Source organism: Hylobates moloch, unplaced genomic scaffold (assembly GCF_009828535.3).
Source record: "Hylobates moloch isolate HMO894 unplaced genomic scaffold, HMol_V3 SCAFFOLD_18, whole genome shotgun sequence".
NCBI lineage: Eukaryota > Metazoa > Chordata > Mammalia > Primates > Hylobatidae > Hylobates > Hylobates moloch.
The window spans coordinates 25,713,074-25,857,252 of NW_026652293.1; the positions used below are offsets into that span (position 1 = coordinate 25,713,074).

At 35.8% G+C, this 144,179-nt stretch overlaps 1 protein-coding gene across 1 annotated transcript; it reads left to right on the forward strand.

The window, feature by feature from the left end:
- Positions 1 to 19,870: 19,870 nt before the first annotated feature.
- LOC116457599 (NIF3-like protein 1) lies at positions 19,871 to 20,749 on the forward strand. Its single transcript, XM_032136897.2, is given in 4 exon segments — positions 19,871 to 20,280; positions 20,282 to 20,309; positions 20,311 to 20,465; positions 20,605 to 20,749. Coding segments are annotated over 4 exon segments (738 nt in total).
- The last annotated feature ends 123,430 nt before the right edge of the window (positions 20,750 to 144,179 follow it).

The following is a 144,179-nucleotide window of genomic DNA, read 5'->3' on the forward strand; positions in this document are numbered from 1 at the left end:
GAAAGAAAAATTTGAATATCCAAAATTTATTTGGAACAATAAAATAAATTATGAATATCCTTAATATGGAGAGACTTTTCAACCAACAAGTAAAATACTAAAACTTCCATGTGAAAAAAGCAATATTCCACAAACATAAAATGTATAGAAACATTAAAAATAGTTGTTGAATACATTAAAATGTTTAACCTTATTAATAAATTAAGGCAGTCAGATTAGCACAGTAAGAATTTATTTTCATTTTATCAATTAGAAACTATTGTCAAATGATGTTATACTTAGTGTACAGTAGGTCAGGTTGTTCAATACCTGAAGAATGGGAGTATAAATTTGGCAATATGTATCAATAAATGTAAAAAAGTTAGTAATTTAACATCTAGCTATCTTAATTTAATAACTAGCAATTCAGATAAATGTCTGTTTCTGAAGTGTTGATCTCAATATTTTCTATATCAAAAATGAGAAACAAGTCAAATATTCCTGAATATAACATTAATCTAATACATCATATCATTTTATGTAAATTTATATTATTACATTTGTCCATTACAAAATACAACTACTCATAAGCATGAAAAATTGTAAGTGAAAAAAATGGTTACAATACAAAATTGCAAGAAAGAATCATAAGACTAAAGGTGGTATTAACACCTATTTTTCCACTTCTGGCAGGACCCATTTTCCCCAGCTCAACTTCCACTCACAACCTTGTGATTCAATGGCACTCTGCAGAAGTAGCTGATGATGCAAATGCCAAAGATCACAGGCCCTGGCCTTGGGGAAGGCCACGCAGAGGAACTCTGCAGAATACCTGTAGGGCAGAGTTAAGGCCTGCCAGTGCCCAGTCAGCACACTTCCCACTCCAGTCTCAGTCAGCCTTGCCTCCACAAACTCTTCTCTGGCTCTCAGCAGTCTAGACTTAGTCTGTGTCTTCAGCTTTAGTGGCTTATTTTTGCCTTCACTAGGAGCTGAGCCTTACTGCTTACAGCAGGCACTGGGCATCTCATGAGACCACTCCAGCCCACCACCTCTTTCATCAGTAGTCAGTGTGGAATTACAGACGATTTTTATTTCCTTACATTATACTTATATAGTATACTCTTTTTAATGATCACAAAACTGTGTCTATAATTAGATTACAATTAAACAAAATGTTGGCTTAAGTCCATAGAAACTATTCTGTCAATGCTGGAGTGTTGTATGGATTCTCTACATTAAAAGTACATTAAAAAATTGATGTAAAAATAAATGAAAAAAAATTGATGTGGAGGATTTCTTAATGTCCAAGCCTGATCCCTAAATAAATAACATTGTCCAGCCCTAGTGGTATGAGTGGTCAAAAGGCAATAGGACAAGAACAGATATTTATGTCCTCATTTGTTTCCAGTGAGAGTCAATTCATCTCCAGCTTGAATGAAGTGAGAACACTGATTTTCTTACAAAGGTTAAAATGAAAGAAAATCTTTGACTAGTTTTTTTGTTTTTATAAACCAACATAATGAATTGTTTGATTCTAATATGCTGCATAGCAATTACACACAGTGACAAATTGTTTCTTGAGATTGGTTCCAGGTGCTGCACCTGATGAATAATAGAGGAAAGCAGAGAAAAATGAACAGTTTTCATTTTTCATAAGGTTTATGTGAACTAAATGATTAGAACATCTTAAATCCAATGCACTGTTCTTGCTCTTACTAGCACACACACTCTCTCTCTCTCTGTCTCTCACACACACACATATACACACACAGAGAGTACAATTAAGGCAGTGTAGTCATGACACATTTTCCCTTTTCCAAGAAGACATGTGTATTCAATAAAAACAAAAAGAAGCAATTTTAAAGATGTCATTTTTTTTTAAAAAGGTAACAGTAAATGACACATTCTTTTTCAGCAAAGAAAATAATTGTGTTAGTGGGAGAAAAATGAAGGGCTCTAAAGGTTTATAGTAATTGAAAACAAAAAAGGCAAGCTGTGACCTGAAGAAACTGCTGCATTAGCAACAATAAAAACCCTTCATAGATAATATGATATTATCTACACGATATAGGTACACGATATTTTTACATATGCATACACACACACACACACTATATATACACATACATATACATGTGTATGTCTGTCTATATACATATATTTCTTTGATATGTATATATACACACACACATAAATGATATATATGTATGCATATATGTACGAGTATGTATATATGTATATACATGTCTTCCTTCATCAGGGTTAATAAATAGCAACCTGATAGAGAACTATATGAAATGCATCATTTTATAATCCCTACGGGGGATATTAGTATGATATAGGAGCTATCTCTCCTTATGTATATGGAGAATTAATAAAGATAGATAATATTTTGTCTCATTTTACTGCATCATTCACCCTTCCTCACAAGAAGAAATTATCACATTACTGTCTGCAAACTAGTTGAAAACTCACATTGGTAAAGTTTAAGGACTAAGCCAATATTAAGCTGTTAATTTTATGTAAAACATATTGTTTATCCTGTGAAATGTAATGAAAAGTTAGAAGAGAGAGAAAGGAAAAGGAAGTTTTCTTGTGTCTCCATGACTCTTTATTTATTCATTCTTATATTCAGCAAGTATTCATGGAGCTCCTGCTACATACTTGGTACTCTTCTAGGCCCTGTGGTACATGAATAGGAAACAAAGCATCCAGAAATAGCTACGTTCCTCCACTCTGCTTCCTCTGCACAAGTGTACAAAACTCATACGAAATTAACTCAGGTATATGGATATGGAATTTCATTGTTTTAAAAAAATATATTGTCATTTAATTTATAATCTAAATCTTTTTACTACTCCACACCACTTAGCCACCTAGTGTCAGGATACCAAATATGGATCATATCAAGCACAATGAAAAGTATATTTTGGAGGGCAGTGGAGGAGATAATGAAGTTGTTTCAGCCTTCATAGATGTCCAAAAAATTTGTTCTGAATATAAAAGATTCAGTAATAAGGCATTCAATTAAGTTTAAAAATATGTTCATGTTTATTTTTTAAATGATAATTCTTCCTAAAAAAAGGAACTGACAAGTGATTTTAAAAAAATCCTTAAAAGTTCTTGATATGGTTTAGATTTGTGTCCCCACCCAAATATCATGTTGAATTGGAAGAAGGTCCTGGTGGGAGGTGATTGGATCATGGGGCAGGTTTCCCCCTTGCTGTTCTCATGATGGTGAGTTTTCGCGAGATCTGATGGTTTAAAAGTGTGTGGCACTCCCCCACTTGCTCTTTCCTTCTCCTGCTGCCATGTAAAGAAGATATTTGCTTCCCCTTTGCCTTCTGCCATGACTGTAAGTTTCCCAGTCATGGCTTCCCAGTCATGCTTCCTGTTAAACCTGTGAAACTGTGAGTCAATTGAACCTCTTTCCTTCCTAAATTACCCAGTCTCAGGTAATTCTTTGTAGCAGTGTAAGAATGGACTAATACAGTCATTAAAGAAATAGTTACTCTAGAATATATGTGCTTCAGACATTTAGAACCAAAGTAAGAAAATCTTGTCCATTGGCAAATATTTGATGCCACTGGGAATGCTTTTGTTGTTTTACTGAAAGCTAACATTATTTTAGTAAATTATTTGAACCATGGCTCAACCAAGCCTCTTTTGTTTAGTTTTATATTCATTTACAAATATATATATATATATTTTATTCTTGTATCTCAGCTAGCTTTTAGATTCTTGAAAAGTAGAGCAAAAAGAGCAGTAAAATAAAATTCCTGCCTTTTACTTGGGAAAGACAAATAATAAACAGAATAGCAAGTATTATTTCAAACAAGAGTAAATAATATTGAAATAGATAATACTGCGAGAGGGACATTTGAGCAGAGATCTGAAGGATTTGGGGTCTGTCTGAAAAAGATCATTGTGAGAAGAGGGAGAGCAAATGCAAAGTCATGAGTCTAGAGGGTCCTTGATTTGTTTCAGATACGGTGGAGAGGCCCATGTGGCTGGAACAGAAAGAACAAAGGTGAAATTGTGGGAGATGAGGTCAAAGCGACAGATATTAAAGGTGAGGTTCAAATCATATGTAGCTTTTGGTCATTAGAAGGCTTTTGACTTTTATGCTGAGTAAAATGGGGACTCACCAGAGTGTTTCAGATGGAGGGACATGATCAGACTGTTTTAGAAGAATCACTTGGAGTTCTGTGCTGAAAATACACTGTGTCTACAGATAGAGGATATTAATCTGCAATTCATAGGCTTAGAGATGACATTTAAATCTGTGAAGTAGATTTAATACTATTATGTCTAGTTATAATGTAGAAAGTCTCAAGTAACTGTTGTTTTTAGGCTAACAGCAAAGCACACTGGGACTACACAGTGATTTTTCCCCTAATTTCTTTTATCAATCAAAGAGCTAAAAATGCATAGAAATCATAACTTTTTTAGTTTGACTTAATCATAGAGATGAAAGTGCATGGAAATCTAACAAAACTATATTTCAAAAAGGTATGAGCACTTCTTAAGAGAGAAGAGACAGACACACAGCTACTTTCATCCATGTTGAAGCATTGTGAAGAGAGAGCATCCAAAATAGAAGTTAGTGATTAAATATTGGCCACTTTTTCTCCAAGATTAGTAGCCATTGCAAAGATGTTTACCCTCAATACATTTACTCAACATTGTACCAAAATTGCTAGGCAGTATGATATAAGTAAAAGAAATACTACAAAGGAAGACTGGAAAAAGTAAAACCATTTTTATTTTCATACATAATTGAGTATGTAGAAAACTATGAAATATACAAAAAAATTCAAATTAATACATGCATTGGGAAGGTTGCAAGATGAAAATGTCAATATAAAAATCAATTGCATTTTAATATACTGGTTACAAAATATGGAGAAAAACAAAAAATGATACAACTTAAATTAATATCTAAAAATATAAAATGCCAAGAAGTAAATCTGAATAAAAATGGAGTGTAGTAAGACTACTACAGTGAAAATTACAAAATGTAGTTGGGAGAAATTTAAGAAGACCTAACAAATGGAAAAATATGTTCATGAATAGGCAAACTTTCTTTTCCCAAATTAAGTTTTAAATTCAGCACAGTCTCAGTATAAAACCAGTTAACTTTTTTCTTTTAAATTTTTATTTATTTATTTATTATACTTCAAGTTCTGGGGTACATGTGCACAACGTGCAGGTTTGTTACATAGGTATGTATACATGTGCCATGTTGGTTTGCTGCACCCATCAACTCGTCATTTACACTAGCTATTTGTCCTAATGCTATCCCTCCCCTAGCCCCCCACCCTGCGACAGGCCTCTGTGTGTGTTGTTCCCCTCCCTGTGTCCATGTGTTCTCATTGTTCAACTCCCACTTTTGAGTGAGAACATGTGGTATTTGGTGTTCTCTTCTTGTGCCAGTTAGATTTTTTGGGAAGAATTTGATGGGAGAATTCTAAAATATATATAGAAAATCTAAGGGACTTGAGATAGAAAAAAGTCTTGAAAAAAGGAAAAAGTTGTAGAACTTAGACCACCAAATTTCAAATTTTGTTCTAAAGTTGCAGTAAGCAGTTTACAGACAGATCAGTAGAATATAAAGAATAGAAAGTCCAGTAATAGAAGCACACATAAATGATTTATAGATTACTAAGCAAGTTACCAACTCAATTAATAGGGAAACATGTCTTTTTAAATTGTGGTAAGCTATACAGAATATAAAATTGACTCTTTAACCGTTTTTTTTTTTTTTTCTTTTTGAGACAGAGTCTCACTCTGTCACCCAGGCTGGAGTGCAGTGGCAAGATTTCGGCTCACTGCATCTTCAACCTCCAAGGCTCAGGTGATCTTCCCACCTTAGCTCCCCCAGTAGCTGGGACCACAGGCACATGACACCACACATGGCTAATTTTATTTGTAGAGACAGGGTCTCACTGTGTTGCCCAGGCTGGTCTCAAACCAGGGCTCAAGCTATCCGCCCACTTCGGTCTCTGAAAGTGTTGGGATTACTGGCATGAGCCGCTGCACCTTCACTATTTTAACCATTTCTAAGCATAAAATGTAGTGGCATAGATAGTCACTATCCACTTCCACAACTTTTTTATTATCCCAAACTGAAACTTTTTCCCCATACAAAACAAATGCTCTTTAACCCCTTCCCCCCATTTATTCCGTAGTAACCACTATTCTACTTTCTGTTTCTCTGGATTTAACATTTGACTCTTCTGAGTATTTTATGTAAGTGGGATTATACAATATTTGTCCTTTGTGTCTGGCTAATTTCACTTACAATAATTCTTTTAAGTTCCACTGATGTAGCATTTATCAGATTTTCACTCCTTTTTAAGGCTGAATAATATTCTATTGTATGTATGTACCATGTTTTGTATATTCATTCATCTATCAGTGGACACTTGGGTTGGTTCTACCTTTTGGTTATTGTAGATAATTTTGCAATAAATGTGGGTGCACAGTAACCCATTGGAGACCCTGCTTTCAATTATTTCAGGTATATACACAGAAATGAAACTGCTGGGCTATGTGGGCACTCTATGTTTAATTTTTTAAGGAAACATCACATTGTTTTTTACAGAGACTTTACCATTTGACACTGCCACCAGCAATATACAAGGGTTGCAATTTCTCCATATCCAATGACAACTGTTGTTATTTTTTATTATTTTATTGTATTAATAGCCATCACAATGTGTTAGGATGGGCCTCCGTAACAAAATACCACAGACTGCATGTTTTAAACAATAGAAACTTATTTTCTCACAGTTCTGGAAGCTGGGTAATTCAGTTTCAGGTAAGGTCTCTCCTTGGCTTGCAGAAAACCAGCTTCTCACCGCGTTCTCTCACATTGTTTAGAGAGCAGAAGAAGGCAATCTCTCTCTTCCTCTTCTTACAAGGTCAAAGTCCAGGTGAATTAAGGTCCCACTCTTATGCCCTCCCTTACCCTTAGTCACTTCCTAAAGATTATCTCTCCAGATACAGTCACATTGGGGGTTAAGGCTTCAAAGTATAAATTTTGTGGGGACACAATTCAGTCTATCGCAGATGTAAAGTGGTATTACATTCTAGTTTTGATTTGCATCTCTAATAAGTAATGTTGAACATTTTTTCATGTAGTTATTGCCATTCTATATCTTCTTCAGAGAAATGTCTGTTCAAGTCCTTTGCCAATGTTTCAATTGAGATGGTTGTAATTATTGTTGAGCTTCAGAAGTTCATATATATTCTGGCTATTAGTCCCTTATCAGATTTATGATTTCTAAATATTTCTCTGTATTGATAGTATCCTTTGACATATATATATATATTTTAAATCTATATAAAATTCAATTTATCTATTTTTTCTTTTATTGTTCACATTTAGAATGTCATATCCAATAAATAAATCATTGCCAAATTTTATGTCATGAAGGTTTTCCCTTGCGTTCTCTTCTAAATTGCTAAAAGAACTTAAAGAAAACATATATAACTGTGAACATTTCCCATATTCATAGTTACTCTGTATTTTTGCATGTTGACTTTATATCCTGCTACTTTACTCAATTTATCAGTTCTATTAATTTTCTTTTGTGGAATCTTTAGGGTACTCTACATATAAGATCATGTCATCTGTAAACAGAGATCAATTTACTTCTTTCTTTCTAGCTTGGTTGCCTTTTATTTGATTTTCTTGCCTAATTGCTCTGGCTAGGATATCACTGATGTGTTGAACAAATATGGTGTAAACAGGCATCATTGTCTTGCTCATGATGTTAGGGAAAAGCTTTATTTTTCCTCATTGAGTATGATGTTAACTGTGGGTTTTTCCTATAGGACTTACATTATGTTGATGTAGCTTCCCTCAATTCCTAGTTTTTTAGTGCTTTTGTCATGAAAGAATATTGAATTTTGCCAAATGCTATTTCTGCACCATTTAAGATGATCATGGTTTTTTTCCCTTACTTCTGTTAATTAAGTGTATTATGTTGATTGATTTTTATATATCACGTTTCAGGAATAAATTCCACTTGATCATGATATATAATTATTTTACTATGCTGCTAAATTTAATTTGCTAGTACTTTGTAAAAGACTTATGCACCAATTTTCATGATAAATTTTGATCTGTAGTTTTCTTTTTTGTAATGTTTTTGTTTATTGAAACATGTCTTTTTAACACATGAAAACACAAACCTTGATTTTCATCTCACTTTATACAAAAAGTTCAATTTATATAGACTATAGACCTGAATGTAAAAACTTGCAAATAACTTCTCAGAAAATAAAATAATAAAATTTAAATGATTTTGGATAGCCAGGCATAACTTATGCAGGACACAAAAAGAACTAACTATAAGAAGGAGGAACTTAAATTCCAAAATTTTAAAATATATATATTCTGGCTAGCAAAATGACTATTAATAAAATTAAAAGGCAAGCCAATGTTCGAGAAATTTGTTCAAAATATATATAGCAGAAAAAGCACCTGTACCCAAATCATGTGAGGGCCTTTTGGAAGTCAACAATAAAAAGGCAACAACTCAATAAAACATGAACAAATATCTTCAATGGAACTTCTCTCTAAAAAGAATTTAAACAGACACTAGAATGACTAAAATAAAAATGACAAATAATGGAACATATTGGCAAGGATACGGAGCAGTTGATCACACATTGCTGGTGGTATTATAAAATGGTTCAACAATTTTGGATAATAGTTTGGAAGTTTGTTGTAAAATTTGTTATATCTACACTATAGCCTAGCTTTTTTTGTCCTAGATACTTATTCAAGATAAATAAAAATGCATCTACAAAAACAATTTGGAAAATAATATCCACAGCAGCCTTATTAATAAGAATATCTAATTGGAAATAATCCAAATTTCCATTAACAAGAGAATAATTAAAATGCAACATAGTTTTGAAATTTAATACTGAGCTATCAAATTGATACCTATTGATACCTGCAACAATATGGATGATTCTCAAAAACATTAAACTGAACTAAATAATCCAGGCACAAAATAATACAATTATATTCATTGTTATGATTTCTAAAAGGCAGAATTATTCTAAGCCAAGAGAAATAATAAAATGGATCCTGAGCTTTATATTGGGGCAAAAATGAGGGACTGATTGAAAAGGGAAAGAACGGAACATTCCAGAATGATAGAAATATTATGTATCTTGCTTTTGCTGGTGATTTCCTGGATATACATAATTGCCAAGATTCATCAAATTAATCATTTAAATATGTGAATTTTCTTTTATTTAAATTATACCTTACAGGTAGTGAGAGAAATTCCTTTTCCATTATAAAAACTATGCTACTAAGTCCAAGCTTTCTGTGTATAGGTAACAATTATAAATTCTGGACATAATACTAAAACACAACTGTCTGAGGACTCAGAGAAGCGAGTCAAATTAGGCAGAGTTGGAGGAAAGTTAAAATTTGGGGACTTTATTTGATTGAAATCAGTTTTCCATATGTGAAGCTTTATCATGAGAGATACCACAGCTGTGGCTACAGCACGGAATTTCCCAAAATCTTCCTAGCCAGAGGAATCAGGGGAAGAAAACCGGGGGAACTAGAAGTTCCCCATAGAGTGAGGGGAGAACTTCTAGAATGAAGAGAACCGGAGAAAAAGAATCTGAGATTTAGTGCCCACTATATATCTGGCTAAATCCTGAGCTATTCATTTTATGGGAAGACAGAAATTCCAGTTGAAATCTGAGCCATTGCCTACCCTAGTAATGGTAGAGTAAACAAACTCTAAGAAATTAATCCTTTGCTAAAACAAAAACATTAGCACACTTTAAAGGAATATAAGTGAATCCATAGTTACTACTACATAGTATTCACAAAGTCTAAGATACAATAACAAAAGTTTTAAATTGTAAAGAGTTGGAAAAATGCAAACTGTTCTCAAGGAAAAAGACAACAATAGATTCCAACTTACAGATGACCCAGATGTTGAAATTATCAAGCAAGGACTATGAAGCAGATATTATAACGATGTTCAATGATGGAAACTCAAATGTACTAGTATTAAATTTAAAATATGGAAATTTTAGGGAAAATATGCATGTGAATATGAAAGTAAACTAAATACAAATTTTAGAGCTGAAAAATGTTGGAATTAAAGAAAAATATATTTTATGATCTTAAGAAAAAAAGGGATGTGACAGAGAAAATAACTAGTGAATTTGAAGATAAATTAATAGAAATAATTCAAGTAAAAAAAAAGAAAGCAAGATAATTAAAAGTTAACAAACTCCAGGAACCTGTTGAACAATGGTCTGATTGTTCAAAATGTCTAATATATGTGTATTTGGAGAGCCAGAAGGAAAGGAAAAGGTAAATGTAGCAAAAATAAATTATTTGAAGAAATCATGGAATAAATTTACAGATTCAGGAAGCTCAGCTAACCCCAAATAGAATAAATGCAAACAAAGACATTTCTAGGTATAGAGGCAACACTGATGCAAACAGGTGTGGCGTTTCTATCAGGAACCATAGAAGCCAGAAGTCAGAGGATGCAGAAAAAAAAAAAATGAAAATTTCTTGCTTATTCATGATTAAAACTCCAAGCAAACAAGGAAGAGAGGGGAGCTCCCATAACTTGATAAAGGATATCTATAAATATGTAATAATATTGAACACCTTCCCCACCCCAAGATTTGGAACAAGGCAAAAAGATCTGATGTTACTTGTTCTATTCAATATCTTATTGGGGTCCTAGCCACTGTAATAATGCAAGAAAAAAAAAGTTAAAACAATAAAAAAGTAGGAAGGAAAATGTTCTCTATATGTAGATTACAGAATTGTTTAGATAGCAAATCTTAAGGAGTCTATCAAAAACAAACAAACAAATAAAAACTATTACAATTAATATGTGAATTTAACAAGATCATGTAATGCAAATTTAATATAAAAGAGTTACTTTATGTATAAGAATTAAGTAATCATAAAATAAAATTTTAAGCTACTTGTTTTTCATTAGCTACAAAAGCATAAAATACTTAGGAATAAAATTAACAGTTTTGCAAAATGTTTTTACTCAACACTACAGAGCTCTACTTAGAGAAATTAAAGAAGATCTAAACAGATGTTTACATAGATAAACAGATGTTAGAACAGATAAACCATGTTCATCAACTGCAATACAGTGTTGTTACAATGTCAATTCTTTGCAAATTATCTATCACTATAATCAAGTGCCAATCAAAATTCAAATATAATTTTGTAAGTGAAGTTGACAAATGTATTCTAAAATTTATATGAAAATTCAATTCAGATTACCAAAACAAGTTTAAAATTAAAAGAGAAAGTTGAAAGACAAACTACTTGATTTTAAGACTTAAATCTATAGTAACCAAGAGACTATGGAATTAGTGAAATGATAGGCATAGAGGTCAGTGGAATATTGAAAAAAAGAACTCAGAAATAAACCCACATATATACAGTATTGAAGATATATATCTCCAGAAATATATATATATATATACACACATAAATATGTGTGTGTGTGTGTGTGTGTGTATTTTCCCCTAAGGATTACCCCTGTATCTCCAGAAATTAGAGAAAAATTAGCTAAGAAATTTGGAAAGCATAAAAAAATATATAAATCTGCAAGCATTAAGCTTACATAAAGATAAAATTTGAAGAAATCTACTAACATCAAATCAAGAGAAATAACAGAAAACACTAACACATGGTCATGAAGTTTAAGACCAACATTTGCATGAACTGGGTCCATAGCATGTAGGAAAGAAGGAGTCACAATGTTTGTAGCAGTCGCCACGGTTTATTTGTGGGTCTGTAGTCCCATCTACTCCTAATGGTGAATCATTGCAAATAAAATAACTGTTGATAAGTTTAAATGCATGGTATGCTTTTTGAAAGCATGCACCTATGAGTGGTGTTTCCAAGAAGTAATATGTTTTGGGAGAAGAATAAGTCTTTAAATTGGCAATTTCAGCAAGTCATTTTGTATAATGCATTAAACTTGCTAGGAGATCCAAATGTGACATTATTCAAATGCTACCCAATAAAGTCCACTGGTGTTTTTCAGTGTTCGAATATCCACTATAAGCTAAAATTCTTTATAAATACTGTAAACGGAAACATTGCACAGATAAGAAGATGTTATTGTGGAATATTTTGTCAATACTTTTAGAAACTGTCTTAAATTCTGAATCATCAAAACAAGATTACTTTTTAGGGCAAAGCTAAATAAAGGCAAACAGAAAACAGTTTCCTAATCTAAAAGAGAAACAAGCTTATGTGTTGGTAACAATTTTCCATTGATCTCTCATGTGTCCACAAGTCAAGATAATAGCTCATTTTCTCCAAATAGTATTTTTAAGATGTTTAAATACACATGTGTCAGGGAAGACAGAGATATCTCTCCACAAAGGATTTGCTTACATCTCAGGATATTGAAGATAAAAATCTCTCTCACTTCCTTCATTGGTGCATATCTGTTATATTCCAAGGTAATAAAATTAATGTCTCTCTCTGAAGGGGAGAATAGGCAGATTTGCCAATGGCCTCCTATATAAAAATCAAGCCTTTCTAATTTTAGTGATTCTCTGTCCTAACATACTCTATTGTGTGTATAGACAACAGCCACCCCTCATCACCTCATCTTCTAAGGAAAGGAACTAGGGTAACTGACACAGCAATGCTTCTCTGGCTTCTGATATTGCTCTGAATAACAAGCTGTCTTTTATCTCTGACCCAGGATTCTCATGTCTTCTGACATATATGAAGCAGTGCCAAGCTACCTTGTTAGATGCAAGCACTGTAAAACCTCAGACCTTTTACATTTTCTCAAAATATAAACACGTATCCTAAAATTTGAACTTGAAAATTGTTTTAGATTTTTTTTGGAAGAAGAGAATTTGAAAAGAAGACTGAGAAAGAATAGCCAATGATGTAGGGGTTCCACCAAAAGATAGTGGTTCCATAAAAAATCAAGTTAAATGAGTTACACTCTGTAAAATATTGTTGGCAAACAAACAAAATATGGGAGGAGATTTGACCATCAAATGTATTAGTATAGGAGCCATTAGCAACTTTAGCAAGAGTTCTTTCAGTGGAGTGGTAGAAATGAAAGTCTATCAGGGTGTGTTCAAGAGAGAAGAGCAGAGAGGAGCTGAGATGGCAAGTATAGATATCCCCATTTTAGAAGTAGGAGAATAGGAGTCAGGAAATTTAGGAAAAAAAATACCCTTAAAACCTCACTGGTAAGTAATGATGCTGAGATCATCTCGTGCTGTTGGCTCCCATTCTCTTTCCATTATAACGTGTAGCCTACCATACAGAATGTTAGAGCTGTCAGGGTCTTAATTTTCTTGACAGATGAGAATTTAGAAGTCATTTGTGAATTAATAGCACTATTCTGAATCATGATTGAGATGGACTCTGCATTGGCTAGCTATTCTTTTATGTAAATGAAGATATATTAGATTTAAAATGATGGCTAGGTGATTTGGATTTCAATTGACTCTCAGAATTTAGGGTTTATTGCCTAGGGAAAACTCTAATTTTCATATATTGTGATTGACTGACTGCTCTTTTGTTATGGGAATATATAGTCAGGTTTTACAGTGGAATTTAGCTTTTTTCTTCTTATTTTTTTAAATGTACAGTAGTAGCTATTTTGGTCCTTGCATAAATTTTGTGCCAGAATGGCCATCTCAAACCACACAGCTGCTCTCAAATTTCAGTGAATTTTGATTAATGCAACATCTGCCCTGTCTGTCTTGTGCTTGCCCATGTATTAATACCCAGCTTTGTATGGCTCCAAGAGTCTCTCAAGCATACAATAAATAAGTTCCAATGACTTAGAACCTTCTGCTTCAGCTGACTGTAAAAGTTTTTGTTGTTGTTTTCTCTTTTTTGGCTAGTTTAAAATTTCTCCTGTTCTCTCAGAACAGCTCAAATAATCAATGATTAAAATATATATTTCAAAAAGGTTAGTGTTTCTGTGTTTCCCCAAGAAATATAAGCTTCCTCTTTGAAGAAAAAATAACTGGTTTTGAAACAACTTATAGCTAGATATTATAATAGGAGTCTTATGTCAGCTCATTAAAATGGTTTCCATTTCACAGTGAGCTGAAATACGCTATACTGAAGTTATTCTAAAAATCAGAATTAAAAATTTTAATTGTATTACATTACATTTTGCTAAGTATATATTTTTACTATATACTTTAAAACAATTCCAAGCTAAAAATATTTATAAAATATGATTTTCCTTAATGAGATTTCTATCCAAAGAGGCACAAAGAAGCAAAAAAAGAAATAAAGAACACTGCTAACTTTAATCTTCTACAAGACAGATTCCATGAGAGCATTATATTTTAAAAAATCAATCAGAAAAATAGATATTGCTGGGTCAGAATAATTTATGGACATACTAATTTCAGCCTTGACTTTATTTTTCCATCATATATCCTCTTGCCTGTTCTAAGAATTTTGCTGCAGCCCAAGAGCCAAGTTACCAATAGACTACATGGCAATCTGTTTTTTCTCTTTCAATTTTCTCTCTAACTTTATAGGACTATATTAGACTGGAAAGGTGAGTGGTCAAGGCATTCAAGAAAAGAGAAAATCTCTCTAATTTTTAGAGGAACATTTCTGTAGGTGGATGGTATGGACTGATGGGCCGTGTCTTTTCCCTAGGTTGGCAGCATATCCTCGTGGTGGGGAGAAGTTTGTATGTAGCACCAAGGCTGTCTGAACCCTAGATATGAGGGTCCCCAGCCTCAGCAAAAAATCATGGGATATGAGAAAGTGACAAACTTCAATCTCAAAGATAAGTCTTAGGCAAGAAGTACGTCAGCATGGGAGATCTTATAATCTCAGATGCTTTAAAAAAGTCCCAGCAATGGCAAATTGTATTTCACTAACCAGGAAATAATAATGACTTACAGTCTGATATAATCATATTTCAAGGAAATAAATATTATGACATTTCCTATATGAAGTGTCTCTAACATGTTAAGTATAATATTGAAAACTGTTACTAAATTAAAAGTTAAATTTCACACATGAAACTTTTTATGCAATAACAGATCAAATATTTTATTCTTATTTCATATAACCTTCACAATAATCACATGAATAAAGATAATCATTCTCCATTTAAAAAATTTATACAATTATACTCAAAAAGCTAGATTGCTTATCTAAGATGGAAAGAATGATATTCAAATTCTGTCCAATTCCTGTCTTTCCACTATATGCTACAGTTTCATGAAGATACTTTTATTTTAGGAAGTAACCACTATATCACTTCCTCACAAGGGACTTCTATTGGAGGAATAATGCTAGCTTTTCTTTGAATATTTCACTCTATCTTGCCTCTAAGAGGAGGCAGAGGGGTCCTTTTAGACTTTGTTTCTGAGCCAATCAACCTGTCTATAGAACACATATGTTTTGTGCTACTCTTTCTCTTAAGCTAAAGGAGGCAACTCTTTGGAGGGCTTATGGCTTCTCAGCTCTGACTGAGACCAAATGGGCAACTTAATTCTTGAGACCAGAGTTGGAAAGACCATGCACATCCTATCAAGGGTGTTGGTTTTTTTTTCAGTAATATAACTCATATTTTTATCTCTTTATTTTGAAAACTTGTGCTCATCTCTCAATTGTTTCCAAACTTATAAAGGTAGAAAGGTATTTGTTGGTCCCCATCAAAGTCTACCTTCTGTGCTTGAGTGGCAACTTTCAAATTCCTGTACTTAAATCCACTCAGTAGCTCTTCATGTGGACTCATTTGGCTGAAAATAGTAGCAATCCAAGTCAGTCTAAAGTTGATTAGGAGAAAAAGGATAATGAATAAGATCAGAAGATAGTTTAGTGTGCAAGCAGGTATCAAGAACACTGAAATCATGAACTCATATCTTCTGGTCTTTTATCTGGGTTTATTTTTATGTTGCCTTCATTACTTTGGCTGTACAATTACTTTCCCCACATGGTGAGTAACATGACCATGATACTCCCGATGCTTAATTTTTTTTTATTTTTTATTTTTTTATTTTTGAGATGGAGTCTTGCTCTGTCACCAGGCTGGAGTGCAGTAGCACGATCTCGGCTCACTGCAACCTCTGCCTCCTGGGTTCATGCCATTCTCCTGCCTCAGCCTCCTGAGAAGCTGGGACTACAGGCATGCATCACCACACCCAGCTAATTCTTGTATTTTTAGTAGAGACAGGGTTTCAGCATGTTGGCCTCGATCTCTTGAACTCATGATCCGCCAGCCTTGGCCTCCCAAAGTGCTGGGATTACAAGCGTAAGCCACCGAGCCCAGTCAGTGCTTAATTCTTTACTTCTGACTTATAGGTCTCATAACTGCAGACATAGTTGCTGTCTATATTCATTCAGATGTTTAGAAAAAAATCCCAGAGAAAGATGCTGACTATTCCAATTTCATTCAGGCACTAGACTGAACTAAGCAATTGTGACTAGGGCAGTTAAGTTTTGTAAGAATAAGACCATGCCAATGGTGGCAATCATATAAATCAGGGAAAAACAGACAATCCAAGGGTAAGTTATGCTGGTTCCTCCGCCTGACATAATCTTCCCACGTATGTGCATTTCTTTCTCCTGCTCTCTCTCATTTTCTCTGCTCATTTCACATTGAAAAGGCTTCCCTGACTACCCTAGCTGAAATAACACCTCTCACTCTCTGGGTATTGACTTTGCATTGTCTTTCAAAGATAATACACCCAGCATATGCCTAACATATAATAACTCCTCAATAAATATTTGTTGAACAAATTGATGGAACAAAATATAAAAGGAAGAGAAAGAGGAAGGGAGGATCACAGCATCACAAGTAGCTTTCTCTTGTCCTTACTAATCAGGTTCCTCTATAACTCTGTCACACTCAGAATGTAACATTGTCTCAACTTCTCCACAAAGAAACCAGTTTTCTTCACTTTCTCAGTGAAATATTTTAAAATTAAAATCTTTGCTTCTGTGATTTTGCCATCACACTTGAGATGCTGTCTTTAATAAATATGAAGATATATTTAAATAAGATATTAGTCATTTGGATTGATGCATGGAATTTTATTAAGAATCAAAGTTGTATTCCTAGGTATTTTATTCTCTTTGCAACAATTGTGAATGGGAGTTCACTCATGATTTGGCTTTCTGTTTGTCTATTATTGGTGTATAGAAATGCTTGTAATTTTTGCACATCGATTTTGTATCCTGAGACTTTGCTGAAGTTGCTTATCAGCTTAAGGAGATTTGGCGCTGAGACGATGGGGTACAATCATGTCATCTGCAAACAGGGACAATTTGACTTCCTCTTTTCCTAATTGAATACCCTTTATTTATTTCTCTTGCCTGGTTGCTCTGGCCAGAACTTCCAACACTATGTTGAATAGGAGTGGTGAGAGAGGGCATCCTTGTCTTCTGCTGGCTTTCAAAGGGAATGCTTCCACCTTTTGCCCATTCAGTATGATGTCGGCTGTGGGTTTGTCATAAACAGCTCTTATTATTTTGAGATATGTTCCATCAATACCTCGTTTACTGAGTTTTTTTAGCATGAAGTTTGTTGAATTTTATCAAAGGCCTTTTCTGCATCTATTGGGATAATTACATGGTTTTTGTCATTGGTTCTGTTTATGTGATGGATTACATTTATTGATTTGCATATGTTGAACCAGCCTTGCATCCCAGGGATGAAGACAACTTGATTGTGGTGGATAACCTTTTTAATGTGTCATCATCCTCAACAAACTAACACAGGAACAGAAAACCAAACACTGCATGTTCCCACTCATAAGAGGTAGTTGAACAATGAGAACACATGGACACAAGGAGGGGAACATCACACACAGGGGCCTGTCGGGAGGTGAGGGGCAAAGGGAGGGATAACATTAGGACAAATAGCTAATGCATCTGGGGCTGAAAACCTAGATGACGGGTTGATGAGTGCAGAAACCACCATGGCACATGTATACCTATGTAACAAACCTGCATTCTACACATGAATCCCAGAACTTAAAGTATAATTTAAAAAAAAAAATCAAAGTAATGGTTATTGAATATGGCTGATATTATTTAAATAATTAATATTCCAATTATTAAAAGTAGTTTACCTGAAAAATTAAACACGTTTTTCCTTTTTCTTCCAAAGACATGGAGTGACTCTATTGCCATAAATCAACTAAAACATATGAGGGTAGATTTTAGGTGCTCTTGCCACCGAAAAAGAAAAACATGAGTAACTATGAGATGAAGGGTATGTTAATTTAGTTGGTTTTCATGACCATTTTTTGTGTATGAGCATGTCAAAACATCATGTTATGCAACTTAAATATATGCTATAAAAACATATGCCATCTACAAAGGCAGAAGCATAGGACAAGAGAGGAAAGTGGTAACACTGTTGCTGTTCTTGCTAACGATTAATGATGATGATGACAGTAGTGATTATTTGCTGCTGTTGCTAACGATCATTGATGATGATGACAGCAATGATTATGACTAGTTTATTTACAATTTCAATCGAGACTGTCTGAAAAACTTAGAAAATGTATTTGCTATATGTAAGTTGTAATTGGTTATCCACAAAGATTTAATAAAAATATTACTTAGGTTTCCGTTTTTTCTTTGGAGTGAGGCAGGGAGGGACATTAAAATCATTTAAACAAATAAAGTTTCAAGAAGCAAAAGTGGAGTATTTCTTCAATCTTGGCAGCATCAATTAAATGTCATCATGAAAAACATTAATCCAAATTCACTTTTATTTTTTTTAGTGTCAGCAGCAGTTTTCCAGCTTGTGTTACTGCCTATTCAAATGAAGCTCTATCAATCTTTTAATTCATTTCCCTCTTCTGTGCCTTTGACATAAGACTGCTGTCATGGAATTATCATTTTGTTAGAAACAAAAAGAAACACGCAAGAAAGATATATAGAAAGGTGACTTCATGTGTAGCTTTTTGAATTAAAATTTTCATGCTCCAGGTGTGGTCTGAATATTTTCACAAGTAAACAAAATTCTTCCACAGTTGTCATTCCTAAATGTCCACGTAGAGACTTCAATCCTTTCATGCAGACGAGTTTGGAATATCAAGCCTTTCGCTTCACATATTGTTTCTAAAACATGTCAGGTAGTGGCAGGTCCTGGCTAGAGCAGGTTATGACTGTTATGGTGGTGCTTCAGAGAAAGAGGACAAAGAAGAAGATTGGGACAGAAAACTGCCTGCCACACAAGAGCATGGGGTTAACAGGGCAGGAGTCGGGACTCAAAGATTTGCTGGCTGTGTCACGTGGCTCTTCACTGACCTAGAAAAGGCTTGAAGTAACACTGAAATGAGGGGTGAGTGAGGCAACATAGAGGGAGCAGTTTGCAGTTGTAAAGAAGCCCTACTAATGTTACTTAACAGTCACAAACATAGTGCTTATTCTAGGACAGGCACTGTTTTCAGCGTTATGTGGAAATCTTGTGACATTATCTGCTGGGTACTATTATTTCCATTCTTCAGAAGGAGAAACTGCAGAGGTTATGTAATTTGCCTGTGGTTACACAGCTGTGGCTCTGGGATTCAGTTTAGCTTCAGAGTCACTTCTCGTTAAGAAAGGCACTATGCTATAGTGTCTCCCATTGTTGTTAACTGCGACTTCAAGCTATACAGCCTCACAGTTTTCTAATCTGTGAAATGAGGGTGTTCTATTACGTTATTTCCAAGGGCTCTTTCAAATGTAACAGTAAATAACTCAAAGCCAGTGTGGTGGCCCACAAGGGCTTCACTTTCTAGCTTGCCAGGTTTAGAAGAATCTAGAGAATGGTGTAGTATCAGGACACGGAATCTGTTCTGCTTAAAAGATCCCCTGATCTGCAAATCTCATTATTTCATGGATTTGAAGGCTCTGCTTGCCTCCTTGAATGACTTTGCATCCATCTCATTTGCTGAGAGTTATGACAATATTGGATTGCTGGTGGAACCAAGAGCATCACATACTATAAACACACTCTTCCAGACCAATGACTTGACTGAGGGAGTGATGGAGGAGGTGCTGTGAAGGAAGGCAGACCTCATTCTCTCCTACCATCCACTAATTTTCAGCATAACCTAGAAAACCTGGAAAGAGCTCTTGGTAATCCAGGGTCTGGAGAATGAAGTTGGTATGTATTTTCCTCACATAGCCTACGATGCTGCACCCCAGGGAGTTTGCAACCAGTTGGCTAAAGGGCTTGGAGCTTGGACCTCCAGGCTGATGCATACTTTCAAAGCTTCCAACTACTCCACAGAGAGAACCCACCGAAGACCTGGACAAAGTCATGTCTGCAGTGAAAAAAAGTTGTGAATGTTTCTGTCACTTCTTTGTCTGCTGGGATTGATGATGAAAAACAAACACGGCTCAGTGTCAATTAGAGTCAGAAGACTTTGATGCAGGTAGTGGCTTTTCTCTCCCAGAACATAAAATCACATCAGAAGACTGAAATTATGTACTGGAGAAGCCTTTGCTTCTATATACTGGAATGGGATGGTAATGCATACTAGATGAATCTATCTCCCTGACAACCATGACTGAGCAAATCACAAGCCGCTTAAAACTATCACGTATGTGCTTAGTTCTTAGAGTAGGGAGGACCGTAGAGTTCTAAAGTCAAAGTCGTGGCCCTGTGTGCTGGTTCTGGGAGCAGCGTTCTGCAGAGTATAGAAGCTGACCTTTACCTCCCAGGTGGGATGTCTCATCATAATATTCTGAATGCTGCTTCCTAAGGAATAAACGTCATCCTTTATGAACTCAGCAACACTGAATAAGACTTTCTTTCTGACATTTGAGATATATTGGGTGCTTATTTGAAGAGTACGATTAGTATTATCCTTCAGAGACAAGCAAGGACCCTCTTTATGTAGTACAACACAGACAGGAACATCAGGATAACACAATCTACAAATCGATTGGGCCCTTTCAGAAGAGTGTCTTAAAATTTATTATAATTTCTGATTCGTTACACTGGTTCACCACATGTTTTATAGCTCATAAGGTAAAAACTGAAATATAACTACCATGTTAAAGAACAAACATTTATTATAAATTCTAGGAAAGACTAAAATCTATTTACCTAAAAAAAGTCATGAACTGGTGAATATTTTTATCATTCCAACTTTTTAAATATGTGCTGTAGATATATTAAATGCTTTTGCAATTTAATCCAGGATACATATTAGGTGGTTGGGTACCAACACATATACCAGTCCTGATAGCCCTGCACTTTTCTTTGTGTTTTTTCAAGCTCTGTGGGATGTTAGCATGTCAATTATCCTTTAAGAAAGTTTCTCAGCTGGGCATGGTGGCTCATGCCTGTAATCCCAGCACTTTGGGAGGCAGAGGTGGGCAGAGCACGAGGTCAGGAGTTCGAGACCAGCTTGACCAACATGGTGAAACCCCATCTCTACTAAAAATACAAAAATTAGCTGGCCGTGGTGGTGCATGCCTGTAATCCCAGCTACACAGGAGGCTGGGGCAGGAGAATCGCTTGAACCAGGAGGTGCAGGTTGCAGTGAGCCGAGATCATGAGATCATGCCACTGCACTCCAGCCTGGGTAACAGAGCAAGACTTCGTCTCAAAAAAAAAAAAAAAAAAAAAAAAGTTTCTAAATTCATTTCCTTTTCCTGAATTTTTCACTCTTGTACTACTAGGAAATACTTCATATACTTCACCAAGTGCTAATTCTGTAGACAGTGGGTGTCTACTTCTCCATTTGTGCCAGGACTGTGACTTAAAGATTGGACATTCCTACAGTAGTAATGAGGAACAGTAGGATTGGGTGGGTTAGCACCATTTGAATACTGAAAAAAGTCCTCTAGTAGTACAAAGCATTCCTTTTTCAACCACCCAGGACTCCAAACCTTGGGTTTGTCTTAGTACAGTAAATTAGAAATATCTAGAAGAGATTTACGGGCACTAGGAAGAATTTTCAGAACTAAACAAGGTTAATGGCTCCATGAATATATTAATTCATTCATTATATTCATTTATATGTATATTAATTAACTCTATTTATTGACTGACTATTGTAAGACACAAGGCTAAATTCTATAGGTGAGGAATTAAAAAAATTAATAAACTATCATCCTAGCCTCAAGATTACTAATAAGTAGGTTATACACAATTGGGCAAGTAGAATTTTAAAGTCTCTTATATAGTTTCTAAACAGATCCCTTATGGGACCAAATGAAATACTTGGTCCAGACAGATCTGAAAGGGAGAAAGAGAAATATCTGATATGTATAGCAAGCATGGAAGGGTTTAGTGTAAACCCTGGGTAAGAGTGGAAGAGGTCAACATCTTGGACTAAATGTGTTAAAAAATGTAAGGCACTACTAAAGTTTAGAGAAAATCTAGAGCAGTCTGTAAAAGGAATTCCAGTTGACTAGACAGTAATTCTTAGAAATTGTGGCAAGATGCACTAAGAAAATTTAAAGAAAAGCAATTATGATTAAATAAATAAAGCAGAAGTCAGCAATGTGTCCATTAACGTGACAATTGGAAAACAAGGATCGAGAGCTACTTGGAGATCCAAATGGGCAACAGGATGATTTCCAGTAGAAATATGGTCTTAAATACAAAGTTTGGTATCGGGGGAGGACTCAAAGTTCTAGGTATCAAGATTGGCTTGAATAAGTTGCAGCTGAAGTCCTAAATATGATAAGGAATCAGGCTGATTATCACCATGCACACTGAAATGCAAGAGAATAAAATGGGGAAAGATGGTAGTAAAAAATAAAAATGAATCTCAGTTACTTAAGTGTGATAAATAGTTGGAAATAAATACAAATAAAGATCATTAATACTAAGCAATCTGGATATAAATGGTGCTAACTTTCCTGTTCTCTGGTACATGACTAAGGCTGGTACATATCCCAGCTCTTAAGATAAAGCTGATCTTTTCCATGACCGTCCAAGCTTCAGCTACAGGGAATTAAGGAATGTTGAAGCCATGAAATAAGATAGTTCCATCAAAGAAGATCTATAAAAAAAAACCTCTACACTGCCTTTGCAGCATGTATTATCTAGCCCCTCACACAACTTTTCCCATTCTAACTGAATCCCAATTTTGATGCAAGATTTACTCCTCCACTGTGTGACTCCAGAGAAGTTGAACTCATTCTCAACTCCAGGAATAGTTCTGAATTAGTTGCAGCCAATCAATGGCTGGCAATCCCCAGAAGATTAACATTGATCCAAAGGATCCAACATAACTATGTTGGACCAATCAGACTAGAGTAAGGACTTACATTCCATCCCTGGGAGATATATATTTTTTCTCTCTGTCATGACCAAGAAAGAATGCCTATTGGAGCTACCTGAAGGTCACAAGGAAAACTAGTCTTAGGATGAATCAAATATCCAAAATAGTAAAATGGTAATATGGGAAAATAAATCACTTAGTAACATCATTGAGTCATTGTAAATAAACTTACTCAACCTCTGAACTTTTAGACATGGGAGTCAATAAATATCTTTATTCCTTAATTCAGTTTGTTTTTAATATATATTCTTACTATTTAATTTCATTTGTGTTTGGAATTTTTTTGTTTGTTTGTTTGTTTTTTGCAGTCGAAAGCATGCTCACTGATTTTCAAGGTTTATTGGTGATTCAAGTGCTTAATAGTAAATAGTAACAATGTACATGATTTATCTTCCCTTCCTGAATCTAAGATTTCCCTTCTCATCCAACATTATTTATTTCACCCCGTTTGATCTGTTCATCAGCTTTTGAAAATGTTCCCTTCAGGTTTAAGAACAACTTTTCCTAATCTAGTTAAAGGTTCAAATATAAATGCCTTTGAGGGCAGGTTAGGTAATGAAATGTGTGGCATTTGCCAAAGGTAAGCGAATAGACTATGCTTTCAACTTCAGGTTGAATTTGGTGGGCCACAGGCAGCACTTTTCAAATTAAAAAAAAAAAAATCTAATAGAATAGAACACAATAGATCAATCAGAACATACCCCACAAATGTAGTAAGCAGTAAATACTGTGTGTGTGTGTGTGTGTGTGTGTGTGTGTGTAACAGAGAGAGAGTTTGGGTAACGATACAAAATGTGTCTCTTACTATAAAGATACATGCACATATATGTTTATTGCAGCACTATTCGCAATAGCAAAGACACGGAATCAACCCAAATGCCCATCAATGATAGACTGGATAAATGAAATGTGGTACATTTACACCATGAAACACTATGCAGCCATAAAAAGGAATAAGATCATGTCCTTTGCAGGAACTTGGATGGATTTGGAAGCCATTATCCTCAACAAACTAATGCAGAAACAGAAAATCAAACACCATATGTTCTCATTTATAAGTAGAAGCTGAATGATGAGAGCACATGGGCAGATGGTAGAGAACAACACACACTGGGGCCTGTTGAAGGGGGTTGGGGGGATGGAGAGTGTCAGGAAGAATAGCTAATGAATGCTGGGCTTAATGCCTAGGTGATGAGTTGATCTGTCCAGCAAACCACCATGACACATATTTAGCTATGTAACAAACCTGCACATCTTGCACGTGTACCCTTGAACTTAACAGTTGAAGAAAGAAAAAAAATATGTTTCATACTGGACACTTTCACAATTTAAAAAACACTGAAGCAGATGAAATATGCTCCATTTAAAACCATCACATTTAAAACAAATACATAAAACACTATCCTAGGAAAAAAAACATTAATGCAGGTGCAACTCAGCCTAGATACAACCATCTTGTGCCTCCAAGTGGAATTCTGCTTGTATAATACTAATTTCTATTTATGTATTTATATTTGAGATGGAATCTCACTCTGTCACCCAGGCTGGAACGCAGTGGTGTGATCTTGGCCCACTGCAATCTCCACCTCCTGGGTTCAAGCAATTATCCTGCTTCAGCCTCTCGAGTAGCTGGGATTACAGGTGCGCACCACCATGCCTGGCTAATTTTTGTATTTTTAGTAGAGGCAGGGTTTCACCATGTTGGCCAGGCTGGTCTTGAACTCTTGACCCCAGGTGATCTGCCCACCTTGGCCTCCCAAAGTGCTGGGAATACAGGCGTAAGCCACTGTGCCCCGCCAGTCATTTCTATTTTAATTAAAGGTGATCGAGAATATATAATTTGGAATTGAAGTATACTGAATTTACCAGTATTCATTAAATTTCCACCACAACCTGAACTTACCGAGATAATTATAGCTCTATTACCAAATCACTTTTATTTATATGGCTCCATTTCTCACTTTTTCCCTAAATATTTTTCAAATCTTATCACCAGGTTACAACTTGATAATCTTCTGATAAAATGCTGTCTTGTCAAATATGGAACATTAGATTGTTTTTACTACTTTAAAAGTAAGATAGCCATCAAAAATGTGTTAAGATACTTTTTTTTTTTAATTATACTTTAGGTTTTAGGGTACATGTGCACAATGTGCAGGTTTGTTACATATGTATCCATGTGCCACGTTGATTTCCTGCACCCATTAACTCGTCATTTAGCATTAGGTATATCTCCTAGTGCTGTCCCTCCCCCCTCCCCCAACCCCACAACAGTCCCCAGAGTGTGATGTGTTGAGATACTTTGAAGGCCACATTATGTACCAAAACTTCCTGATCTCCTGAATTACTTCCTTTCAGTGAATATACACTGTTCTTGCCCACAGGTAACCTGAAAACAGATACCTTTTTTTTCCTTTAAAAGAAAACAATATGCATTGAAAATATTTATCTAATATGCATTTTATAACCATAAAAAATCTGTAAATTCCCAAACTAAGCTCTCAGAAACATTATAATTCATGAATTTTATTTCCAATAGTATTTTAAATCAAATATTTGAAATATCTAATATAATAAAAATCAGTTTATACTAGAAAATTTCAAAAATAGTCTCTGAATCTGCTCCCTTACTAAATGAGAAGATACTTGTAGCCTAGTAATAGAATATCTTACTTTTGTTTTATTACAAAATTTTAAAAAATTAGAAGAAACAATATACTTGAGAAATAGAATCATGAACTCATCACACCAAAGTGTTTCTTTTCTTTTCATGACAATTTTTTTTTTTTGCCTTCTCATTTTAGTAGGGTCAATTTTCTCCATTTGTAATTCTCAAGATGCATTGGTTTCATTTTTGTATATGTACACACAAACACCCTTACATATAAATACCAAATTCAGAAGAATCAAACAGTTAGATAAATTTAAGAAACTAAAACCATGGAAGAAAAGACCAGTTACCACATTTTACAAATGCTCTTCTGAACACCTTCTCTGACCATTCACCTCGATATATTATCCCAAATACCTCATGCCACTTGGTTTACAAGGTCTTCCTCTGGAATTCTGAAGCAATCGATGCAAACATTTTCATGAAGATGGATCCTGCTGTCACCGTTTTGGAGTCAGGGAGGACTCATCCATAGTAACTGGGATCATCTTTTGGATATTTCAAGAAAAATGTTGCTTTAAATTTGTTTGGATGACCAAGCATGGTGGCTCACGCCTCTAATCTCACAACTTAGGGAGGCCGAGGTGGGTAGATCACCTGAGGTCAGGAATTCGAGACCATCCTAGCCAACATGGTAAAACCCCGTCTCTACTAAAAATACAAAAAATTAGCTTGGCGTGGTAGCGTGCACCTGTAGTTCCAGCTACTTGGGAGGCTGAGGCAGGAGAATTGTTTGAACCCGGGAGGTGTGGGTTGCAGCGAGCTGAGATCCCACCATTGCACTCTAGCCTGGGTGACAAGAGTGGAAATCTGTCTCAAAAATAAAATAAAATAAAATATAAATGAATAAATTTCCTTGGACTTGAAGCTTTTTTTTTTTAAATTATCTTTGTTTTTTCTCACATTTATTTTTTTGATGTTAGGGGTTCCTTGAGTGATGAGGCTGTTTTGCTAATCTCTTGATAATAATGCTTCTGTTTCATCTGGCTGAGACATATTGCCATGGTTTTCTATCTCTCGAGAACGTGTGAAATCTGGGAAATACCTCAATCCCTGAACTGATTATTCTGGCTCTAATTTTTGCTCCAGCCTATTGCTTCCATCCTCTTTTTTTTCTTCTCATGCGTTTTCTGTTCCTTTCTTCCTCCTAAGCTTTCTTTCCTCCCTTTCAGGCTCATCTTTCCATTACAATCAGAAGTGCTTTGTAAGTAAATTCTTTACTATTCCAGTTTTTTATTTCAATTTGCTTCCTCCTTTTATGGCACCCAAGAGAGTCAATATAAGCTTTGTAGCTTTTTGTCTGCATCTTTAGTCTAATTTTCAATCATGTTTAGTTCTGAGGTAGAGACCTGAACTTTACAATTTTTATCAATCCTTTAAGCTCTATAGTTTCATCAGTTCAAAGTTCTCAAAATTTCTTCTGGGACATACCATTTAATGAATGAATTTCTCTATTTCACTTCTGACATGAACACATCTAAAGAAGCCTGAGATGGTGATTCTGATAGAACTTTGCTTGAGGCTTCAGATTTCAGCATCATTTAACTTTGCAACCAGTAATGCAAAGTTCTCTGGTTTCTCATCAATCTTCCCAGCCTTTATAATTTGATTCAGACACTTCTCAACCAGGTCAGCTGAATGACAGAATATGTCATCATCACTGTCATGAAAGTCTTCATCTTCCCAGTTCCAGACTTTCTTTTTCTGATATACTGCCTCCTGATGCAGTGGGAATCTCACAGTACAGAGAAACGAACAAGCTTCCTCTGACCAGTGGATCTTTGCTTCCCTTTTTTCTCTCCTAAGTGAATGGCTTCAGCCTGGCATTGTTTTCTTGATGAATCAAACCTCATCCTGCAGAACCAAGACCTGTCTGTGCCCCTGTTCATCAAATTCATATTCTAATTTTTCTCTTCCTTGGTTTAAAAAAAAATGGTGGGGGAGCTTTGTTTGGTTATTGATATAAAAGACCTCCCTTTTCTGTGAAAACTCTTAGACAGTAAAGTTCTCTTCAGCTTCAGGTTTCACAATATCTTCTCTCATTCTTCATGGACAGCCCATCTCGTCGTTTTTACTTGTATTTGTTTTCCTTCCAGAGGCATCCATTTCTTCTTCTAAGTCTTCTACTCACATCTTCTCCAACATCTTTCATTGCTGCTTGTCTAGTTCCTTCAACTGCGCTACTGTTCACTTGGATTCAGTCTTTCAGTCTTCTTCTGGTCCTTGCAGGATAAAGTGCTAGTGGTGCCTCCCAAGCAAAGAGCATGCCCCTCATGGACCCAACAATAAGTGCACTGTGGGATACCAGTTTTGTGGAGAGAAGTGTCATCTATGGGTGTTTCACAAATCACTGAAGCAGTGGCAAGTCTTTGGTGATAGCATTACCTTTTAGGGCCAGACACATACTGCAGCTAGATGGTGCCTCAAAAAGCCAGTGACTCATCCCTTTCAATCTATGGGGTCTAAGGATGGTTCTTCTCTTCAGAGTGTCCAGGCTGTAGGGAGTGATGGATCTGCAGCTAGGAAGAGAAGCTGCTGTGGGTGGGAAGATGCCGCTGCTCCTCTTCTAGGTTTTACTCTCCCCTGCTGTCTTGCTAGACATCAGGTTCCCAGGAATCAGGGTATAGCAGCACCACGGGCCTTTCCTTCTTTACCTCCTCAGGTTTTGAGCAACTGGTAGCCCTATGCCTTCCCCTGCACCACCTGGACACCCACCAGGCTGGCTTCTTGAAGTCACCATGGAGTGTTTTGATGTCAGAGAATATGTCCGAGAGGAGAGATCATAACTGGTTTCCGATTCATCAGTTCTCTCAAAAACGACAGAAACAAAAACGTCAAAATCAGAGCTTATGTTCATTTGGCAGTGTCATGCAAGACATACATATTGTATTTTTTTCAAAGGATGGAGTTTGATTTGACTTTTTCAGAATATTTCATATGTAACATTACAGACTGGAAATCATTTGGCCCTTAAAACTCTTTTTGTGTAGCATTTATCCTTTGTAATGGGATTAAGAAATTTGAATAAAGCTGGCATGTTGGGCTTTAATACAAAGTAAGGGCTATGAGGCAGAAAAATAATTAAGTATTCTTTATTTATATTTTAGATAAGTAATACCAATTACATTCAATTAACATAAAATATAATCTTAAAAAGGTAAATAATCATTTAAACTTGATATATGAGAATAAAAAGTGCAATTTCTTCTATTGACATTGTTGGTATGAGAAGATGAGGTCTTCTCCTGGCCTACATACGGGAAATTAGTACGATGAAGCTGTTTCTTTCTCTTCTTTTTTTTCTTTTTTTTTTTTTTGTAGACAGAGTCTCGCTCTGTAGTCCAGGCTGGAGTGCAGTGGCATGATTTCAGCTCCCTGCAACTTCCGACTCCCAGGTTCAAGCGATTCTCCTGCCTCAGGCTCCCGAGTAGCTAGGATTACAGGTATGCGCTACCACGCCCAGCTAATTTTGTATTTTTAGTAGAGAGAGGATTTCACCATGTTGGTCAGGCTTGTCTCGAACTCCCAACCTCAGGTGATCCACCGCCTCGGCCTCCTAAAGTGCTGGTGTGTCCGGAATTGGTGCGTTCTTGGTCTCACTGACTTCAAGAATGAAGCCGCGGACCCTCGCGGTGAGTGTTACAGCTCTTAAGGCAGCACGTCTGGAGTTCTTTCCTCCCAGTGGGCTCGTGGGCTCGCTGGCTTCAGGAGTGAAGCTGCAGACCTTTGCGGTGAGTGTTACAGCTCATAAAAGCAGTGTGGACCCAAAGAGTGAGCAGTAGCAAGATTTATTGCAAAGAGCGAAAGAACAAAGCTTCCACAGTGTGGAAGGGGACCCGAGCAGGTTGCCACTGCTGGCTTGGGCAGCCTGCTTTTAATTCTCTTATCTGGCCCCACTCACGTCCTGCTGATTGGTAGAGCCGAGTGGTCTGTTTTGATAGGGCACTAATTGGTGCATTTACAATCCTTCAGCTAGACATAAAGGTTCTCCAAGGCCCCACCAGAGCAGCTAGATACAGAGTGTCGATTGATGCATTCACAGAACCTGAGCTAGACACAGGGTGCTGATTGGTGTATTTACAATCCCTGAGCTAGACATAAAGGTTCTCCACGTCCCCACCAGACTCAGGAGCCCAGCTGGCTTCACCCAGTAGATCCTGCACCAGGGCTGCAGGTGGAGCTGCCTGCCAGTCCCGCGCCGTGCGCTAGCACTCCTCAGCCCTTGGGTGGTCTATGGGACTGGGCGCCGTGGAGCAGGGGGTGGCGCTCGTTGGGGAGGCTCGGGCTGCACAGGAGCCCATGGAGGGGGTGGGAGGCTCAGGCATGGCGGGCTGCAGGTCCCGAGCCCTGCCCCTTGGGAAGGCAGCTAAGGCCCGGGTGAGAAATCGAGCGCAGCACTGGTGGGCTGGCACTGCTGGGGGACCCAGTACACCCTCCGCAGCCTCTGGCCTGGGTGCTAAGCCCCTCATTGGCAGGGCCGGCCGGCTGCTCTGAGTGAGGGCCGGCCAAGCCCGGGCCCGCCAAGCCCACGCCCACCCGGAACTCCAGCTGACCCGCAAGCGCCGCGCGCAGCCGCGGTTCCCGCTCGTGCCTCTCCCTCCACACCTCCCTGCAAGCTGAGGGAACCGGCTCCCGCCTTGGCCAGCCCAGAAAAGGGCTCCCACAGTGCAGCCGTGGGCTGAAGGGCTCCTCAAGTGCCGCCAAAGTGGGAGCCCAGGCAGAGGAGGGGCCGAGAGCAAGCGAGGACCGCCAGCACACTGTCACCTCTCACTGGGATTACAGGCGTGAGTCACGGTGCCAGGCCGAAGCTGTTTCTTAAGTTAAAATGTAGTAAGTTAACATGATTTATTATTAGTTTCTATGTAGGGGAAAGCTAGCTATGAGGTTTTAACAGAAACATTAGTCTTAAACTCATTCTGTAGGCTATTCCAAAAAATTAACCATGTTTTCAATTTTTTCTCACAGCCTATACAACCTGTGAGAAATAAGAGGCAGAGATGCTAAGGAGATCTGCCTTAAGCTTAGACAAGATTTTGTTGGCACTTTCCCTTGCTCAATAATACTCTTTTATGCCCACTTCACAATGAGGCAAATGTCACATACAAATTCAGAGCAATTGAGCCTCCCGGAACAGCAGATGGGTGAGGGGCGTGTCCTCGGATGATGTCCCTGAAGCTGATGGGAACAGCCTGCCGCTATGGGGCTGTGTGTGCCTGTGAACATGCATGCATGGCCAAGTGTGCTGCAGTGGCTGTGTGGTGATGGGGATCTCCACTGTGTAACTCCACAAGCTCAAGTTTGCGAGACTCAGCCAGGAAGCCAGCAATCTATCTCTGCTCACTTGCACTCATATAGGTTAACAGTGTTTGCAATGTAGTATCTTTCTCCTTAGATACAGTGCCCTGTGAGTATACCACCTGAGCTCCTTCAACGAGCAGCCTTCAGAGTGATGGATGGGGACTTTACATTATTTTAAGCATATACAATAGAGCCATTTCATTCTTCCTCCACTGGCCTTCCCATGAATTATTGTCTGAGTGCTTTGGTATCTTAGTGTAAAGCCAGAACTTGGAACATTGTCCTAATTTGCTGTATCTTAGGCATAGTGTGGCAGAAGCCCATCCAAACAGGAGACAGGAGACCTAGGTTTTGTCTCCACTCTGCTAGAACCTGCAGTTTGTCCTTGGAAAAGTTACTTCAATTTCTTTGTGCGTGTTGAGAAATTTGGGCTCAATGATCTCTAAGTGTCATTTCAACTCTGAGATTCTGTAGTGGGAAGAGCTCACAAATAGGATTTCTCTAACTCAGGAGTTGTTTATGTGGAATGAAGCTAGAGTTTTGCAATGCTTTGTTTTATTTCTAATATTTCTTTAGACCTTATTTGGTTTATTTGGTCTAATGTTCTTAACTACATTGTATTGCCAATATATTTTCTGTATAGAAGTAAATTATCCTGAATTTTTATCTGTATGACATCAAATATATTTGACTGAAATTCTAACTATGCTGACTGATGGGGTCAAGTGACAGGTGAGTTTTTTCCTAGACTCCTGGATTCTACAAGGATTGGATCAGGAAAACTCAAGGTAGGGCACCAGCACATCTCTACACCAAGACTGTACCAAGCACCCACCATTATTCCTGGGCACATTTCATAGTGCACAGGTGGATGGGGGAATTAGATGGTGGCACCCACAAGGCACAAACAAAAAGCATACTTTTTGTTATATTTAGATCTAATCCTTCACATGTGAATTACATATGAAGAGGAAACATAGCATAAACTGAGTAATATATGTACACTAAAGTTTTACCGCTTCTTCATTTGTGAATAAATATGCAGAGAGAGATATAGAAGACAGAATGGGAGAAAATAATAAAGATTTTTACTTGTGGAAAAGAGTAGCTGTGCAAATAAAAATAGTTCAGTGAACATGAGTCTGAGTCAATTCGTTTTAGTATCAAGTAGATAGATGATAAGTAGGTAGACGAAATAATTTTGGCTACTAACCAGCTTTAGAATAAAAATATATTCTTTTTATTATTTTGATCAGGTTTAAATTTGCACCAAAAACAAGTTATGATTTTTTAATTGAAATTTCATTCTTGACTAGTATACGTAAATGTATGTTTAATAGATGATTGCAGTGGCTAGTAAGGAACAGCTAATTCTTTCACCTGGCATAGCTTTTTCTTGAGTAATTATTTTATAATTAGTACTAATTTATAGTAATGAAATGTCTTCCTAGTGAAGGAAATACTGAATAATGTATTGACAAATAGCAAATGTTGAATAAATGATTGAGTATGATTTGAAAGCAATAATTAAATTCATGTTAGTTTCACTCTGACAGTGAAATACATTGTGTACAAAATTTTTGGAATACATGGTGTTTTTTACAGAAAAATTATGCATTTGTATTCCAAACACAGAGATAGAAATACTCCAAGTATATGATAAAAAGAGTATATTTTTCTGCTGATTTAATATGTGTTTAGGACCTATGAAACTAGGTGAACATTTCAAACATTCAATCTAGTTAATGTTATTAAATATTATACAGCTTAAAAATATATTCCATGTTTGAACAGCTAATGATGATAATACTGTTCATCATTAGAATGTCACAAGTCAGGGCATGACTAAAGTAAGGAGCTAACCAGAAAGTTCTGCCCTAGATTTGTTTTATCACTGATAGTCAGAAATAGCTTGCCTTTACCAGATCCTATCATTTCAACCTATGGATTTATTATTAAGGTCTTCGTATTATCATAGATAAAAATACATATCTATGTTTGTATGTAGCCTAGAACAAGAACTAAAATATAACAAATTAAAATAATTAGAGAATAAAAGTTATCTATATTATTTACAAAAAAGATGTTCTGAAGAGAACAACAGAGAACAAAATATCTCATGTGTCTCATATTCTAATTATCAGTTTATCAGAGGCATTTGGGAAAGCAGAGGATCACAGTGAATTAAGGCTGTTGAAGTTGGCGTAAACAACTATAGCCTCTGGCCAGGCGTGGTAATCCCAGCACTTTGGGAGGCTCAGACGGGTGGATCACCTGAGGTCAGGAGTTCAAGACCAGCCTGGACAACATGGTGAAACCCCATCTCTACTAAAAATACATAAATTAGCTGGGCATGGTGGCACACTCCTGTAATCCCAGCTACTCGGGAGGCTGAGGCAGGAGAACCGCTGGAACCCAAGAAGCGAGAGTTCAGTGAGCCAAGATCACACCACTGCACTCCAGCCTGGGTGACAGAGTGAGACTCTGTCTCCAAAGAAAAAAGAAAACTATAGCTTCTGAGCTGGGATTCAGTGGATATGTAAGAGTCACAGGGTAAACAGATCTACCCTGGATTTTGTGAAAAATATAAGCAAAGGGAAGTAAGCACAGCTTGGAGTACCACCATCTAATAGAAAATGTCAGCCACAAATGCAAGCCACATGCGTAATTTTACATTTTCTAGTGGTCACATTAAGAAAAGTAAAAACAAGCAAGTGAAGTTAAATTTAATAACATATTTAATGTAACCCAGTATATTCAACATATTATGATCTGAACTTGTAATTCATATAAAAATTATTAATGAGATATTTTACATTTTCAGACAATGCTTCTGAAATCCAGTGTGTATTTCATATTGATAGCCCATCTCAAAATGGACTAAGTGCCCTGCAAGTGTTCAGTATTGGCATATGGCTGGTGGGTGTGGAAGGTCAGCTTCAGTCACTCTCCTCAGGCCTGACTGGCTGTGTATTTTCATCAGTGAAGAATTTCCTAGTGAATTCATGTGAAGTGTTCATCAGAGAATAAGAAACGCAAACCATACTGATAGTTTAGAATAATGTACACATTTTATAAAAGCCTAAGCGAAAAGACCCCTGTCTCATTAGGCCTCTCTGCTGCATTTGCCACTGTAGATGACTTTTTAAAACTACCCACTAACGCCTTCTCTCCTATTTCAGTGATGAGTGCACATTTTGCTTCTCAGTTAGGTCCTCTTTTTCTGCCCTTCAGTGTTAGTGTTTTACAAGGTACTTTTTTTAAAACCCCTTCTTTGTTCTCATTCTACAGACTTTCCCAGGAGTATTTCAAGCTCTCATATATGCTGATGTTACTCAAGTCGTAGCTCTAAGCTTTGCATCTGTTTTAAACTCTTCACAAGCTCATCATCCTTCCTTTGCCACGTATTCCTCTAGTCCATATTTCATGTTGTCATCATCATTTGTTCAATTAGAAACCTGATGGTGAGCCTTGATACTTCCCACACTCTTGCTAATAATCAGCAAATCTTGCTGATTTTACCAACTAATTATATATTGGTCCTTCCGTTACTACATTTCTGCTAAAACTGTTTCACTTCCTTTCCCTACTCTCTATTTCTTGGAACGAGGCAAAAATCTTCATTGATTCCCTGTTCTGTTAATCATATACCCTCAAACCCATTCTCCCAACTTCTAACAATGGAATGTAAAATGAACATCGATCATCTTTACTCTCTTGCTTAAAACATTTCAGTGGCTGCCACTGCCTAAAGAAAAAGGTCCAGGTTCTCTAGTCCTCTTTATTCCCTTGTTCTTTAATTTTATTCCCTTATTACTTTCTGAATCAAACTTCACACCCTATCAATACAGAACTCCATGTAGCTTGCCACAAACATCAAGCAGTGTGCGCCTATTGAACCGTGTGAATCGTGTTTACGTGACTCCTTTTGCCCTTCACGTTCTTCAGCCCTGGACTCTTATTCAGCTATCAAGAGCCCACATGTGCATCAAATCATTTTTTAAGGGTTATAAATTGACCACTATCAAAAACTGCTTCAGACTAAAATGGATTCTCTTGTTACAGCTATTGCAGTATTCAACACATATATTAGATTATCTTATGTATGGCTCCACCACTAAGTTGTACATATATAGAGGACAGTAATCAGTCATGTTCTATCTATTTTTGTATCTCTGATATATAGCACAGTGCTTTTTATAAGGATTTTCTGAACTCAACTGCAATCAGGCTAGAAACACAACCATTTTATATGTTCTCTCTCACATACAAACTTGTGTTCACATGTACATGCAGAGTCAGGGCTACTTAGGTTAAACAAACACATATGAAGAGACTAAAATATTTTCTCAAATTAAAAGTTGAATATATGTGACAGCAATGCAGCTCCCACAAAACTTGATTTGTGTTTAGACTGCCTTATTTAAAAATTATATGACACTTTCAAGTGTAAAATTCCTTGTCTGCACCTGAAACATTGCGTTTAGTTCTTTGTAAACAGACACAAAAAGAGCCATGGTGATTAGTGTTGAAATATCCTCATACAATCCATGGTACCAATTAACCTCTCTAACCCTCAGTTTCCTCATCTGCAAAATGAGGAAATTAGGCCTGTAAGAACCTTCTTGGATCTGAGATTTTTTAATTCAATGCCATGTCAAGATGAGGAATAAAGAACAGAAGGAATAGAGTGAGAGGAAACAAAACAAAACTTGCTTACCTCTCAATGTGTGCTTCATGCACCTATTAAAACACAGATACATAATTTTGATTAAAACAATTTTATGAATCTAAACTTTTCAAAATGCATGAGTGTTTATATGACTTTACAGAAATACAGGAGAAGGTGAATGTGTTTTATTCCTTATAAGTCCAATAGGTATTAAGTAACAATGCCCATAAACATTAATAATCTTTGTTTTATTTTGCTATCCCCAAGATAGAAAGAGTTACTCTAAGAAAATGTTGAATCTGATAAGAATTTAATTCCTTATGTGGCCATTCCCAGAAAATCAATGGGATAATGCTGAGATGTCAGTGCACTTTCATTTGGTTAGTCATGTCATACAGTCATGTCATGTGTTAAAATCTTCATATGATTCTATGTGAAGTTCCGAGAGCCATTAAAAATATATGAACTCACTATGGCCTTAAGTGGTACCTAGAACACTTTTGTGTACATTGTTAGTGTGCAATAAATTATTATTAGCTGAATTATGAACACTCTAGTAAAAAGTGTTCCGTAAAGCATAATGGTATAGTTTTAGAAACATCACCAATGACCAAAAATACACTGAAAAGCAAAGTTTATGATGACAGTAGATAGAGTGGTCTCTGCTATTTTGGCGGTTTCTGTAGGTAAACATTAGTTTAATTAAATACTCTTTTATGTAAAGAGCAATATTTACTGAAAAGATGTAGGCAGTATAGTATGAATAAAATAAAAACAGATGGCTCACTCTTCTTTTTAACGCATGTCCAAAATAACTTCCCAGATGAAACCATTGATCACAGTTTGGTATGTAAAAATCTCCATACTTTCTATGTTCTCGTAATGGGATGTCAAGTGTAACTTTTCCCATTCTACTGGAATTATTAGAAGCCGGAACTGAGAGCAAAAGGGTACATGCTGACAATTAGAGCAAACGTCTTAACCTCTCTGATCTTCAGCTTCTTCATGTATACAGTGGGAACAATAATGCATTTTCTCCCTAACTCATAGTATTTTTTCTTTTAATTGATATAATACATGCAAAAGCGGTCTATAATTATAAATCATTACATAAATAGGATATTATTCTTATTTATGTAGAATGAAAATAAGCTTTTCACGACATAATGCCAAAAACAAGCAAGGAGTCCTTTAAACCTATAAAAATATGATAGGCTTAAATATATTAATTTGAATGTAAATTTTGTGTTGAAATAAATCAAAATGCCCGTTCAACTGAAGAGCTTTTACTAAAACCAATACTTTTTAATACTTCAAAAACTATTTATGAAATTGCCATATATTATATAGCCTTTAAAACTTATTATAATGTTTTTTCTCTTGTTTCAAAATAATCTATTAAGTGAACTTTAGAATATAATCATATGCTGTACATTACCCTTACGGCAATAAAATGCATGGACAAATACAGAAAATAATGTGCCTAAAATGGAAATAGTTGCAATTAGCTTGTGGAACTGCAACTTTTCAACACTTTACAAGTTTTTTGTTTAAAACATGTATTATTGTGTATCTCTTTTCATTTAAATACAGGGAAAAGTAAGAGAAAATCAAAGTTCTAGAAGTTACTTCTTTAAGATAAACTAGGAGATAAACTCTGAATATACTCATATAAGAAGTTATCTCAATGATCCTCTTTGTCTTACTTTGTTCAGACTGTTATAACAAAATGCTATAAACTGAGTGGGTTACAAATAACAGAAATTTGTTTTTGAAAGTGGAGAAATCCAAGTTTGGTGTCTGGTGAGGGCCTGCTTTCTGATTCACATATGATGTCTTCTTGCGGTGTCTTCCAGTGGCAGAAGGGGCTAGCTCTCTCTCTCTCTGGAACCTCTCTCATAAGGGTACTAATCCCTGTCATGAAGGTGGAGCCATCATTACCTAATGACTTCCCAAAGTCCCCACCCCCTAATTACCATCACCTTGAGGGTTAGGATTGCAACATGTGAATTTGAGCACTCAATCTACAGCAGTCCTATCGTAGCACATCTCTAAAAACATAGTGGGAGTTAAAGGGGGAAAGGGATTCTTTCCATAGTGACTTTGGACTTCACTAATACTGTTTGTTTGTCTTTGCTTTTTAACATTACTTCTTCAAGACCAGAGCTCACAGTAGCTTGAAGAATTTTGAACTCTTGCTCAGACCCTCCTTAATTTGGGGCAGGAAATGTTTTTTTAGCTTTGTAGGAATCATTATCATTGGATAAAGTGTTTGAAGAAAAATCATGTTTACAGAAGTATCTATTTTCCTGTCACTTCTGTTCTTTGTGTCAGGGCCATAGAGAGGACCAGGCCCAGACCTGCCTTCCCAAAAATACATGTCTAACACAGAAGGCAAAAGACTTGGATGTCAGCATGTCAGCATGAATACTGTCTTCAATGCATGGATGCCAGCTAAATAGAGTCTTCATTCTTCATGTTAAAATTGCACCAGCTGTATTGAGTAGGGGGCTGAGGGGACATAGCATGGTGAAAGTTGAGGCTGAAGGGGTCAGAAAAGCCTAGAGCAGCACATCCAGAAGCTTCAGAATTGTTCTGTGGGAAATAAGTAGCCATGGAATGGTTGAAACAGGAGGTCACCCAAGCAACCACAAAGAATAGGCCAAGGAGGGGGCCATAGAAACAGAAGAACAAGAATCCCAGGGATTGAAGAACACTAAGTCCAGTCAATTTTCTTTGCATCTAGGGAAACTGAAGCCAAGAGAGGAAAAGAGACTTGTCCATGGTCACCAGTTGGCTTCTGAGGTTCAAAATAAGGGGGATGGGGAAATCCACAGAAGATCTGTTCTTACTCTCTGAAAAGGACAAACAAGTGATCATGGGGTCGCTAATTGGAACAACCAAGGACTAACTAGATGGGCCACTTTGGGGGTTTGGTGGGTGGGAAATGGCAGCAGCAGGAATGTTTATTTTGATCAGCTTCTCTCATTTCATCTCCTCCTCCTACCCTCTCCTACTGAGCAAGCTTCCCTATGTGCTGGCTGTAGACACCCCCTCTGCCCCCCCACAGCCACAGTGCTGGGTCACTGCCAAGGCACAGAACAGCCAGATGATTCATGCAACTGGCAAATCTACAAAGAGTAGATTTCTGCTCTTAACTAAGGCCTGCAGAGGCTGCACCAGCCCAGAATCCGTCTCCATAAACATCTTCCTGTAACTCCACCTCCTTCAGACTGCAGACAGGGTTAGCAGGTCTGAAAGGGGACAAAGCAGAGGCCTGCAGGGCCCAGGCATAGGGGTCAGGGTGGCTATGCCCTGCTGCTGTCCCAGCCTGGGGAGATGCTGCCTCTCTTCACATCTGATTGCTCCCATCTTCCATTAAGCTCTGTCCATGGGCTATTTGCATTTTACTTTTCAGCTGAACTGAATATTCAACTTAGTAAAACTATATTTATCACCACATTATGTTTCATGAATTCTAGTTTTATATATATATATAAATGCACTAGATTAAATTCCAAAAGCTGCCATTTTAATTGGATTTAAATATTACCAAACTTTATGAAAAACTGGAAATTTTGTTATTCACAAATAGCCAAAATTGACAGGGATGATACATAAAATAGCCTTAAAATGCTATTAAAAGCACATCTTTTCCCAGATAATTTTACTTCATGAGACTGACCTGGAACTCTGATCTCTATAATCTGTCTAGTTTTTAGATACATTAATGTTTAGTCTTTAAACTGGACAAAAAAATATTGTGAAAGATAATTCCAAAATCAGCCTATAACCCATTGCATCTCAGTGGATTTGGCAGCAGCCTGATCTTTTCTCTGGTGTAACCCTGGCATCCCTGGTTTATTTAATTCTTTAAACTTTAATTAAAAAACAGCAGGAAAAGCCAAGAAGATAAAGCAGATGAAAATCCCTTTATAGCCTGAAATACAGTGAATATCAGTTTGAGAGAATGAGAACAAATTTTGTTCAAACATGAATGTGACCCATGAAAATGTATTTCTTGTGGTCTATCATTTTGCAGAGAAAAACCATACCAATCTTTTGTCTTCTTGCACTAGAAATATCAGAATCAAGCATCTGAAAAACTTGTTTATCAGAAATATAATTCTTTTACCTAGCTTTTTCCCCCTTCCCCAGTATTATTTAAGCTTGTTGTTAAATCTACTGTATTGTGGTGTCAGATTCACAAGCTTGCAATGCAATCTCCACTGAATGATGTGACTGTTTCAATAATGTAGCAAATATGAGAATTTTGCTGTTGGTTTGTTGAAGGGCAAATTAACCTTCTAGCAATCTTCTGTGATATAGAAGTGATCTATTTGTAATAAAACTATAAGCTGAATTGGGATCCAGAGGTTAATAGAAACAAGACATACTACCTAGCCCAGTGCCCTGTACATCAGATGCATTGAATACTTGTTTACTGCATGTATAGATGAATAAATAAATAAGTGAATGAAAAAAGAAAGTGTCTGGGGAGGAGGAAAATAAAATAATGACTTTTAATTCTAAAGAATATCTCTAGAAATTAATCTTGATAAAAATTTTTTAATAATTTCCATCTTTTCCACTGGTATAGTTAGTACATTTTAAGCTCAATTTCTTTATTGGGATAGACAAATCAAATATGCAGGTTTACTTATTTGGTTGTATTAAGTTATTTTCATGAACCAAGCACAATTATGGACCATCACAACATGGCAGTTTTGCTGTGTCTCACAGGGAGAATTTTTGGAAGGACCCTTGTGGTCCTTGAAAGTTTGCAAACTAGAGGTCCTTGAAAGTTTGCAAACTAGAGGCAGAAGACAAGGAAAGAGTCAAACTATAAATCATAGGAACAAATGCATTCACCCAGGACATGCACTCTGCTTTTTCCACAATAGAGAGAAACAGCTGTCTTCTGTGTTTACCTTTCCTACTGTTGGCAGCATTATCATTCTCCCAGTCATCCCCTCGCAGAACTTGGAGCTCATTTTATAGCTTCCACAAAACACTGCCTGACTGCTTTAGTTTGTCTTCTCCCCTGGAAATTCTGGCTTAAATTTTTATACCCCAAGAACATAATTCCTTTAAGAGAAAGGTTGACTCTCTGACCCATGCTTCTCCTTCTCCCTAAAAGTCGTATAAGTTCAGGTAGTCTTGAGTCATGCCAGGGTCCAAAGACCTTCAAAGAACAATTGATCTATGACCATTCTGTCTTCACTCCACCTTATTTGTTTGATGCTCTTAGATGATCTTGATTTCTGACTTTCTTACAAACCTAGCTTTGTCTCAATGTTCAGACAGGTGTCCCCCTGCATTCTGCTTATTCCAGGGTGGAGAACCTAAGACACTGCCCTTCTTGTTCTGATATATGACATATGTGTTCTAATATATGACATATCTCCTATCCTTTTTCCATGGCTTTACAGTTGCTGGTGGCACGCCCCCTGGTGTGTTAACCAGAACTCATAATCTCTGCTGAGGTTATCCTGCTGTTCTTTAAGATCCTTCTTTAAGTTATATCTACTAAAGTCTCCTATTAGGACTCCACAACTCTTCGCAGCTCTTTTTATTTTTCTCAGATGCAAGTGAATATTGGTCTCTTGTACTAACTAGTGTCAGTATCAATGGTGCAAGACTGGTGATGGGGTAATAACTGGTGCTGTAATTGTCATTTTCTGAGTACCAAAAGATGTTTGTGTGGTCCTGAAGTCTTCAAGTGCACTGTGCATTATTTATATACTAAATAAATACGACAATTTTACTCCTTAAATAAGTATATAATGTTAGGATTTATAAAATAGAAATGCTTCAGTTTTGGAATTCAGATTAACTTGTGTCATTATTTACTTCTTCTATTGGTGCACAGTAACAGTACTAGCAGCAGAATTGCTGTTATGTGCAATTTGAGACGTCCCACACACCTTTTCCATGTTGATATAGGTCATCAAATATACCCAATGTATGATGAGAGACTTTCTGATTATTCATCATTATTGGGTCGACTGCTGCTCATAGAATTTTACATGTATTTTCTTTATTTGCTCTCACAAATAGAACCTATTAGCAGGATTTATTACTATCCTTGCTTTGGAAATGAGAACAATAGAGCAAAAAAGAGTTAAGTAATTCTCCTAAGCTCACAATATAAGTAATTGAAGAGAGACAGGAAATCAAGCAGTTTTACTGGAGAGCCAGTGCCCTTAAGCACTTTACCTCATAGAGTTTTTTTTCCCTGTATTCCAAGGTTTGTATCAAATTCACTATTGGCTTATATCAATTTGGCTATTAATAAATATTTTTTGACAGTGATGATGAGAATGCCGGAAGATATCACAGATAGTTCTGGCAGCAGGAAAAAAAAAAAAAAAAAGAAAACTCGAGGCTGTGTGTGTGTGTGTGTGTGTGTATGTGTGTGTGCATGTACATAAGCCAAAAAGCAAACATTACTTAGAAAGTTAATCAATATTTTGTTAAGCACCTAGTGGACATTGGCATTGTATTCACTGGCAACCAACCATGGTTGCTTCCCTGAAACAGCGTCTAGTCAAGTTAGGGAGACAGTCAAAAGTAATGTTTTGTGGGTAGTAGAGGTGTCATAGGACACCTTAGGAAGCATAGAGCATTCATAACAAGGAAGGCTTCCGGCCATACATAGCAGGGAAGACTTCTGGAAGAACAAAACAATTAAGCTCAGAACTAAGGAGATAAGCCAAACTTTTTCACGTTAAAGGGTCCTGATAGAGAGTGATCAGTCCATGCAGAGAGAGAAGAAAGTGTATTGGAAATTGTGGAGGGTTGCTGTTGTGCAAAGCAGGAGTGGCAGGGAGGGGTCTGAAGTGATCTCCTATTCATGAGATGTTTTTATAACTTTCTATGAAAATCCCTCATCCTCTGGGAATGAGTCTGTAGAAATGGTGGGCACCAGTAACAGTGTTTTTCCCACCTGACTCTGCCCTGTAGCCACTGTTGATAGATCTAAGGGTGGGCAAGTGACCAAAGTGCCACATTTGAAGTCTTTCCTAGGATTTCTGAAACTGGCACCAATAAGAGCAAAGCATTTCCTTCCCAGTGATTTGAACTTCTAAGTCAGTGTAGCATAAGAGGTCTTTGTTTCTTCTCATAGAATAGAAGATGATTTGGAGTAAGAGAGAAGCAAGAATAAGAAACAAAGTGAGTACTGGAAAAATGTTTCTCCCGAGAAACAAGGTCCAGGAGAAACCATGAATATTTATGATGCTCCAGGTTTATCTTTTCAAATTTCCAATTTGCGTAAGTGTTTAGAGTTGGATTCTTGCTCTTTGAACCCAAAGAATCAAACAATAAAATGATTGGTTAAATTGGTGCAATGTGTGTTGTATGTGTTTGAGACTGGAACCCTCTAAGAGCTCAAAGTGGCAAGGGGCAGAGATAATATAAAGGTATGTTTTCTAGTTGGTCAGTACACATCATGAGCATAGAGAAAAAAATGTTGATTTAGGACAGGACATCCTGAAATAAAGAACTATCATGAGATCTCTTCTTCAAAGAACTTCAGAATTTGTTTTTATTGTCAGAAATTCTTTGGTGGCAAAAGCAATTCACAACATCTGGAGCAGAATGTAAGCCATAAGGCAGACATAACCTTCCCCTGCACTTAGAGTCAAGGTACAGAGAATTTTCATATATCCCTTACCCTCACACATGTGTAGCCTCTTTGATTGTCAACCTCCTCATCCAAGCAATACATGTGTTTCAGCTGATGAATCATACATTGATACATCATTGTCACCCAGAAAGCATAGTTTACCTTATGATTCACTCTTGGCCTTGTACATTCTGTGGGTTTGGATAAAGGTATAATGACATGTACCCACCATTATAGTGTCATACAGGGTAGTTTCACTGCCCTAAAAATCTACTGTGATCTGCTTACTCATTTCCTCTTCCCCCAACTTCTGGCAACCATTGATCTTTTTACTCCATAGTTTTGTCTTTTCCAGAATGTCATATACTTGGAATCATATAGTATGTAACATTTTCAGATTAGCTTCTTTTACTTCGTGATCCGCGCCTCGGCCTCCCAAGGTGTGATTACAAGGTGAACCACCACACCCGGCCAGACAATTTTTTTAAACCTTCATCAATAAAGTTTTGGCAATTATTAATAAAGTTATAAGCATTCCTGTGCAGGGGTGTGTGTGTGTGTGTACACTAGTCTTCAACTCCTTTGGGTAAATAGCAACGAATGTGATTAGTGAATTATATAGTAAGAAAATGTTTAATTTTGTAAGAATCTGCCAAACTGTCTTCCAAAGTGGGTATACCATTTTGCATTCCCACCAGCAATGAATGAGAATACTTGTTGCTCCACATCCTTGCCAGGATTTGATGTTGTCAGTGTTTTTGATTTGGGCCATTCTACTAGGTGTGTAATAGTGTCACATTGTAGTTTTAATTTGCATTTCTCTGATGATCATATGATGAGGGGCATCTTTTTATATGCGAATTTGTCATCTATATATCTAGAATAGCGAGCCCAGAAATAGACCCACATAAATATATACTTTCTCTACTGGTCTTTGACAAATGAGCAAAGGCAATACAATGGGGAAAAGGTAGTGTTTGCAATAAATAATGCTAAAACAACTGGACAACCACACTTAAAAAAAAGTGAATCAAGACACATACCCTAAACCATCCACAATAATTGACTCACAGTGGATCATGGAACTAAATATAAAATCCCAAACTGTAAAACTCCTAGAGGATAGCATAGAAGAAAATCGAGATAATTTAGAGTTTGGTGATGACTTTTTAGATACAACATCAATGGCATGATCAATGAAATTAATAACTGAGCTGGTTTCATTATAACTTAAATTTTCTTCTCTGCTAAAGATATGTCCGAGAGAATAAAAAGAGAAGCAACATACTGGAAAAAAAGATTTGCAGAAGACATATCTCATGAAAGACTGTTATCCAAAGTAAAAAAGGAAGTCTTAAAAACCAAGTTACCAAAGAACACACTTTAAAAATGAGCCAAAGACTTTAATGGATACCTCATCCATTATATGATTACCTTAGGCATAATTTGAATTAGTTTCCTTAGACACAGATTTTACTCTTCTTAGTGTCATTAAATAGCCTAGTGTCTTCTGACACTGGGAAGTGCTCAGAGATGGAGGTATGTGCTGTTACTGGAACTAGGAGTCACGGAGTCACAGAGAGTATTTTCCTCCTCTACAGCCCAGTTGTATCTATTAATGTACTTTTTACCCAAATGGCTGACTTTGCTTGCCCGACACAGAAAAGTGGTGAGTTAGAAAAGTGAATCAAGGTTTGATACTCAGTACAGCCCGAATTGAGAGATGAAAGAGTAAGTGTTATTGTTGAAGTGGTGGAATTGGAGCTGAAGATAAATTTGTCAAGAAAGCCCCTGTTTGAAGTGTCTTTGGAATACATGCTAGTTGGTGTGACCAATAGACAACTGATAGATATATGGTGTCTAAATCTTCAGATGTGATGTGGCTAGAGGTGAAGAATCAAAACTCAGTGCATGTAGATGATAATTTCTGCAAAAGGACTGTAAGAGATTGCTCAGGAGAGGACATGGCACATCAACAAACTGGGGAAGGTCAGGCATGACCAGCCTCTTATTAATATAAATAAAAATCTGTTTTTTAGGTTTCATGGAAGAACTGCTTATTTAATCTTTAATAATAATAAATGTGCTCTTTTAAACATTTTTACTGAAGACCCTTGATGTTTTCATTCTACCATGACATACACACTATTAACTTCTTTTGTCTGGAGCCCAGGTGAAATCTAACCACCCGTGACTAAAATAGTGAATTTCGGAAATACTGTCTTCACCTTCTATATCCATTACTTTCCCGACTAATTTCCATTCACTGGTATCCTTCTTTGAGTCCCTGTCTACCTAAAATGACTACAAAGTAACAAGCTTGGGAAAAAGCTGATACTTTTAGTCAGATAAGTCTTCCAATGCCTTTTAAATGATACTGCAAAGAAAGCTGCAGAGTTTCCCTGGGCTTAAAGCCAGCTCTGCTAGCATCCTTCCTAGACTATTTTATCTAAAGACATTCTCTCATTGGATACCCCTCTGAACACATTTCTTTAGGCTTGGCACAGAAATAAAAGAAATATTTCTCATGGCATAGTAAGCTGAACAGTGGTCCCCAAAGGTATCAGGTACTAATCCTTGGAACCTGTAAGTGTTACTTAACTTAGGGGAAAAAAAAGTGTCATTTCAGATGCGATTCAAATAAGAATTTTGAGACGAGGAGGTTATCCTTGATTATGTGGTTGGTCCCTAAATGTCACCACAAGTATCCTTATAAGAGCAAGACAGAAAGAAATTTGACGTATACGCAGAAGAGAAGACGATGTATACATGGAGTATAGAGAGATTTGAAGGTGTCGAACTTCGGAAAGATAGAAGTGATACGGACATACATCCAGGAATGTTGGCAGCCACTAGAGGCAGGAAGAGAAAAGGAAGGAGACTTCCCTAGAGCCTCCAGAGGAAGCATGGCCCTGTAACACCTTGATTTTGGCCCAGTAATGCTGACTTTGGACTTCTGGCTTTCAGAAAATGTGAGAGAATAAATTTCTTTTGTCTTCAACCACCAAGTTTGTGGTCTTTTTTTTACAACACCCACACGAAACTGATATACATGAGACCAAAACCTCCCTTTTAAGTGCTTATCTGTCCCCTTTGCCCATAGTTGGTCTTGCTCTCTATATGACCTTCCACATGTATTTATGTAAATTTTATTTTAATTGCAACCTGTCTGTATTTCAGATTCAGCTCTGTGCTCAGTTCAATCCACAATATCATCCTGGAGGACAAAAGAAAAAAGAATGCATGAGGAGCAAACTTTATCAAGCAGTAGCCACTCACACTAAAAATGAAAACAATAAATCAGTGTGTATTTTTTAGAAATAAAATTGTTACTTAAAAAAAATCAGGTTAAGTTAAACAAGAGTTAGATATTCTATATAGTAGAAAAATTATTAGTTCCCAAGTTTTCAGTTATGATTTTATAACGTGATCTTTCCCATAGGCACTTGAGTTTTTGTTTGCATATTGTGACAGTCAGGATGTCAGTGATAGCAGATATCCATGTAGCAGGGTCACTGGTGCTTGCCAACTATTTTAATCCTCCAAACACACATTTCCTGGTACCCTTTCATTTAAGTATGCCATGCCCATGTCAATGAAATATGAGCAGGAGTGACACATGTCAGTCTTTGCCTGAGGCAGTTAAATTTCTTAGGGCTATTTTCCAGGAGCTCTGCTTCTCTATAGCAGTGACCAAGGACAGCATGGGTAGCAGATAGTGTATGTGGAACATGATGGAGCCTCCATCAGCCAGAGGGTGAGTCTTGCTGACCTGTGTGGACCTGTAATGGGAGAATTAAATTTTCATTGTGTTTAACCACTTTAATTTTTGTGCTGGCTATTGCAGCATATCCTAGCCTACTGTGATAAAGGGAGGGTGTTTCTTTCCTCTTCCTAGGTTTCTGAGAATACTAGTGTTCAAACAGAGAACTGGTAAAGAATTTGAACTTACTTATGATTTCTTAGTAACTTCTCATGAAAGAAATTCAAAATTCAGAAGAAAATACCTCATTAGCTTAACCTGAAATTTAGCACAATCTGAGATAATAAGAAATAGTGGATTTTAAAGAACGAATGAGAGTACGTAATTTATGTGCAATAGTATATACACGTTCATAAACACATTTTAATTATGACCGTGAGACACATACACTCATCTTATGTTCCTTTCAACAGGTTTAAACTCTCAATTTCTTGCCAAAAGTGGCAGCTGGAAAATGTTGTTTTTAAAAAGTATAATATAAAAAATGTTGTTTTAAGAAACCATAGCACAAGTTGTTTTGCTTTAAGTAACTACATTGATAGAATTTTACAAATCCTAGGAATTTTAAACAGAAAACGTCTTAGAAGTTTGATGATGTGTTTCAGTATTAAAAGTTATTTTCATTGTGATTAGTAATATACTTGAAATAGAGCTATACAAGATCATGGTTAATAATATATGCATAGTAATAGTTTTATGTCAAGATATTTTAGAGACAAAATATTGCTAATATAACTAAAACATTTGACCGATTCATTTAGCTAAAATGACAAACTGGTTAGGAAGATTGACTTTTTATGTACGGAAAGATAGTCACTAATTCATCATATCTTCTGAACCGTAGATAATCTGTAGTTTCTTGTCCAAGAATTCCACATTAAAGATGTTCTCATTGAAGTTCTCCATCAGATGTGAAAGCTTACAGGATTCTCCAGAGAGCTTTATAACAATCAAACTTAAACTACTTAAACAATGTGTCATTATTTAAAATCTTTAATAGTAAATATGAAATGCACACAATTGGAACAGAAAATAGCAAGCAGAAATCCCTCAGGAACTTGACTACAGGGATCATGCTGGAATAGAAAAATATAATGATTCATAAAAATAGAATAATAATCAAATTTCTAGATATAGGAAGACATTAATATAATTATAGCAAAGGTACTAAGAAGATCATGGTACTGTGGGGAAAGGTCAACTGTGTAGATAAGCAAGTAAAATCATTATTTTGAAACTAATAAAAATTCTTCCATTTTATTGAAAGTCATGTCTATCTAAAATCTATTTCTGTTAAAACTTAACTGGAAATCTGATCTATGAGGTTGTGTGTGTGAGTGAATTGCACCAATTTCCCACCTGATGTATTGCAATGAATATATCTAGAAGTATTTCAAAGTCAACATTTATTTATTTTAAATAATCTTTAATGTATTCAAGGGCCAAAATGAAAATATCAAAAGGGATATTGAAAGATAAAATAGCTTATGCAAATGGAACAAATTGAGGTGAGAAGAAAGTATCCCCTTGATTCCCTTCATCTTGTATTTAAAAGTAACAAATCTAAAGTCATTTAGTAAAACACATTTCCAGCTCAATAAAATTCATGCATAATTTTCACTTCCATATGAGGCTTCTTATATTCAGTCAGTTTAATTATCTACAACCCTTGAATGACATTTTTTAATCCTCTGTGGTTCACTGAAAACGCTTGTAAATATAACTAAGTAGTGTGTTCATTAAAATGTCAGAAATATTTTCAAGTCCAAGTAGTACAGCATATTATTCCTAAATGTAGTAATAATACAATAACTATGCCAGGAGGGTGTAATTAGCAACTATTTGAATGAACAATTGTCTTAAATTATTCAGCATCTTCATGCGTAGCAATTTAATTAAGAAACAAAATTATTTTTAAGTTCATCCATAGGAAAAAAATATGAAAATAATCTTAATAAAGAATGCAAGTTGGATGAGCCTATTTAATGTTTTATACATAAAGTAGCTGCAATTGTTTTGACAGGACACTTCAAATGTCATTAATGTTGACAGAATATTACCGTTTACACAGAATTTCAAAAAATGTGGCAGTGATTGCGTTCTACTTGTATCTTCACTGTAATTGTTGAGAATATAGAATTGAGAGTCCCAATCGCCATATTTGGTTTAGTGTGCATTAACTTTCAACAGAGGTATAATCAAGTCCTTGGGTGACAATCTTGTATCTCTTCATCACCAGGCCTTGCTCAAGTTTTGTTACAGGAGCTACAAGGACTATTGTTGACACATATTTGAGTTTTCCAGGGGCTCTGCTTCTGGAATCATACAAAACATGATCACTAACAAATATAATATTACATTAGAAATTAATAACATTAGGATATAGAGCAAAAGAAAAGTGAAAACATATATGAGTCATTCAGATGGCTAGCATTCCTTAGCAGCTACTGAGTGGGTTTGTATAGGAGTAGATGTTATTTTGAAACACATAAACATCTTGAACTAAAACTTCCTCTCTTGCCTCTGCCTGAAAAAGAGAAACTGGCCTTGTTGCCTCTCTGTTTACCCTGCCACAGTGGCTGGACTATCTTTAGGAGACCATCATGTTCCCTAAGTAAAGAAATTTCTCCTAGTCTACCTTAAATAGCTGGATTTTGAAATAATTACAGTAAACGTGGGGGCACCAAAATGTTCCATAAATAGACTAAACACTACAGTGAAAAGAAAGAGATTGAGAAACTGGAAATTTTAAAAAGGAAGATACAATTATGTATTATATTAGAGAAACAGTTTAAGGATAATACTAATTGAAAATATAAGGGTATCATTATGATACCCAAAACACCAAGAATAACAAAGCTGATACGACTGATGTAGACTTCAGAACAAAAAGGGATATTTCATAATGACAAAAGCATCATGTTATCAAAGAGACACACTTCTAAATGTGTATGTACCCCCCCAAAAAAAAGCTTTAAATGCATTAAGCAAAATTTGACAGAACTTAAAGAAGAAATAAACAAATTAACAAACATGATTAAAGACTTTAACGTCCATCTCCATGAATGATAGAACAAGTCAAGGGTAAAATAAAGCAAATATATAGGATATTTTAAAAATGCAGTCCACTAACTTGGCCTATCTATATACATCCAGCAATCAAAGAATACACATTTTTTTCTATTACATAGGAAATGCTCATTAAAATCGATAATGTTCAGCTATAACATCTATAACATGCATCTTAATATATTACAAAGGATTGAAATCATACAAAACATGATCACTAACAAATATAATATTACATTAGCAATTAATCAACATTAAGATATAGAGGAGAAGAAAAGTGAAAACATTTCAAAAGAATTCATTAGTCAAAGGAAAGTAAAAAGGAAAAATATAAGCATCTTAAAAGAATGTGATTAAAATATAATATAAAACATTTAGGGGTTACAGCTAAGGTTTAATAATTAGAAGAGATGTATAAAATCAGTTATCCAAGCTCTTTCCTTAAGAAGATAGAAAAAGAAGAATAAAATAAAAGAACAGTGTCAGAATAACAAAATATTTTTATGGAGAAAAAAGGAAACCTCGACCCCTTACCTCAGTTTATAAACAAAAATTAGTTTGAGATGCCTCTTAAACCTAAACATATAAGCTAGGACCATTATCCTTCTAAACGAAAACATAGGAGACTATCTTTTTCACTTTGGGGTAAAGATTTCTTTAACAGAACACAAAAAGCACAAATTATGAAAGGAAGTAAAAAGACATATGGAATTTCATCAAAATTTAAAATTTCTGCTCATCAAAAGTCGCCATTAAGAAAATAAATAAGCCACAGACTGTAAAACATATTCAGAGTTCATATATCTTCAAAGGATTCATATTCAAAATACACAAAGTCATTTTAAAAAAAACACTTAAAGACAGCCAGCCAAAACTTGAAATTAAGCAAAATATTTAAATGAACACTTTACAAAAGAAGACACATGAATAAGCAATATACGCATGAATAAGTGCTCAATATCAGGAGTCAATAGGGAAATACATATTAAAAACACGAGATCCCATTTCATATTCACTAGAACATTTAAACAGACAGACAATTCTATCTTAATGTCAGTGAGCGTATGGAGCAAATGGAACTCACATCTATTGCCATTGAAGAACAATTGGTAACATGAAGAACAATCGGTAACTTCCTATAAAATTAAACATCACTTGACCACGTGACTTAGTAGTTCTATTTCTGGGTATTTACCTAACAAAAATAAAAACACATGCCCAGAAAAAAGATGTGAAAAAGAATGTTTAAAGTAGCCATATTAATAAATAGCTAAAAATTGAATCAAACTGCCCCCCATAAAACTCCCACAAACAACAGAAGAATATACAAACTATACAATCAAATATTACTCAGCAATAAAAATAAATGGACTACTGATACATCTCAAAATAAAAAATGGTATAAGGTCAGACACTCAAGTATACTCACCCTGTGATTACACACACACACATACACAAGCATATATATTTGTAGCTATAAGTATTAGAAAGTGGTGGCCTTTTGGAAGGATTTAATTGACTAAAAAGTGGTCTCATATAACTTTATAAATAGAAATACACTAATGTACACTATATACATGTAGGATAGCAATCAAATGCATATATGCAATTGTCAAAACAACCTGGATTCTTAAAATCTGTGCATTTTATCATATAAAATTAAATCAATAAAAATTTGAAACTTGATAGGTGAGTTAAATTGATACAGCCAATAAAATAGAGAATGACTAAACTGAAAGTGAGGTCAATAAATTTTTAGTGACCTGAAGCACAGAATAAATATACACACACAAACACAATTTTACATATATATGTGTGTGTATATATATATATTTATAAAAAAGCATTTGAAACATATAGGAAGCAGAGACGAAAAGGGATAAGGTTGGCAATTTTCTTATCAAAGGAATTGATGGAAGCAAACAGACAAAAGAATGTCATTTTTAAGTACAAAGAAAATCATTGCCAACCTAGTATTAAACTGATACCTAATAGATAAAAATTAATTTTCAGAAAAACAAAAATAAATTTATTGCCAATAGGCCAATACTAAAAGGATTATTAAAGGAATTTCCTTAGAAAGAAGAAATGTAATTTGACAGAATCATGAAAATGCAAAAAGTAAAAAAGAGTAACAGAATGCAGGCTGTAAGTGACTATTGTCTGTAAAAAGCAATAACAAAAATGTTTTGTGGAATATAAGATAAATTCAGAATCAAAATTCACAACAGCAATAACATAAAAGGCAGGAATAATTCAATAGAATTAGAATGTTCCAAGGTTCTAACACTGTCAGAAAATTTGTACATGTAATAAAGCAATGTAAGCACAACTACAAGGTAGTAAGCAATGTCTATTGTGCATGTGATAACTTTAGAGTAATTCAATGTACACAATAGTGCATAAAAATTACAAGTATAAAAAGCAAAAATAAAAGAAAAAATGAAATGTTAGAAATTTTCAGTATTCTAAAGGAAGAAAGAGACAAAAGAACTTAAAACATGAGACTTGAACAGAAAGCAAATAATATAATGGTAGTTATGAACCAAATATATTAGTAATGACATTAAATATAATTAGACTACTAAAATTAAAAATATATTATTGTAATAATAGATATTTCTAAAATCTCAACATATATTACTTAGATCCCTGTAAAATATTAGAAAATTGAAAAGTTAAAAGCAAAAGGATAAAAAATGTTATACAATGCAAACCCTAAACAAAAGAAAGTGTCTATAGCTATACTAATATCAGGCAAAATTATTTAAGTCAAAGATTTTACTAGAGATTAACATGGATATTTCAGAATGATAAAGGTATTAATTCTCAAGAAAAAAACACAATAGTATTTAATATTAAATATGAAGGTACCTAATCATATAACCTTAACAATATAAAACTATAGAAATTGTTTCAAGATAATCCATGTTAAAGCATCTAACAGTGTATAAGAAGATGATACTCAAATGTTCATTCTCAATCACTCACATAAAATCAGAAAATAATTGGAGTTCAGGAGTACTGGAATGTGCCTCCTACTCTGCAACTAGCTGGCTGTTAAGATTTCTGTCTCTCAATTTAATCAGTCAACAATTGAGTGATTTGATCCTTTGTAGTCCTAGCATTTCATGATTCTAAAGAAGGAAAAGTACTAGTAATGTTTCAATGGATTATATAAAAAGACATTTTGATTTTTTTAGAGAACTACCTCACAAGCTCTATCTCATAAACTCTGGAGCAATGTAGTAGCATGAGATAAAACTTGGTGTTAACATTTCTCTACACCGACTGGCCTCCAAGTTTGGCAACAGTGAGATGCTGGAATTTGTGGTGCCAACTCACACTGGCCCTATTATGTATTATATTCCTGCTGTGTACCATCCCAAATCTTCAGAAGAACACACTGAAGCTCAGGGATTAGGTTCTTTGTCTAAGTCCTGATGCATACCAGGGCTTCTGGGTTCTCATTTCCCTAAGTAAATTGTCTCAAGATTTAATTCAAATGTCTGAAAAATTTCATGATCAATTAAGTTGTTAGAATGAGTCTTAATTTGTTTCACAGAGAAAGAGGATTTTAGAGTTCAAGCATTCCTTACATAATGTATCTATCCAATCTCATTTGATAGACATTGACATTGATTGACTGGCATAGAGCCATTGCTAATAAATGTTTGTTGACTGCATTAATGTGGTGTAATTGAATAACAAGGCACGGAGAGTTCAGATTTGGCCACCAATTAGCTATGTGATTTCTGACTTCAATTCTCCTAATTATAACTACTTCAAATTTACTAGTTTCAGATACTAGTTTCAAATGTCTGTGATTGTATAAATCTAAGTGACTTGCCCGAGGTCACTTACCCATCTGGTGATAGAGCTCATACTGAGACCTGCTATTAAAATAAGTTTTCTTTTAAAACAATTATATTTCATGCCAACTACATTTTTGAACTGCAGAATATATGGTTAAGGGATTCATTTTGTAGTATTGGCTGCTATTGATTCCTCAAGCCAGTTTCAATGATAACAGCTTACAGTGCCATCTTCAGATTAAATACTGCAGCTAGGACTCCAACTAGCACATAATGCCTAGTGGAGGACCTCCATTTACTACACCTTTACTATGTGCAAGAAAATATTCTAAGTGTTTCACATTGACCTCCTGAATCCACACAATAATGCTGTGGGGGTAAGTCCCAGTAGTACCTCCGTTATACAATAAAAAATCTTAGGTACGTGTACACACACACACACACACACACACACACACACACGTTGCCCAAAGTTATATAGCTAATAAATGCCACAGTGAGTATTTCTGTCATCATTGTATAGTTAGTTGTTTTGTTTTAGAATCAGGATAATAATTACATTGCTTTTGTTAGCAGGAAAGAAAACGCAGTGCATATTAGGACAGTTTTAAAAATACAGACTTTATATACAATAAACAGCTATAAGACTAAAATCCTACATGTCAGACTGAAGTTAGTACTAAATGCATATTTTAGATCAGTAATAGCAATCGAGGGTTTAAAATATTTCTGCTGCACTTGTAACTGTAAATAGATGCGGTGAAGGAACAAGTCTAGGTTAACACAAAACTATTTCTCCTCCCCTCAACTCCAAAATAGAAAGGACATTTTCAAGAATGAGAAGAAATGAAGCTTTTAGTTTTGATGAAATCAAATGTATTCAGAAATCAAACGTAATGCATTGTTTTAACAATCCATTAAACAGAGGAAAGTGATTCTTTCCTCTGTTGCACCTGACATTCTTTTCAAAATATCACCAAATGCTGACATGCCATCATTTGACAAAGATTGCTTGTCAAAAATGAAATATATTCTTAGAGTGTCTTTCACTAATAACAGTCCTCACAGCTGTGAGAACAAGTAACGACATTCCACTCCTCCCATCCTCTTTTATTATCTCTCTTTTCTAAAATGTCAACTTGCAGAAATCTTTAATATGTGGAAGATGGCTCTATTAAACCATAAACACCCCTAAATTCATAAGATGGCACAGCCCACTGAAATACCAGTAAGTTAAGAATGAGGTGTATAGTTCAATGCATTAGTAAAAGTCTGCTTATATTTTTCAAAACCTACCAGCTAATCTATTTTCAGCCTGTAATATTTTCATTTGAAAAGGACTTTGTACATTTCAGTTAGAAACAAACCATTAAATCATGTGAGAATTATTGCATAAATAATAAATGAACAGAGAAAAATTGGGTCATTTAATTTTCTTCACAAAGGAATGGACTCTGGATTAATATTAGAAAGTTCTTTGGAAAGTGAAATTCACTACTTTGTCAAATAATATTCACAGCCTTTCTGTTTTGATTTTCCAACGCACCCACAGTGTAATTTTATAACCTGCATGCATTATATAAAGTATGCATTCATATTTTAAATACAATTAAATAAATTTAACATGGTAAATAACATTCTTTAAGAACACAAAACTTTTAAAGGCACAGGTTTGCTAAATAAATATATTAGAATGCTATCACCTTATATTACATTAGCCAAAAAAAAGAACTAGGTTTAAACATGACACACTCACATTCATACATACAAAAAAAGTTTAAATCAACATTATTCATAATATTGAAACACAGAAAATAAGCCAGATAGAGATGGACTGATTAAATAATGCTGGTCTTTATTTAGCAAATGGCAACATAGCTATTAAAATAATGGTATAGATCTGTATTTATTGAACAGGCAATTTTATGACATATTACAAGATAAGTAAATCAAATTTCTTTTGTACATGGGTATACAGATATATAAATGGCATAGGTATATATTTTGTTTTATAGGCTAATATCCTCAGTCTAACAATTGTTTAACTACTATATCAGTTTGGGTTCACCAGAGAAGCAGAAAAAGTAAAATAAATGTGTGTGTGTGTGTTTGTGTGTGTGTGTGTGTGTATATATATATATATATATATATAGAGAGAGAGAGAGAGGGAGATTGTGGAGAAAGAGAGAGTAGGGACAGAGAGGGAAAGAGTTCAAGGAAGTGGCTTTTGTGATTGTGTGGGCTGGGTATGCAAGTCTGAAAACTGTAGTGCAGACTGTCTGGAAAGGAAGATCACAAGTATGCTGGAAATCATGTGCATGGCCAAAGCTATTTTCCCACAAGCAGAATTTCTTCTATTCCCTCAAGAAAAATTCAGCACTACTTTGAATGTCTTCTAACTGATTAAGTCAGGTCCATTTGTGTTATCCAGTACAGACTCCCTTACTTAAAACCAACTGATTAGGGATTTTAATTACCTCTGCAAGCTCCCTTCAAAACAGCTAGACTAGTGATTAATTGAAAAGTGAGGGCTAAACCCAAATTAAATTGACACATCAAAAAAGAAACCACATCTCTCAAGCAATTATCATCTCTTGACTGGATTATTACAATAAGCTCCTAACTGGGCTCCTTGATTCTGCTGTTGACCTTATTTAGTTGTTCTTTTCACTGTAGCCACAGTGATTCTGTCATTACCTAAGACAGATAATGATACCCTCTGCTCAAACCCTCCATTGGCTTCCCATGTTGTTCAGAGTGAGAGTGAAAGTCCTTATTACATATAACAGAAAATCTTTAAAGCAGTAAGGGAATAAAGATGCATACACAAAAACAAAAAAAGCTAAAGGGAAAAAGAAGCAAAATTCTCATCTGAAACTATGCAAGCTTGATACCATTTGAGACATTTTTAAAAAGTTGAAAGAAAAAAATCATCAATTTGTAATTATATATCCAATCAAAATATATTTCAAAAAAAGTCTACATACAAACAAAACAGGGAATTCATTAAAAGGAATTCTTGAGGCAGAAGGAATATGATACCAGAGCACGTAATTGTATCTATATAAGAAAATGAAAAACTCTGGAAAAGTTAGAAATAAAGATAAATATAAAAGACACTTTTCTCTTATTCTAGTTATTTTAAAAGGCGACTGATAATGATACGCCAATGTATGCCCATCAGTTGTAAAAAATACATCGATCTGATGGAGGAAGTTTATGGGGGGGAGGGCTATACATGTGTGGGGCAGAGGTATATGGAAAATCTTTGTACATTTTGTTAAATTTTGCTGTGAATCTAAAACTACTCTAAAATGAAGGCTATATTTTTAAAAAGATAACTGACTGTCTAAAGTATATATAGTAGCAATGTATTCAAAGTTTATAGCATAAGAAAATAAAATGTATGACAATGATAGCAAAAAAGATGTGAAAAAAGAGTTGGAAATATACTATAACAGTTATGCACTATACATAAAGCCATACATTATTATTTGAAGGAAAACTATGATGATTAAAAGATATATATTTTAAACCCTAGAGCAACCATGAGAGTAATGGTAAAATAAATTTTAAAATAATACTAAATACAAATAAAATAGTAAAAATAATACTAAAATGAATAACACTGAAATAAATGAGAAGCCAATAGTAGATATAAAATAGAATTATTTAAAAATACTCAACAAACTATAAAATCTTTTTTTTAAAAAAGGGAACAAAAAACAGATGGAAAAAAGTAAAAAACTAGGAAGATGGTAAAATTCAATCTAACCATAGCAATAATTACAATAAATGTAAATGGTCTAAACATATCAATTGAAAACAGTTTTCTAGACTGAATTACAGATCAAGATACAACTCAATGCTGTCTATGGAAATGCACTTAAACTATAAAGATATGGATAGATTGAAAGCAAAAGAATAGGAAAGGATATACCATAGAATACTATGCAAAAAGATGCTGGAGTAGCTATACTAATAGCACACGAATCAGAATTCAGCACATGGAGCACTATCAGAGTTAGAGAGTGTTATTATACAATGAAAAAAGTATCTATTTACCAAGAAGACATAACAACCCTGAATGTGTTTTTATCTGAAAATAGAACTCCAAAATTTGTGAAACAAAGCATTATAAAACTGAAAAAGGATCAGGCACATACACAATTAGTTGAAGATCTTAACATTATTTTTTAATATTTGATAACAGAAATGTAAACAGAAAAGCAAAAAGGGTATAAAAGATGGGAGTGATACTCTCAACCAATGTAATCAAATTATTATTTACAGAACATTTCATCAAACAAAAGCAGAATTAATTACTTTTCCAGTAGCTCATGTAATATTCGCCAAGATAGATGCTATCCTGGACCTTAAATCAAAAATCTGCAAATTTTAATAAATTGAATTTGCCCAAAATGTTCTCTCCTACCAAAATTGAATAAAAGTAGATATTAGTAACAAAAGAAATAATTGTAAAATTCGCAAATCCCAAACTGTAAAATTCCCAATGAGTTTCTGAAGAACTCATTGTTCAAAGAATAAATCTTTATAAAAATTAGAAAACATTTTGAACAAAAAAATGAAAATGAAACATAAAAATGTTGGTATAAATTGAAAGAAGTGCTCAGAGAAAAAATTGTAGCATTAAATTCCTATATTAAAAAATATAAAAACCTTAAATCAATAATCTATGTTTCCACCTTAAGAAATGAAAAAAGGACTATAAAATTAGTGCTAGAGCAAAAAAAAAAAAAAGAAAAAAGAAAATAAACAATTATAAAGACAAATGTAACAATGCATTGGTAAATAGAAAAAAAAAATGAGCAAATTCCTTGAAGGACACAAACTACCAAAGTCTATGAAAGAAGGGTTTTTTTGGTTTGTTTTTTGAGGGTTTTTTTATTTTTTTTTGAGATAGGGTCTCACTTTGTCATGCAGACTGGAGTGCAGTGGCATGATCACAGCTCTTTTCAGCCTCAAGCTTCCAGGCTCATGTGATCCTCCCACCTCAGCCTCCAGAGTAGCTGGGACTATAGGCATGTGACCACCATGCCTGGCTAATTTTTGTATTTTTTTTGTGTGTGTGGAGACAGGGTTTCACCATGTTGCCCAGTCTAGGCTCAAACTCCTGGGTTCAAGCAATTCACCCGCCTTGGCCTCCCGAAGTGCGGTGAATACGTGCACCACAGCACCTGGCCTTATGAAAGAAGATATTAATAATTAGAATAGTCTTTAATGACGGTTATTAAATAAATTGAATTTATAGGCAAAATTCTTTCAAAAAATGGCAGAACAAGAAAGCTTCATTAGAAAATTCTACTACACATTTGATTAGAAACAGTTACCAATTCTATATAAACTCTTCCAGAAAACAGAAATGGAGGGAATATTTTACAACTTATTTTATAATGAGAACATTGTCACCATCCTAAAGTCAGACAAATATATTACAAGAAAACTACAAACTAAATCTATTATAAAAATATATGCAGAAATTCTCAATAAAATATTAATAAATTAAATTCAGCAAGATAAATTATAAATTAGATAGATAAATAGATAGATAGATAATACATCATGACCAAGTAGAATTTATGCAGGAGTGCAATCTGATTCAACGTTAAAATTTCAATGGTAAAGAAGAAAAAGAAGAAAATGCATATTATTATCTTAGTAGATCCAGAAAATGCACCTGGCCAAATTCAATATCCCTTCATAAAAAAGTACTCTCAAACCTGGCCAAATTCAATATCACTTCATAAAAAAATACTCTCAAACTAAAAACATTTTAGCAAACTAAAAAATTTCTTGGCCTGATTAAAGACATTTATAAAACTTTACAACTGACATCACACTTAAAGGTGAAAGCACGAATACTTTCTAAGACGGAAACCAGGAAAGGAGATTTGCTTTCACCACTTCTATTCAACATGGTGTTGTTGCCTTATTTTATATAAGACATAAAAAAAGAAATAAAAAGTGTGAAATTGGAAAAGAAGAAATGAAATTAGCTCTATATTCAGATAATATGCTGATTGTCTTAGAAGAATTTGCAAATGTTACTGTACCTGATACATGGGTTTTAGCAATGTCACAGAATAAACAAATGGTTAGGGAGAGAAATTACAGTACCATTCAACATAACACCAAAAAAAAAAAAATCTTTGAAATACTAAAGTCTGAATTTTTAAAAATATTTTCAAATTTTGTAGGCTAAACATTACAAAACACTAATGAGATAAATCAAAATAAGCCTCAATAAATTACAGTATATACCATGTTTATGGATTGGAACACTCAATATTGTAAAGATTTTACTTCTCCTAACTCATCTATAGATTCAATGCAATCCCAATAAAAAGACTAAAGAAAATTTTTTAGTAGAAATGAGCAAGAAGATTCCAAAATTCATATAAAGAGGCAAAATATCTAGAACATCAAAAGTACTTTTTAAAAAGAAAAGCAAAGTTGAAAAACCTACACTCATGTTAAGTAATTATCATAAAGCAAAAATAATTGAACCAATATCATATTGACAAAATAATAGGTACAGAAATCAATGGGACAGTAGAGACCTGAAATTGATCTACAAATATACAGTCAATTGTTGACCTGCAAGTGCACAAAAGCAATTTAATGAAGTCTGTTCAACAAATTATACTAAAGTTATTGGACTTCAACTTACCAACAAATAAATAAATCTTAACACATATATCACAACTTGTTAAAAAATTAACTGAAAATGGATTTTAGACCTGGATTTTGTATCTAAAATTTTTAAACTTCTAGAAGAATATTTAGGAAAAACAATTTTTGACCTTAGGTACATAAAAGTTCTAAGCTATAAGACATGAAATACAAATCATAAAAGACAAGCTTGATAAATTGAACTTCATAAAAAACATGTACACCCTTCAAAAGTCATTGTTTCAAAAATAAAATGACAAGTCACATACTGGGAAAAAATAGTTGTAAAACATGTCTGACAAAGGCAAAATTATAGGGGAAGAAAACATCACTAGTTACAAGAAGTTAGTGCTAGTTTGGGGACCGGTTGACTGCAAAGGTGCATAAGGAAAGTTTTGGGGAAAATACAAATATTTTCTGTATCATGATTGTGGTAGTGATCACAAGAGTATATAGTTTAAAATACTACATAAGTAACCACTAAAAGGAACAAGTTATACAGCATATGAATTTTTTTTTTTTTTTTTTTGAGATGGAATCTCGCTCTGTCACCCAGGCTGGAGTGCAGTGGTACAATCTCAACTCACGGCAACCTCTGTCTCCCCAGTTCAAGCGATTCTCCCGCCTCAGCCTCCCAAGTAGTTGGGATTATGGGTGTAAGCCACTACATCCAGCTAATTTTTGTATTTTTAGTAGAGACAGGGTTTCACCATCTTGGCCAGGCTGGTCTTGAACACCTGACCTCATGATCCACCTGCCTTGGCCTCCCAAAGTGCTGGAATTACAGGCGTGAGACACTGTGACTGGCCGTGAATTTATTTCTAAAGTTGTTTTTTTTTTATTGCCAGTGTATTAGGAGATTGATTTTTTAAAGATTTTTACATAGATGACTTTACTACATATATGACTGTTGAATTTCAGCAGACACAGAATTCTTAGTTATAAGTTATAGTATGGGAAAAGTGTCAAACTCAATTCTAAATTTCTTGTTTTGATCCGCTCAAAAAAAAATGAGAAAATATTCATTAAAAATGTATTGTGTGACAGATGATCTGCTACACAATTTTACTCTATTCAATATCTTATCGAAACCTTGAAACAATTTTATTAGGTCTTATGGCCATTTTTAAAGATATCTAAAAGTCAAAAAAGGCTAAATAGGATTTTAGTGGTGATTTAATGTCTCTGTTCTTGTAAAGTGAAGTGAATAATACTTACCTCTCAGGGCTTTGCTGCGGATTATTCATTTAGAACATTCTTCAACAAATAATTATTAAGTAGTTTCTATGTGGCTGGCACAGGTCCAGAACTAGGAATGAAGAAGACAACGAGAGAACCAAGGTCTCCTGATCATGAAGTTAAAATGCTAGTAGAGGAGACAGACGATGTTCAAACAAATGAATAATTTTAAGAAATAGATATATCAAGTTGTGATAAATAATACTCAGAGAATTGTGACAAGAAGGGCAGGTTTCTTACTTTCTATTCAATAGTTAGGAACGTCTATCAGAAAGTGACAGTCAACAAAGATATTCAAGATGCAGCTAAGATTTTGGCTTGCACAGCCAAGTGGATATTGGTGGCATTTACCAAGATGGAGAAAACTGTGGGAAAGGCAAGTTTGAGGGGGAAATTAAAAGTTCACTCTGGGCTTGCTATGGGCCAAATAACTTGATTACTGCTTTACGGGTAATCCTACCTAATGAAAACATCTTCCTCTGAACTCAAAACTCACGAACAAATGAAACTAAGGTCTAGATTTACCACAAATCTGTATTCTATAAGTAGTGAATGTCTTATGAAGCATCAATATTATAAATTTAAAAATTATAATTCATATGTTAAAAATTCATGTATTCAAGTTTTCAGGAACCATGAAATATATATACCAATAAAATGGAATAGCAAGATATTCTGGGTATGAGATTAACTACTAAAAATGATCCCAGCCGGTTTAGCTTTTACAGTGTGTAAGTCCACTCAGGTTGCCATCACAAAATACTATAGACTGGGTAGCTTAAAAAAACCAGCAATTTATTTATTCATAGTTCTGGAGGCTTGAGGTTCAAAATCCAGGTTCTGACCAATTAGGTTTCTGGTGAGACTGTCTTCCTGGATTCCTGATTGCTGCCTTCCCACTATGTCTTCACACAACGTTTCCCACCATCTGTGCACCCTTTCAGGGATGGAGCTCTCTGGTGTCTTTTCTTATAAGCCTACTATTCCTTTCAGGTCAGGTTCCAACCCTTATGACCTCATATAACCTTATGTATTCCCTGTAAGCTTTATGTCCAAATGCAGTCATATTGGAGATTAAGGCTTCACCAGTCACATGAAAATTGGGGAAGGGGGGATACAGTTTTGTCCATAGGTCCAACTTTGTTGTTGCTTTTGTTATTCTTTGTTTGAAAGCCCATAAAATTCTTGCACAAATAACTATAATTTTAAATAATTCTATATCAGTTATTTTAAATCCATTGACAGCTTTACTTACATTGCCTTCAACAAATATAATTTTCAATATACATCAATGAGAAAACTGTTTATGACAGCTAATTACTGGAATAGTACACTGAAATTTTAAATATGTATAAAACATTTCAGTGTTCTGACTTTCATATGTTATATATGAAAAAGGAAATGTTCTTATACAGAAAAATTATTTTTTCTTACAGTACAAAAGTTGAAGAAATCCTAAGTTATAAAATGTATCCTAATTTCTCTTTATCTTTTTCTGTCTCTTATAATCTGCTATTCACCTAATTGTTAGTATTAATATCTAAAGTCAGAGGCTTTGTAATTAGCAAAAAACAAAACAAACATAAAACTTTTTACACTTATATTTTAAAATAAAAATGTAAACAGATATGGCATTTCATTTGCTATAAATACATTTAAGATCGACTTCAAATTTTCTCGTCCACACCAAGAAATGTTATTTTGCAAGATAAAAAGAAAGTAGCTATTAACTGACAAATAAAAATAAAGTACTAGATTTCAAATTTAAATGTGTGATAGTTGTACAGTTTGTGTGTGTGTGTGTGTGTGTGTGTGTTGAATTATTCTTCAATCCATCCATGGTGGTTAATTTACATGCCAACTTGACAGGACCATGTGGTGCCCAGATATTTGGACACACACTTTTCTGACATTTCTGTGAGAGTGCTTTGGATGAGGTGAACACTTAAATTGACAGACTGAGTAAAGCAGAATGGCCTCCACAATGTGGATGCGCCTCACCCAATCAGTTGGAGGCATAAATAGAACTAAAGGCCTACCCTTCACAGCATAAAAGAATTATCCTTCCTGGTAGCTATCAAACTGAGATATTGGGCTCTTCCTGGTTCTACAGCAGCTCCCAACCTTTGGACTCTAACTGGGACTTGGGCTCCACAGATTTTGGACTTCCAGTCTCTATCATCATGCGAGCCAATTTCTTCTAAATCTCTCTCTTTCTTTAGAGGCAGAACCAATAAAATATATGTGAGCCAATTTCTTCTAACACTCTCTTTCTAGAGAGAGTAATGTATATATCCTACTGGTTCTGTCTCTCTGGAGATCCCTAACCAATACACCAGCCCCATGTCTGCTTTTTTCATCAAGGACTGCAGCTCCTATTTCCATGTAATGCATATTAGGGTATCACTAGGATTTCCAATTGTCAAGTTGAAAATTTATTATATGAAAGGAATTTAAAATTGATTAGCAACTTATTAAAATGACGATTATATAGCCTCCTAGAAAAGTCAGGTTTTAGTTAGGAAGTGGAATGAATAATTTAAGTAGAAATTTATGTCACATTCAGTAATATTGGAGTCAATCAACTTTTGTTCTTGCAGCTTCTGTTTCTATTTTCATCTTCGTAATCTTGCAAATTGTTTTTTATTCTTTTGCCGTTTTAATGAATGCTGGCATAAAGATTTCCATTTTAATACAAGTTTAATAAGGAATCCATTTTATTTAATGGCCAATAAGATAGCATCATTCTATAGCTAAAAAGTGGAAACTTCCAAACTGTGATTGTTGTAAGTTATGTAAATTAGTTAATAAAATATTAACATAAAATCACTACTAACTTGTATTATGTGTACTACCTCAGGGGTCTTTTAACTTGTCTCAACATATCCGGTCTTGCTGCACTCCAACCAGTTATTCAGAATACAAGCAAAGTGGATTTTTCAAAAGACTAGTGTGATCATGTCAAGCCCTTGTCACTGGTTTCATACAGTTCTCAGGGTACTTCAGGCATTCTTTACACAGCCTGACAGTCTGCTTATGTCTCCAATCGTTTTCTCTCCTCCATTTCCCTGCTCTCTCAATCTAGTCATGGTTCTTTTTCCTGCTAGACTGTGTCATTGTCAAGCTTCCCAATTTTCTACATTTCTGCTGCTCCTACACTCTTTTCATAAAATGATTCATTCTTCAGATTGTTCCTCAATTTCCCTTCCCTAAGCAGCATCTTGCCAATCTCTCCAAGTCATACTCGCACCGCATGGTGTACCTCAACTTGCATAGTTTTCATTTATACTTGTCTGATTTATGTGTCTCCTTCCCACTGGATTGTAAACTCTTTGGGGGCATCAACATGCTTTTTTTTTTTTTTGTCTTATTTTGCCATCAAATTACTAGTGTCCACACAATCCTTGGCACATACTAAATGCTCAATAAACAACTATTGAGGGAATAAATAAGTAAATCCCACTGGTGTACAATCTACTCAAATGATAACCTAATTTGTCTGAAAAGTTACAACAATTCTAATGAGAAAAAAAACTCTTATTGTGAGGGTCTGATGTGAAAAAAGCCACATTATTTTAAAGCATCTAACTTAATTAAATCTCTGTTTTAATACATCTAAAATAATACAGCATTTAAATTTTAAATAGACCCTTGAAGTTAGTGTGTAATTTGAGTAATTTTTAGTGATCAGTAAACTTTTTCTTCCTAGACTTTTTCCCCCCTTTTTACTCACTCATGAATATAACCAAATAAATATAAAGATACATGATGAGTAGAAAGAACAAAATAAGCACTCAATAGACTGTAGGGGAAAGCTTAACTTTAAAAAAATCATATATAGTGAGAGGATGTAAAAATTAATATTTTCACTAAAAGTTCGTAAGCTATAGGTAGTAAAACCACAGACATAAAAAAGGTTGCTATTTGAGCAATATTTTTCAAAGCACTGTGATTTAAAGTTTGGGGTAAACTTTTTATTGTGACTGAGAGTGTATCAATAAGATGAGGTATTTTGCAATATTGGTAAAATAAAGTACTTGAATATAAAAATAAAAGTCATATGAACATACTTCAAATGGAGAGCCTACTTTTACATATTCTTTTTTCCTACTCTTTTTTCATTTTTTGTTGAGCAAAAATTACACTTGCTAATAACGAATGTAGATTCACCAGTCACTTTATGTATAATAAAACATTTTGGATGATATAAAGCGAAAATTATACTTTATCAGTCATAATCTAGGGAAACCAAACTGGGATTTTTCTATCAGAAAATGTTAGAAGTCTGTGGGAGAGCAGAGTGGACTAAAGCAGCAGGCTCTGTTTTAGTAGCCACCTCCTATCTGTTGCTGGAACAGGACGTTTATATGTTTGTTCAGGTGAGCCTGCTTCATTGGTGGGCTTCTATTGAATCAGAATTTGATCTGCCTCCTGAGCTAATTATAATAACTTTAATTAGGTTCAAAGTGGTGTAGGATTCTTACCAAAATGTATCACAGAAACTTCCTGCTTCTCCTCCTTGTGCTAATTATGACGTTTGTGCACAGCCTTGATTCTGTCCTCTTTTTTAATCAGCCTTGGTAAGTGCTGGAGATTCCTCAAATGCGACTTCACAAAAAAACTGTGGTGAACAGAGATTGAGAAAAGTTTGCAGAGATTGCTCTTTATAGAATCTGCTCATTCACCTTGCCTTATTAGTTCTTAAAATTGACTATATATTTTAACCTCCTGGCAACTTTAAAAATATTAATATATGGGTCTCATCAGTAGAGATTTCCATTTATTTTGAGTAGGGTGTGACCTGAAGATCAGGATAGAGAACTCTCTCTAGAGGTTTCTAATGTGCAGCCAATGTCCAGAATTACTGCCAGGAATATTTTCTTCTCTCAATTCCCTCAACTAACAGGTGCTCTTAATTTGTATGTTTTTGAGTTTGATATAAAGAAAAATTGATATTTCATTATTACAGCTAATATTGTTATTAATGTATTTCTAAAAATGTGTAACTTTTGAAAGTGCAATAAAGGAATTTGTGATGTTAATCATTTTTAGAAAATATTGTAGGTAATGGGACATGCTTAGAAAAATATAGAACTGAGAGCTCACTGCATGTGGAATCAGCAATAAAGCAATGTCTTGATTTATAGATGGAAAATAATCTGGAGAAATTATTCCATAAGTATTGATGCTAACATATAAACAACTGTAAATATTTTATGGAAAAATGTGCAGATTGTTTCATCCCACAATACCTACCCTTACCATTAATTACTTATAAGGATTGCTTTATGTACCTTTATTTGTTGGATTTATGCATATTCATTTTGTAAATTTATTTTACATAGGAGAAAGACAAAGGCATTGCAATTTAACCGTTCATTCCAGAAGGAAATGTTGGATTTGCACTTATATAAAGCCAAAGGGCTTTATCAGTTAAAGAATAAATGTTTGTGAAATACATTGAAAATGTATAAAACTAAAAGTAGAAGTACTTTTTAACAAAGAGAACATCCTTGAATATTAATGCCAATGCATAAGCTATCAACATTAAGCATATTTTTAGTAAGGTTAGCCTGGACAAGTCAGCACTTAATGGAAGATTTTTTTAAATCCATATGTAAGAAAAATGATGGATTTTTCTAAATATAAAGATACAAGTAATCTGAGAATAAATATTAAGTTCTGATTACTATATTTAATAGTGAGTGGAAAAGTAGCCATTCATAGTTCTCAGCATAGTCTTTATGATGGTTGATACTGAGTGTCAACTTGATTGGATTGAAGGATGCAAAGCATTGTTCCTGGGTGTATCTGTGAGAGTGTTGCCAAAGGAGATTAGTATTTGAGTCAGCAAACTGGGAGAGGAAGACCCACCCTCAATCTGGATGGGCACCATCTAATCAGCTGCCAGCATGGCTAAAATAAAGCAGGCAGAAGAAAGCGGAATGAGCAGACTTGCTGAGTCTTCCAGCCTTCATCTATTCTCCTGTGCTGGATTCTTCTGGCCTTGGAATATCAGACTCCAACTTCTTCAGCTTTTAGACTCTTGGATTTACACCAGTGGTTTGCTGGGGTTCTCAGGCCTTTGGCCACAGACTGAAGGCTGAACTTTCAGCTTTGTTGCTTTTGAGGTTTTGGGACCCAGACTGGCTTCCTTGCTCCTCAGCTTGCAGAGGGCCTATTGTGGGACTCCACTTTGTGATAATGTGAGTCAGTTCACCTAATGAAATCCCCTTCATCTATGCATGTATCCTATTAGTTCTGACCCTTTAGAGAACCCTGACTAATATAGTCTTGAGCCTTGACAGGAGGAATAGAAGATGCAGGCAATGCTGCTTCATGTTTTAGCAGATTCAGACACACAGTAAATATTCTAGTTGCATCTGTCTCCTCTTGGCAAGTTCATTCATCTTCACATATTGTTGACCCCTCTCCAAATTTTCACTGACCTTCTAAATAGTCTTTTTTTTCATCCATTTTGTCTTTTGTTAAATCAATAAAAATAATCATAGAAATTAGATATGTCCTCTTAATATGGGACTTTGCCTATTTTTTGTTTGTTTGTTTGAGACGGAGTTTCACTCTTGTTCCCCAGGCTGGAGTGCAATGGCATGATCTCAGCTCACCGCAACCTCCGCCTCCCGCGTTCAAGTGATTCTCCTGCCTCAGCCTTCCAAGTAGTTGGGATTACAGGTGTGCGCCTCCATGCCCAAATAATTTTGTATTTTTAGTAGAGACGGGGTTTCTCCATGTTTGTCTGGCTGGTCTCGAACTCCTGACCTCAGCTAATCCACCCACCTCGGCCTCCCAAAGTGCTGGGATTACAGGCGTGAGCCACCTCACCCAGCCAGGACTTTGCCTATTAGTAATAAAAGCTGCACTGAATGTCCTATTTACATTTTTATTAAAATACTATATTACTATATTCAATAGAAGAACATAGTTATTGGAAGTAGCCAAAAATGGACTTGCAGAAAGTGGAGAAACCTGGCTTGCTGTAACTGCAGGGATGGGGGCAGGAAATGGAATGCCCTACCCAGCCTGTAACTGTGCCACCAATACAGGCTCTGTGGTCCCAGTTGCACTACCTGGTTCAGGACTGGGGATGGCTTTCCCAGCCCTGATTCCATTTGTGTCCCTAGTACTGGTTGCAACAGTCCCATCTACAGCCACAGATTGAGTGATAGGATACTTTTAAGTTTGTTTCTGTTTTGTTTTCTTGAGCTTCCTTAACATAATCTTCCAACTCTTCTAATGGATTTTGTAAATTCTGTTTTGGTATTTTAAAGTTCTGATAACTCTTGTTCTTTAAAACTTCTTCAAAACAAACATTATGTTATTGTTTCGTGGCAGCAAAATTTTTTTCTTATCTTCAAGATAATAAGGTTTATTCAACAGTTTCTTCTTTCTTCTGTGTAATAGCACTGAGACTTGATTTCCTTTTTGCTGTTTTTCACATTCAGGCTTACCTCACACTTCTGGAGATTCTAGGTTCACCATTCAAATTTGCTACTGAGGAATTAAAATGTCTATGAGAAGTTCTGTGCTGCATATTGCCAACGGGTTTCACTGGCAGGAATTGGGCCCACCTCTTCTCCTTTTTCTCCTCCTCTTCCTCTTCCTTTCTTCTTCTTCTTCTTCTTCTTCTTGGAGGAACTACAGAATATCATGAAAGAAAAAAATTCTATGTGATACTAGTTAGCATGATTCTCAATATTTCTGAGAATATTTTGGCATCATTTTACTGAAGGGAATATAGCTGACAGCAAACCTGAAGATGATGAGGGAAAATGCTTTTTACACTAAATATATGATGTCTTGCAAACATATTATGCAGTACTCATTTCAGAGTTAAGAGGCAAATCATCCCAGATGTAAATGTTTCTTCCAGGTATCCACTCTTGACTATAAGCTAAATAGTTATTTAATGTTTTATTCAGGGTAACCATCAGAAAAGTATGCCTAGGATAGTAAGATTAGATTTTCTGTAATAAAATATTTTAACAACACCATGTTTTATTAATAAGTAAGGTGAAATAAAAGTATAGGCAACTATTTTCTGACATATAAGAAAAACAGGGGTCAATTTTTAGCCCTAAATTTACTCAATATTTTGCAAGTATTATTATAGGTACTCTTCCCACTTACAAAACAATGATTTGTGTATTATTTGGTATCCTTCGATTCAAGTGAGAAAAGCACACATTGAACAACATAGGCAATAAAAATAAATGGATCACCTCTCTGAAAGGCCTGATATTCAAATACAGTCACATTGAAGATATTGATTATATTTGAATATCAAGCCTTTTAGAGAGATGATTAAGTTAAAATGAAGCCATCAGGATAGACCCTAATCTAATAGGACTGGTGTCCTTATAAGAAGAAGGAATTTGGACACAGAGAGATATGCCAGAGGTGTGCATGCACAGGAGAAGCCCATGTGAAGACAGGGTGAGAAGACAGCCACTTGCAAACTAAGCAAGAGGTTGCAGAAGACATCAAACTTACTGATATCTTGATCTTGGACTTTAAGCCTCCAGAAATGTGAGAAAATAAATTTTTGTTGTTTAAGCCACCCAGTCTGTGGTATTTCATTATGGCATTCCTAGCAAACTAATTCAAGTTCCATGATTGGCTTTGAACCCTGACTCCCCCTGTGGCCATGGGAGCAAAATGTCATAACTGTCAGTTTCCATTAGAGGCATGGGTATAGTGGTGGCAAGAATAGTTCTATAAATTAAAAAAATGGGGGAAAGAACATTTCTGGGAAGGAGAAAGGAATCCTCAGCAAACAAAAAAAATAATGTCTGTAATTTATCTAATAATATTAAACTGTATATGGTAAGGATTATATTTTTATATTTGAATTATGAAATATTCAAATATAAATTATATTTGAATTATGAAATATTCAAATATAAATTATATTTGAATTATGAAATATATCACATATAAGAGTAAAATCATAAAAATGGTTTGAATGACAATAATAAAATGAGACACCATGTACTCACAATCAAGATAAGGAAATTGAACGTTACCAATGTTTGAAGTTTATTATGCGACTTCGATCCTATATTCTTTCCTCCCACCATTGCCTTGAGAAATAGTCATTATCTTGAATATTTTGCTTTTTATTCCCTTTCTTTTCATTATAGTTTTATCAAGTATATATCTCCAGAGATAGATAGGTAGTCAGATAAATAGATGATAGATAGATAGATGATAGATAGATAGATAGATAGATAGATAGATAGATAGATAGATAGATAATAGATTTGGCCTTACATCTTTTCATATTTTACTTAAATGGAACAAAACTAAGTATTCTTCTGAAATATTCTTGTTTTCTCAATAGTATGAGTATGAAATGCATGCATGTTATTGCATTTAACAGTAGTTTGTTTCTTTTTGTTTAATACAATAGGGAAATTGTGTAATATTCCATTGTATTAATGTGTTGTAATATACTCGCAAATTTTCTAGGATTATATCTAATTTTCTGTTTTACAAACAGCACTACTCTGATTCATATGCCTGCCTCCTAACACAAATATACAAAAGTTCTTCTGCCATAAATCTCTAGGGGTAGAATTGTGGGCTGTACAGCAGTAACTTCTGACCAGGAGTGATCTTGCTCTCCAGGAGACATTTGACAATGTTTGAGGACAGTTTTGACTGCTGCAGCTGGAAAGGGAGCAGGAGGAGTGTTACTGGCATTTAGTAGCTAGAGGCCAGAAATGCTGCTAAGCATCCTACAATACACAGGGCAGCCCTCTACAGCAAATAATTACCCAGCTCAAAATGTCAATAGTGCTGTGGTCGAGAAAGCCCAGTTCAAAAGATGTGCACCTTCAAATTTGTGGTCCTACTGTTTTACCAGAAGGTCATAGGTTATAAGAGTTCCCTTTGCTTCATATCCTGTCAATATGTTATATTGACAGACTTTAATTTTTTATAATCTTCTTCATTTTCTGAAGTCTTTGAGAGTTTGATGCAATTTTGTGTTGTTTTCTTGATGACCCTGACTCTTTGTGATTTTTTTCATTGGTTTTGTAATATTTTTACATCTGAACTTATGCATGGTATTTTCTTACAATACAATTTCCCATCTTTCCCAGGCCCCCAGCTTTATATTTTGCCTTGTGTTTAGTACTATTAGAAGCTAAAGCTCTCAACTGGCCTGGACAACACAGCAAGACTCCATCTCTATATAAAATTTTAAAAATCAGACTGGAGTGGTGGTGTGAGCCTGTAGTCCTAGCTACTCAGGAGGCTGAGGTAGAAAGATAGTTTGAGTTTAGTAGTTTGAGGCTGTAGGGAGCTACGATCACAGCTTGGGTTACACAGTAAGTGGGACTCTGTGTCAAAGAAGGAAAGAAAAAAGAAGGAAGGAAGGAAGGAAGGAAGGAAGGAAGGAAGGAAGGAAGGAAGGAAGGAAGGAAGGGAGGGAGGGAGGGAGAAAAGAAAAGAAAGGGAGAAAAAGGGAGAAAGGGAGAGAGAAACTAAAGCTCCAGGCCAAAAGGGACAGCAGCAGCTGCAATTAAGGGAACCAGCCACCAAACCAGCTGCGATACTTGTGATTTGCTCCAGATTTATGCTTGCTTTCTTTATTTTATTTATTTCTCTCTACTCCATGTAATTTATTCCCTTTTCTTGGCTGTGAATTTATAAATATTTAAACTATATTTTATTGCGTATTTTTGGTGTCTTATACTAAGCAGATTTCACTGGGTATCTAGACTGTAATAGTAGCTAAAATAAAAGTTTGGGATCATGTCTTAAGCTTAGGTCTGCATTTTGTAAAACTCAAAGTGGTATACATAAATTGCATTTTACATTAATGCTATTTTTTTCTCCTAAAATCCTATGGTACTTACTAAATGTAAATGTTTTAGTCCTTAATTACATGTTTGTAAGGCATAATTGAATATGCATAAATATATTATTTACTGAATGTCCAGAAGATCTCCATTACCACCCAAGCTGCCACTAAACCTTAACAAATGTACTGTTTGTTATACTCAAAAGGTATGTGAATTTTATACCAGATCTTCTCTCTATCCTCTCTCTGCAAATTCCTTCATTTGTACTTTCATCATCTCTCTCTTTGGTCGCTGAAAGAGGCTACTTTCTTCTCTCCCCCAAAAAGGAGCCATTTTTTTTCACTCTTTTGCATGAGTTATCCTCATATGACTATATCAGTTACATGCAAGATTGACCTTTGTTGTTGAGTCTATCTAGACTGAGAACAGATCAGAACACATTCTTTCATTCAGGTGACCCTATCTCAAAGAGGAAGCAGGGAGGCTGAGCCATGCATCCTCCTTCTCAAAACTTACCCAACTACAAATGAGAGAAGAAACTGAGAAGGTAGAGGAAAGAAAGAGCATTGTGTTACTGAAACACAAAGCAGGGAAAAGACTCTTCCCACTACCTGTGTTTTGCTGTTGTTGTTATTTTCCCTAGTAAAATGTTTATTTCCAAGACTGCATTGTTTGAAGGAAAAACCATATTTATTCATCTCTGTAACTTCTACATCAACCATTTATGTAGTATTCTGGCTAGTATCATAGCCTTTAGTGCTAAAATAACAGATTTTAAATCCCAATTTTTTCATATGTAACATAAAGATAATATCATACAATATTTTTATAAAGTTTACCTAAATTAATATAAATAATGCCCTTTTTGAATGGCATATAATAAGCCTCAGTTAATGCTAGTGAGTATGACATATATTTAATTGTTTTCTACAATTGATGTATAAAAGGCTTCCTTTCTCCATCTTCCTTTGTTCCTTTCAAAAGTTTGGATTAAACAATTTCAGATATTTTGTTTTGAAGGTTGGCTCGAATCAAATGATTAGGAAGACAGAGTAGAAGTTCAGAAAAACTTGAGGAAAATGGAGAAATAGTCCAATATGAACATGCGAAGAAATACAAAATCTTCCTTACTTTTCTGACTTTGGGAAATGAGATGCACCAGTTAAGTAAATTTTCACCATAACTGAGGCTTAACTGATGGTCTCAAAGGCTGTTGAGGAGATTTTCAAGCCTCCAGGACACTGTCCTTTGCCACCTTCCAAAAACACTGATCTCTGAAATTCTCAGTGCAGTTGACCCAGAGCTACAAAGCAATCACTGATAGTTAATTGGAATTCAAATCTCTTAATGATTTTCTTCCTTTCACAATGTATTCTATTATTTTTAAAATACCACTCATATCAAAATGGGACCTTAAAAAAGACAATCATGTATTTGGGCTGTGTGTGCATTTTTAAAAATTAGAAAAAGCAAAAGGGAAGATTTATGATAGCCTGCAAGGTATGTTGTATTTTGGTGTTGCTTTGTGTTCCAGTTCATGTGTGAAGGCTGGGTGTCTTGCAGGTAAGGTATTGTAGAGAAGCAGCCAGGTGCCCCACCAGCTTCCTAAGCTCCCAGCCAACAGCACTACACATGTCTCCACAGAATGTAATGGAACAAGTGGAATCTTAGCACTAGGGAAATAAAAAAGGAAAGAAACAGGTATGCAAGGAAAGAGATAAAAGCCTGAAGAATGGATTAGATGAGATTCCTGACTATTTCTCTCTCTTTATTGAGTCTGTGGTGAATGTCAGACTCTTTCTTTAATTTTCCCCATGCTCCATTTGGCAAGTACAAAGAATATTCTCTGTGAACAAGGGTAGAAGCAGTTTCTGTTTACAGGTACCAAGGAAATAAAGGCAAATAGACCACACAATCATGCAGTAAAACATAGGGTTCCTTCACCAAATATGATGTGTGAGTGTATGTGTATACCTGATGGGGAAAATATATAAGCAAAATGTTGGTGAACTTTGTAAGTGATTAAATTTCATGTTAGAATAGTTTTATTTGCATCTTAACATGCATGCCTATTAAAACAATCTGCCTCAAATCTTGACTATTTCAGGGTCAAGGATCAATCAGTTTGCCGATAAATGTTGTTTAGGTTGAGCAGACATCTGAAATGAATTCACCTTCCCATGACGACTTAATAATTTGGAAGTAACTAATGAATATTTCACCAAAGTGGAGGTGGGAGGAAAGAGGCATAGAGAAGAGCATATCTGCCCCCCTCTAAAGCTGATTCAAAGACCTGGAGCCTGAGACTCCAGTAGTTCCCACATTCAAAGAGACTGGTTTCAGCAGGTGCCACAAGACTGAGCCTCCCTGCAGAGATGAATGGCTCCCAAGTTTCTTCTCTGTGTTAACAAGGTCAGTGAAGTTAACCAACAAGCTGGTTAGATATTGATAAAGTAAAATTTGATGTAAGTTTAATTTTGGAGCATTATAAATGAGGCTGCATTTTCTTAAGCAAATGTTTGAATTAATACCAAATGAATTGTAACTACATTTTAAGATCCATATTGCATAGTATATATAATTCCTTATATTTAAATAATAATATACTGTAGATGACTTCCAAGCCTTATGCTAAAGCCTAATAAAAAGCCCAAAAGTTTTCTCTTAAATCAAAAAGTTGCTGCAAATTATTTCAGGTTTGATGCCTTTTTCAAGTATATTTCAAAAAAAGAGCCCGTATTAGTCTACCATTCTATAGCAGTGGGTTATAAATGATACAAAGAGTACGGGAAAAATCCAAATGGAAATTCAGCAATCTCATGTGAAAATTAAATCTTTTTGTATAAAATATGAATTAGAAAAGCAACATTTCACAGCATTAGTTTCGAGTTTCAATTCAATTGGAAGAATCAGAAAGGGCTCATTGTCTTCAAGGGGAGATGACCTGAAGGGGTTGGGCAAAAGGGCAATGTGACTTAGAAAGAAAGAGAAAAGTGATTACATTAATTGTAATGGCACAATAGCAGTTTTCAATAAGCTTTATGACAGCAGAAAAGATTGATTTTTTGTGCTAAAACGTGCAGTGTCCTAAACTGCATTTTGCCAGAAGTCTAATACCTATAATTTATTGTATCCCATATTCTCAATGTTAAAACAGGAAAGAAGGCAAAAGTCTGAGGGCTTAAAATATAATAGACTATAGATTCATTGCTAAAACTCAATTGGAGCTGAAAATTTCCTTTTAATTTTGAAATGCACTTAACAAGAATTAAAAGGCACAGGAATAGCTATAAAATGGTGTCAGGACAGTGTGTTTCCCACATTCCCTCTGTAAGAAATGATTTGAGTTTCCTGAATCAAAAAGTGGGAGTAAAGAGCCTCGAGCTTAAATAGAAGACATGCTGTTCTGAAAGAGACCTCCAGTCTATTTGAAACATTTTGCTAGGCTATGAGAGGGCAGGAACCACATTATTCTCAGGTAAACTTACTTTCCAGCCTAGCCATCAACATCCCCCTCTTGTTTCCTGGTCCTTGTTTATAGCCTGCAGTGAGAATTACACTCTCCAGGTTTTCTCTGCTATTCACCAATGCCTTGGAAACTACAAAATGTTTCTTTTCGGAATTTTTTTTTCTGTCTATCAGATATATGGTCTTGGTAACCATAGTCATGATTTTGACTGAAACTTTAAGGAAATATGGAAAAACTTAAAAATCTTATCCAGAGATGACCTAGATCTTTCGGGTTTCTTCAAGCTTAGTATAAACCAAGCTTGTCCAACCCACGGCCCACGGGCTGCGTGCAGCACAATACAAATTCATAAACTTTCTTAAAACATTATGAGATATTTTTGCAATTTTTTTAGCTCATCGGTTATCGATTGTGTTAATGTATTTTATGTGTGGCCCAAGACAATGCTTTGTATTCCAATGTGGCCCAGGGAAGTCAAAAGATTGGACACCCCTGGTAAGCCATCACTATAAAGTAGCTGCTAAAAGTTATATAAATAAGACTGTCAATAGACATTATTATTCAGATGAGAAGTAATATTTTATGCAATGTAAAAGGGACAATGATAATTAGAGTACCTTCAAAGGAGGCAAACAGGGTAAAAAGTTAGAAGTCATGCCATGTAAAGATTCTCTTAGAATCCCCAAAGTGCCTTCTGTTGAGAAAAGATTTGGGAGAAGGTGGTGGAAGGGATTAAAAAGCAGCTTCATAGACCTGAACAGTTTTCATTCATAAAAAGGGTTAGAGTTCTGGTTAGCTTCTGATGGCAGGTCCAAGACAAAGAGGTGGAAGTTAGGAGGAGGCAGATTGTTACTCATTATTGAGGACTACATGACAGTCAGGGTTTTGTGATAGAAGGGATAGTTTCAAAACCATATGATCGCACATCACTGGATGTCTTCAAGAAGAAACTACATGTTCTAGGGGAGTAAAATGATTCTAGTAATGACATAATGACAACACAAATGGTTTTTTACTTATCCTTAGCACCTAGTCATTGTGGTTTATCTTTTAGACTTATCAAAAGAAGAAATTGTTATAAAAAAAAGAAATTGTCACAGTTTTATTATTTTATAAACATGTAATTATAATACATGTCTCACACATGTGTCACAGAATACCCCCAAATACATAATTTTTTAATTTAACAAATATTTATCCAACAACCATTATGTCCAGGTATTTGGCTAGATGGCAGGGATAAAATAGGGAACAAGAACAAATAAGGTCCTGGGCCTGTGGGGATTCTCTTCTGCTGGCGGTAGTCTCCTGTTTCATAAGCAATAAGCAAGAGAGGGTTACCTGTTATTATTGAGGCACTAGATAAGTGTGCTAGCTCAGAGATTTGTGTATGTAGAAGCAGGTGACCTATAAAGTACTTTTTCTGAAGATCTAAAATCCAAGCGAGTCATGCAGGTTAAATGGTAGGCTAGCTGGATGAAAGGAATTGAAGGGTTAGGGGAAGGGACTCAACAAGAATATTTCAGGCAGAGGGAACAGCATTTGTGAAACCTCAAAGATGAAAAAGGAGAGACATAAACACCACATGTGTTTTAGGAACTAAAAGAAATTCTGTAACTATATGACAAAGCTCCCTGACATCTACAACTTTCTTTTAAACATCGCATCACCTTGCTCAGCACATGAGCTGTTAAAATATTTGTTGTATAAAAATGGACTCATAGGTATCTTGAGTGAGGAGGTGGTGTTAATGGTAGTTAGAGTCTTACAAAGGTTAAGCAAGGAAGATCACATAGGGCCTATGATACAGTTTGGATCTGTGTCTCCACTCAAATCTCATGTTGAATTGTAATCTCCAATGTTGGAGGTGGGGCCTGGTGGAAGGTGATTGGATCACAGAAATAGATTTGTCATGAATGGTTTAGCACCTCCCTTTGGTATTGTCCTCTCAATAGTGAGTTCTCACAAGATCTGACTGTTTGAAAGTGTGGGACCTCCCCGCTCTCTCTCTCTCTTGCTTCTGCTTTTGCCATGTAACATGCCTGCTCTGCCTTCACTTTCTATGACTGTAGCTTCATGAACCCTCCCCAGAAGCCAAGCAGACGTCAACATCAGTCTTCCTGTAAAGCCTGCAGAACTGTGAGCTAATTAAACCTCTTTTCTCTATAAGTTACTCTAATTATCATTGTCCCTTTTACATTGCATAAAATATTACTTCTCATCTGAATAATAATGTCTATTGACAGTCTCAGTTATTTCCTCATAGAATGCGATAACAGACTAATACAACCTAGTAAGAAATGTTAAAAAATTTTGATCCTAAAAGAAATAAAGGACTAGGAAATGGTTTAATCATATAATCAGTAAAGGGCTGTTGTTTTTTAAAGGACCTAACACAAAGAGACATCCTATATTATATTATTATCAATTTAAAATATATCAATTCAGACTCTTTAAAAAAATTGTATCAATCATGTCTTAAAATATGCTTCTTGGTAGAAACATTGCCAATATCAGATTCACAATACGTGGGTCAGGATAAACTTATTTGTAATTTGTAGAATTGGTTTTACTTCTATTAAAACAAAAATACAACTTCAGCTAGTTAAGTTTTAAAAAATTTTAAATATTTTTGCTAATATTTGAATGTTAAGAAATGCAATATGGATATTTTGGGGCAATTTATTTCTAATTATTGCTAAAATAAACATAATTACTTCAGAATTATTTTTTATTTCTTTTTCTGAGATGGTGTCTCACTCTGTTGCCCAGGCTGGAGTGCAGTGGTGCAGTCTCAGCTCACTGCAAGCTCTGCCTCCCAGGTTCACACCATTCTCCTGCCTCAGCCTCCCAAGTACCTGGGACTACAGGCACCTGCCACCATGACTGGCTAATTATTTTTATTTATTTATTTTTTTGTATTTTTAGTAGAGATGGGGTTTCACCGTGTTATCCAGGGTGGTCTCGATCTCTTGACCTCGTGATCCGCCTGCCTCGGCCTCCCAAAGTGCTGGGATTACAAGCGTGAGCCACCACACCTGGCGGCTTCAGGATTATTTTTAAAAACTGAGGTTCGGCTAAGAGAAAAAAGAAAAGAGAGGCCTAATTACACATATTTAATACTATGGAGATGAGTGGGCATTTAAAGAATATGGGTTATCATTTCATGCATAAAAAGACACCATTTGCTGAATTATACCCTAGTGCCCCACCCCGGAAGAGTTAATTTACCTAACATAGGTAAACAGTTTCCTCACAGAAATAGTTTTCTCTTTTTAAACCCAGGATATCATTTGAATAAAAGAAAGGATGAAAAAAATGGACAGAAGCTTTCTTTTTTGTATTTATTACAATTAATATTATTCTCAGTGATTGCTATGATAGATTTATTCTTGCTAAAATGGTGGATTCTTTGCTTTCAGAGTTAACTTCTTATGTTCTTTTTACATATAATATATTAGTCTTTCACAGGGTAGCCAATTAATTTTCAGCATCAAATTAGCAACCCATCAAACATTTGTCTCATTAAAAACAGTCACTGGTAAATCCAGAATAAAGTGGTGCTTAACTAAATTCATTCCTAAATCGGAATCATTGTTCATGTCAACGCAAGTTAATTCAGCATCGATATAGTTGATTGATAGAATTATCATTTATACCTCACTTCTAATAAAGAATTTGATTTGTTCACAATAAATAATGTATCCACTACTAGGACATTCCCTTTAATCTTGCATCAAAACTGTAGCTAAGGAAAGCATCTTAATGTAGTAGGATGCAGCTAGCAGAGGCAACATAGAGAAATGATATTGCAACATCCCGACAGATAACAAAACAAACTCTTCAATGCAAGCATAAGAAAATTTAAATGTCAGTACTCATGAACAGTATTGACATTGTATAGTAGAATATGGATGAATTATAAAAGGGGCACAGTCAAATTAATATGAGCCAATCACTTAGCTGTTAAATGTAAAATAATGTAACAATTATAACAATTGTTATTTATTATACACATACAATATTTAGACCAATGATCTTCCAAGGTTTAAGTGATCATTGTCATAAATAGATATTACAAATCCAGCATGCTGATTTTCATTTATACAGACTTAGAATACTAAGATCCAGTTCCAGAGCCATCTGTATCCTAGGAAAACAATTTTCTTCGTGGCCCAAGTCCCATTTTTCCATCCATCAATTTCAACTATCATTCTGGAAATCTTAGTTCTCTTTAAGTTTTGTTCAGTTTACATTTAGAACCATTATGGGGGATCATAGGGAATTCTGGAAGAAGTCTTATATCTAGAAAGAGCTCATAATCCTAAGAGTTATGGGAGCTTAGAAAAATATCTTATTATAAGGGAAATTGTGTGCTCCAGAAAGATTTAATTTTGAAATTTTATGCTTTAATAGTCTAAAACAGGCATAAAATTCAGTGATGGCAATATCTTCAGCCCTCTAGTTGTATATACTTCATTGTACCCCCTACTTTTGACACAGATTTTTTCATTTAAAACTCTATTCTATATTTTAAAGAAGCATAAGATTAAGGATGTATAGATCTGAGCTGGGAGATGATTATTATAAGCAGTCATACATTTACTTTCTCCTAACTCAACTCTATACACTACCAATGTAGTTCATTATGAAAAACTTAGATACCCTAAAATTAGGCATAATAACTAAATAGTTAAATTAGTTAGACATGGCAAGTGGTTATTTATTAATTTCACTATTCCTTTAACAATTTAGCTGAAGTTTATCTGTAAAGAAAGTAACTTTTCTTGGCCAGATGCAGTGGCTCACACCCATAATCCCAACACTTTGGGAGGACAAGGTGGGAGGATCACTTATGAGCCATGATCGCACCACTGCACTCCAGCCTGGGTGAAAGGGTAAGACCCTATCTTGAAGAAGAAAATAACTTGTCTTCTCAACTATAACTATTTGTTTACCCCGAAATACAGTTAGTATGAAAGGAGTGGAATAAGTTGCAGTTATTTTCAATAGTTTCCAATGAGTTATTTGCTTGCTTGTCATTTGGTTTTCTATTTATTTGAGAATTATCATGAACCTACGGAGGTTTATATATTCAATGTTTTAGTATTTGGCATTTATTATTATTTTTGTTTCTCAGTCACATCTTTGGTAGATATGAGCCCTTTCAAGTTGGTCCCTCTGTCCATTCAACAAAAGCTCATACAATTTCTACCCCAATCTGGAATTAGCCATTCAACAAAGGAGCCATTGTTCCCTTTGCGGGGATAGCACTTAGAAACTATAAACTGGGCACAATAATAGGGAATGATATGTCAATTTTCCCATCATATTTTTTCAGGATCCATGTTGATAATTTTTGTTGATAATTTTTCCAATACATGTATTATAAGTGCTATAGAAGCAAATATAGTCTTTGTGCTTTTTAATTTATTGCCCTTAATTCATTATCTAGTTACATTTTTCTAAATTATTTTCATTATCATCACTTCAGGAATCCACATAAGTACACTATATAAGTTCAGTATATAATGTAGAAGTAAATTATTAAACTCATTTTACCTAAGAGTAAAAAAATCAGCTAATACCCTTATTAATGAAAGCTCTCAGATTGATAATACCACAAAAAAAGAAATGAGAAAGGAAGGTTGTAAGAGCAAATTTTAAATGTGAAGTGGTAAACTGTATGCTCTGGAAGATGGAAATAGTTGCCTTCAATGCCTGTTTTCTTACCATTTCCTTGGGCATTGGAAGTTATGGTGGCAGCAACATATGTGATTCTGGTCCAGGACCCTGTTTTCTTTATAAAAGGTCACTTAAATAATTTTTATAATTTGTTTAGGGAAAGACCCACTTGTAAAATGTTCCTTTTGCTATTCCAATTGGACCAAAATTAAAACATTGCTGGAAAAAGTCTCAGAAAATTTAAAGCTTGAGAAGATATTAAGAAATATCTAGGCAAACCCTTGATGTAAGAGGAATCTGGCAGTCAAATGATTTGTTACTATCACAAAGCACAGGGATCCAGCAGTATCACAAATTCAGCTCATGCTTCTCAACCATTATATGTTCCCTTCTAGTGAGAAAATAAACTTATTTGCTATGTTGTTTCAGTTCTTTATATCTCCTAAAATACTATAATGAGAGAATTGGTCTTACTATTTCGGGTATTTTTAACCACCATAATATTCTCTTCATATTTTAATATAGTTTCTAAAAGTATGTATAGAATACAAAAATTAAAAGATGAAATACAACTAATCCTGGCCAGGTGCAGTGGCTCATGCCTGTAATACCACTACTTTGGGAGGCTGAGGTAGGCGGATCACTTGAGGGCAGGAGTTCTAGACCAGCCTGGGCAACATGGTGAAACTTCATCTCTACTAAAAACACAAAAACTAGCTGGGATTGGTGGTGCACACCTGTAATCCCAGCTATTTGGGAAGCTGAGGCAGGAGGATCACTTGAACCAGGAAGGCAGAGGTTGCAGTAAGCTGAGCTCATGCCACTGCACTCTAGTCTGGGCAACAGAGCAAGACTTTGTCTCAAAAAAAACAACAAAAAAAAACACAGAAATACAACTAATCCTAAAAATAGTGTCTGTTATATAAGAAATTTCTATAGTATGTAAATATGTAATTATTACTTAGCTAGGATGTTTTTCTTTCTTAAGACACGTTCACAATTCTGTGAATCATCATTGCTTTGTTTGCAGGAGATATGAGTAATCACATTGTGTTGTCTTATTAAACAATTTGGAAACTGACCCAAATTCAATCACCGACATACAAAAAGAAAATTACTTTCCAGATATCAGTCTGACTTTCATCCTTCAAAGAACACTCTGACATTCTATGTTGATAGTTTAGTAGAAATTCCAGAGCCCAAGGCTGTTTTACAGCAGCTGCTTTATTGATCCAGACCACATTAAGTTATTTGTCATAGTCTTTTCTAGAAACTTAACTTGCTTGTGTTCAGAGGTGGAAGAAAAGAGCAACAAATACTTGTTGTTGCCTCGTAGCAAAATAAAGTACAAGCTCTGCTATTATCCATTGACTTGAGGTTTTCACCATCTTTGATCGAATACTTTGGTAAAGTGAAGACTTTTAAAATTGCTTAGTGGATAAGCACTATAGAAAACAATGCATTATAAGTTTAATGATATGGTCTCTAGATTTACATAGAATACTTTATTAGCTATGTAAATCTTGGGCACATTCCTTACTGTCTACGAGCTTTAGTTTCCTCATTTGTAAAATCAGTATAATAATAGGTGCTCTGTAATAATATTATTCTGAGATGATGCATGTACCATGACCGGCTTATAAAAAATTTTCAATAAGGATAAGTTATAATTATTAAAATTAGTAATATAGAGAGAATTATACTACTAATGTTAATAATGGCCACTTCCCATATCAACTCAGTTCATTGGTTTACACGAAGTTTCAGAAAAATAAGTCTTAAAAAAATTATTATTATTAGTTGGTGACAAAAACTGAAAGTAAAGAAAAGGAATTAAAATGTGTTTGGTGTGATAAAGGTTGTTTTCACAAGTTTCTTGGTTGTATCTAATTTAATCTTTCCAAAACCCTGTGAGATAGCTATTAACTGCTCAAGGTCACATAGCAGGTTTCTTTACATCGTCAAGCTCATGGTAGGTAAAATAAAGGCAATAATGCATTTAGAAGAGATTATACATATTCTCTACTTGGTGGCTAGCTTATGCATGCAATGATCACAAATGACAATAGATGTCCCAACTCAATACAATAATTTCTTTAATGTAAATTCTCTTTTGTTCATGACCAGCCTGAGGAACACAGTGAGACCCCATCTCTACAAGAAATACAAAAATTAGTTGGGTGTGCTGGCACACCTGTAGTTCCAGCTAGCTGCTCAGGAGGCTGAGGTGGGAGGATTGCTTGAACTTAGGAGGCAGAGGTTCCAGTGAGCCAAGATGGCACCACTGCACTCCAGCCTGGGCAAAAGAGCAAGAATCTGTCTAAAAGAAAAAAAAAAAAATCCCTCTTAAGTAAAATAAGTATTTCCTTTTAAAGACAAACACTCAAAAGAACAAGACAACCAATAATTATTTAATTTTACTTATGTAACATGAAACTTATAGCTGCATTCTAACTCCACTATTTAACTATAACTAAATACATTGTTTATCTATGCACACATATTTGTATGTATATAGTGAAAGTGTGTTTTTCAAATTCAGATACTTCTGCAGTAAAATTTGCTGCTGAGTGCCTGCGAGAGTCCCAGGAAGTGTGTAGACAAACGTAAAAGGCCTACTAACACTAGAAAAGAGGTATGGACAAGGTGGCCAGAGAAATCCTGATGTATTTCAGACATTATATCCTCTAAAACTTGCAGCATAAACCTGAAGTGAAGTCATTTAAATGACATATAGTATTAAGGTCTTTAATATTTAGACATTTGAAGTTGCAAAGAATTTTCACTGTTTTAAGAAATACTGTTCATGTTGAGATCTTATGGAGAAAACATATCATTCTTTTACCATGTTACAGACTGTGCTGCCTATTTTGATACTCAAATTAAAATTTTAGGTTCCCCATAGGACATACTTTAAAATTAAATAATGGTAATGCTAATGTATTACTCTCTTACATTGAGTTAGATAGGTTCTATGTGAACACTATCTCTGTTAGTCCTAACTACACCATGAGATTATCTATTAATATCATAGTCTTGTACTTGAGAAAAACTAATATTGAAAGAGGAAAGTAACCCAAACAGGTTCACACAGATAATCAGTGTTGGGTTTGCACAAACAGAAGAATTTGTGAACGTTTAAAACTAAGAAATGACAAAGCAGAGGAAAATAAAGATAAACTCGAACTGAACAATGAGTATCTAAAGCATTTGAAAATGATAGTCACTAAATAGGAAGTTTAAAATTATAAAGTATTATACAAATTAGAATAAATACAATGATACATTCAGGCTTATGCAATGTATTTAATAAAGCCTTAACTTTGTACTTCTTTGCTTTTGGAGATTAAAAAAGAAACACAATGTGAACCCTCTAATGATTTTAAATATTAGGAAGGTCATACACAAATGATGGAAGAAGGGCATAAAGTTAAAATTAAAAGATAAAGAAAATGTATTGACTTTTAAGAATAGTGTCATCAGAGTTCAATTTTACAGACACCCTTAGAGACAGTGTAAGTACTTACCTTCCAAATCTAGTACTCTCCAAAATGAAAAGCATGAATGAAGGAAGATCAATACAGAACAGATAATAGCAAGAAAGCACTTGGCCACTTCAAAGAAGTGCCAGCCTCTGAGCCCAAACTAACTAAATTCCAATACACCAAAGGAACTGAAGTCTGGTGTTCTTTATTTGCCATACATTAAGTGAAGTGTCAATGACCAAAAGATAAGTGTTTCATAGCATTTTGAAATTCAATGTCTACTGCAGAGAATCTAGGAAAATTGGAGGCAAGTTGTAATACAGGAAACAGGCAAGAAAGGGCAATCCTGAAATCTATTTTGTGAAGATATTCTTCACTCCCTGCCACATAATGAGGTAAAGATTTCCTCTGTTGTTCTATAGGTTTTTCCATGTATAGGTTCTTATTGTATTGCAATTATTAATTTTGTAGTTAAACCTTTGATAATACACACACACACACACACACCTCTTTCACAAGGACATATAGAGTATCAGTTTATTCTTGCATATTTTGTAGAATATGGGTCCTCAAGATTGGAAGTCTTTTTCAGAAAACAATAAATAGTGATTTAAATAAGACTGAAAATTTATTCTACTTTTACTTCAAAGTCTGAATTGGTAGGGGGGATAAACCACCAGGGGATAAGGGAGCTCTCCTCCATGAGGTTATCCAGGAACACCAATTCCATGTGTTTTTTCATTCCGTCATCACTTAAAAGTATGGCCTATCTCTTTGTAGTCAGGACCAGCTGGCTCTCACTGTGTCCACAGTTTAGCCAGTGAAGAAGAGGTGAAGCACAAGTTGCTTTCTTTTAAGCTTTTGTGACAAACGGCACACATCCCTCCACACTCAGATTCTACTGAGCAAAAGTTAATTACATGAGCATTTCTAGCTGCATGGTATATACATTAGCAAATGTAATCTCTAGTCAAGCAGCCATGTGACTGTTAAATGTAGGGGATACTGTGCTTAAGAAAGGGGAATAGGCATTAGGAAATCAATGAGCTGTCTCTGCCATATCATAGTAAAGAAAAAAAATTTTCCTAAAGGGAAAATAATCTTATAAGAATTATCTGGTCAAAACAATGATGACTTTTTAAAATTATGATGCATTACAGTTTTTGGTTCCTGATAATGTGTCCACTACTATCTGTTCCCATTCTTCAAATCCATTTACCGGCTTTGCAACTCCCTTGCCCACAAAAAGAAGTATGTGTCAAGGGATACATCAGACATAAATTCCTGCCCTTATACAACTAACAGGCATCATAACTATCAAAATTTCCCAATGGATTAAGCTCCAAATCCTAAGTACGTAAGGAAATGCAGTATGGAGGAAAAGGAAATCTTATGAGAATAGTTCTTAAGAGATAAAATTAAGAATCGTATTTGTTCTTTAATATAATTCTCATTTTCTTTAAATTTGTGATTAGACTCGTTGATTTTTAAAACTAGCAGATCTCCTATTCCATTAAATAATACTTTGATATTTTTAATGATTTAGTGTACTGCTAGAGAAGTTAACTGCTTAAATCTAACATTTTTTAAAACAAATTTGCTAACACTTTTAAATATTCACTTTTATTTGAGACACAGTCTCGCTCCATTACCCAGGGTGGAATGTAATGGTGTGATCTCCGCTCACTGCAACCTCTGCTTCCCAGGTTTAAGCGATTCTCCTGCCTCAGCCTCTGCATTGCTGGGATTACAGGTGCCCACCACCACATCCGGCTAATTTTTTGTATTTTTTGTAGAGATGGGGGATTTCACCATGTTGGCCAGGCTGTTCTTGAACTCCTGACCTCAGTGATCTACTCTCCTCGACCTCCCAAAGTGCTGGGATTACAGGTGTAAGCCACCACGCCTGGCCTAAATATTCACATTTTAAGAAGATTCCATGAATTAAAACAAATGCTCATGTGAAATCATTAAGTTTAGTGGTATTAAGAGGATATAAACATATGTCTATTTTTTAAGTGAATCTTTATACCAGATTTAATTTCTTTTTTGTTGTGTTGTATAAAGTAAAAGGTAGTACAAATCATTATATTGTCCACAAATAGTGACTCTATAATTTCCACTCAGAGCCTATTAGAATACCTGACCTCAAAGATGCTGTTAATGCAGTTTTGAAATTTAATTTTCGTGTATTGATTTTTTCCTAAGGGATAAGAACTATTCCGAATGGAAAATATGATTTGTAGTTTATTCTTTACTAGTAGGAAAAAAGCCTAGAGCTAATTTTAATAAAATAAGATCTGATTATAAAATAAAATTAAAATCAGAGTTAACTTTTATTTGTAATCATGCTGGTTGTTGGAGTAAATCAGTTAAGGTCATTTAAGCAGTTGATTAATGCTTGGGGAGGGGGTGAATAATGATCTGCTTTCATTTGAGATATTGTTTAAATTAAGACAACTGTTTCACCTTATAAAATTAATCTCTTCATTGAGTAAATAGAGTTACTTAGCACACTTTACAATATTGTTAGAAAAGTAAATGAGATTTGTAAATTATCTTTTATAAACCAACATAACTGGTCTTGGAGGGGGAAGCAGTATTATGTTTTTTATAAATTAACGTAACTTAAATAAGTGAAATTGTAAACAACATCTCTGAGCACTCAGACGTCAAAATCGTCTCTCCTTTATCTTAGCACCCAACCTTCCTGGGATCTTATTGTTGTACTCTAGTCATGTGTGTGCTTCCTTCATTATTCATTATTCTCTTCAGTGCCAAGTACAGTCTATGAAACATGGTAGGCACTCAACAAGAATGTGTAAAATTAACCTGAATTGGATCTTAAAAGAATAGATGTAGTTTAAATTACAACTCTGCATTATATTCACTAAAACATAAAATTTACCTATCTTGTATATTTGTGTATCTCTTGTATATTTGTACAGTTTCTTTATGACCTAATACTCTTTTCTCTTATAAGCTAAGGGTAAATTGCTTTGTTAAAGTGACTTTTAGCAAATTTGGACTTTTACATTATTATTATTAGTTATACTGGCTTTATTTATTTATTCTATTGAAATAGCTTTCTATTGAAATCTCTGCTCTGGTATATACAAGGAGGGGGATTCTTTCCTAATGTTTTCTGATCTCTTCTGCTTTTCACTGCATACTTGGAGCTTCTTGCTTTATATGTGCCATCCCCATATTTCTGTCCAAGGGGAATGACAGTGTCTTTCTGGAAGCCCCAACACTTTTCAATGCCTGGTATCTAGTAGGCACTTGCTAATAACTTCAAAAAATACAATAATTATAAGTTACAAAATTTTATTTGTATCATGATTTGGGCAATACTTACCATTTACAATACTTACCAATTACAAGACAGCTAAGAGAGACAATAATATAATACAGAAGAGAGGGAATCTATCCTTCTGATATTGGCCACAGAAGTTGACCCTGAGATTCACCTTGGCAATGTGTTCACTGGAGATTTCAATCTAGAAGTATATACAGTGTGCTTATTCTGCTGTTTTCCATCTGTGCTGCTCCTAAGAGCAAAGCACACGTGCACTGAGGCCAATGTACAATTTTGTGACTTTATTAAAGCCTTTCCCTGTATTCAGGACATCCTTGAACCCTTCTGGGAGCCAGAAGGAGCTGCTTACAGCACTCTTTCCTTAAGGGACTGCCAACAAAATAAAGAAACTCGAAGTTTATTATTTTTATGGCCACAGAGTGAAACTTGCTAAAGTTTATTATTTATAAGATGTAAATATGACATTTGTGTGCAAAAGGTCAGAAACAATCATCTATATATATTCCAAGCAAGTTAATCTTAGATGTAATTTTTTCAAATTCAAAAGAAACTTACTGAATTTTGATGAAATATAAATGTTTTAATTTACTTAATTTAAGACGTAAGGTCTATTTTTCCTCCCATGAGAGACCAGTATAATTTAAACCATCCTTTTAAGAGTTAATCTGGCTTCACTTTTATAAGACACCATTTTCAAATTAACCTTTTTTATATCTTATCAATATGTCTAGACTCCATCAGTGCAATCTTCTTAATGATTCAAACTGATTCTGTTTACAGGGCAGAACCCACTCTTATTTCTGAATTTCACATCTGAGGACACTTCATTACATTTCCTCAATAGTGATTTCCTGCCAACAAAATCAACCAACTGATAAAACACTTTAAAGAATTCTTTGTTATTCTGACAACTGGCTTGCTTGTAAAAATTGCAATTAATCCTTACTTATAGTTTTATTGCCAATTGTGTCTTCCCCTTGTGAACAATCCCTTTAATTTTATCTTTAAAATATTTCTGCAGATACATAATAAACACCAACTATGACTTAAAAACTTCTAGTTTTTTAAACGTTAATCAGAATTTGTAAATTGTATTTCAAAAATAGTTTCTTTGAATTCAATGTGTTAGTTGCTGTGCAATAACATATTATTTGGTCATACAGTGCAAAACAACATCACAGATGCAATAAATCTAAGAGGAACTAGGTGGATAAAGTAAGATCATAATCACTATGTACACCTAAATGTAGAACTTGCATTTTAGAAGAGTTGTTGTCTATTACATAGCTTCTCAGTCATGACTCAGAGCCTCACCCTATGCTTTCTCTCTGCTTGATTTCCCTACAAAATCCTACCTTTCAGTTGGTATTTATTTATCATTTCCCTCAAACTGTAGCTCTTCCAGAAAGTATTCCTGGCAGGCCTGTACTGTAAATGAAAGCTCCTAAAATCAAACAGTAAAATTTCAAAATGTGAGGCAAAGCAAAAGGAATAAAAGCAATCAAGCCAACATTCTCATCTCAGTGTGCAGGAACAATGGAGAAAGGCAGGGATTCTGTCAAACTTAAGATGTTCTGGTCTGTTCCAGAAGACTACTTGCTGCTTCCCTCTCAGTAGGACCATCTCATTTACATAATTTGTGGGTAGCAGAACAAAATAAAGATGCCGAGCCCCTTGTTCGAGAAGCAGAAAAGGCTTTTTTTCCTTTTTCTCTGTGGTTTCTCTCTTGACTTGTTATGGTATATTGTTGTTTAATTCTGTACTCCTTCAAGCACAGAAATACTCACAGGCCTTGTGCAGATCCTTCCAATTGCCAAGAGTGTGGCCCAGCGACTTGGTGCCTGGAGTGTGCATGCCTGACCTTGACCCTCCCTGCACCTGGGCCCAGGCCTCTAAAGAAGATGGTTGGTGACTAGGGTCACTGGACAGGGTCAAGGAAGTGGGCATGGCAGCGTGTAGGGGGCAGCCACACTTAAGCTGAAACTCCAAGCCTGTAGTGCATGCTCAGTTGCCCCATCTGGCTTCACTTTCAAAACAAAATTTCAAAGATAAAGTTACAGGCCGGGCGCGGTGGCTCACACCTGTAATTCCAGCACTTTGGGAGGCTGAGGTGGGCAGATCATGAGGTCAGGAGATCGAGACCATCCTGGCTAGCACGGTGAAACCCCGTCTCTACTAAAAATACAAAAAAAATTAGCCAGGCATAGTGGCGGGCGCCGGTAGTCCCAGCTACTCGGGAGGCTGAGGCAGGAGAACAGCATGAACCCGAGAGGCAGAGGTTGAGGTGAGCTGAGATGGCGGCACTGCACTCCGGTCTGGGCGACAGAACAAGACTCCGTCTCAAAAAAATAAATAAATAAAACAAAAACAAAACTAAACCAAAAACAAAGATAAAGTTATTATCAATTCCAAGGCAGCGTCAAACCCCAAGCATGGGACATACTTCCGGGCATGGATCCCTGTGGGACTGTGTGGTTCATAAGCCCATGAAACAGGCCCTGACTCTAGATGATTGTTGTAGGAAGATTTGTGAGGAAGAAGTGAGTAGGAGAAGGGATGAGTGAGTAGAAGTAGGGATGGAGGATGACATCGTTGACGTTCAGTCTTTTCCGGATTTGAGCTGGGTCTTAAGGCTAGAATGATGTCACTATTACATCCTATCTCATAACAACAGCAGTAAGCTATGATCTTTCTTCTCAATCACTGACGCATTACAGATTAAGGAATGAAATCAAAGGGTATCCTGAGTGGCTAGTTGGGCCAAGTGAGGCCATCTGTTTCGGCATGATCACCAGTAGCTACCGGGAGCTGCAGAGCTCCAAGCTGCCAGCTGTGAGCAGAAATTATTATTTTCTCACCATTATCTTCATCAGGGGCCCTGCTGGTCTCAGTGCTGCTTAAACCTCCTTGTGCTTAGGATCGGCTTTTAAAATATGTTTTAAATAAAGTATATGTTAACACTGCACGGCCGGGCGCGGTGGCTCATGCTTGTAATCCCAGCACTTTGGGAGGCCGAGGCGGGCGGATCACGAGGTCGGGAGATCGAGACCACGGTGAAACCCCGTCTCTACTAAAAATACAAAAAATTAGCCGGGCGTGGTGGCGGGCGCCTGTAGTCCCAGCTACTCGGAGAGGCTGAGGCAGGAGAATGGCGTGAACCCGGGAGGCGGAGCTTGCAGTGAGCCGAGATTGCGCCACTGCACTCCAGCCTGGGCGATAGAGCGAGACTCCGTCAAAAAAAAAAAAAAAACACTGCACATACTGGAAAGAGTTATCTCTTGGGTTGATAGCGTTGTCTGCTTCCAATCAATGTGTTTTTCTTTTTTTCAAAACAAAAAATCTTTCCCTCCTATGTTTTCAGGCTTTAATTGTTTCCCATTGTTTTTAGATTAAAGTCTAATCGTTCTTTGAAGATATCTTTATTTAGCTTTCCAGTATTCTCCTATATGTCATCTATATTCACAATCTCTCTCAGGAACCACCACTGTTTGCCAATATCATAACTTTTAAAGACGGCACATGGCCTTTTTCCTTATTAGTTTTAAGCTCTTGAAAGGAAAAATGTTCTCTTATTTATTATTGAATCCCTAGGGCCTCATGGTGACTGCCACATCAGAAGCTCAATAAATATTAGTCGAGTGAATGAATATTGATTTAAGAATTTTGCCTATGGAGGAACATGTACGATAAGCTCATGAGATTTTGGAGAAAGAAAATACTAAGAATATTCATTACAGAATGAAATGCATCATAACCCCAATAGTAGCAGCTGGCACAATTGCTTCTCTCTCTATTCTCCCTACTTGGCAAAACAGTGGAGTGGGTATGGTGATTGAATGTCCATCAGCCCAGCTTCATGATCTTTTGGAGCCATTTAGACTCCTCAACAGGCTCCATCCATGGAAGGTCTGCTGCAGCCACAGCTGCTACTCTTTCCACTTTGAAGGCTGCTTTCCATCGCATTGGCTGGATCACATCAAAGGCACTTTAAAACATGGGAGCAGCTGCTGTAACATCTGCCACAACTTGACAGTGGACCTTTCCCAAGAAGGCTCATCAATTTTAAAGCACTTTCACAGCAAAATGCAGAACAAAACGAAGAATCTGAGAGCAGAGGTGGCTGTAATACATATCCAATACCTTAAAAATCTGTGCCTGCTTGTTCAGCTTTCGTGTACTCACTAGTAAAAAGTGCTTTCAATGAACAGTGATCATAGTTACAGCTACCATGTACCTGGCTTTGACTCTCTTAGTTGATATTTATGGGGGGATAGTATGACACCACATTGAAATATAGATCACTGTTGTCCTTTAGACCAAAATTGTCAATATTTTAGTTTTCCAGGTCCAGACTTCACAATTTTTCTGTGCCCATATACAGCCTGTAACAGAATTAATATAATAAAATCCGCAAATTAACTGGTTCTTTTATTTTAAAGAAAGGGGCTGGGCCCTGTGGCTCACATCTGTCATCCCAGCACTTTGGGAAGCCAAGGTGGGAGGATTGCTTCAGCACAGGAGTTCAAGACCAGCCTGAATAACATAGTGGGACATCGTCTTTATTATTTTTTTAAAGGAAATTTTATATCACTAGAACAAATGGAAAAAATGAACAAAATTTTCATAAATAGAAACTATAAAAATAAACAATGGAACTCGATGTAATCAATTAAAAATGAACATGAATAACAAAATTTAAAATAAAGAAAATAATTAGATAATCTGTGGCAATGTCCCTTTTAACTTAAGACAAATGAGAAGATCTTTATTAAGAATAAAACTATTTATGTGTGTGTATATGTTAATGACATCTGAGAATTGCATCTCACATTTGTATCCTTTTGGAAAAAAATATTTAACCATGTCCATGGATAGAGTTGTGGTAGCGGAGGACATTATTGCCCTACTCCTCTGGGCGAGTTTTTAATAAATGGACATTTTCCATAAACATGCCCCAGCCTCTCTTAGCCTCACAACTTTCTTTGCCATAGGAAAGGTAGAGAAATGTATCTAGGTGGGGAGTTGTCTTAAAAACAATGTATGTGTAAATGAATGTAGAGAGCCACTTCTGTCTTAGGAGCAGGTATGGCCTCAGAGACTTCTGCTCCTCTTGGGAAGTATATCTCTTCTGTGGCATCTGTTCTTCAGAGATGCCAGTGGTATCACAGGAATAAAGATTTGGCTCTGCTAATTTGGGGGCTGGTTTTCTCCTTCATCAAGAACCTGGTCCTCCTTCAGAGTTAAGTACTATTTAGTTTCAGCAAGAAGTTAGTTAAATATGACTAATATTGAGATATAATATGGGGCTCAACCAATTAGCTAATATTGTTTTAAATTATGTCCTCCAGTCTGGAGTACTAAAAATAATGTACTGATTTTCTATCTATTGTTTTTTATTTCTCAAAGTGTTCAAAACCGAATGAGAAAGAGGGCCACTATTTTGGGAAGTGAGATCCTCTGTGACTCTCAACTTACTGAATAGTAAGAACTTATTTCTGCTATGGTTTCAATGTCCCCTCCAAAACTCATGTTGAAATTTAATTGCCATTGGGAAGGTATTAGGAGATGGAACTAAGAGGTGATCAGGCCATGAGGGCTCCACTTTCATGAATGGATTAATATTGTTATTGCAAGAGTGAGTTAATTATCATGAGAGCAGGTTGTTCTAAAAGTGAGTTTAGGCCTCTCTGTCTCTCTCTCCTGTGCTCTCTTGCCTTTCCACTTTCTGCCATGGGATGACACTGCACAAGGTCCCTCAGCAGATGCCAGTGCCATGTTCTTGGACTTCCTAGCTACCAGAACGATGAGCCAAATAAATTTCTGTTCATTATAAGTTACTCAATCTGTGTTATCCTGTTATAAGCAACACAAAATAGACTAAGACAATTTCTAACAAGAATAATGTGATTTTATTGAATTTCCTTACTCCCATAAACCAGGTGAAATAATTTCTAGAATTTTTTTTCTTCTGGATATGTTCATTTATTTGATTATATCTGAAAGTTGATGGTAGAGATATTTCTTATCTGCTCCTATCTAATTTAGGTAAATATTTAAGGGTAATTTATCAAGGTTTTACAGTGCTTCTCTATAATGTTAAAATATTCTCAGGGACTTTTGCAGCTAAGTTAATAATGAAGTAATTCAAAAAGCAAAAATGTTTAAAACACTTTTAGTTTATCGTTCCTGTAAACAGTTCAAAATAAGTTTCCTTGACTCTGAAAAACAAAACAAGGATCAGCAATATTCCAAGCAAAAGTCAAAAAGGTTGCATCAGCTTTCTGAGTTCTGTCCATTTAGTTAACTGTTGTTTTGCTTGATATTCTTGAGCATTTCAGCTCTTTATCAGTCCTGTACATTTTCTTGTATTCCAATGCTACCATCTCCAAAGTTACCAGAAGCCTATATTTGAGAGTGCCTGGTACAGTCATATAGCTTATTATAAACCATCTTTTGAAAAGGATTAAAACAAGACAATTTTCTGTGAATAGAAAAATGTCCAAGGTACTTACAGTTAGAAACACGATGGACAAAGAAGTTTGGTTATCTCCGTGGCTTACAATAACTTAACATAACAACCTGAATTATGATTGGTAGCAAATACTTAGATATTAGAATTTTAGAAATCCCATACAATTTTGGAACATATATTAGCATTATTTACCAAGATATAACCTAAAGAAGATTGAACATCATTTTGGCAATCCATGTACCTAAACGTGTCAAATAACCCTGTTTACCTCTCTTTTCTGGACACTTCAGGGGCCCTCTGAAGTATTCCAAAAGCCAGGTGCCAGGGAAGACCGTTTTGAAACCGAAGTTTGATTTTGGGAAGGCTGTCAAACATGTTCAAGGTTTAAAACAGTTGATATTATGAAACAGAGTTCCAAATTGCCATTAAGTTATTTATTTTGCCAAAAGGATGACTTAGAAATTTCAAAGAAGCAAAAACATTTTATAACCTTATAACCCTTTTGAATTTAGTTAATATGTTGAACCTCTTCTGCAAGATTAATTTCCACAATTCTTCCACCATTTGTTTGAACCTTCAGCTTTTTCCTAATTTAAACAATCCTTTAACCCTAAGCAAAAGTATACATTTCCATGCCTTCTTACAATATTTTACAAAAAAACAGCACATTTTACTGTTCTTACACGTCTTGCATGTAAATCTATTTCCCATAGTCTCAATTACATCTTGGAATAGTAACTCCTAGCAATTTTTAACTTTCAAGGTAAAAACTTGGTAAGTTGTTTAATTGTGTGCTAGGTGCAGCCAAGGTTTGACTCCCAGCATAATTAAGAGCGTGGTTAGTTCCGTATGTCCCCAGGCCTTACCAATTGTGAAGCCTTCAAGTCAAATAGTTCTCAAAACCCAAAAAGCAGTTTTTAACATCAAAACACTTAGAAAATCTTGCATTTCACCTGCATTTTACCAATAGTGTTTAGGGCTGTTTTTATTTTTCAAAGATTAAAGTCATGTGAACTGAAAGGTACCACAGCTTTTAACTTCCCTTAAAAAAAACTTGATCCAAGTTCTTGTCTTTCTTTAGGCCAAATTAATTAGCACACTTTTTACAGATATCACACACAGTACGCACACAGACAGGCAGAAGAAAATCCAGTCGCTGGATGGGGCCCTTTAAGAGATAGGAGTAGGAAAACATGCAGATATTGGCCAGAAAGGGCTCATCCCCTAAGGCAGGATTGCTAAACAAAGTCCTGTCAAGCAGTTGTGGGCCACGTCCCCAGAATGTGTAAAACAAGACGGAGGCTTACAGCACAAACCATACAGACACAGGAAGCATACCAGATTGGCCACAGCCCAAGACTAGCCCTACAAATCCTTTTTCACAATTAAAGCTTTATAGAGAATATACACAAGGATTCTTATCATTCCTTGCCTAGTAAAATGTCTTCTAGAAAGAAAAAAAACTTGCTTAAACTTAACTGCTGATATTGTGGAGAAGAGGAAAGGAAAAAGGTTTTAAAATGCCTGGGGAAGAACCTCTTATTCTTATGCAAGTGTTTCCTTCACCAGAGAGAGAAGTTTAATTGCTGTGGGTTGGAGCTGGGCTCCCTGACTCTGGGCACATGGTAGAAAACGCCAAGCAGCCTTCTGCGGCGCCTTGAGCCATGTGTCCCAGCCCTGGCGGGGAGGGGACAGTGGCAGGGAGCTGCTGATCTGTCCTGAAACAAAACGAAAAGGCCATGGAAATGCCCAGGAGCTATAGGGGTGGGGGCATGGTTTCCTCCACCCTCTGAAGTCCAAAGATAAAAGGTTTAGAAGCAACAGTGAGAGGTTTTGAGTCCCCATTTCACTCACCGCTTCTCCTCTTGAGCCCCCAAGTTGCACGTCAAAAATGTATAACTTTTCCTTAATTCAGCTAAAGACGGGGTTCTTTGTCCCATGGCCATGAAAATTCAGGCTGCCAAACAATTTGAACCGTGAGTAAAACAGGGTTCTAGTGGTGAAAAGGAAGAAAAGGGGGAAACAGGGACAAAGCCAGAGTCCCTACTATAGGGCTTCCCACCTGGCTTTTTGAATCCCAGTTTACACCGAGGAAGAGGAGGAACCACGCTCTTTGCTGCAAAAGGCACAAACTTCCTGAGGCTCCACTCCAGTGCGCTGGCCGGTTGGAGTTTTTCCAGGGACTCCCCTCCCATCTGGCTTGTCTCACCAGGGCCCAGGGTATAAAATATCTGGTACAGTAATGATAATTACAGCACTTTCCATATATTGGTAGCTGTCTAAGTTCTAGAGAGTCTCCTTTAATTTTGACAACAACCCATGAAATAGGTACTCTTATTTTTTTCTTTTTACAAGATTAAACCAAGGCTCAGAAATGTGGGATGGAAATGGACAGATGACTTCCCATGTACTGAAGGCAGACTGAGCAAAGGCTTAAGAAAGCACATGGCATACACTGAGGGCCAGGCAAGAAATTCTGTTGAATTCACTAAGTGAATATGTTAATTGAGATGCTGAAGTATCTGAAAATCCAGACACATGGGCTTAACCTGTTATCGTAGACAAGGGGAAGGAAAGGAAGGTAAGTGACTTTAATTAAATTTCTTCTATAAGCCAGGCAGAGAATTAGGCACATTAAAATGTTGATTCTTTTCATTCTCATGATACTCTGCCAAAGAGATATTTTAATTTCTATTTTATAAAAGGAACAATAGAATGTGAGAGAGTTTAGCAACTTACTCTCAATCACACAAGTAGTAACTGATAGATTTTAGATTTAAAATATACCCCAGAGTGACCCTATAGCAAAGTGGAGCAGTTTTAAAGAGGAATAAGTAAGAGAGAATAATTTCAGCTTGAGTAAAGCTGCATTTAAGGTGGCCATATGTTATCATGTGGCAAAATCCTGTTTATTAGTGGATTGTAGTACTGTAGCACTGGTCAAGGCTTAACAAGAATACTTGACAATTATATCCTAGTAGTAGTAGAAGATACCATATCCTCATCCTCTTCTCCTACCCTATGTGCACCTCAAGAATTCATTCTCCTCTTCCCCATTTTGTAGCAATCAAGAGGTTTACATGGATTAAGTTTACCTTTCACTCCAGAGAGTCCCTTAGCTTCATGAAAATTCTGTCTTCATTACTGCAGTTACTGGGTCAGAAATGAACCAGTGTATGGAAAGCAGTGGCGCCATATTCTAATTCAAGGGTGGTCCAATCAGTGTAAAGCTCAAAACGTTTATTTGAAATTTTAAAAAGCTCCCACCCACCACACCCTCTTCTCTGTCAGAATGATCACATAAGCTTGTTGCTTTTAGAACACTCTTCCTACCGTGGGAGAAGTCAGGCAAAGAATGGAGCAAATACAAAGACAGCAGATCCACTAAGCCTGAAAATTAGCCTATCTTTGGAATTTTTCACTGTCCAAGTCTTTAAATCCACCAATTAATTCATTACTAAACGAATTTAGACTGAGTTGTCTTAATTGTAAAAAAAAAAATTCTAAAACCAAATTTGATCTATTGTATTTTTATAAGCAACAGACCCTAAAATGTGAGCCAAGTTGGGAAGTAGGGCAGAGGCAGTGAATAGCTACTTAACCAGGAACCAAGATAGCCTTAATATTCCAATCAGATCAACTAATCTTTAAAGAGGCCTCTTTCTGACTCTAGGCCACTAGCCTCCCTATTTCCTAAAGCATTAACTTTAGAACACTTATAAATTCTTTCCCTTCGAGGTGTAAATTGTTTAGAAAGTCTCCTGCCAATGTTACAACCCAGGAACGTCTTTCTCAAGGACATGAGAGATATCCCTTTTATTTCTAATTTTTTAAAAAATGATTGATTGATTGATTCATTCATTCATTCATTTTTGGATACAAGGTCTTGGGATGTCACCCAGGCTGGAGTACGGTGGAGCAATCACAGCTCACTGCAGCTTCCAGCTCCTGGGCTGAAGTGATCCTCTGGCCCCAGCCTCCAGAGCAATTGGGACTACAGTCACAGACTCTAGGCTCATTGTTGGAAATAAGAGTTTGGAGTCACAAAGAAAACAAGTACTTAGAGAATATATCAACAAGGCAAATTTACCTCTGCAGAAGGGTGTGTCTCGCATAGTGTGTCTCGCATAGTGTGTCTCGCATATAGGGCAATGGTGAGAGCACACAGAACAAAGAAAGCAGGGGTTTTTATTATCTCTAACACAGCTTCTGCTTCTGTATCTTTCACCTTTTGGCTAGGGTTGGACTGCATGGTCTAAGCTAGTTCCGATTGGCTTAACATTTAAAGTTTCTTAGATAAGGTAAGCACATAAGGGAGGTGAGAAGAGAGAGAAAGGGGGTCATTTATGGGGGAGTAGGAAGGTAACCTATTCCCTAATAAGGAAAGGAATGTGGTCTGGGGTTGTAGCAAGTTCAGGCATGCCTAGGCATATTCAGACAAGTTGGGGCACAGCAAAGGCAAAGGGGTATTTGGAATTATAGGATAAAGAATGGGAAACTGGATAAGCTGTTTGAAGAGGAAAACTAACTGTATCTAACAATTTCCCCCTTTTTGATATTTATAATTTTTTCTATTCAAACCTTTTTAACATATCTTGACTTTGTTGTTCTGCCTGATGTTCTAAAAGGAAGAGTTTATCTGAATAAGGCAAGGGAGAATTGAGGAAAGTTTTGGTGAGAGTTGTCTCAATAAGTCTTTGTATTAACCCTCGAGCACAGGGTTTGAGGCAACATCCAACAAGAATTAATACACTTATAACAATTGTCAGGGAGGTGGCTATGGAAGTTACTAGCTTTTTCCACCCACCGAACCACTTTTTCATGAGGCTTATAAAGAGGCCATCTATTCCGGAGTTTTTAGCCAATTCATCTCATAGAGAGGTAAGCCCCTGCAAAGCCTTTGTAACTGGCCCATCAGGGACTGTGTTGTTAGGGATGAAAGTGTAACACTGGGTTCCGATCATGACACAAACTCCACCTTTCTCTGCTACTATCATGTCTAATGCCATTCTATTTTCCCAGGCCATTTGACTGGTGGGCCCTAATTGTTCAGCTATTCCTTTAATGGCATCTCTGGTATAGTTAACAAATCGTTGCAGGTTATAGTAAATGTAATTTATCCAATCTACATTTTTATTAATACTTACCCACCAGAACAATGTAGATTGAAACCCTACAGCTCTTTGGTTTCAAGCATTAAATTCATCTGGCAGTCCTCGTGGAACCCTGATGGCATCTATATAAACTTGAGGGTCAAAGGACTCATGAGGGGTCTCTCTCAGTTTACAGCACTTTGCTTTTACTTTCTCTGGTTGATGAAATGCCAGGGTGAAAGGGATAGCCAATTGAATTAGAGCACAAATTCTGCTCCAGTTACTTGGCAGATTGTCCAGCAGGGTCCACCACAATATCACCATACATCCACTCGGGGATGGCTAAGGGCTAACTGATGGGTAAGCTCTTGAAAGGGCCTAAGCTCTCTGCATACCTTTTAACTCTCCGAGGAATGCTAAGTTTTCCCCCTGTCATGACAAACACGAGGTAAACTTGGCATTGGAAGGTGGAGGCTGGGTGGCCCTTGGGGCCTGACCCACAGGGTGTTGAACTTTTGGGAACAGCAGAGAAAGAGCTTGGCACAATGTGTCTTCCCAGGCTGTGGGATCTTGAAAAAGAGCTACCATACAGCTCCCGTCCAGTCAGGGAGACTGTCCAAGTGGAAAGGGGACGATCTGGGCCTCTGGTTTACCGTGCGCACAAGTGTAACTGTCGCTTAGGGTTTGGACGGAATATTTAATCCATTCAAGCCAGGCATTTATATCTTGGTATCCTGTCTTAATTGCTAGGGTTTGTTTTAGATCTTTTACTTCTATAATGAACACCTTGGTTTTATCTTTAGGTACAGGAATAACAGGTGTTTTGTTCAAAGCTGAAGCTATTGGGGATGGAGAAGGAGGAGGGCGGAAAACAAAGTGTATCTCAAAAATGCCTATGGGGTCTCTCTGTTAACATCGGCCCTATACCATAGAGGTGGCTGAGGGCGGGCCTAGGGTCCTAGAGGTAGGGATAGTAATGGAAATGAGGATGGGGTTGCTTTGGTGAGATTGGCAATCAGGGGAAGTAGTTCCTTTAGTAAAATGTAGGTAAGGTTTTAGGGAGGTACAGCCTTCTGAGGAAGCCTAGCCCTAGGACTGAGTAGTCCAGAGAATATTGTACCAGGAATAGTACGGTAGCCATTTATAAGGAATTTTACAAGGATTAGGTTGAGAGTGAGGTGAGCTCTAAGGGCAAAGATGTTTTTCTGAAGAGGCTAGTTGCCTTTGACTTTGTAGGTCTCCACAGGGTATGGCTAAGTAAGCATCAGACGCAATATAGCTTGGGAGGGAGGTTGACCTGGTTTACACTGATAGTAAGGTGGCTGACAGTGGAGTGAGGGAAGAAGAGACAATATAAGAGATATAAGACGATTAGTCTTTTCTTAGCTTTAGTTTGGTGGGACTTGATCCCAGAACAATGGCCTGTGACTCTAAAGATGGTGGTGCTTTCTTGACTTGGGTATGGTGAGTCCACCCTCTTTCTGCTGTTCAGACTGAGATCTCAGTAGTTAGAAGCACTAGGTAGGGACCTTCCTAAGCCAGTTCGAGTTTTTCTTCTCTCCAGCCCTTAATGAGAACGTGATCTCCAAGTTGATGCTGGTGTGCTGGGAACTCCAGGGGTGGTGCCTGTGCTAAAAGGCCTTTAGTTCTGAGGGATGAGAAAGTGCAAGATAGACCAAGTATATAGTTTTGAGAAACTGATCTTTCATTTCAAATGTAGGAATGTCAGCAGTGGAGTGTAAATAAGGCAACTTACATAGCATTTCATAAGAGGATAAGCTGACATTTTTCCGAGGGGCGGCCCTGAGCCTTAACAAGGCAATGGGGAGGAGTCTCTAAAACTAATTTGGTTAAGTGGCTCCTTAGAGTTTGGTTCATTCTATATACTCTTCCTGATGAAGGAGGGTACCAGGGAGTATGGTATTCCTATGTTATGTTTAGTACTTGGGCTAATTTCTTAATGATATATGCAGTGAAATGAGTCTTATTATCTGAATCAATATTTTCTATTTATCTAAACCTGGATATAATATTCTCAGTTAACGCTTTAACTATATTACTGGTGGTTGCACTTGAAAAGGGAATAGCCTCTACCGAGTGAGTAAGGTGATCTACTATCACTAGTAGGTACTTTAGGTGACATATTTAGGGGCATTTCTGTGTAATCAATTTGGACACTTTGGAATGGCCTTAATCCTGGGTCCCTTCCTCCAAGGGGTGACCTTCTTAGAGTTTGCTTATTCATTTTTTTCTTTTTTTGTTTGTTTGTTTGTTTGTTTTTTGAGATGGAGTCTTGCTGTGTCACCCAGGCTGGAGTGCAGTGGCACGATCTCGGCTCACCTCCCGGGTGCCCCAGCCTCCCAAGTAGCTGGGACTACAGGTGCCCCCCACCATGCCTGGCTAATTTTTTGTATTTTTTAATAGAGACGGGGTTTCACCGTGTTAGCCAGGATGGTCTTGATCTCCTGACCTCGTGATCTGCCCACCTCGGCCTCCCAAAGTGCTGGGATCACAGGTGTGAGCCACCGTGCCTGGCCTTGTTTTGTTTTGTTTACATATTAGGCAACTATCTCTAACTTGTTTTGCCAGAATATAAATTTTTATACATCCATAGACTCTGAGAACTGCATTACACATAGCTTGGGACTTAGGCTGCTGAGTGGGGAGATGGTGGAGGCACTGCTGGCCAGGTTTAGGCTGCTGCGAGGTTGGCTCTCGCTGCTGCGAGGTCGGCTCTCTTCCGTCAAGGGTCAGCTCTGGGGTCCCAGTGACAGGGGTCAAGAGGATGGTGTGGGTGCTGCAGCACTCAGGCAGCCCCTTGCCTCATTTGTCTCCTAGCTGCTGTCTCCAATAGTTCTCAATCTCTCTCCTCACCTGCTCACTCGGACTTTGCATCTCTTTGTCTCCTGTCTCTTCCTCTCTCTTCCTTCTACACTATCTCTCTCTCCAGTCTCACTTTCTGTGTCCCTCTCTGATCTCTTGTCTCTTCCAGTCTCTCTTTCATTCATTTTCTCCCTCTATCTCTCTCTCCGATCTTTCTGTTTCTGTCCAAATCCTTCATTTCCAGACTCACAGGGTTTCTTCCTTGAGTCTCTATCTCATTTGCACTCTCTCTCTCTCTGTCTGTTAAACCCTGTTTCCTCTCTCCCTCACACTCAGCCTCTTCCTCTTTCTCTCTGTAATTTCCCTTTTCACTTTCTCCCTTCTTCCCTCTCCCAGTTTCTCTTTTCTCTCTTCTTACATATACTTTTTGAGTTTCCCCTGTTTCCTTTTAACTTGTGAAATGTCTGGCACAACCAGATATTTTACTTGAAGACAAAACTAGTCTCTTTTACTCTCTTCTTCTTTTAACTTACTACCATTCATTTTTCTTCTTGCTTTTCAGACAACACTAAAACTTTTAACAAAATCTTCGAGGTGGTTTTCTTTCAGTAGTCTAGAATCCACTAAGTCATTTCATAGGTCTTTACCCTGAAATGCTACACTTTAAAGAAAATGGCAATTTTCTTAATTGGCTCAAAAAGAGTATGGCTTGGTTTTACTTGTTAAAGTTAATGTGTTTTTAAAATATATATACACACACACACACACATTTTTAATCAGAAAGAAAAATTATTTAAAGACCTGCCAATTTGAAAAAGAATTAAAGTAAAAAAGAAAAAGTAAATGCTAAAAACTACTTTACAATAAAAAAATTAATCAGCAGGTTAAATGAATGTAAAATAGGAATGTACAGTGAAAAACAAACTAATATAAAGCATTCCAGCTGATAAAATTAGAAACCTACTCAGGCTTATAGTTTGTTTTCTAAGGAAGTTATGATTCAATGTAAATTTTGAAATACTCTAAACATACATTCCATGTAGATTTTGAGTGCCAATGTTAAAATTTCAAATTTTGCCTGCAAGGCTTATCAAAGAAACACTGGTAGAATTCCAGTATTTGCAAAATTCTAAGTTTTGGTGAATATTGTAAATATTACAATTGGTATTAGAAAGCCATCATGAATAGAAATGAGAGAAAACTTATTTCATAAATATTTTGTTTGACTAAAAATATCAGGCTTGCATGTTCTAAATAATTCAAGAAAATATCGTTTAAAAAAGAAGTGCAATTTAACAGTAATCTGTACATCTTTAGCTGCTATTAAAAAAAAGACAACTTAAAACAATGAAAATGTTACAGCTGGTATAAAGTAACCTTATGATGCTTTCATTATAAGGAAACAAAAGTGTACACATTTATAGACAAACAGTCTCTCCACCAGTAAACACACAGAGCCTTTTCTACACTAAAGTTTCTTTCCTTTTGCCACCAGACTGGGCTTTGTCCCTTGCTCCCTGGATGACAGGCTGTGTCTGTTGTGTCTTTATGATCTTGCTGTCCTCTGCCATCTGCATGCCAGACCCACCTTTGTAAGCGTTTTCATCAACTTATATGTGAGTAACATTGGAAACTGTGGATGCCCTCCTTTGGGCTGGGAGTTTCCTAGCAGAGTGGAGGGTCCCTTCACACTCTTTGGACAGCTCTGGCAGGCCCTGCAGCTCTGGCAGACTGCCTCGGCCTAAGGGGTGGGAGGTTAGTGTCAGGAGTGTTAGGCGGCTTAGAGGAGTTGGCTTTTGGCTTACTTCCTGCAGTCTTCAGGGGGTAAAGGAGGACCAGCCCCTCCTGTCAACAGAGGGCATAGCCTACCTCCTCTTGGGAGACTGGACTTTTGCTATTGACAAATCGAACTACAAGCTGACAAATCCAAGCCTCATTTGACCTCAACTTTGGCCAGAAAACATAGGGTTTGAGGATTGGTTCTTGAGTCCAAATAAAACAACAATATTTTATTATTTGTTGTTTTTTTCTTATGTCTAGTCCTTTCATTATCTTTCCAATATTTTAACATAAGGCCTAGGGGGCTAACAGGTATCATTGTTATTATTTCTATCCTTTTCACTCCCTGTTTTACTTGGGACATTTCCCACGTTGGGTCCTGGTTAGGTTCAATCCCTTGCACTAGGAATTTCTTGCCTATCCCTCTCTGGAGGCTTACTGAGGCTCAATCCCTCATACTAGGAATTTTCTGCCTTTCACACACTTTCAACCTCCAAGATATCCTGACCACCAAGGAGTACTTCACTGCCCCCACAGCTTTTCTTGCCTTGGTATGTGCCAACCAAAGAATACTTCACAACCCCCGCGGTTTTTTTTACCTTGGTCCCAACCATGAAGGAAATACTTCGCCGGCTCCTGTGGTGTTTCCTGCTTTGGTCTGTGCACAGAGTTACCTGGTCGTCGCAGTATTTGTAGGCCTTTTCCTCCTGCATGGCTGAGAGTCCAGGTTTATTCTTCACACGGGGTAAGTCTCGAAACTTTACCCCTGAGGCCACCACGACGAGGCAATGGGACATGTCTCCTCATGAGTGAGGACTGAAGACCCCCTCCCTGGAGGAGAGTGGTTTCCCTGTATGGGCCACCAAATTGTTGGGAATAAGAGCTCAGAGTCACAAAGAAAATGAGCACTTAGATAGAGAACATCTCAGCAAGGCAAATTTACTTCTGCAGAAGGGTGCATCTCATGTATAGAGCAATGGTGAGGGCACACAGAACAAAGGAAAGCAGGGGTTTTATTATCTCTAATGCAGCTTCTGCTTCTGTGCCTTTCGCCTGTTGGCTAGGGTTCGACTGCACAGTCTAAACTAGTCCCCATTGGCTTCACATTTAAACTTTCTTAGATAAGGTAGGCACGCAAGGGAGATGAGAAGAGAGAGAAAGGGGATCATTTATGGAGATAATAGGAAGGTAACCTATTCCCTAATAAGGAAAGGAATGTGCACTGGGGTTGTAGCAAGTTCAGGCATGCCTAGGCATATTCAGACAAACTGGGGCACAGCAAAGGCAAAGGAATTATTTGGAATTATAGGATAGAGAACAAGGACACTGGATAAGCTGTTTCAAGAGGGAACCTAACTTTATCTAACGCCGATCCCTTTGAAATGTAAGCACAAGGAGGAGAGAACCTCTATCTCCCAGTCTCTGTGGAAGGGCAGGTGTCTTGCTTTGGTGGGCTACTTATTCCAAGTCGTAAACTATCTCCTGTTATAAAGGTACAAGAAAATTTACTTTTCCTTTGAGTAAAGCCAATTAGCAAACACAGATGGCCTACCAGCTCTTAAAAACTCTCCTGCTCCTTGTTTTACCCAAACTGAGCTCCAGCTTAGTTCTTTCTTTCCTGTTGCGATAGCATTGAATAGTCTTTCCTGCCTGCTTCACTTTGTCTGGTGCAATTTTTACTTTGATGCCAGCCACTGAAGTCAGCAAGACTTATTAATGATCACAAAAATGTTAATGAAATTGTAGCCTATTTGTAGCCTATATTTCTTTGGGATTCAGTAAAGCAGCACCGGTAGATTTTATAGTAACAATTTTAGGATAATTGAGTGTGCAAGCTATTTTGTACATGTTTTAGTAAGGTTCTACTAGAAAGCAAGATACCTTGAAACTGAAAACAAAAATAATGAAGTCTGAAATTGCTAAGAGAGATCTTTTCTGCCTGCAGGCTACAATTCAAGATTATTTGTGGTCCATTAATTTGGAGACCCTGAGAAGGAAAAGCAAACTTCTCCAACTAAAACTCAGATTAGTGTGAGGTAGGTTGATGAGAGATATACTAGGAAATAGTATTGGAACCTAAGACAAAGCTGACCCCTTAGGCCTTCCCAAGCTTTTAAAGTATTATTTGGTTCACAGAAGGAATAATCACTGTAGCTTCAGTGAGGCCTGAGGGCAAATGACTGCTTAGCTGTATCTCCCCACCCCAAAGCCTTATTTCCAAGGCAGACTCTATGAATTTGTTAGATACTAGAAATAGATATTAAAATGTTGTTCTACAGAAATTTTAAGTTAAATTTCCAATATTTTGAACTTCAAATGTCTTTGTATTTAAGGCCTCATCATCACGTCAAAACATTATCCAGTTTGTATACTCAAAGCAGTAGCCCTATTTTTAACCCACATAATTGTGGCTAGGTTGTACCATACAAATTATATGTTACAAAACCTCATCCATCCCCATTCTTCGGTAAAGGATATGAGTATTAAAATCTTAAGTGTTCTGCATATTTAATTATAAAATACCCAAGTTATTTATCCAGTTATGATCTATTATGGGCGGAAAGTATATAATCTGCCTGATGATTTGCTTGATAAATGTATTTGTCTTTTTAATGAGCTTCTTTGTTAAGGTGGTTAGAATGATTAATGTGCTAGAGCACATCATCAGTAACCTTGAAAACCAAAAGTCAATATTTGGGAAAAATCCTTACGCAGTGAAATACAGTGCTTAAAACTGCAGAAATCTCCATGGGGTTGCCAGCCAGTTGATTAGCAGACATGTTTGACATGTTGCTATTTAAACAGGATTAAGTGCATTGGGTAAGTGATGTGGGGGAAAAGACAGGCATGGGGAGGGGCTTTGAAAAGCAATTATAACACAAGAATTGATAAGCTCCATTATCTCCAAATGGATTTGATAGTTCAGATTACTAATTGCCCTGTCAGTATGCCTTGAAAGTATAGCAAAAGAGCCATAATTTGCTCAAAGAAAAAATACTTAAAAGGAAATATACTTTCCATAGCATATTCATAATTATCTTTCATTTTAATCAATTGCTTGACCCTAAGGATTGTATGTGACTTTTTTTTGTTTTGTTTTCTATGGATGAGAGATATTTATTCTAGGATATAATCATTTTTTATTTTGGGAAGTTACAGAAAATAAAATTCATAAAATGTAAAGCAATAAAGCAGAAGAAATTAATATTAAAAATGAAGATTAAACATTTCTTGTCAGTTGTTTTGCAGATTTCTTCTGAGCCTGCCATTACTATATGTAGCCAAATAAAATGTACCTGACACTACACAGATTCACTTTTGCCAACCTTTTTCTTTTTCTAGTTTTTCTGCTCTCTTATTTGCTATGTTTGTATATAAATTCTTCCATTCAGAACATATTCATATAAAGACAAAAGAGGACAGGACTGCAAAGATAAAATGTATTTGTATTTTTGTAAAACTGATTTTCTTTACATTGACAATTTTGCTAAGACCTTAGGTGATAGAAGGAGTCGTAATTTCATGAAAAAGGTATATAATCATAGATGGTTAGATAAATTGCTAAAGTCTTTTGAACTAATGCACACAGGAGCTACTGGATTATCTGTTTTGCACAGCTCTTTGAGTTAAATATGTCAAACTATTTGGCTTCATGTTTTCAGTAGTGGCAGCTTGAATAGAACTGAGTTGACATAATTTCTGCTTATATTCCATCATTTGAAGACAACATAAATTTAAGAGCATGGAGTCTTGGGCCAAACACTCTGTTTTTGAATTTTGTTTTTACCCCTAGCTGGTTGTGTAACCTAGGAATTGTGACATAGCATCTCTACGTCAGCTTCCAGAATTAGAATAGTACCTTGCCAATTTCAAAGCCAAAGACTACTAGAAAGTACACCTGTGATTAAAAACAAAGAGTTAAGTTTATTAAGTCTACTGTGGCAAAAGAGGCAGCCATGTCACCAGGTGAAACATTGAGGTACCTTGATTAAAGGGAATTAGAAAAGGCTTGTTATTACAGAATTTAATTTAGCAGAATGCTGAAGGATGATGGGGTCCCTTCTGGATTGGGTGCTACCAAAAAATTGGTGTATGGAATCTTGTCTGTAAGGGTCAAGAAAAGCAGATGAGGCTAGAGTCATCATGAAAGAAGTAGCAGTCACTTGTATAAATTGGAAACTGGAGATTTTGGTAATATTTAGTAGTTAAATAGAGTTTGTTTTTATCTTTGTTCAGTCATGACTATGAAATTGTCTTCATGGTTGCAGAGAGTTCTTATCAGATGCTGATATTGTATGAAGTCAACTGTGCTTATCAGGGGAATACCACGGCCTTGCTGGTAGTTACTGGGTCAGCTGTTAGCTGACAGCTGTCAGGGCTATTTCCTTTTTTCTTTATATTTCTTTCCTTTCTTTTCTTTTTTCTTTTTCCTGTGTTGGTAAATCTTTGGGCCAAGGGCTGATAAAGCTAGGCTGTAAGGGATTGTTGAGAATTTGCTAATCAAAAAGCTGTGCAGGTAATATTTTCTCGAATTGAACTAAAGTTAGTCTTTCCTGTTTCAGGATAAGTTATCAGCCTAATTTGATAATGGCTACACAGTAACTTTTAGGACTCTGGGAAGAATTCATCAGCTAACTGCCATACAGGCCTTTACCAGAAACAAAATGAGTATTAGTTTTCATAATAGAAGCCAGAGGCCTAGATGACCAAACTCTGACTACAAACCATATTCCACGGTTCAGATGGGTCTTTTTCAGAGTCAAGTTGTTGCTGCTGTTGTTTGAGACAAGGTCTCACTCTGTAGCCCAGGCTGGAGTGCAGTGGCGCAATCTCAGCTCACTGCAACTTTCGCCTCTGGGTTCAAGCAATTCTCCAGCCTCAGCCTCCCGAGTAGCTGGGACTATAGGCACGAACCACAAATGTCCGTCTATTTTTTGTATTTTTTGTAGAGATGGAGTTTTGCCATGTTGCCCAGGCTGGTCTTGAACTCCTGAGCTCAAAGCAATCTGCCCGCCTCTGCCTGCCAAAGTGCTGGGATTACAGATGTGAGCCACTGCACCCAGCCAAGTGTTTTTGTTTGTTTATTTTTGTTTTAACTGGCCTGTTCATGGACTGTTCCATATAGCGGCACCAAGAAGTTTTTGCTATATCAGGCTTTTTCATCCAGCCAAAAGAAAATCAAGGGCTAATGTAATGGTACCTGATAACACTTGAGAATTAGAAACTGGTTTGTTGGGTTTTCAGGGAAAAGTTGGTGTTTGTAGAATAAGTAGTATTGTAGGATACAGAATGTATCAGGAATATAAAAATCATTTATGGCAACAGGGGAAACAACCTTGTATACCTTAAGAAGAACAGGTTTTCTGAGTGAAGTTAAATAGAACTTACAAAGTAACAAGCTGAGTGTGACATAAAATGATAGTCCTGCTCTTGATAGGGGAATTAAGAAGAAATTACTTAGGCAGATAGTGAGGGTACAGAAGTCCTCGGTAAGGTTTTCCTTTACCTTTACTCAAACAAAAAGCAGTCCCAAATTATTTTCCTTTCTAACAAAGAGCAGCTTGTAAAATCGAGCTGCAGACGTAGATGCTGGTAGTTGTGCCAATCATGTTCAAGATGGCAGTTCCATCTTCCTTTCTCTTTGTCAGCCGTGTGTACAGTAAGGAGCAGACAAGATGGTCCCGGACAATGGGGAAAGTTCATTTACATAATAAGATTAGGGTAGGGCAACCAGCCTTCCCCAAGCACTATGTAAACGTCATACCTGATGGAACGAATCTGTGAGCCCTGTGTAAATCAGACACCACTTCCTGAAACCTGACTATAAAATCTGGCTCATCCTCCGCTGGCTGGCCTTTTCCTCTGGGAAGTCCTCTCTCTCTCACTAGAGAGAGAGCTATTTTCCTTTCTCTTCCTTTCTCTTCTTGCCTATTATACCTCTGCTTCTAAACCCCTCGTGTGTGTCTGTGTTCTAAATTTTCCTGGCATGAGACAACAATCCCTGGGTATTTACCCCAGACAGTGTAGCCACTTCACTATTAGTTTCCACTCTTATCAAACTGAGTTTTGATGAAAGGACTGTACTGATCTCCTTAGAAGCATTTTGTTGGCAAGGGATCAAAATCTACTTATAATGAAATTAAAAGTTGGATTAATAATGAAAGAAAAATGTAAGTACTTGAATGAACATGAAGAAGAAAATCAACCTTGTGAAGAATTCAAAGAACATTAGTTGAATTTTGAGCAGCAGGATCAGGTGAAGACTGACACATCAGCAATCATTAGGTTCAGATCAGTAGTTATGATAGGAAAAAAAAAAGACTAATAAAAGTTTTGTCTTTTTTTAAGTGGCAGTTAAGATACTATGGGGGTGGAAGTACAGGAGAGCATATTGAAAACCCTTTAATTGATTACCAGAGAGCATAGAAGTATAACAGACAGGATTAGTGTTATAGAAAAGAGAAAAAAACATAAACGTATTGGAAAATTCATATTAACTCAACTTCTTGGTTGGAAATTACCTACTTTGTGTTGTCATCTAAACTGATATTTTGAATCAGCTATCTATTGGAAAAGAAAAACCACACTGAACAAGATCAGCAAGCAGAAATTGATTTTATTCTGATACTGTTGCAGCAATAGGGGAGAAAGCACATACCAAGACTGGATACACAATTCTGTGGTGGTGATGGCATAAAGAGGTTTTAAGAGCTAGGATAGGGAGACTCTTAGGCCAGCCTTGGGTGTTACTAATTTGCTTTACTCAAACCGAAATTAAATTTTATTTTGTCTTCATGACAAGAGACGATTTGACAAGTTGGATCATGGGGCCTACCAAAGTTAGGCTCTTACCCTCCCACAGAGACTAGGGGGTCTATCTCCTTCAATAATTGCATTTGAAAGAAATTGCTTCTAAGTTCTTGAGAAAGACATTCCTGGATTGTAAAACTAGCAAGAGGCTTTAAAAAGATTTACATTTTAAAGGGACAGACAAGGGATTTTTAATGAAAGTTTTATAATGTGAATGACTAGGAAACTGAAGGTTGGGGGCTTAGTGTCAGGAAGAAAGCTATCTAATAAGTTTAGTAAAACTAAAGGGAAAGTTAAGGGAGTCTTGGTCATAACTCCCAGGCTACTTGGCTTCTGGAGGTTCTGAAGGCTACTCAGCTGGAAGTCTCCCAATAGTGTTCAAGCTCAATGAAGCAGAAAAGATGGCTATGTCTTTTTAATTGGAAAAAATAAATCCAAAGATCAATTTCTTGGAGTATTAGTGCTGTATAAATTATCATGAATTGTTAACAATACAAATAACATTTTTCTTAGCAATCATTATTAATAGTATGATAAAGTACTTTCCATAGAGGCTGAAGGATGGATATCTCTCTCTCTCTCTCTCTCTCTCTTTCTCTCTTTCCCCACACCTCAGGTTTTACAGGAGCTGTTTATGTGGCTATCTTTAAAAAAGCTCTATTTTTCTGGCTTAATTATTAGACTTTGTTTGTATAAGATAAAAGTTGTTTGTATCTATATTGCCTTGCTGTAGGATAGCATCTCTGATCAAACATGAGATTCTAACAGAGTATGGGGTAGTCTTTTCTTAGCTCATAAAGAGAAATCTCATAGCATCAAGGCTAATAGAAAGCAATGAAAGTTCTAGATAGCATTCTCTAACATAACATTTTATATTGATGAAAATATTCTTACTTATGCTAATTAATATTGTAGCTATTAGCCTCATGTAGCTATTGAGCACTTGAAGTACAGCAGGTGCAATTGTAGAACTGGATTTTTATTTTAAGTTTAATACAAATTGAAGTTTAAATAGCCACATATGGGATAGTGGGCACCATATTGACGAATGCAGTTTTAGACTTCTTATAGCTTTGCCAATTTTGGTTTTGGACATCCATTTAGTTTCTACTTTGGTTTTATAAGTCCATTTACTCTCTAATGTTGAAAAGGTGTTCAACATTTTTTAATAAAAGTTCCAGTAAAATACAATTTACCAGCAAAGAAAATTCTCAATCCATACTGAAAATAAAAGGAAAAATAAAAAGACCAAAGCATTCTACAGCATATTTAACATTTGTATAAACAACAGTTCTTTTTTGTTTTGCTACCTGGTAGGCTCAGTAGAAGCCATTTAACCCAGCCATTGGCATTGATTTAACTCCTGGGAGCTAATATTTAAAAAATAAACTTGAATCTGTGATAATAGTGTCTGCTGAACGATTCCCAGTTTGGGTTTTTCAATATGATCCATTAACAAACAAAACTGAATCAGGATTATTCCATGAAGTCTACAGAAGTTTTGAATAGGGTGTAGATAATTTTCTAAGAGGTTAACCAAAAGAGAGATTTTTGTTCCTTAAGTGGAGGAAGGAGATTGCTGGTTTGAGATTGTTACAGTGATAGTGATTTGGGGACGGGAAAGGAATCATGAGGATATTAACATAACTCCAGGGCCTTTAATTTATCCCATATATACTTTCTGATTGACAATAATGTTTAAAACTGGATACTTGGAAATAATTATTTTATAGACTGTTATTATACTAGGTTTTATTTTTAAATATGAGAATTTTTTAAAACCTGTAAAGTATTTTATTACCTTATAAATATATAGAAAAGAGTTCTCCCAATAGTTTTAAAGTCATTAAAATTTAGAGAATATTAAACCAGATTGCTTTCATTTTCCCTATCCTTTCTCTTACCCTTAAAAAAAGAAAAAAAATAAGGAGGCTGAGATGGGAGGATCCAGAAGGTTGAGGCTGCAGTGAGCCATGATTGCGCCACTTCAGCCTGGGTGACAGAGCAAGACTCTGTCTCAAATAATAATAATAATAATATTTTATTGGTCAACAGACCAGGAAGCAAAAAAAATAATTTAGGCATAAAAAGATGTCTTAACAATTTTACCATTCTGAATTTGTATCCAAATTCAGAATCTTTCAGAACAGAAACAATATGAACATAAGGCATTAGTAAATGATCACAAACAATATTTTGAAAACATACTATATCAAGAAATAATGATTAATAAGAGCTTTTTTATTGCCTGAGAAAATCAAGAAGTTAAAAGAACATTTATTGAAATAAATCTGCTATGTAGATAGAGTATAACAAATCTTTACAAAAAAATACATATTCTAATTTTGTGGGGAGCACAACTAATGAAACAATTTGCAAATAACAAACATATTAATATCCTATTATGTGCATATATATATAGATATGCTGTATGTATGAATATGTAAATCCCTTTTTTTCACTCTACCATTTTCTGAGACATTGTCTTTCACCACTCCAGGTGGAAAAAGTTCTTGCCTTTACCACAATTATATTTCAGAATATAAGAATAGGAAAGACAAAGTGAAAGACAAATAGCTTTCTTCATAAAGAAGAAACTTGAAAGTTGCATATATTAATTCTTTTTGCCTCTCATTGCCCAGAATTTAGTCAGCTAGCCAGTTTTTGATATAAGTACAGTTGGAAAAAATACCCCGCAGCCAGGTTTCATGTGCCTTTCTAAAAGCAGCAGGAAACTTGAGAACGGGAGATGATGATGATGATGATGGGATTCTACTGAAAGACAATTCTTTGTTGCATACTATTAAAGAAGCATTGCTAAATAGCTAGATAATGTCTATATATCTTTATACATAGTTGTACATACATTCTTTTTACCTCTTGGTGAGTGAAGTTTCCCTTTTAAGTGAATTTACTTTTTTTCCCCCTCATCTACCATGTCTTTACCTACTTCCCTTGCTTATAAAAAAAAGACTAAAATGTAGGTCCAGCCACAAAATGATTCATACCTCATAGCTTCTTTGCACACAGTAAATGCTCAGCCATATGCACAACTGAAGTAATTAAGGAAGTTGTGGCAAACATCCTGCTTTGCTGGGTAGCAGCTTGGCTCTCAGTGGTATCATAACATCTCCTGCTGGGCTAAATAGACTCTGAGAAAACAAATGTGTTGCTGGGCAGCGTGAGAATTCAAAGCCAGCTTGACTATTTAGTGTTCCAGTACCGAAGCCAGCAGTCTGTCTAAGTACCTCTTTGGGAAAGTAGAATTCTACCTTGGGAGAGAAGTTACATATTTGCAAGTGAATTTCCAAAAGTAAAAACTGTGAAAATATTGCCTTAGAATTTATATTACTTTTCACTGTTACTGACAAAGAATTTCTTCCAGGAGGGAATAATTTTACAAAAAATTATGATAGTTTTCTTGAGAAAACAAATCTCTCCTAAATATTTTTTCTGTTTTAGGGTTCTTAACTTCATCATACAAGCCATTTCTATGTGTTCATTCTAAACCTAGCCCAATGAGAGAGCTGGCAGTAAGGCCATTCATTGCTTCTTCTTCTAGTCATTTTTTTCTTTATAAGATATGCTATCAAAAAACCATTTAGTGATCAAGCTCTGTATGAATTCAAAATTACATAAATAGCAGGTAAAAATATACTTTAAATTATAAATTCCAGGCCAGGCATGGTGGCTCACGCCTGTAATCCCGGCACTTTGGGAGGCCGAGGCAGGCAGATGATGAGGTCAAGAGATTGAGACCATCCTGGCCAACATGGTGAAACCCCGTCTCTACTAAAAATACAAAAATTAGCTGGGCGTGGTTGTGCACGTCTGTAGTCCCAGCTACTCTGGAGGCTGAGGCAGAAGAATTGCTTGAACCTGGGAGGTGGAGGTTGCAATGAGCCGAGATCATGCCATTGATTCCAGCCTGGTGACAGAGCGAGTCTCCATCTCAAAACAAACAAACAAAATATAAATTCCATAAGGATAGAGGGTTTTTTTTCCTATCTTGTTTAATGCATATCCAAGAATATTGCCTGCTTCTTAGTAATCACCCAAATATTGTTTAATGAATCTCAGAGATTGTTCACACAAAATTCATCTCATAAGTGTGTGGATGCATTCTGTCTTAGGCTAAATCATGTTCGTTTCTTATGCAGTATACTTTTTAAGAAAGGTGGAAGTTCTAGGAATGAAGGTTTAGAAGTGGAATAAGGAAGGCTGGATGCAGCGGCTCATGCTTGTAATCTCAGCACTTTGGGAAGCTGAGGCGGGCAGATCACTTGAGGTCAGGAGTTCGAGACCATCCTGGCCAACATGGTGAAACCCCATCTCTACTAAAGATACAAAAATGTTAGCTGGGCATGGTGGTACATGTCTGTAATCCCAGCTATTCAGGAGTCTGTCAGCCAGGGCGACAGAGTGAAAATTCTCTAAAAAAAACAAAAAAAGAAAGTGGAATAAGAGGAGCGGGTAGAAAGGGATGGTATCGGGTGCATTCATGACAACCAGTGAATATACATAGGAAAGGGAACTGCTCCACAATGAACAATTAGAAACTTCCTTTGGCCTGTGAGATAAGTGAAAGCAATGTTGGCATTAATTATGATCACATCTATTTCTGTAAGATGAATAACATTCCCAAAGGACGAAAAAAAGGGCTGCGTGCAGTGGCTCATGCCTGTAATCTCAGCACTTTGGGATGCTGAGGAGGGAGGACTGCTTGAGTCCTGGAGGTCCAGACCAACCTTGGCTGCATAGGGAGACCCTGTCTTTACAAAAAATATTAAAAATTAGCTGGGCATGGTGGCACATGCCTGTAATCACAGCTACTTATGAATTAGATGGTAGCATCACTGGAGCGCAGGAGGTGGAGGCTGCAGTGAGGTGTGAGACCCTGTCTCAAATAAATAAATAAATAGCCCAGGACTTTTCAGGAGTTGTAAGAGTCTGGGTTTCTTCCATTTTTGGAGACAACTACTACTATATTAGAAAGGTCAAAAGCTATCAAGAGGATTTTTAAATGTGGTGTATTTAAAACACTTATATTGAACAAAATAACATACTTGGCAAATACACACATACCAACATACATGAAGTTTCTATACACATGCCTCATTTGAAGACAAAGACGAAGTTCACATCCCTGAGCCTGCTGTGAATGTGAGGCACAGGCCAAATAGTTCTTTGGCACCTTCTCAAATAGACCCTGCCCCTGGCAAACTGCTCACTCCAACTCTCCCTTCTGAAGTCTTCCCTGATACTCTGGGTAGACTTGGGTGCGCTTTCAAATCTGTTTTTTTTTTCTTTTAAAAATTTTTGCTGTAATAACATACAAATCATTTTAAGTTTTTGCTTCCATGTCTATTCCTCCTGATTAAAAGTCTGTGAACACAAAAACAATGAGCAACATAAAATATTCTACTCCCCTGTCCAAAGAATGAATGAATGAATGAATGAACGTAACTTGTCCCCAAGTTCTTTCTCCTTCTTCTGAATTTTCAGTTCTATTTAACTCTCCCAAACAAGGATGATGCCTATGGCTTAGTTTGTCAGAATAGACTTTACTATCTAACTGCCTGCCTTTATCTAAACACTCATTAATATTATCAGAATGACTTTAGTATCATTCTTCCAAGTTAAAATTTTAAGAAAATATCTTTGTCACATTCACTTGATTGTCCAGAATGGCCCTTTAGCAAAATTAAATGATCCAAGAAATAATTTCATTCAATATAGAGGAACGGATCAAAGTTTGAAATAGAAAATTTAAAACTGAAATGCAATTTTTATGAGTAGTATTTACTTACACATGATATGTATGCAGAAATTCAGGAAGTGATATGTTTCTCCCTGGGGCTCCACAATAATGATATGGAAGCTATGCTCCATTGTGTGGGAATGCTTTACTGTGACTTATTCTGAGCCTCTGTATATTCCCACACTTACAAACTGCATAATAAAAACACTAATTTTTGTTCTCATCAATCCATCCCTGACTTAACTATGGTTTGATTACTTAGGATATTTGTATTCTTCTGTCTCTTCTTTATTCTCTGAATTTTGTTACAGACATTCTCTTTTCCATTTATAATAAAATGAAAATATTACACAGTACAAAAGAAAATTTATGTGGGTTTTATATGAAACCTATTTTTCTCAATATACCAGAAAGCTAGTGTACACTAAGGTGGCATACTTTTTTTTGTGTGTGTATTCTTTATTGAAGCTGGGAATGGCTTTTCTTCATCTGTGAAAGGAACAGAAATCTGAAAAGGCTCAAGTTCAATTTAAAGCCCAGGATCTAAGCATTTTGAATGGGTATTAAATGGAACAAAAAAGCTTTTCCTCATTTCTCTTGAATTTGTTTTTATTTTTATTCCACTAAAAAGGTGTGATCGATCTCTTCTCTGTACCAAAATAATCACATATTGCTTCAGTCAGCAGGTGAAAAAGGGGGCAGTTTTCACAAAACGGCTTTATGACCAGTTCTACAAATACCTACAGTTTGTCTTCCTTGAGACTGTGCAGTGTCAGATGACCTGGCAAATGCCTGCCAAGGGCAATATCTGGATCGATGCTTATGTACCTACATTAACTACTTGCAGGGGTTAATCCCCACAATATTCACAAATTAAACTGAATTACACATTTTTTCCTTTACTATGCTCTTGACTTTATGAGCTAATGAGAAAAAGTTAGGTATAGGCAAATATGACTTTAGAATTCATTGTAACTCTTAGATAAATTGACTTTTCTAGTTACTATTAGACTAATATTTTGCTTGGACCTTTACATACTAATTGATCGGAGCATGGGGAGGAAGGGAAGAATTTTAAAGCATATTTTCTGGCAAGAGTATGACAATTTAATATTTAATTTTGCATTGAATCAATCTTAATCTTGTGCTGCAGGATGGATTCCCCAGGAAACCAGTCTCTGAGATGAAGATTGGTGAAAATGAGATTTACATTGGAGGGTGTTGGAATAAACACCTGTGGAAGGGAAGAAATAAATTCCACAGAAGGAGGAAATCAAGCTGTGGTGTAATCTCAATAAAGACTCAGTTGACCTTACATGGAGTTCTATTTGCATTGAGGAGAAGGAGCTGGGCCTGTTGATCATACTAATAGTTGTTATTGGACAAGGACGGACTAAAGGTGTAGCCTTGGGCACAGTAGCTCTCTAAAGTTAAGGCAGACCCTGAAGGATTGACAGCTGAGGGCTCCCAAAGCTAGGGGAACAAGTCCTTCATTTTTGAAAGAGGATCTGGGTAGCACAGTGTCCACCGCAGATGGGCATGCCATATGCCATGAATTAGTCATGTCAATTGTCTCCATTTAGATTCAAAAAGAAAAATGTTACAGGAAATTATGTTAGTAGTTTAAAGTTCATTAAGCAGCATAAGCAAAATTATTCTGGTCAACAGTATACCTATTATACTAGTTGCATTTTCTGTGGTATTTTGAATAAGAAATAATTTGTGTTATTTTTGCAATAAGCATGTTAGCAATTAAGGAAATAACGATGAATGAGATAATAACATAACTCTTTCTAACAGAAAGAGTTTACCCCAATCTAACAGAGTTTAGAGGAGACAGGATGGTAACATGAGTAAGTATTGTGTAATGATGGATGTTTATATGTAGGAGCAGAGAAAATGTTAGGACTTTAGAAGAGTTCAGAGTTCACTGTAAAATAAAGGCTTCACACCTAAAGGGCATTTGGACTGGGCTTTGATGGTTTGGGTGTGTCCCCACCCAAATCTCATCTTGAATTATAATTTTCATAGTCCCCACATGTTGTGAGAGGGACTCCATGGGAGGCAATTGAGTCATGGGGGTAGCTACCTCCATGCTGTTCTTATGATAGTGAGGGAGGTTTCATGAGATCTTACGGTTTTAGAAAGGGATTGTCCTCTCTTCTCTCTGCACTTCTCCTTCCTGACACCATGTGAAGAAGGATGTGTTTGCTTCCTCTTCTGCCATGATTGTAGGTTTCCTGAGGCCTCTCCAGCCATACTGAACTGTGAGTCAATTAAACCTCTTTCCTTTATAAATTACCCAGCCTCGGGTGTGTCTTTATTAGCACCATGAGAATGGACTAATACAAAAAGGGTTTGGTTATTAATAATAGATACTGCCTAGACGTGGCAAGGTATTATAATTTAAGTAAAATAAGCAAATACATGAGTTTAGAAAGAACTGGCTGTAGAAGATAAATCAGTATGGTCAGAGCAAAAGGTGTGTGATGGTGAGAAGATGATGATAGAGTGGGTCAAGTTAGGCTGAGGACAAAGAAAGCTAAGCTGTAGCTTTTAGGTGTAGAAATTTTAGGTTTTTCAGTTGTAATGAGTGAAAAGAAAAAAATAGTATCAAAACTGTCAACTGAGATTTCTATACTCTGTGAAAATATAATCCAAATATTAAGACAAAATAAAGATACATAAAAAACAAATAAAGACAATTCCTCACCAGAAGCCTTTCATTACAAGGAGTACCAAAGGAAATTCTATAGGCTAAGGGGAATTAATTCCAGAGAGCAGGATGGATCAACCAGAAAGAATAAAATGCATTAGCTACTACAGTGGTAAATATAAAGACCTTTTTTACTTATATTTCTTTAAGATTATTGGCAATAGAAAGCAAAAACAATATGTTGTGAGTTTTACTATATACATATATAAATAAAACAAATGACATCACAGATAATAGACAGGATAATGGAATTACTATTGTAAAGTTAGTACATCGTAAATGAAATGGTATAATGCTAATTCCAAATAGAATGTTTTCAGTTAAGAGTGCATTTTCAAATCCACAGCAGTGTTTCAAAAGATATTTTCAGATCCCGAGCAAGTGTTTCAAGAGTGGGGTATCTTGACTTGCAACATCAACATTACATGGGAACTTGCCAAAAATGCAAATTCCCAGAGTTTTTTAATACCTACAAAATTAGAAACTTTGGAAAGAAGTAGTGCCCAATCACTCATATTTTAATAAGTCATTCACTTTTTTCTGATGCATGCTAAGATTTGAGCATCAGTGTGAGTATGAGCCCAGGTATTGCCACAAACCGACAAGGGTGTTTTTTATTGATTTAAATATTCGGGAAGGCCATCTGGTAATGTATGTGTTCACGTCATATTACCAGTTTCCCTGATAAATTTTTATCCATAAATTTACTTGAAATTTAAATTTACAAAATGTGCATTAATAAATGCACAAAGATATTCATTGCACATGATTTACAATGTCAAATACATGGAAACTATTCTCAGCAGAAAGGAAAATGTTAGATCAAGTATAATACAGTCAAATTATTCTGCTATTAAAATGGATGTTAGGCCTATTTTTGTGGACAGGAAAAGCTGTCCAAAATATGTTATTCAATTAAAATACAGATTGCAAAACAGTATGTGTAGTGAAATTCTATTAATGCAAATATACATCTGTTTATAGCTTGGATAATTATATTTCTGGATTTTAAAATTATGGTTGTAAAAGATGAGTTTAAAACATGGTTAGAAGAAAAAAAGCAAAGAATTCAAAAGAGCCCAAAATGAAAGTTTTTAAACAAATCATCTAACCTTGAATTTTCCTTCCCTGAAGCTAATTATTTATATTATTTTATTTTATGTATATTTTTTGAGGTGGAGTCCCACTCTGTTGCCCAGACTGAAGTGCAGTGGCACAGTCTCAGTTCACTGCAATCTCCCTCCTGAGTTCACACAGTTCTCCTGCATCAGCCTCCCAAGTAGCTGGGATTATAGGCATGCACCACCATACCCATGAGTTGTTTTTTTTTTTTTTTTAGTAGAGACAGGGTTTTACTTTTTTGGCGAGGCTGATTTCGAAATCCTGATCTCAAATGATCCACCTGCTTCCGTCTCCCAAAGTGCTGGGATGACCGGTGTCAGCCACCAGACCCGGCCTTAAACAAATTATTTTAAATGCTTATCTTAGATCTATAGTCACTTGAAAATTCTAATATGCTTATATCTCTATGTCTTGATTAATCAAGTTTAGACAGTAAACATTCAATCTCTACTTCGAAAAAGAAAATATTAGTTCATTTGTGTTTTCCTTAAACTACATTCTTCCCTTCTCTACATTTATTCAATTTGTAATTGTTTCTTGGATCAATTATCTTAACATTTTTAATTATGCACTTCAGCTTCTGATTCTTGACCAGTCAATTTTAGGCAGCTAATTCCACAATATATAAAACAAAAAGTAGCAACTTAGATTTCCTTCTTTCTATTTTCTTCCTTTCATGTTCAACTTCTGCCAACTCTACCGTTATTTTTATATTGACAAGGTTTAGAACATGTACTTAGAGTTTTAGAACAGAAATTTTAATCAAACCTTTGTTGATTGTTCTATTTGCTGTGCAGAAGGTTTTTAAGTTGAAGGTCTTAGATTTATGTATTTAATTGAGTTTTATGTTCATAATTTATGTGAACATATGTTTAATTTTTTATCTTCATAGTTTGATTTAAAATTTGGAGATTAATCAATGAATAGCATTCAACATATTATGATTATAAAGTTCAATTTTCTTTTCTTTTCTTTTTGAAACAAAGTCTCACTCTCTTACCCAGGATGGGGTGCAGTGGCAAGATCATGGCTCACTGCAACCTCTGCCTCCCGGTTCAAGCGATTCTTCTGCCTCAGCCCCCCGAGTAGCTTGGACTACAGGTGTGCACCAGCACACCCTGCTAATTTTTGTGTGTGTTCTTTTCAGTAGAGGTGGGGTTTCGCCATGTTGGCCAGGCTGGTCTCAAACTCCTGGACTCATGTGATCTGCCCCCTTGACCTCCCAAAGTGCTGGGATTAGTCATGAGCCACCGTGCCCAGCCTAATGTTCAATTTTCCATCAAGTAATTTGATAGGACGGATCTGTAGGGAAGGAAATATCACCCTATCACCCTGTGACATCAACCTAGTGCTACTTCTTTATATTTATTTTTATATTTTCAGTTTTTGTGGGTACATAGTAGGTAGACCATATTTATGAAGTATTGGGATATATTGATACAGGTACATGAAGTGTAATAATTATATCATGGCAAATGTGGTATCTATCACCTCAAGCATTTATCATTCCTTTGTAACACAAAGATAAACCAATTATATTTTTACTTATCTTAAAATGTACAATAAGTTATTGTTGACTGTAGTTACCCTCTTATGCCATCAAATGCTATATCTTATTCATTCTCTGTGATTATGTTTTTGTACCCATTAACTGTCTCCATGCCCTCCCATCCCACACTACCTTTCCCAGCTTCTAGTAACCATCATTCTATACTTCATCTCTGTAAGGTCAGTTGTTTTAGCTTTTATCTCCCACTAGTAAGTGCCTGGATTATTTCTCTTAATGTAATGACCTGTGCCTGGCTTTCTATGCCTGGCTTATTTCACTTAATGTAATGACCTCCAGTTTTATCCATGTTTTTGCTAATTACAGGCTCTCATTCTTTTTTATGGCTGAATAGTACTCTACATACAATAGTTGTGTATATATACCACATTTTCTTTAACCATTCATTTATTAATGGGCACCTGAGTTACTTCCAAACGTTGTCTACTGTGACTAGTATAGCAATAAACAGGGGAGTGCAGATAGCTCTTTGATATACTGATTTCCATTCTTCTGAGTACATACCTAGCAGTGGAATTAGTGGATCATATGATAGTTCTATTTTTAAGTCTTTGAGGAACCTCCAAACTGTTCTCCACAGTAGTTGTACTAATTTACATTCCTTCCAGCAGTGTAGGAAGGCTCCCTTTTCTACATATCCTAACCAGCATTTGTTATGGCCTGTCTTTTTAGTAAAAGCCATTTTAACTGGGGTGAGATGATATCTCACTGTAGTTTTGATATGCATTTCTCTGATGATCAATGATGTTGACCTTTTCACATACTTGTTTGCCATTTGTATGTCTTCTTTTGAAAATGTCTAAGATCTTTTGCCCAGTTTTAATTGATTGTTAGATTTTTTTTTTCCTATTGGATTGTTAGATTCCTTTCCTAATGAGTGCCTCCTATGTTCTTGATGTTAATCCCTTGTCAGATGGATAGAAATAAATATTTTCTCCTATTCTGTGGATTGTCTCTTCACTTTGTTGTTTCCTTTGCTGTGTAGAAGCTTTTTAACTTGACGTGATTCCATTTATCCAATTTCCAATTTTGTTTTGGTTGACTGTGCTCATCAGGTATGACTCAACAAATCTTTGCCCAGTCCAATGTCCTGAAGAGTTTCTCCAAAATTTCCTACTAGTAGTTTCATAGTTTGAGATCTTACATTTATGTCTTTAATCCATTTTGATTTGATTTTTGTTTATGTGGCAACAGATAGTGGTCTAGTTTCATTCTTCTGCATATACATATTCAGTTTTCCAAGCACCATTTATTGAAGAGACTGTCTTTTCCCCAATGTATGCACTTAGCACCTTTGTAGAAAATGAGTTCACTGTAAATGTATGGATTTATTTCTGGGTTCTCTTTTCTATTACATTGATCTCTGTTTCTGTTTTTATGCCAGTGCCATGCTGTTTTGGTTACTATAACTCTCTTGTATAATTTGAAATCAGGTAATGTGATTTCTCCAGTTTTCCTTTTACTCAGGATAGCTTTGACTATTCTCAGTCTTTTGTGGTTCCACATACATTTTAGAATTGTTTTTTCTATTTCTGTGAAGAATGTCATTAATATTTTGACAGAGATTGCAATCTGTGGGTTGCTTTGGGTAGAATGAATATTGTAACAATATTAATTTGTTTGAATTCATGAACATGGAATCGTTTTCCATTTTTTGTGTCTTCTCTTCAGCTTATTTCATCAGTGTTTTATGGTTTTCATAGTAAAGCTCTTTCACTTCTCTAGTGAGGCTTATTCCTAGGCACTTTATTTGTAGCTATTTTCAATGGGATTACTTTCTTGATTTCTTTTTCAGATTGTTTGCTGTTGGCATAAAGAAATGTTAATGACCTTTGTATGTCGATTTTGTATCCTGCAACTTTATTGAATTTGTTGATTAGTTCTAATAGTTTTTTGGTGGAGTTTTTCAGTTTTTCCAAATATAAGATTATATCATCTGCAAACAAGGATACTTTCACTTCTTCTTTTCCAATTTGGGTGCTATTTCTTTCCCTTGTCTGATTGTCCTAGCTAGGACTTCCAGTACTGTGTTGATTAACAATGGTGAAAATGGTCATCCTTGTCATTTTCCACATCTTAGAAGAAAGGTGTTCAGTTTTTCCCATTTAGTATGATACTAGTTGTTGGTCTGTCACATATGGCTTTTATTTTGCTGAGATATTTTTCTTCTATAGTCAGCTTTTTGAGGTTTTTTATCATGAAGGGATGTTGAATTTTATCAAATGCTTTTTCAGCATCAATTAAAATGATCATTTGGTTTTTATTCTTTATTCTGTTGATATGATATATCACATTGATCAGTTAGCATATGTTGAACTATGGTTGCATCTGTTGGATAAATCCCACTTGGTCATGATAAATGATTTTGTAATGCATTGTTGAATTCAATTTGCTAATATTTTCTTGAAGATTTTTGCATCAATGTTCATCTGGGAAATTGGCCTATAGTTTTCTTTTTTTGATATAACTTTATCTGGTTTTGGTATTAGGGTAATACTAGCCTTGTAGAATGAGTTTGGAAGTATGTCCTTCTCTTCTATTTTTCGGAATCGTTTGAGTAGGATTAGGATTGGTAGTAGTTCTCTTTTAAACGCATGGTAAAGTTCAGGAGTGAAGCCATCAGATCCTAGGCTTTTCTTTGCTAAGAGTTTTTTTTTTTTTTTTTTTTTTTGGCTTCAATCTCTTTGCTTCTTGTTGGTCTGAATCCAAAATTCAGGTTTCGGATTTCCTCATGATTCAACCTTGGTAGGTTGTATGTATCTAGGAATTTATGCATTTCTTCTAGGTTTTTCAATTTATTAGCATATAGTTGCTCACAGTAGCCTCTAAGAATCCTTTGAATTTCTGCAGTATTGGTTATGTATGTATCTAGGAATTTATGCATTTCTTCTAGGTTTTTCAATTTATTAGCATATAGTTGCTCACAGTAGCCTCTAAGAATCCTTTGAATTTCTGCAGTATTGGTTATAATGTCTCCTTTTCCATCTCTAATTTCATTATTTGGGTCTTTTCTCATTTTTTGGTTAGTTTTGTTCAAAATTTGTTGATTTTATTTACTTTTCAAAAAACCAGTTTTTGGCCTGGCACAGTAGCTCATGCCTGTAATCCCAGAACTTTGGGAGGCCAAGGCGGATGGGTCACCTGAGGTTAGGAGTTCAAGACCAGCCTGCCCAATATGGCAAAGCCCTGTCTTTTCTAAAAATACAAAAATTAGCAGGGTGTGGTGGCGGATGCCTGTAATCCCAGCTACTTGGCAGGCTGAGGCAGGGAGAATTGCTTGAACCTGGGAAGCAGACATTGCAGTGAGCCAAGACTGTACCACTGCACTCCAGCCTGGGTGACAGAGCAAGACTCTATCTCAAAAAAATAAAATTTTTTTTCATCTCATTGATCTTTTGTGTTTTTGTTTCAATTTCATTTATTTCTGCTCTGATACATATTTCCTTTCTTCAACTAATTTTGGGTTTGGTTTGCTCTTGTTTTCCTAGTTTTTAAAGATGCATTGCATTGTTAGGTTGTTTATGTGAATTTTTTTTCTTTGATGTAGATGCTTATGACCATACACTTTCCTCTTAGTAATGCTTTGGTTGTGTATCATAGATTTTGTTATGTTGTGTTTCCATTTTCGTTTGTTTTAAGAAATGTTTAAATTTTCTTCTTAATTTCTTTTCTTCTTTTGTTTTATTTTTAGATGGAGTCTCGCTCTGCCGCCCAGGCTGGAGTGCAATGGAGCCATCTTGGCTCACTGCAACCTCCACCTCCTGGGTTCAAGAGATTCTCCTACCTCAGCCTCCTGAGTAGCTGGAATAACAGGCGCATGCCACCACGCCTGGCTAATTTTTCTATTTTTAGTAGAGAAGGGGTTTCACCATGTTGGTCAGGCTGGCATCAACTCCTGATCTCATGATCCGCCTGCTCAGCCTCCCAAAGTGCTGGGATTATAGGTGTGGGCCACTGCGCCTGGCCTTCTTAATTTCTTCATTGACCCACTGGTCATTCGGGAACATATTGTTTAATTTCCATGTGTTTGTAGTTTCCAAAATTCCTCTTGTTATTGATTTCTAGTTTTATTACATTGTTGTCAGAGAAGATACTTGATATAATTTCATTTAAAAATATTTAAGATTTATTTTGTGGCCTAACATATGGTCTATCCTTGAGAATAATCCATGTTCTGAGGAGGAGAATGTGTACTCTGCAGCCATTGTGTGAAATGTTCTATAAATCTCTCTTAGGTCCAGTTGGTCTATAGTACAGATTAAATATGATGTTTCTTTGTTGATTTTCTGTCTAGATAATTTGTCCAATGCTAAAAGTAGAGTGTTGAAATCTCCAGCTATGATTTTATTGAGGTTTATCTTTCTCTCTATGCCAATTCTAAGGGTAACTGGAAAAATCAAAGTTATGCCACATTTCTAAGTAATACATATTTTGACCATGATTTTTTTTAGAAGCTTTTAAAATTTTTCCTGGGGTTTCTGATTACCTTGCCTTTTCCCTAAGCAGCTACTTTTATTATATTTGTAACATGGACATTAAAAATTTAAGCTATTTATCATATGGAATCCATATTCTTCGAAAGGGCATCATTGTTAGAGGCCTATGCCTTTTTGCTAAAGCATGAAATATTTGCTCCAGGGGTTGATTGCATAGTTAGCTATTAATCTAGGATTCTTTTCCCTTTATTTACATCTCATACTTTCCTTTTTTGGGTTCTTTGTTTTTAATTATTATTCAAAATTTTTTTCTAGGAAAAGTTTATGAAAGGTAAGCTTTCTGAGATTATATAGATATAAAAATTGATTTTATCCTTATTTGATCGTTATGCTGACTGCTTATAAAATTGTAGGTTTATAATCATTTTTCCTAAGCATATGGAAACATACTTGTACTGTTTTCTAATATCTGGTATTGCCAATGAGAATTCAGATATCAATCTTACTTTTGTTCCTTTGTAGGGACAGTTTCAAAAAGTCACATCGTGTCTGGGATAGTCTTGTGTCATTCTTATTGTTCTGCAGTAATTTTAGAAGCAACACTTTAGCTATAAAATTATCCAGGATTGGATTATAAATTACATAGTCATTCCTTTTAGAAATTGTCCTTATATTTGAAGTCATTCCTTTTAGAAATTGTCCTTATATTCTGAAGGTTTATGAGGTCCATGTGGGCCAATTTTTGTTTATTGTATTTGGCACTCAAAAGTATCTATCATTTGAAGATTTATCTTTAACTATTGAAAATGCTATTCTATTTGTTTATTATTAAAGCAATAATATTATTGCTTTATTATTCTACTTCATGCTCTCTATTGTCTCTGTAATTCAAATTTATTGACTATTGGACCTCTTAAATTTATTAGGTTTGTTATCATCTCTTTTTCTATTCTATTCCTCTTTCATATCTTCTGACTTACTGCTTTTAGGCTGTATGTTCTAAAATTTTTAAAATTTTTATCTTTATTCTTTCAATTGCTTTTTATTTTCAAGAGTCATATTTTAATTTTAAAGACTTCCTTTCTATGTTACCTTTATTGTGATAGACTTCTAGGTTGTCATGTATTATATATGAATATCTAAAGGAATATTAGTTAAATTTTTTGGAAATTGTTCTTTTACTTTGGATTACTCTTTTATCTCAGCTTAGTCATGTTCTTTCTTTATTTGAATTCCTCCTTTTTTTCTAGTTTTCTCAAACATCTGTTGTACCTTGGATGTCAATTCTTACTTCAAAATAAAGACTAAAATGACTCGTATTAGCTGTTAGCTTCCATTTTCTGTGTTGCCACATAGATACGTTTTTTTCTTCGTATACCTGTCTTACCCCTTCACCTATAAGGAATTTATTATTAATAGAAGCTCTGCTTCACAGACAAGCACATCAACTAATAGCTTTGCTTTATGGTGTATGGCTACACAGCAGGCAGGCAAGCACAGTCTTCCCCAATTCTAGAATGTACTGGGTTCGCTCAGGAACATTGATAACTGAAAAGCCCACTGTCTCCCAAAGGTAATAAAATATATACATTGTTCTGGCTTCTGCCTGGGAATAAAGACTTGGCTGTGAGTCACTCAGCTTATACAGACAGCAAACACCGCTAGCCAACAAGACTCTTCCATAGACACTTAACTTGATTAATCAGCCTTTTCTAGTCAGCCAAGTACTTCTTCAATTCCTTTGTGAGAATGATGAGTGTTTTTACCCTTCAGGATCCTGAAAAGAAAACAAAGCCACTTCCATTTTGTCTTTCTTAGGAACCTTAGGAACATTTTCTGTACTTTTGTCTCCACACTTCTGATGATATACCAACACCCTCCCATCTTCTTTCCATTTTCCACAAATCCAGCTACAGCTTTGGTAAACCAGTAACATCCCAGTTCCTTTTTGTCTCTGTCGTGCATTTAAACACTTGTGCACTTTTCACTATTTCAACAGGATTTTAGGAGAGAAGAAAGGAAACATTCCATCTTTTTTTTTTTTTTGGATTGTCACGGTTTTTTTTTTTTTTTTTTTATACTTTAGGTTTTAGGGTACATGTGCACAATGTGCAGGTTTGTTACATATGTATCCATGTGCCATGTTGATTTCCTGCACCCATTAGCTCATCATTTAGCATTAGGTATATCTCCTAATGCTGTCCCCGCCCCCCCCACCCCCCACCCCACAACAGTACCCGGAATGTGATGTTCCCCTTCCTGTGTCCATGAGTTCTCATTGTTCAATTCTCACCTATGAGTGAGAACATGCGGTGTTTGGTTTTTTGTCCTTGCGATACTTTACTGAGAATGATGTTTTCCAGTTTCATCCATGTCCCTACAAAGGACACGAACTCATCATTTTTTATGGCTGCATAGTATTCCATGGTGTATATGTGCCACATTTTCTTAATCCAGTCTATTGTTGTTGGACATTTGGGTTGGTTCCAAGTCTTTGCTATTGTGAATAGTGCCGCAATAAACATACGTGTGCATGTGTCTTTATAGCAGCATGATTTATACTCCTTTGGGTATATACCCAGTAATGGGATGGCTGGGTCAAATCGTATTTCTAGTTCTAGATCCCTGAGGAATCGCCACACTGACTTCCACAATAGTTGAACTAGTTGACAGTCCCACCAACAGTGTAAAAGTGTTCCTATTTCTCCACATTCTCTCCAGCACCTGTTGTTTCCTGATTTTTTAATGATGGCCATTCTAACTGGTGTGAGCATTCCATCTTAAACTATTCCTTTTTTAATAAAGAATAATATTAATATTTTAGGGAAAAAGCTTTTATGAAAGAATAAAGATTTATGCCAAAAAATATATGAAACTCTTGTTAAATAAATTTAAGAGACTGCTCTACTGCAGGACTTTTTGGAGCATTTAATAGGGCATTTTTCAAGGACAATTTTTATATACAAGATTTGCTGGGGTAATTCAAAAGCTCTTTTAATATCATGCAGTGTTGATAAGACAAACAAAAAGCCAAAGCAATTGTATTAACAAACTGAGATGCAGCAAAGTTTTTAAAGAATAAAAAAAATTAAGCAATATAAAACTAAATAATACTAGTAAAGAAAATGAACTATGAGAATCTTGACATTTTACACTAAATTCCAATTCAAGTTTTATTAATACCTTTTCTAGTTCTACCAAAATATTATGATTTTATCAGTTAGTACTTGAGTAACTACATACAGTTAGGAAAATGTTTTATATCCAGTCCTTTTTGCTTTCTAAAAGAGGGCTAAATGACAATATAGATAACCTCAAGTGAATTGGGAGTTGTTTTAAATAATAATCCAAAGTTTTGGATTCTGTTTAAGCTCCCTGCACTTTTTTCAGATTCTGTGAAAGTAGTTTCCTTATGAGATTTCTGTTTAGATTGGAAATCCAATGGGAAAAACTGGTTGACAGTATTTCAACATTTCTAGTGCTGGCTTCACTTATTATCTGAAAGCACTGAGGGATCAACAATAAAAAGTAGTGAAAATGGAATTTTGATTTAACTTTTTTGAAGTTCTAAAAGGTTTTGACTCAAGGCAAAATTTGGAGAAATGGTGGAAACCTACTTTAGCATATGTATTTATCTCCTATTGATCCACTAAAAACAAAGTCACAACAAATCAATAAAGTTGCCTAAGTATTATTTCTAAATTATAGTTAACATTTTAAATAGAATGCTTAAAATGAAATTTAAGTCTGATAATAGAATCTTAAAACATATATGACAAATCTTTTAAATATATTATATTTGATGTGTATTTGTTTAAAATCATATCACTACTGTATTTAATTTATTCTGATCTCCAAATGACAAACTTCTCTGTACATAAAGTTACTGGCAGCATCATTATTTTTTATGTTGTAAGTTTCTCTATGTCACAATATTACTAGACAAATAACACTACTTTTTAACAGCATATTAAAATATTTGGAGGAAGATGCTATTTTAAGTACTTTCATCACTTACCCCCACACAATATACACAAAAATACTCTAAAGAAAATTTTTAAATCATCTTCTATCTTAGATATGGAAGTTTACAAGACTGACCTAGAAGAATTAAGAAACAAGATAAACAGTGACATCATGAACAACCACCACCACCAAAATGAAAGCATACCAGTCAGTATAACTTTGTTCAAAGCTGATCAACATCAAGCCCAAATATAAGTATTGCATATATATATAACCCTAGCCCAGCTAGCCTTTAAACCATTGAATGGTGTTGCTTCTGTTGCTATTGTTGCTAATAGTTGATTTCTCTTTTTTTCACATTTCCTGGTTTATTATAAGGGATATTATAAGGGATACATATGAAAAGATGCATAGGGTGAGGTACGGGGAAAGGGGCGTGAAGCTCTCTGAAGCCTGACCTCTTGGGTTTTTATGGAAGCTTTATGAGGTCAGCATTCCTTCCCCCAGGTTATAGGGTAGGACCCTTTCTGGGAAAGGTCTCATGACTCACAACCAGAAAGGTGGAGGAAGATTAAAGTCCTGCCTTGGAGCGGGTAAAACGAGGGCAGGAGAAGATCTGAGCATTCTGTTTTCTAAGGCCTAAAGCACCCAACATTGGAACAAAAGACTACAACAAGGGCTCTGGGAGTTATAAGCCAGTTCCTGGCATATGTGTTTTATATGTTATACATTATATATACATATATATTACGTTGTATATACATATAAATATATATTTGTGTGTGTGTGTGTGTGTGTGTGTGTGTATCAAATAACACCACAGGCCAACCTCTAGTTTTTGAACATGGATCCTTTCTATGAAAAGAATATACACAATCATTAATAATTAGTCCAGTCCATTACATTGTATGAATGTCTTCCAGGGCGAGGCCTCTCAGGTTTGTAGCTTTCTTTTGATCTCGTAAGGTTCCAAAAACTGCAAACACTCAACATTAGCCTGTGAAAGCAGCCAGAATGGAGGGCTGTACCCTGCAAAGCCACAGGGGCAGTGCTGCTCAAGGCCATATTCACAAAGATACAGCCCAAGAGGTGGGACCCCACCCAGAGTCCATGGAGTCAAAGGAGATGATTTTGGAGCTTTAAGGTTTAATGACTACCCTATTGGATTCTGGACTTGCATGGGGCCTACAGCCCCTTTGTTTTGGCCAATTTCTGCCATTTGAAAAGTGTGTATTTACCCAATGCCTGTAACCCCATTATATCTAGGAAGTAACTAGCTTGCTTTTGATTTTACAGGCTCATAGGCAGAAGGGACTTGCCTTGTCTCAGATGAGACTTTGGATTTGGACTTTTGGTTTAATGCTGGAATGAGTTAAGACTTTGGGGGACTGTTGGAATGGCATGATTGTGTTTTGAAATGTTAGAACATGAGTTTTGAGAGGGCCCAGGGGTGAAATTATATGGTTTGGCTGGGTCCCCACCCAAATCTCATCTTGAATTGTAGGTCCCATAATCCCCACATGGTGTGGGATAAACCCAGTGGTAATTGAATCATGGGGGCAGTTTCCCCTGTGCTATTCCAGTGATAATGAGTAAGTTTTTTACAAAATCTGATGGTTTTATAAGGGGATTCTTCCTTCACTTGGCTCTCATTCTTCTTCTCCTTAATCCCATGTGAAAGAGAATGTGTTTGCTTCCCCTTCTCCCATGACCGGAAGTTTTCTGTTGCCTCCCCAGCCATGTTGAACTGTGAGTCATTTAAACCTCTTTCCATTATAAATTAACCAGTCTCAAGTATGTCTTTCTTAGCAGCACGAGAACAGACTAATACAGTAGGCAACCATTTTTCTTGCATTTTCCTCATTTTTGCAAGCTTCTGCCCCTCTGATGGAAATAATTTCTAGAAGATTTAAACGGCCAGCCTCACACCCCGCCCCTCCCCACCCACTTCATTTTTCTCTTGTTTTCTTTTTGGAAGCCAGACATTAAACACTAGGGCATTCAAAAGCAACTACATACATAGGAAAAATTAAAAGTGACCATATATCCGTAGGGAGAGGGGCAAGCTCAAAAAAGACCTGAGAAGACCTCAAGTTTACACCTTTGGTCATTAGCACATAGACAACCAAAACAATTTAAAAACTTAAAACAATGAACAACAATAACAAGAAAAGAGCAAACCCTGGACAAAGGGGGAGACTGATTTTCAGAATTGCCACACTCATAGATTCCAATGTTTATTTTTCAACAAGGCATACAAAGAAACAGAAATGTATGACCTACTCAAAGGAAAAGAATAAATCAACAGAAACTCTCTGAAAAAAGGCCTGAGGGACAATTTACTAGACAATGACTTCAAAACTACTGTCTTAAAGATGCACAAAAAACTAAACAAAGATGAGGATAAAGTCAAGAATATGATGCATGAATAAAATGGAAATCTTGATATAGAGGTAGAAAACCATAAACAGAAACCAAAAAGAAATTACGAAACCGGAAAGTACAACAACTAAAATGAAAAATTCACCAGCAAAATTCAAAGGCAGATTTATGCAGGCAAAAAAGTGGATCAACAAACCTGAAGACAGATCAAGGAATTACTGAGTCTGAAGAATAGACAGAAAAACTTTGAAGAAAAGTAAACAGAGCCTAAGGAACCTAAATCACCAAGCAGACCACCATGCACATGAGAGAGTTCTCTAGAAAAGAGAGAGAGAAATAGGCAGAGAAAATATTTGAAGATACAATGGCTGAAAACGTCCCAAATTTTAGGAGATATGATATAAACATTCAAGAAGCTGAACTAACTCTAAAAAGAACTCAAAGAAATTCATATAGAGGCAGAGCATGATCAAACTTTTGAAATACAAAGAAAGAATCTTGAAAGCAAGAAAAGAGAAGTTATTTGTTACATGCAAAGAATCTGCAATAATAAGATTAGCAGAAGATTTATTATCAGAAGCTATGGAGGACAATAGGCATAGAACTGATATATTCAAAGTACTAAAAGAAAAAACTGTCAACAGAATCTGATATCCAGCAAAATGTTTTTTCAAATGCAAGAGGCAAATTAAGCTATACCTAGAAAATAAAACCTGAAATAGTTTGTTATCATTAAATCTGCCCTGCAAGAAATGCTTAAGGAAGTTTATAAGGGCAAAAGGACACTAGACAGTAATTTAAAGCTGTATGAAGAAATAAAGATCTCAATAAAGGTAAATACATAGAAAATTATAAAAACTAGTATTATTGTAACAACTGTTTGTAACTCTGCTTTTTGTTTCCTATAAAATTTAAGAGACTAATACATTTTAACTGGGTCAATAGCTTCATGACATTGGATTTGGGAATGATGTCTAAGACATAATACCAAAAGCACAGACAGAAGTAAAAAGAGACAAACTGGATTTCATGAAAATGAAAAAGCTATATATATTAAAAGACAATATAAACTGAGTAAAAGGCAGCCTAACCCACAGAATGGGAGGAAATATTTGCAAATCACATACAGATATACCGTGTTTTATTGTGCTTCATTTTGTTGAGTTTCACAAATATTGTATTTTTTTACAGAAATTTTGTGTCACCCTTGCATCATGCAAGTCTATTGGTGGCATTTTTCCAACAGTGTGTGCTCAGTTTATGTCTCTCTGTCATATTTTGAAAATTATCACAATATTTCAAACTCTTTAGTATTATTATATCTGTTATGGTGATCTGTGATCAGAGATCTTTGATGTTACTATTATAATTATTTTGGAGCATATGAGCGGTGCCCACACAACATGACAAACTTATTCACTAAATATTGTGTGTTCTAACTGCTCCAGTGAACAGCTGTTTTCCCATCTCTCTCCCTCTCACCTCTCCTCTTCCCTGAGACAAAACAACACCGGAATTAGGCTAATTAATAACCCTGGAATGGACTATAAGTTTTCAAGTGGAAGGAAAAGTCACATTTATCTCACTTAAAACGAGATAGAAATGATTATAATGAGGAAGACGTGTCAAAAGCTGAGATAGATTAAAAAAAAAAAAAAAAAAGGAGGGACTTGGGGGCCAAACAGCCAAGTTGTGAGTACAAAGGGAAAGTTATTCAAGAAAACTAAAAGTGCTACTCCAGTGAACACATGAATGATAACAAAGTGAAAAAACTTTATTGCTGATGAAGAGAAAGCTTGAGTGATCCAGGTAGAAGATCAAACCAGCAACAACATTCTCTTAAGTCAAAACCTAATCTAGAACAAGCCTTCTAATTTCTTTCAAATCTCTAAAGGCTGAGAGAGGTGAGAAAGCTGGAGAAGAAAAGTTGGTAGCTAGCAGATGTTGGCTCATGAGATTTCAAAAAAGAAGTAATTGTCATAATAAAGATGTAAAGTGAAGTAACAAGTGCTGATGTAGAAGCTGCAGCAAGTTATCTGATGATTTAGTTAAGAAAATTGATGAAGGTGACTACTCTAAACAACATATGTTTAATGTAGACAATTCAACCTTACATTGATACCAGCTAGGACGTTCATAGCCATAGAGGAGAAGTCAATGCCTGGCTTCAAAGATTCAAAGGAAAATCTATATCTGATGTTAGGGGCTAATGTAACTGATGACTTTTAGTTGAAGCCAATGCTTATTTGCCATTCTAAAATGCCTAGGGCCCTTAAGAATTATAGTAATTCTATTCTGCTTATGCTCTATATATGGAATAATAAACTCTTTATGACAGCAAATCTACTTGCTATTTACTCTGACTTACTGAATAGGTTAAGCCCACTATTGAGACCTCCCATTCAAGAAAAAAGATTTCTTTCAAAATATTACTACTTATTGACAACGCACTTAGTCACCCAAGGGCTCTGATGGAGATGTAAAAGCAGATTAATGTTGTTTGTATGTCTGCTAACACAACATCCCTTCTGCAGCCCATGGATCAAGGAGTAATTTTGACTTTCAAGTCTTATTATTTAAGAAATATATTTCAGAAGGCTATAGCTGACATACATATTGATTACTTGGATAGATCTGGGCAAAGTAAATTGAAAACCTTCTGGAAAAGGTTTACCATTCTAGATAACATTGAGAACATTTGTGATTCATGAGAAGGGGTCAAAATATCAATCTTAAGAGGAGTTTGGGAGAAGCTGAGTCTAACCCCCATGGATGACTTTGAAGGGTTCAAGTCACTGCAGATGTCGTGGAAATGGTAAGAGAAGAAGAATTAGAAGTGGAGCCTGAAGATGTGACTTAACTGTCACAATCTCATGATAAAACTGTAACAGATGAGTTGTTTCTTATGGATGAGCAAATAAAACAGTTTTTTTTTGGAATATAATTTAATTTTAGTGAACATGCTGTGAACATTGCTGAGATGGCAACAAAGGATTTGGAATATTAAATAAATTTTGTTGATAAAGCAGCAGCAGTGTTGAAGAGGACTGACTTCAATTTTGAAGCTTTGGGTAAAATGCTACCAAACAGCATGGCATGCTACAGAAAAAGTTTTTGTGAAAGAAAGAGCCAATGGATGCAGGAAACTTTATTGCCTTATTTTGCAAAACGTTTACAGCCACCCCAACCTTCAGCAACTACCACTGTGATTACTTAGCAGCCATCAACTTGGAAACATGACCCCCCACTGGCAAAAAAATTACGCCTTGCTGAAGGCTTAGATGATAGCACTTTCTAGCAATAAAGTATTTTTTGGCATATTTAAGGTATGTACTCTTTTTTGACATAATGCTATTGCACATTTATGGTATAGTGTACACATAACTTTTATGTACACTGGAAAACTAAAAATTTCATGTGATTTACTTTATTGCAATCTTTGCTTTATTTCAGTAACCTGGAATAATACCCACAATATCTCCCAGGTATGCCTATATCTGAAAAAGAATTAATATCCAGAATATACAAAGAACTCCCAAAGTTCATCAACAACAAAACAATTCAAAAATGGAGAAAAGATTTGAAGAGGCATTTCTCCAAAGATGATATACAAATATTCAATATGCACATTAAAAGATGTTCAACATCACTTATCATCAGAAAAGTCAAATAAAAACTATAGTGAGATACCATCTTTAGGTGCCAACCAAAATTTTTCCTTGCATCTCTGAAGTTTCACTGATAAATCAATTTAAAAAACACAGATTAATGGGAGAAAAAGCACACAGAACATTAATGTGTACACTGGGGACTTTAGCACGAGAACCCCAAAGATGCAGGGAAAATTGGCCTCTCTGAGCATGCATTCCTTCCTTCTGGGTGTGGGGCAGGGCCCTCTCTGGAATGGAAGTCTTATGACCTGCAGTCAAATAAGGTAGGTCAGATCATTTTTTTATAGCCAGATTTTACACAGAAAGGCAGAAGGAAAGTTGTTGGTTTTATGGTTGTGGTGGGGGAAAAGACTGTCTGGTTTCTGTGACCCATCTTGGGGAAGACAGGTCCTAGTTCCTATGGCTAGCCTTAGGTGAAAATAGGACTGAGAGACAGGAGAGTAAGAGAGGGCCAAAAGCCAAACTTTTGCTTCTGAAACCTTCATTTTGCAGTATTGTTTTCTGAGTCCTAACACGTCTCTCCTATTAGGATGCTACTATCCAGAAATACACCCAGAAAATAAATGCTGGAGAGAATGTTTAAAAGTTAGAAGCCTTGCACACTGTTTGGGGGAATGTTGAATGGCACAGCTACTGTGGAAAACAATATGGTAGTTTCTAAAAAAAATTAAAAGGAGAATTATCATGTTACTCAGTTTTTCCACTTTCTGGATATTTATCCAAAATAATCAACAGCAGGATCTTGAAGAGATATTTGTACACCCATGTTAATAGCAGCATTATTCATGAGAGCTATAAAATGTAAGCAACCTTAGTGTTAATTGATAAATAGATAAAACAGATGTGGTATATATATAAAATATTATTCAGTCTATCAAAGGAGGTCAATTATTACAAATGCTATAATGTGTATGAACCTTGAAGACATGTACTAAGTGAAGTAAGCCCATTGCAAAAAGACAAATACTGTATGATTAACATATTAAGTACTTAGAGTAGTCAAAATCATAGAGACAGAAAGTAGAATGGTGGTTGGTAGGGGCTTCAGGGAAGGGGCAATTGAGAGTTACTATTTAATCGGTATAGACATTCAGTTTTACAAGATTAAAAGTGTTATGGAGATGGATGGTGGTGATGTTTCCATGACAATATGCATGTATTTAATACCACTGAACTTTACACTTAAAAATGGTTAAGATGGCATATTTCATGTATGTATATGTTACCTTGACAGAAAAAAAAATTGAAAAAAAGTGTACTTCCAAGCTTCATCATAGACATGGAGAGTGATAAAAAATAATCTGTTTTTACCAAATAGTCTAGGTGATTTGGAGGCATTCAACTGAGTAATACTTTGCAGATTACCCTTTTGAAACTGCTGTTATAAGAATTTTGAAAAGAGACAACAGACCTTTCTCCCGAAAGGTGTGAGAAGGTGTATATAGGAATGATTGGAATAAAACTATTATAAGAAAGAATAAACTATGGCCAATAAAGATGAAGAAAATGGTGTTCCAAATGGTCTCATGATGTCAGTGGTAGAATGAGGTCAGAAAATCTATTTGTGCAAGAGAGTTGGATGGAATATGGGTTTTAGGTCAATGCATGTTTATGGCAGTCAAGAGGACATGTCTCATACTCCAGGCCCCGTTATGGAAGGTTTATGTGGTAGTACAACTATTTGAGAAAGTGACCCTATGGTAATTTAGAAGCCTTTTAGTCATAATGATAGATGTTGAATCAGTACAGAGAAGTTGTTAAAATTATGAATTCTGTATTACTTTGATTTGTTAGATTCAAAGCTTAGTTCTATCATTCATTGGCTGTAATTTTTTTTTTGGCAGGTGATTCACACTCTCTATGCTGTTGATTCCTTACTTATAAATGGGGTTATTAATAATATCCCTCTGTAGTGGGTTGAATGGTGGCCCCCAAAAGTGTATGTCCATGTTCAAATCTCTGAAACATGTGAATGTTCCACTATTTGGAAAAAGGGTAATTATATATGTAATTAAGTTATAGATCTTGAGATAAGGTCATTCCAGACTGCCCAGGCAGTTCGTAAATCCGATGACCAGTGTCCCTATAAGAGAAACATAGAATGAGAATTTAGGTAGAGACAGAGATGAGAAGGCACAGTGAAGACAAAGGCAGAGACTGGAGTAATAAAGCCAAAAGCCAAAGAACTACTGGGTCCACAAGAGGCAAGGAGGAATTATCCTCTAGGGCCTTTTGAGAAAGCATGGCCCTGCTGACACCCTGGTTTCAGACTTCTCGCTTTCAGAACTGTGAAAGAATAAGTTCTTGTTGTTTTAAGCTACCAATTTTGTGGTAATTTGTTATAGGAGCCATAGGTGGATGAATATACACCATTTCATATATGGCCAGGCATATAAGTGATAGATAAATATTTCCAATTATGTTTAGGACACTAGGACCATAGGTGAGCCCTATGAAAATAAAGGGGAAAGTCTTTTACTTAAGTCTATTCATACTGGAGTATTTCAGTCTGACTTTCAATTTTAAATGTTGGCTCTGTTTAACAAAATTTATATTGAATTTACAAAATGTCAAGCACTAGGCATAGTGCTGACAACATAAAGGTAAATGTAACAGTCCCTGTCCTCATAGACTTGTGCAGAGAAAAGACACAAGAACTTATACTTGTTTACTGAAAATGCTATAGGAATTTTAATAGCAGAGACAGATGCAAGGTAGTTTGTGGGAGGAGAGGAAGGATACCTGGCCAAACCTGAGTGGGAGAGAAAATCAAGAAGTGGGCTCCTAGAAGATACAAGGAGATTTTAGCTAAGCTAAAAATAATACTTTGTCCTTGAAAAATTAGATCACAGAAATGAGTGTCAAAGGGCTCTGTTGAAGTGTCTATAAATAAGATTTTTTTATAACATTGATTTTTTTTTTTGATCCACACATTGCTATCCTATTCTAAGGGTATATTTAAAGTGTTGACTCCATTCCAAAAAACCTAATTGCAATTTTGGCTTTAGCTATGTATTTTTGGCACTGTTTCTTCTTTTTAATCTTCATAGTCCAAATTCCTACAATACACAAAATATATGAATATTTATAAACTAGATTAATGGCTTTCTTGATAAGGATTATGAACACAGTTCCCATTATGGGCTTAGTCATTCATTCATTCAAAAATATTTATTGGGCTCTATTATGTGTCAGACATTACCTCAAAATATAATGACTTCTAATGCGCAAGATGTTTTCTCTTTCCTAGGTAAGATTATTAAATAAATATATAATACTCTACTTAATAATATGGGCTTTAAAATATCAAATAAATTTATGAAATTACTTATAAAATATTGTACATACAGAAATTTAAAATCTAGTGCCCTGGATTTCTTACTTTTTATGCAAGAGACTTGGGTTAGACAGAGAGTAGTAAGAAGAGCCTAGAAATGGGAAAGATAAAAATGTGTTATCACAAAATAATAAAGTTATTTTTAAGAGATGCAGAGACTGCAGCTGGATGTTTGATATTATAGGGAAGCAAGAGAGAAGTTCATTTCCAGAACACCCTTTTCATCCTGTGATTCTCTCTGAAATATTAAGTGAGGAATTGAATCAACTGAAGTGTTGAATTAGCTTGAAAAGATTCATGACCCTACAATGCTGAAAATAGGGCCTATATTTCTATTACTCAAGGTTCTCTAGGGAAACAGAACCCACAGGATAGGTACAGATATGTAGAAAGACATTTATTATGAGCCATTGGCTCATGCAATTATGGAGGCTGAGAAGTCCCATAATCTATTATATGTAAGCCAGTGGCCCAGGAAAGCTGGTGGTGTGGTTCCAGTCCAAGCCCGTAGGCCTTAGAACCAGGGGTGTAAATGGTATAAGTCCAACCCAAAGCCAGAGAACTACGAGTTCCAATGTCAGAGGGCAGGAGAAAAAAGGATGTCCCAACTCCAGAAGAGAGAACAAATTTCCCCCTTTTCTGCCGTTTTGTTCTGTTGGAGCCCACAGTGGATTAGATCAGCAGTCCTTAAACTTTTTGGCACCAGGGACTGGTTTTCATGGAACACAGTTTTTCCATGGATGGGGGATGGGAGGCATTGGGGATGGTTTGGGGTTGAAACTGTTTTACCTCAGATCATCAGGCATTAGAGTCTCATAGGAACGTGGAACCTAGATTTTGCATGTTCAGTTCACAGTGGGGTTGGTGCTCCTATGAGAATCTAATGATGCAGCTGATCTGACAGGAGGCAGAGCTCAGAAGGTAATGCTCGCTTACCTCCTGCTGTGTGGCCTGGTTCCTAACAGGCCAAAGACCGGTATCAGTCCAAGGCCAGGGGGTTGAGGACCTCTGGATTAAGTAACACCCACCTACATTGGTGATGGTGAACTTCTTTACTCAGCCTACTACTGATTCAAATGCTAATTTCTTCTGGACACGCCCTCATGACACACTCAGAAACAATGGCTATTAGAGCCATCAGAAACTGGCTATTAGGGCATCCTTTAGCCCAGTCAAGTTGACACAAAAATCAACAATTACAGTACTTAACAAGAGAAAGCACTTTCAGGAATAAGATAAAACAGTAGCTTCATGTATGTTTCCCATGGACACAGTAACTTTCTGCAAATGCATCAAAACATACTCATAGAAAGAAAATCAGCACCAATGACAAGCCAAAATCTCAGACGTAGATTAAGATTATGGTTAGACCAACCAATATTAGCTAACCGAATAAAATATACATGGGCCAATAAATGTCTGATTCTTACCGGAAAGCTTACATGATAATTAATTAGACGAGGATTAAATATTTAAAAATGAAGTATTAAACCATAAAAATGCTAGGAAATAACACAGATGAATTTTTAAAATATAATCTTCATTTGGGAAAAATTTCTAATTATGCTTAAAAAGCTAAAAATCATAAATGCACATAACTATATAATACATTTTAAATGTACTTGTTTTTTCAATGGCTAAATATATGAAAAATCATTCCAACTCAAAATATATGAAAATTCATTCCAACTCGTTATTAAGCATAAAAAAATTAAACTAAAAATGAGGTATCACTACATATCTACCAGAATAGCCCAAGTGAAAAAGCCTGATGATTCTTGTTGTAGATATAGATCCATTAGAACCCAGTGAGAGTTTAAATCTGTACAGTTACTTTGGAAAACTCTGATATTATCCTATATATTTGATTGAGCACATATCCTCAGACCTAACAATTCCATTTAAAGTATATACCCAACAGTGATGTGTGGAAGAGTTTAGCTTCAAACTGAATATAACTCAAAATTTCATTAATAGTATATGTATGAATTTTCTAATATTCAAATTACATATCACATAGAATAGATATAAATGCAGTACAGCAGTACCACTTCATGCATGGGTAAATTTTATAAACACAATACTGAACAAAAGAAGCCAGCCGCAAAAGACTGCATAATGTATAATTAATTTCTTTAAAGTTCAAAACAGAGGAAGAGGAAGGCGTTGTGTTTAGGAGAAGAATAAGAAGATGAGAGACTTCTGTGGTATGGGTCAAATTCTGTTTCATGATCTGGGTTTTGGTTATACAGATACATTAAGCTTTTTATTATTTTTCAAACTGCACACTTATTATGACTTGTGAATTCTTCTTTATATATGTTATACTTCCATTGAAATGTCTCAAAAAATTCCTAAAGTGACAGATATTATAGGGTACCATGTGTTTAGCCAAACAACTAAATTTATTGTCTCTCTAAAATTTCTATCTTGGAGCACTAAACCTCAATGAAATTATATTTGGAGACAGAGATTTTAAAGAGGAAATGAAAGTTAAATGAGGTTACAAGTGTGAAGCCCTAATTTAATCTGACTAGTGTCCTTATAAGAAAATGAGGACACACTAGAGATACTCACGCATAGAGGAAAGGCCACATGAAGACACAGTGAGAAGAAGGTGGCTCTCTGCAAGCCAAGGAGAAAGGCCTCAGGAGAATTTCACTTGCCAGCACCTTGATTTTGGACTTCCAGCTTTCAGAACTATGAGGAAATAGGTTTCTGTTGCTTAATCCACCCATTCTGTGTTATTTTGTTTTAGCAGTGCTAGCAGACTAATATAATGACCAAAGGAAAAAAGTATTAGTATGACATAATGAGCATGTATATTCCTATTACAGTATATATAATATGGTATATTTTTTACACACACACACACATATATATATATAAAATAAACTGAAATATACAACATAGTCTAAGGATATTATTTCCAAGAGAAGAAAATATATTTAAAATATTTTAGTAATAATATATATTTTGGCAATAATAAAATAAACACAATAAAAACAACTTGAAAAAAGCACTCGACTGTGTCATGCACTGTTCCAAGCTGTTAACGCACATCACTTGGCTGGATTACATAAGATTCCTATATAGTACATATTATTGTCATCCCTATTTTATGGGTTAAAAAAGCCAAGATTCAGAGGAATTAAAGAACTTGCCCAAGTCCCCATATCTATTGAATGGTGAGGCAGGGATTCATCCTTGGCAGCCCAATTCCAAAGTCCATGTTGTTGACCACTTGTGTTTTGCTGCATGTATAAGTATAAACAATGAAATGCCATTTTTCACCAGCTGTATAGATTGATCAAAAAATACAAAGCC